This window comes from Molothrus ater, chromosome 9 (genome assembly GCF_012460135.2).
Source record: "Molothrus ater isolate BHLD 08-10-18 breed brown headed cowbird chromosome 9, BPBGC_Mater_1.1, whole genome shotgun sequence".
Taxonomy (NCBI): domain Eukaryota; kingdom Metazoa; phylum Chordata; class Aves; order Passeriformes; family Icteridae; genus Molothrus; species Molothrus ater.
Window position 1 is genome coordinate 15,019,513 of NC_050486.2, and position 111,755 is coordinate 15,131,267.

The 111,755-nt window shown below is 41.6% G+C and overlaps 1 protein-coding gene and 1 long non-coding RNA gene across 14 annotated transcripts in view; both read left to right on the top strand.

Annotated features, from left to right (window-relative positions):
* The first annotated feature begins 9,327 nt into the window (after nucleotides 1-9,327).
* Nucleotides 9,328-83,959, top strand: ZNF644 (zinc finger protein 644). 8 transcript variants are annotated; one of them, XM_036387501.2, is made up of 9 exons: nucleotides 37,975-38,217; nucleotides 57,204-57,259; nucleotides 66,370-66,442; nucleotides 67,702-69,745; nucleotides 70,172-70,727; nucleotides 70,898-71,503; nucleotides 74,054-74,176; nucleotides 81,476-81,578; nucleotides 82,079-83,959. In XM_036387501.2, the coding sequence occupies exons 4-9, from the start codon at nucleotides 67,733-67,735 to the stop codon at nucleotides 82,269-82,271; spliced, it is 3,594 nt and encodes a 1,197-aa protein (XP_036243394.1). In that variant the 5' UTR covers nucleotides 37,975-38,217; nucleotides 57,204-57,259; nucleotides 66,370-66,442; nucleotides 67,702-67,732; the 3' UTR covers nucleotides 82,272-83,959. The 8 variants fall into 8 exon arrangements, with proteins under 8 accessions (XP_036243392.1, XP_036243390.1, XP_036243389.1 ...); XM_036387499.2 differs by lacking the exons at nucleotides 37,975-38,217; nucleotides 74,054-74,176 and adding an exon at nucleotides 9,328-9,345 and having other exon boundaries at nucleotides 67,702-70,727; XM_036387497.2 differs by lacking the exons at nucleotides 37,975-38,217; nucleotides 74,054-74,176 and adding an exon at nucleotides 12,755-12,774 and having other exon boundaries at nucleotides 67,702-70,727.
* An 18,464-nt stretch (nucleotides 83,960-102,423) lies between these two features.
* LOC118689766 (uncharacterized) overlaps nucleotides 102,424-111,755 on the top strand; it is a 13,410-nt gene continuing 4,078 nt past the window's right edge. The window contains exons 1-4 of one of the 6 annotated variants that reach the window (XR_004980676.1): nucleotides 102,424-102,497; nucleotides 103,746-110,751; nucleotides 111,054-111,142; nucleotides 111,341-111,755. The exon at nucleotides 111,341-111,755 is cut by the window's right edge and continues 428 nt beyond it. This is a non-coding gene — a long non-coding RNA (uncharacterized LOC118689766). Of the gene's footprint in view, nucleotides 102,498-103,745; nucleotides 110,752-111,053 lie in introns of all 6 variants that reach the window. The other 5 variants (XR_008508540.1, XR_008508538.1, XR_004980678.1 and 2 more) reach the window with 5 other exon arrangements.

Sequence of the window (111,755 nt, forward strand, 5' to 3'; positions counted from 1 at the left end):
AGTTTCCTACCCTAGGTCATAAAAGGGACGTTCATGTGTCCTAATACAGATTTAGGCACCAGGCATTGGATTTGGATATTTTCTTGTAGCTTTAGTGTTTGAATAGTAGACTTTGCAAGTTCAACAGTTAGTAGAATATGTGATATTGCCTAAAATCCAAGAGAATGTTAAATTTTACTGTTAATTATTTAAAATGTGAGGAATTAAAATGCTACAATCACATGTGGAACATTAGCTGTCTGTTCTTTCAATGTTGTTTATGGTGCAACTAAATGCAGCTGTGTTTTTCTCCACTACCAGGTTGTAATTTTCTCAACTAATAACATTGGCGTGACTCCAGTGTTTCCTTATGCTTTTGACTTAATATAACTCTTTCTCTGCATGAAAGAATGGCCTACTCTAAGCAGCCTCAATACTCACTCCTCAATATGTTTTTGACTATGCAAATGCCAGCAGGCCCCACTACACCTCAAGTATTTTATTATATCTCAGAGTTATTAGAATGTCAGATTTCTTTTTTTCAGATTTTTTAAAATTAGGCTTCCAAGCTGATGTAAGTCAGAATTACTGTACTACTGCTACATTTAGCCCAGCAATCCTAGTCATGTACACATTCCAGTTCTGTGTCAGGGTAAGATTTAAGAATGCAGATTTTGTCTCCTGCACATCACCATCTTCTGATTTCCATGGGAAACAGGTGGCTCCTAGGCAGACACAGTGGTGTTTCTCAAAAGATGCTTCGTATAAATAATCAGGAGACCAAAACCCCAGGTCACACCCCAGAAGGTAAGTATTGACATAGCTATGGAGAGCTGTAATTGCCATTGTTTAATTGAATCCCATTAAGAGATAAACCTAACTCACTGGGATTCCTTGTCTAGTCACTAGAAAGAGGCAGACACTGTCAGAAGATATTTTAGATTGTAAGTGGGCTGAATTGCTCTCTGGTGCAACTGTCCAAATTACCTGTGTTGAGAGTGACATGGAGAAGCTGGTGTGCTGTAATTTCACAGAAAGGATCACTGAATATTGCTTTGCTTGTGCATGTGAGACACTGAATTCCTTTATCCATGTAAGGATCTAATTTTCCTAAGATGAATAAAAGGGCAAGAGATGGCTGTGCTTTGTTTCAGGTGCTGACCAAATGCTAAAAAAGACAAATTCAACAGGATATTATCAGACATTTTCACTAAGCTACTGACAATGAGTAAAATACAGACTAAAGTACATAAAAAATTTGTTAAGAGTCCAAACTGGTCCTTATTTTAATTCTACATAGAGTTGAAACATTAAATGAGTGGCTTGAGTTTCAATCAATGGAATTGTGTAAGTAATTCTTTGGGGATACTGCAGGATGCCACAGACTTTAGTCTGGGGATGATTCTACAAAATTTACATTATAAAAAATACTGTTTTCTATAATGGAGAAGTGAAAGAAAATTCAATGTGATGAGAAGTCAGATTTTACTATCTTACTTGTGTGATTCCCCATAATAAAATACATGCTTATACCTGCTTTTAATTTAACTTCTACTTCCTTATATGCTTCCTTGTCCTGTCACACATACTGATTTCAAAATATAAACTGAGATCAACCATATCTGTCCCTGAAGAAAATGCAATATGCACTCAAAACCTATAATCTTCAAAAGTAGTGGGAAAATAAGTATAGTGTTTAAACATGTTGCGAGACATCTTTGTGTATAAGGTAAGTTACAGCATACAGAATACTGCAAATGTATTGTAACATAATTTTCATTGTGTGGGCAATGTCTTGAGCACATTTTAATTATATAGCTTTTATTCCTGTATTTGAAGATTTTAATGAGTTAAACATTACAGTAATTGTCAAAATAAGAGCAGTTGCAACAAGTCAGACCCTTGTTATTTGGGTGTATTTTTACTTAGATATACCTTCACAGAATAGTTATGTGATGTATAAAAGTTGGTGCTCTTAAAGGCAGTCAGAATAATGATAAAGAATGAACAGAAGTTGCTGTATGAAACCAACATACACAAAATATTTGAAATTAGTCATTTTGCAGAGCACAAATGATACCATTCTAATGCATCATTATGACAGTATTGATGGTACCTCTTCTGAAAGAAAGGGTGTCTTGCATTAACTCTTTATGTCACTTTGTCTGCATGTTATGCAGATGAGCAAAAGAGTCATATCATGTCAATTGTTTTACTGTCAGAATCTTTAATTATATCTCTAAAATGAGATCTTTGAATGCCTGGGTTTTTTCCAAGCTCCTTTGCTTAACAGGGAAATAGAAAAGAAGGTACTAATCAGGGTAAAATTCTCTTCCTGCAGAGGGCTAATAACACACTGCATTTTTGGAAGACTTCCATGAGAATTAACTGAGGCACATACAGTGCTTTCAGTGATTAATTCAGCTTGACTGAAAACAATCAGATAGAAAAAGGACAGGTGTTTATTGGCTGCCACTGTTCAGTTGAGATAAACCTGGCTTAGCCATGCTTCTGTATTTGTTCTTGAAGTCTGTGTGACATTAAATGGTATCAGTTTAAGCCTTCACTTTCTCTCAGTGTTGTAATTCCTGGTCTGCATGTGCCCTGATGGGTGTTTCAGATGGAATGGGCTGGGGTAAGGAGTGCACCTCTGTAAGCAGTAAGTAGGTCTGTCTGTCTCTAGGCAATGCTTATCACTGTTGCTCTTCCCTCCGGTTGTGAAGAGACTGGAAAAGATGTGCTACTGCCCTTAACAGGAGCCCCAGTCCAGACTGTTTATACCAGTCAGGAAGAGTTGGTTCCCAGTTTGCTTTGGTGTGCTACCTACCACACTGAAACACTACACTGTGGGGAATGTGCTTAGAGTGGTCCGAGTCTGTCCTCTTGTGCTTTTTAAATGGATTATTTCCCTGTGCCAGGACTTGAGGGGCACATCTAATTGGTGGTGTGTGAAAATGTTAACATGTTTTGCAGAAATGCAGTAGATGGTACTGGGTGGACAAAGAAGAAGGACACATAAAGAAGGTATATGTCCTTTCAAATATAATAAAATTGCCCAGATATAATAATAAGTAATTTCTTCCTGTATTTAAAATATATACTGCATGGAACTAGCATGTCTTTTTGACTGGGGCTACATGACAGTTTCTATATTTTAGATAGCTGAGCATAGGGAATAAGGCAAAACATTTTATTTTGAAAACTGTAAGGATATTTTGTTTATATAAAGGAAACAATGTTTCTTTTGTAACTGTGAAACTTCCTATTAAAGGCTGCATATAGCTTTCAAAATAAAAAGACGTTTGTAACTGTAAATGGCTATGATATATTTGCTGTTCCCCCACCCACTTAGAGACAAAACCTATTTATGAGGCTTTATTAAGTGCAAATAATTCCCATGCTTCTGCAGAATATAGTCTGATTTGCATATAAATGACATCTCATGATTTCTGCTCAGAAAACTATATTGAAAAATACATAGTTCTGCACTGGAAACCTGATATTCACACATCTTAAGGTCAGCTTGCATAACTTGTTTTAAGCTGCTGCATGTTGATACCTGATCATACTTCCAGCTAGATTCAGGCTTTATCCTTTGAAATTATGGATTTCTTATTTTGATCTAATTCCAAAACATTTATCTCATCAGTTTAAGCATTTAAAAGTACTCAGAATATTCATCAGTGCAAGTGGAAAACTCCTAACTTGGCACTTTTCCTTATCTCCAGTACTGTGAATTTGTGATATGAGAGAATTCCTGCTGTTTGAGTGAGACAGAAAAAGGCTGCTAACTTGCTAACTAGTCACTTTAATAAATGGTAGGATGTAATGAAAGTAGACACAGAAATATTACTCTTTTTTATGCTTTAATCTGTATAATACAATAAGTAATACAGCGAACCTTGCCATTGAACTCTGTATATTTTCACAGATTCTTATATCCTGCTTTGCCAATACCTTTGATGGTGTTTCTTTAAACAGCCAAGCCACTCATTCGGGACAAGTGTCCACTTACTGACAGGCTCCTGCTGCTTCTTAGATCCATCCTAAAATAAAAGAAAGATGTTGGAGAAACAGGCATTAAAAAGTTTGGAAGAGACCTGCCATGCCTTGGTTTTCAAATTCCTGCCTGGCAAAGGTCTTAGTGAGCTGACTGCTATTGCTGGAAGCAATAGGTTCTCTGCTTAGAGAGATTGATTTGCCACAGTAAATAGTCGTTAGTTTTGAATGCCTCATGGAGAGCTTGACACTGTCTAGTAAAGAAAAAATGAAAGTAGTGCTATCTAGAAACTTGGATGTGCAAATCAGAACCTCTTTTTTAGCAATTTCTTTCAAAGGCCATTAAATTATCTGAATGAAAATGAGGCAGTACGATTTATTCCTATTTTTCCTGGTGTGGAGTAATATTTTAGCTGTTTTATTCCAGACTTGTTAGGTTCCTGTGTGTAGGAAATACACTTCTTTTATCCCAGAACTCTATCCTTGTGTCTTATGTGTTATGCCTGGAGAAGGTTTTTCTGTCTAGTTGGGAATTTCCCCTCAAAGAATAGTTACCCAGCAGCTGTATCATTTATCATTTTCAGTATCTTCTCAATTATAAAGATTTCAGGCTCTGAGGTCAATTTGGTTTCTAAAAATTGTACTAACAGATGTAAAAGGTGCATTGACCAAAGCATCAGCACATTATCAAATAATGTTATTTCTTAAGTATGGCAGCAAAAGTGATAAAGAAAGTGTCGGCCATGAAATAGATATGCTTATCTTGTGATACATCCCAGAGATGCATTTCAGACACTGGAGGCTTGCTTAGTGAGGAAAATAACTTGTGTTAGGAAGATAAGAGGTACAAGTGGATGGATCTCCCTCCCTGTCTCCTGGGTGTGATTGTCTCAGACAACCGTATTAGCAGAAGCTTAGATACATTCTTAGCTCCTGGAATGGATTTGCTGAAGTGACAGTGCATACTGAGGATGATGGCAAAAAGATGGGCAGTGTATTCTGGAAGAAAATAAAGTTGGCAGCTTGCAATGGTGGAACACAGCTCCAGATAAGCATGTGGTTCAATAGAAATTAGTCTCTGTCCATAGACTTTATAGCAGCCGATCAGACCTGCTCTTTCAGTTCAAGCAGTTAATAATATCTCAGCACTGTAGCTTAAGGGATACAATTTTCAAAATTATTGTAGTGTGGGACCAATAAATTTCAGCACAAAGAAGGCACTATTCCATATAATTTATTTTAGATTTCCATCTAGGGTATGTTCTGACACTCCACATGAAAGTCAAATTGTCCATGTAAAATGGTTTTCGGGTGATAAGTTGACCCCTGGGGTTTTAGTAAAATAATAGGTTCAGAATTCCATCTGACTCTCCAATCTATAAAAGCTAGTTATCAGCTGTTTGAAGGATTTGATAAGAAAGGGAAAAAAAGAGAGAGCTTTTGTATAGTGACATTTTTCTCATTAATGGGGACAATGTAAGAATCATAAACTCCTTCTGGATTTGGCAGTAAATACTCTGCTGACGTGTTCCAGGAGGTAGTAGTTCTGTGTGAGGAGTGTTTGTGTCTAATCCTCCACATGCATATGGAACAAGGAATATTTCTAATAGACATGTATGGCCTGTCAAAAGAAGGACGTTTACCGTGCCATCATCTGGCCATCATTTCTAAATGCATTCTACCACCAGAGCCTACTTTGGCAGAAGTTTTGCTGCAGAATGACTGTCTCACACTGCCTAGAGACACGGTAGAATATTTAAATGTAGTGCAAAACAAATGGTAACCTGAAAAGAAATAAGGTGTTATTTTAAGTTCTTGTCTGAACACTTGTATAGGACCTGCTGTGATTTTTTTTTCTAGTTTTGTTATTTAATTGTATTTTCTTGAGAATAGTTAAATGTAGTTCCTGCTGTAACTTGTGACTTTACTGTCAGTTTAAGCAGATCCAAAGTTGGGTAGAGGCTTCATTGCATTTTGTTCTAGTAGATGGGTGTATCTGCATGTTCATGCAGCATTAGTGACTGGGAAAAGGTGACAGTAAGATAGGACCAGTCATTGTGACAGTTAGAAGCAGCTTGCTTAATAAAATGCTAAAAGCGTGTTTATGCTTAGTGCATTTGAGAGTGCCTCTTTGAATTTTGAGAAAAAAAATACCTCCTGCTTTTAAAAAGCAACTGTGCTCAAGAAAAGATGACTTTCTAGAGTCTTTGTATATAAAAAGGATTGTCTCAAAGCAAAACCCAAGTCCCTCCACAGTTGGTTGTGATGTTCCTGTACTTCGCCTTCCTGTGTGGGTGGTGAACATTGAGCTCACTGCAGAAGTACTGTTATACTCTGTTGCTGCAACTTTTGCAGGTGTGAGGAAAGTTATACAGAGAGCACCCGTTTGCATCCTGTGTTCTGGAAGGGGCAGACATCTCCTCTAAGAGGAACTGAGCAGTGCTCAGAGGTGAAGATACCTGATGCTCCCAGGTTGGGTAGAGAAGGGAAATCTGACATCTTGTCGGCAGTATTATGGAGGATCTGGGATTTTGGTTGTGGGACAGAGCAAGCTTTAGAAGTGACAGGAGAAAGGTGAGTTTCTTAGAGCAGGTGTCTGTGGCACCTCTGTGAACCATTTCAGATTGGAAGGACTGGAGAGAAAGATTTGCCCTGCAGTGACACAATGGAAACATTAATTTTCAAGCTTTTTTATTAATTCTAGCTCTCCAACAGTTCAGACTTGTTGTGATTTAAAGAACAATTCTATCCTCCCATTCCAGTAACATTTGCATTTATAAATCTGGATTCTGTGTGTGCTTATCAAACAGAAAAATATCTACCTAAACCCAATTGCTAGTTTGGGGTCCTTGTGGACAGGATGAAAAAGAGCTAGCTGCTCTTAACACCTTACCTCTTCCTGGTTTTGTTTGGTTTAGCTTTATAGAGATAACTGGGTGTTAGTCCTGCAAGTGGGTAAGTTATAACAGATGTGGGACAGGCTGGCTCCCTCCCTTGAATGAACTCCTGCTTGTTCAGGTGTACATGAGCAGTACTGAGATCTACTGGAGTGTGCTCAAAAGCAAAGCATCTGTTGCATTCTTAAAGTGCTTTTCTTCTGGAAGAGCAGATCTGAGAACCAGAATTTATGAATAATTCTGACTTCTGCTATTGACTGGATTTAATCTGCATTAACACTTTCCAGAGTAGCTATATGTATTCCTCTGGGTTGTTTGTCACTCTGAGGCTGATTTGAAAATATGTCTCCAAATTTCAAGCTTTCAGATGTTAGTGCTGAAACATTTACCTCTCTACTGAGGTAATTATAATTTGTATTTGTGGCCCTAGGTGATTGTAGTCCTCACCTTTTGCTTACTTAAGCCCTGTTAGAAATTGCTTCCTTTCCTGGAGTGGGATGATGGAAGTAAAGTACTTTATCTGCATTCTTCCATACCCCTAATATTTGGGAAATGCTGGACTGATATAGTGTCAGGTGCTGTAGCTGTGTAAGTGTTTACTGAAAAATCTGTGAGTGCAGCCATAGGTAGAGTTGGTGTCAGACATGTAAACATCATGATCCAGCCCTGGAAGGAGAGCCCCAGAGCTCTGCATCAGGGAGGACACACAGAGCAGCCACATGTCCAGGATCAGCTCCCTCCAGGACAGGGACAACAATCTGTTACCCCAACAGAATAAGTTTACTAAAGAAGCATCGGATAGATGTGGTTCTATAAAAAAGTCTCTCCCATAACTTTTAATGCAGGAGTGGGGTATCTGTTCTAAGACTGAATTAAGGACATAGCATGACTAAAAAGCAAAACAGGAGAAAAAATAGTGGACAAAGTATTGCCTCCTTCAGAGGCACAGCTTTAGGAACCACCTGTTTCTTACATGAAGCACTGAGGCTTTGCGGGTAATGCTGAGTTTGGAACAAGCATCACCTTCATGCCTGTATTTTGCCTTTTCTCCCCTGTAGGCAAACTTTATGCAGATGCCCTTTTGTCTACTGCTATACAAGGTTGTGCTGACTGGCCAGATACTTTTGGAACTATGATTGGAATGTGCTCGTGAAGATGTGGAAACCTAATCAGTAATGAAAATAGTCACTGAGTGTAAATCTGTGTTCTGTCAGAAAAGCTTGTTGACGCTGTGGAGTTCCACTCTTGCCCCGTGCCACTCAGCTGTTGTACCAGGCCAGTTGTTCTGTGAGGCTGTTTTGTGAATTATCTTTTGAGAAGCCTGTCGCTTATCCCTTGGCAGTGCTGTTATTACCAGAAGAAAGTGCATGTGTACAAAGAGCAAAGTAGACTCAAATTACCTTCCACGGTTTTATTTCACTCATCCTTGATTGGAAAGTAGCCTTTGTTTCATGTATGTGGCAAGTGAACTACATAACATTAATGAAACAGAGGTCCTAAATCCTGCTTAGAATCGTCATTGGCAGCTATTAGTTTATTTTCAAGAGTATTTTTTATTTGGAGCTTAGTCATAATTTACCTAAGTATGTAGTAGTAGTTCTCTTGTTAGCTATAGAGGTGGTTGGAAGGGCTTGGGATGCTCCAAGATTTCATCCCAGCTTCATAGCATTCCTCATTGTCTTGAAACTGTGCTAGGCTTTGTATCTGTAGTGAAAGAACTAAAAATAGAGCAGCACTAAATTGACATTTCACTCCTTGTGTGGATGGAATGGGAAATGAGGAGCTCTTTGTCACCAAGTGCAATGGGTAATTCCAAGTACTGGCTACCATGTGTAAACAGCTGTGTCTTTCCTGCAGACCCTGACAAGAGATTTCAGACCATATTTCTTTAAAAAGGTCATTGAGAAATACAACCCCCAGGACGCACCGCACACTTAAGTGTTTTAATGTCTTTCACAGAGGGCTGACATCGGAGATTTCCCCTCCCTTACTGCGCTCACAATCGCCGGCCTGAGGCGCATTGAGGAATCGCCTGTCCGCCGTGCAGGAACCGTGCGTGGACGAGCCCTCGTTCACTGCGCACCCGCGGCAGCTCCGCGCCCCCGGCGCAGCGCGGGGGGACAGTGCAGGGCCGAGCCCGGGGACAGCGCGGGGGCGTTGGCTCCGCGCCCGCTCCCTGCAGCCCGCGGGCCGTGCGGGACAGAGGCCACCGCCTCGCTGGCCCTGCAGGACGGAGGCCGCCTCGCTGGCCGTGCGTGGGGGCGGCCCGGGACGGCCGGGACTGCCGCCCTCGGGGCGCCGCCCTCCGGGTGCTTTAGCCGATGGCACTCGAGGGTCACCGTGCGCCTCCCCTCGGTGCTGGCACCAGGCTCAGGGCGAGACCGAGGTATGGCACGGCTTGTGCTGCAGGCACCCCATGGTGTGTTCCACCGTGCTTGTCCTGAGAGCTCTCGCGTCTCGGCACTGCCGGGTAGGTGACACACAGAGCCGCGGGCAGGGACGGCGGGAGGGACCCGGCCGCCACCGCCGCCCACCCGCGCCCCGCAGGGACTTGGTGGCAGGGCTTGCAGCTGGCCTTGCTCGGGCAGGTGTTTCCGGACTTAAAGGGAGCCCTTAATACTGTACACCCATGCAAAATGCAAGCTAAAAGAAAGGGCGCCGACTGTACCGTAGAGTAAGAGTTGTAATTTTAAACGGGGAGAGGCCTACGTAAGATGGTCAGTTCTGTGGGCTTGCAGTGTATTTTGACCATGTTGGTTAAATGGTTAACAAGGGACTGATGTGCTGCAGAGGGAAGGTGACGTATCATCCTTTCGGGATATTTCCAAACGAGGGAGTCGTGTGACCCACTTCAGCACCGCAGTTTCCTCTGACTCTTACTTTGTCACTCTCGGGTGACAACTGGGCCAGCCAGAGCGGACGGCCGAGCCGGGGCACCATTTCCAGCCGCTGCTGCGTGGAGCGCCTCGGTGTGCTGTTCCTCTGCACCGAGCCCATCCGCGTCTGCCCGCCTCAGCCAGCCCGTCACCTTTCCTGTGGGAAGGAATAGGAAGAGAAGAGCCTTTTCCTTAATGCAGAAATAGGTTATGGGATAGTTTTTGTCCCAGAATTTATTTTCTCCTGAAAAGGAAAGTGCGTGCCCAAAGCAGCTGTAGCGCTGACCTCCCTTCCCTGTGTGCGAGGTCCCTGTTGCATGTCGGTAGGGGAAGGGAGAGGTGGCAAGACCTGGCTTGGCTCTGCGGCCTTGCAGGCTTTGGCTCTGCGGCCATACGGGCTCTGGCTCTGCGGCCATGCGGGCTCTGGCTCTGCGGCCATGCGGGCTCTGGCTCTGCGGCCATGCGGGCTCTGGCTCTGCGGCCATGCGGGCTCTGGCTCTGCGGCCATGCGGGCTTTGGCTCTGCGGCCATGCGGGCTTTGGCTCTGCGGCCATGCGGGCTCTGGCTCTGCGGCCATGCGGGCTCTGGCTCTGCGGCCATGCGGGCTTTGGCTCTGCGGCCATGCGGGCTTTGGCTCTGCGGCCATGCGGGCTTTGGCTCTGCGGCCATGCGGGCTCTGGCTCTGCGGCCATGCGGGCTTTGGCTCTGCGGCCATGCGGGCTTTGGCTCTGCGGCCATGCGGGCTTTGGCTCTGCAGACGGGACCCGGGAGGCCGGCGGCGGCTCTGGGGCTGGGGAAGGCCTGTGCGTGCCTGCGGTCGGAGTGGGGCTGCACGCAGGTCCTTCCCTACAGAAAAGTTTTGTCAGCACATGGACTGGTATCTGGCTTTACATTCCTTCTCAGAGTTCTCGAGACTTTCAAAAGGGAGGTCTCCCTTGTGGATTTATGTCAGTGATTTTGGGTTTTAAACTATTCATGCATGAAAAATGACTTAGGAGCTGTATACTCCCATGTATGAATAATGACTACATGGGAGCACAGATTACAGCAGTTTTGCACTGAGACTGCTGCAGTTTACATGCTCTCTTTGGGAACATTATGAAATGTTTTTAAATGCTGGTTCATGTTAATGCATTGATTTCAGTCAGTCTCTTTTTGTCCCTTTTGGATTTGTTCAACTTAACAGCTAGCTTGTTTCATGTTTGCTCTAAAATATGCTTAGCAAATTAGGCAAATAAAAAAATGCATGCAAAAATATGGTGCTATGCACATGTATCAGGTTTTTTATTTATTAATAGACTTCAATTTTCATATGATAGTCTGGTTCTTTTTTTTTTAACTTTAGCTCAATGGATAGTTTATGCCAATTATACGTAGTTTAACAGCTTTGAAATCTGTTTTTGCTTTTCTAATGCATGAAGACATTGATTCTGTTTCAGGTTTTAATTAAACTCTACACTGACTTTAAATTCTATTGTCCTTTTCATTTAAATAGGATTTTTGTTAGATCTTTAACAAGACCTCAGTGGGGTAATAAATCTAAGCAATTGTCCTTATTAGGAGTAGATTATCCTCAAGAGATGGAAAGTCACAGAAGTAACTAAAACCATTTGCAGAGACTGAACTAAGGCTTTTTCTTCCTAAACATTAAACAGACTTGAAAATTACTTGCTTGGGCACTCAAATTAAATTAAATGATATTTTGTTTATTTTTCACATTTTCAGTGTAGGCTATTTGCATTTACTTAAAATTCACATTTCATTGAGTAGGATTCACTCCTGAATAAGGATCCTTACTTTCTGTATACAAGCTGTAATTGAAACTCAATATATCCTGCCACTTCTTTTGTTATTAACCCTTGCAGTGCTTCTAATGTATAGGACCTGCTGACACAGTGAGTGTGTATTCTTAGCTCATAGTTTTTGCCATAGAGATGAGTCTTGGCTGAAGAATTGGTCTTGTGTTTGTCCCACACCCCAGCCAAGGAAAACTGTGGAGTATTCAGGAGTGTGGAGCTTGTGCAAAGATTTCACATGCTGGATTAAAACCACAGGTTCTTGGTGAAAACTTGTCACACACCCAGAAGTTCTGTCTAGGTTTGACCTTATTGTGTTTACATACTGCTAGGAGGTGAAAGGGGATATAACTCTAATGGTTCTCTTTTTTTCAGCTGTTGGCTTCATTCGATGGTATTCTCTGTTCTGAGGTGCTCCAGGTTTGCTTTGTTCCTGGCTTTAGTCATCGGTTGACTTCTGATGGGACAAGGCCTCCTTTATATACAGTCAGATCCTGAATCTCTCCCCAGTGTTTAATTCCCAACTTCATTATACACATTGTGGTGCAGTTTCTTTAAGCATTCTGTTGTGTGGAAGCTCCGTTTTGGAGGACACTCATTTCTAGGACTTAGTTCTAAACCAGCGGGCAAAGGCAGGGATGTCGTTCCGGGACATTCTCCCAGTGAGCCCTGCCGAGACAGCGGCTTTTCCCCGCTGGCCGCAGTCGCTGCACTGGCCAAGCCACTGCCGTCCGCGGGGGCCACGGCTGCAGGAAGTGGGGCTGAGGGGACACGGCTGAGCGGCCGCGGCCGCAGGAAGCGGGGCTGAAGGGACCGGCCTCAGGGACGCGGCCGCAGGAAGCGGGGCTGAGGGGACACGGCTGAGCGGCCGCGGCCGCAGGAAGCGGGGCTGAAGGGACCGGCCTCAGGGACGCGGCCGCAGGAAGCGGGGCTGAAGGGACCGGCCTCAGGGACGCGGCCGCAGGAAGCGGGGCTGAAGGGACCGGCCGCAGGGACGCGGCCGCAGGAAGCGGGGCTGAAGGGACCGGCCGCAGGGACGCGGCCGCAGGAAGCGGGGCTGAAGGGACCGGCCTCAGGGACGCGGCCGCAGGAAGCGGGGCTGCGGGGACACGGCCGCACGTGACGCGCCCACGTCCGCCTCCGCCGGGAAGGAGCCCGCAGCTCTGCACGGCTGATGAGGACCAGCCCCTCTTGGTTGTTGCAGCTCTCCCGGCTCTCAGCCAGCAGGTATTTAATTTCTGGAGCCCTCCTGTCCGTGGGCTCCTCTGCCCCTGTCCTGCAGGCCGGCGTCTCTGCACAGCCAGGTCCTGTCAGCCTCCAGGCTGCTGCTCCCCTCATGGCATCTGCTGTGTTTCTCTACTAAGAAACTTCACCTCAAACCTTCTCGTCTTCTAAGTGATACTCTAGTGATACTTTGGGGCAGAACGAATTATGTTAGAGGAACACAGCTCATAAATATTAATTTCTAATTAGACTCTATTTGCTGCATATTCTAGGCAGCATTACAGGTTTTGAGCCTTCATCTGCCGCTTTCCATATCACTCAAATAGGAGAGATTTTGGCATGGTAAATCACAGAGGAAGGTGGAAAATCTGATGCAAAGTGAGATAATGTAGTTCTTCATTATTATGGCTCTTGTGTGCCCTGATAGAAAACTTTAAAACATGAAAGGTGCTGACAGCAGGTAAGTCACCTAGTTCCTGCTCTGCTTTAGGTATAAAGCATGGGGAAAGTGGAGGAAAGGAATGCACACTCTGGTTTTTAGGCTCAGATTGCAACTCACCCTTCCCTCTAAAGCAGTGCACTGGAGGAAGTGTAGCAAACCTACAACTTGTTTAATATAACTCGTGCACAAGATTATGAGTTCTAAGAGTGCTCAGCCTTTGGGACAGAGTCTGGGGAATTCAGATGTTCTTCATCCTGTCTTGCATAGCAATTAGATCTGATTTAGGCAATGCTATACCTCGGACAAATTCCACAGGGCATAGTTTTGCTCTTATCAGGATGTGGGATTTTCCCTCTGTTTTCCCCAGCAGCAGGGCCAGGAGTTTGTGGCTCTGCAGGGTAAGATTGAGAGGGCCTAGCTCTGTCCCTTACTATGAGATTTGTCTTGTCTCCCTCTCCACCCCTGTTTCCGGGGATGTATGCTGTAGTCAGAGGCAAGTGCTGTGACTCTGCCTGCAGTATGACAGTGATGTGAACATAAGAAATGCAAGGCTAGCTAAATGGACTTCCATTGCTTGCTGATGTGCAGTGAAAAGAATCCTGTCTTGCCTTGCACTCTGCAGCAATGTGTGTTGCTTTCCAGTGCCAAGTACATACCACAGCATCAGATGTGGGGAGGTGCTGTTTGCACGTGTGCCATGCGGTGAGCTAGCAGCATTCCCCCTGTTCCAGCAGCCTCCCTGGAGGGCAGCAGGCTGCTTAAAAGGTCAGCGGGGTACCTGTGCATCACGGGCGTGAAAAGCTGCCCTCTTTAGGCCCTGAGGCAACAACCCTGCTTTCACTTTGTGAAGCCGAGCAGAAAAGCTGCGGTCCAACAGTGGCAGGTATCCCTGAGCACAAGACAAGGCAGCATGAACATGTAAGAAATCCAGTTTGCTTCTCAATGTGAGTAGATGAGGTTTGGGTGGGAAAGTAATGGGAATGCTAAATGTTTGCTGCTAACATTTACAAAAATGACAGCAAATCCCGTCTGTATTAATGTTTAGCTTTTGAGATGCAGTGGAATTTTACTTTGTTAAAGAAGGTTAAGGAAACCTAGAAGTAGCTCTTTAATCTTCAACTGGAAAATACAATTTTGAAATCCATTCTCTTAGGAGTGGAATAATCAGAGTGATAATGGGTGTTAAACCTACTCTGAATGTTATTTAAAGGATTTCTCAGATGGAAACAAAAGTTGATAGGATGGTGTCAGGCTCAAATGAACATCACCTTTACTTACACAGCTGTCCACATGAAGGAGAGAGGTTGATCAGCATGTATTTTCTGGTTATGTGATTGTTTAGGAATTATCAAATGTCATTATGTGTTTCTTAAATACTTCCATTTGCTCTTTGTTCCAACAAAAGGCTGTTGGAACTGTATCCATGTGTTTTTACAAGCTCTATGCATGAGGACTTCACCACAAAGGGTTTCCAGTGTTTCCAGACTCCAGCATCTGCAGGAGTCTTCAGCATTGAGGAGAAAAAAATTGTTAGTCTTTCCCCTCCTACTGCTGACCTGTTCCTCTTGGCACATTTTTGATCTCCCTTGGTCAGTCTGTGCCTGATACCATGTATACGTGTCTTGTTCCCCACACTGTAATGCTCCCCTGTTTTTCCCAAATGTTGTTACATTTCCTTTGTCCTTCCTCTATTTTTCTTTTCTCTTTCCCATTTGTAATGCATCAGCTGTCTCTGTTGTTTTTCACTTCTAATTTAATACCACCAGTGAATTTGTGTCTCTCTGCAGATCATTAAAAAGGTGCTATGTGGGATTACTTGTAGAAGAAAACACTGCATTCCCAGGACAGGTTACAAAGTGGTGTGTGTCAATACTCTGTTTTGGAACTCTTAGCTTTGTTTAGTTCTTTAGCAGATGCAAAGTGATCTCTGGATCTCTTGTTTGCCACTCTAGCATGAGAATACAAGGAACAAATTCAAGAGCTGCAGGACTTGAACGATCTGTGCAGCCCTAGGAAAAGGGCAGTTTCCTGTGTAAAGCAGAGCAAAAAATCAAATTAGCAAAATCCCCGTCCAGCCACAAAACTAATCTGTCCTCAGCCCATGGGCACATTACAGGAGTCCTTTCCTCCTTCCTGCCCTCTGTACAGGCTGTTTCAGCCCACCATTGTGATCAGTGGCTGGGGAGCTGGCGGGAATGGATGTGTGCCTGAAATACCAAGTACTAAAGGGCCACCTGTGCTGAGAGAGGAGTTCTGCTCCCCTGGGAAGCCAGGAGTCATGTGATTGCTTTAATCCAGCTCAAATCTCTGTGGCTGATGCAGCCAAAAGGAGCATTTGTTTTCTGTGGTGGGTGGCAGAGTTGGATGAGGGAACAAATCCGACTGTGGGCTGCGTTGCCTCATGAGGCCAACCTGAATGCTGGTATTGACTCAAAGGAGGGAGTTTTGGGGGCAGGAAGCGAAGATGAGCAATGTCACCACATGGTCAGTGGAGAGAGAGGCTCTTGGAGCCTGAGTCTCTCCCGGTGCCTGGTTTTAGGATGTGGATGGCACTGCTGTGCCTGTGAGGTCTGTACGTGTCAGCCGATGCCCAGGGTCAATCCCTGCCCAGGTGTTACAGCAGCGTTGGACTGACCTATCCCTTCATTTTGCTTGTGCTCCCTGCTGGAGTGTTTCACTAGGAAAACTCACGTTCTCAGCCCTGTGAGGGAGGACAAGATGGGCTCATAGTTGAGCTCTGACTGGGTTAAAGGATGGCCTCGGGCAGCAGCAGGGTTTCTGAAGGCCCCTGTGGTCTGCATCTCCTGGCACAGACTCCCTGCTGCCCTTGGACCTCCTGCAGTGCAGGAGCCTGCCAGCATTGCCCGGGTGGTAGTTTTAACTCTTTGTTACCTAAAATTCAGACAGTTTCAAAGTAAATAAACCACTAGCCCATACAGTCACATCTTTCATGTTGCCCCTGCCACCAGTGTTAATAATGTGCATAATTTCCCAAGCACAGACTGGGAGTTGGGGAGTGTGAGGTGTGCCTTAAGGGGCTGGTAGCAGCAGTGAGTGTTTGAAGCTGGATAATACCCACTGGTTTGCATGAACTTGCTGTCAGGGAACTGTTTAGATAGTGCTTAGCATTGCTCAGTGGCAGGACTGTAAACTGAAGTAAATAGCTTGGTCCTGATTACATTTTCTAGAGGGGATGATTCAGAAGAAAATTGAGTTAAAAATTAGCTGAGAAATGAGCTGAAAGTTTTTTTACCAACCACGCAGGACTTTGAAACATCTGACATTAACAAAATAACCTATTTGAAGCAATAGTAAACTGCCATCTGCTGGTAGAAAAGTAATGCACATAATGAACATGCAGACTTAGGAAGTGATAATTCTTTTGTGTTTGACATGCTGCAGTCAAATATGTACATGACATGGAAGCTGCATATATTTATTTAACGGGTGGTTTTCATCTCTATTTGCATTTTCATATAGAATATGCTAAACAGATGCCTATAATATAACTAACTTTAACGACAAGCACAGAAAACAAGACAATAAGAATAAAGAATGAGGACTAATAAAAGCAGATGAGCGATCAGGATGATGACAGGCTCCAAATGTGTCCTATTTACATTGCTAATAATGAATCACAAGCACTTCCTTCTATTGTTTCCCCCTGTCTTAGACCCTCCTGTATGACCAGAATTGTAGCACTGAGAAACATTTCCTGGCATCTTCATTGTGATTTGTATGTGTATGTGGTTCCTTACACAAGCGTGTAAAAAGGAGCTGGGGCTTTAATTGTTCCTGATTTAAGTAGGTCATCTTCTCCAATACACAAATCTCCTGTCTTCTGGTAAGCCAGGTCAGCTGTTGAAAAGGATATGGAAAATACTTACTACACAAATATGACCAGAGAAGATGATTTCACAAAGGACCACTCCCAAATTATATGGCATTACAGAGCCAGTTTCCATAAATCACCAGCATGATGAGTACACTGCAGGGGAGAGACTATCAGATTTCATGTTTGTATAGTGTGTACCAAGTGGGTGTGCTGAGCATGACTGTGTCCCTAAGGTGCTGCCGCACTATAAATAGCGGTGTTAACGTGAATTACCTCCAGTGCAAACATCAGGCCACTTGCCCTTTTCATATGCATGCAGTTTTGTTTTATGATCAGGATTATTCCAAACACAGCCTATTGTTTTAGCAAACTGATCTTCTCATAGGAAATATTTTAAATGGGCAAAGAAAAAATAGGTCAGTTCTTCCTTTGAAATCAGTGAGAAGTGTGTATTTGTAATATTTCCCAGGCTTGTTTCCTTGGAACAGGTTTGGCAGGTATGAGAGGAAGTTAAAGATTTATTTTTGGTGCTATGTACCAGATGTCATACCTGCTCTTCTGAGACAGGTGCTTTTATCTCCAGCAGTACCTGCTCTAGTAGCAATGAAAAAGTGACTTGAATCGCATTAAAGCATGTAGTGTGCACTGTTCTTGTGCCACTAAAGGAAGGAGAAGGCTTGTTTGGGAGACTCCAGGCAGAGTCCTTATGCGTCATTATAAAGCAAACATGTTTGCATCCCTCTCAGCAGTGTTTTTGCCTCCTTGAAGATGTGGTGAATTAATATACCCAACTCCAGGGCTTGTGACACTGAAGGGCTACAAAGATGTCCAGTTTGAAGTGCTGTTATATTTATGAGATCTCCACATTTATGGCTCATTTTGTAGCATCCAGGTGGTTCTTTCTAAAGGACTATTTCTGGGGAATTTCTGTGTGCTGTGCACACTCCACTCACATTGGCCTTAATCAAATGCTGTTCAGTGTCTCGCCTGGAAAGAGCCCTGCTTGGTGGCAGAGTAACATTAATACTGTAGGGCCAAATCCTCAGCTCAGGTAAACACCACAGCTTTTTCTGACTTGTAATCTGTGGAGGATTTAGCCTTGGTGCATGGTCACAGAGGCAGACACCCTGCTCTGGGTCCTTTTTACTGGAATGCTCCAATAGCAACACAGCGTGATCAGATGGCAACAGCCAGGGGAACAGTGGTGCCCATGGATACCTGCTAGCAGGTGGGAGCTGAAGTCCACAGTTACCATCAAAGACACCACTGTCCTCTGCTTTGCTCTGGAGTCTCCCTGCCAACCGGACTCTGCCTTCCAGCTGAAGAGTGACTGATGGTTGAAACAGCAAGCCCAGTTTATTTCAGGTATGCCAGTGACCCACATGACCCATAGGAAGGATAAGGTAAAGGCAATCAAAGCAGCATGTTCCTGTCGCCTCTAAGGGCTGTAAAAATGGAAACATGGGAAACAAGCTCATAGATAGATGAAATGAGGATGAGGGTTCACTGTTACCTGCTATAGGCTAAATCAGGAGTTGAGTGAGACTGACACTTCAGCCAGCAAGAGAAAGGAGGAATGATGAAAACTATGAAAAGATAAAGCTGGTGTTTCCTTCATGTTATGCTAGAATCACACTGTTCAAAAAGGCTCCCGAACCACAGAGAGCTGGGGCAGGCAAGGGTGAAGAGGTGGGTTGTGGTGATGGAAGGGTATTGTCATTACATAAATTGGAGGATTTCAAGTCTGTTTAACTGTTTGGTGCCATATCCTGTTAGTCTTTTCTGAGCTTACTTTGCAGTGGAATGGGGGAAGCTGTGCTGATTGCCCAACTGGTTGTTTGTTTCTTTTCTCTGTGTTTCCAGCAAATTAAGCACTGTGTCCTGCCTGGGCTATGTTCAAAGTTTGGCAAAGGGCTTTTGAAGGGTTTGCCCAGCACTTAATCCTGCTTCCTTTTACTATGGCTTCTGTACCAAAATGCAGTGATCAGACTGAGTAACAATAAAGCTACTGGTGATTTACCAAGGAGCAGGAAAACCCTTAGTTAGGGGGAAGTTTATAGCAAAGTGTAGTTCTCAAGATGAATTGAGGTCCTTGTCTTTACAAGGATTACTGCATGGTGGATGCAGAAATGATAACCTAGCAGTTAGTGCTGTTCAGAAAGCAATAAAACACTCACTTCAAAAATCAAGAAGCATGAAGTAGGTACTATTTTACTGGGGCAAGAAGGGGGAACACTAGGAGAATCATGAAATGGCTGCATGTTGTTAATTTCTGTGGATATAGTGACATTAGGAGACCTCTGGTATATATTTGAAACAAGCAATGAAATAAGGCTCATGTGCTATATGCTTGTCAAAACCAGGCAGGGGGATCAGCTAATTTGCTTATCAGTCAGGCAGTGTACGTGGAGATGCTCTGCTTTCACACTGTCTGCTGATTGGAATTGGGCCCATGAAGAAGCCAGGTGATTAATCTGCAGGGCTTTATTTTTTCTGAACTGTTAATGTCCTCTGTTTCAGAGCAACAGCCCATGGCTCATTAAGCAGGCAAGATTTGATTGCAAGTGTGAAGGGCAGCACACAAAGATTCTCCACACATCTCTTGTTTGAGCCTTAGAAGGTAGGAAAATGAAATATTGGAGAAGTTTGTCCTGTGCTGGGGCAGAACCAATGCTTCATGAAGAGCAGTGGTACTGTTAGAAATTTGAGTCAACCAGGATAAAATTTAAAGCCACAATGCTCTTGTAAGGTGGTAGCAGACACTTGGTACTAGCCCAGAAACACAAAGCTGCCACTGCAGCTGACCTGCTGTGAGAATCATGCCCTTCTTAAATCTGTTGCTCCATTTCTTTGGGGATGCCACCTCGCTCTTGCTGTGTTCTTTCCACCCATACTGTTGTGTACTCTGGCATCTAATGCTGAGAAAGCAAATGGGGCTGCTGAGTCCAACTGCCTCAACAGAAATGCAACAGGGGAATTGAATACTCAGTCTGAAAGATTTTGCAATATTAGAAGAATCTTAAGGGGATTATTTTGAGATTATTAGCCACCATTTATAGTCTGTGTTGTACCTGTTTGTAAAATTAATTTCATCAGCTGAAATATTTGAAAACATGTTGACTTAGGAAAAGTATTTTTCTGACAGGCATGGTGTTATGTGAGCATTCGTTTATTAACCCTAGTAACTTCCTTGAGAAATAGGGAAGTATTTCAACATTGTTTTTACAGACTGGGATACGTAAGGCTCAGATGTATAGATTTAGATCTATATGTTCTAGTGTCTGCTAACTAGCATTTGGCCCTGCTTACTTCCACTCAAGTCTTTCCTCACCTGAACTCCTGGTCATGGAGCAGCTGTGTTCTCTGCAGCTCCTGACACCTCTCTGGTTGCAGCCTGTGAGCAAGTCTGTGCTGGAGGAACGTTAGCAGTGAGGATGGGTTATTGTGGGAAAGGAAGAAAAGTGAATTACTGTCTTGCTTCAGGCTCTAAGAATGATGTACCAAGCTCCCATTTTGAACATGGGAACCAGGGAAGGAGAATGGCTGCACAGGAGGGAGCAGACTGAGGCTCTGTGCTTCCATTCCCAGACATCCAGGTCAGACAAGTGAAGACAATGAACCAACATTGGGAATACAGACAAAATCGTGGACCCTGTAATAATTTACTGGCTCCAGGAACAGGAGAATGTTGTAAACTGTAATTATGACAGATGACAAGGTCATTGGAAACAGGAGTACCCAGGATACTGGGTACAAAAACAAGGATACTGGGAACAAAACAAGTCTCCCAAAAAGATTTCTCAGTCCTATGGTGCAATATTTCCATGCTCAATGGGCTGCTCTAAATTTAACTGTTATTAGATATTTACCAATGATCTGGACTTAAACTGTGCTGTGGAATGCAGTGACAATGGGGAAGGATTGAGAATACTTGTTAGAAGGGGCAGCAAGAAAGTTTCAAGGGTCTCTGACTTTGCTTTCTTCTGAACCTCTTTTGGTTTTGGTTTGGGTTTTTTTTTCCCCTTTATTTTTCTCATCTTTTTTGTTATAAAGTTCTACTATAAACAATTAGAGGAAATTTAGCAATAATGTTGTCTGTGGAGGCTAGGAAGGTAAGAATACATCCTACATCATTGTTTTTCTTTGTTTGTCTTTTTTATCTTGTTTATCTTTGATCAGCTGCAGATGAAATAACCAGCTAACTGATTTCCCCTACAGGGCTGCCACTCTTGCTGATGAAACTGTGCTGACATGGGAGTGTGCTCTGTAGCAGTCTAGCAGTATCCATTTCTTATTCCAATACACTGACAGGTCATTCAGGGAGACAAAAAACGCTATTCTAAAGTGGAAAAGTAACTGCAATTTCAATTTTGTTTTGATTTGAAATTTTCCAGCTACCTATCAAGACCAAATCCTTGAACTATTTACTTAGAGTAACTGAAATACCCCTATTTGAAATAGTGGATATGCAAGATTTAGCCATTAAAGAGTTGGGGTAAAATTAAAATCCCCTTCAATAATAACTAAAGTCGGAGAAAATCTTTCAAGAAAATTAAACACTTGATCAAAAAGAGAGAAGGGTTATTGTTGAGAGCATAAAGATTAACAGGAGAGTTGTCTCAGAGAATAACCATCAATGATAAGTAGCAGGCAGTTAATAATATCCCCTCAGGGATCTTCTTTAACTCATGTAGGTTTTTTGGACAAATACAATATTACATTTTTTATAGTTAAGGTGTGAGGGAGCTTCATGTCATTCTAGAGCAGCAATAAAGCTTCAGTGGAATAAGGACAGCTGAATGGTAGGGAAGGGGTGACCCAGAAGTCGATACAGCAGGAAATCAGTGACAGTTTTTCCACATAACTCTCCTTTTTAACCCACAAATTCTGAGATCTCTCTCCCTGACATTCCTTTTTTTTCATATCCACAGCATTGTATTAGTGCTGAGATTAGTGCTACTGGCCCTCTATATGGAAAAGAAGGAGAGACCAAGGAAATGAAGAGTGTGATTCCATAAGAGCTGTTTCAAAGCTTGATTGTGCAGATGGTGGAATTGGCAGAACTAAAGGCATGGTGATCTGTAGACAGGGAGGAAGGCACACGGGGTGGGAAGGGTGGGGGCAGAAGGGTCTGGAGAACCTCTGCAGCCAGCTCTGCAGCTGGAGAAACTGTAACATGAAACAACTCCCTTGATCTCTCATCTTTCTTCCCTTATTCTCTCCGCCTATGTAATTGCAATAATAAATCTTTTCTGTTTCTTAACCATCTTGTGGCCATTGCAAACATTTAAGAATTAATGCAGTTCTCACACATGATGCACATGTTCTTCATGTCCCCTTGTGTCCCTCCATTTATTCATTTATCATGTACACACAAAACTCCCATAAAATATTAATCTGAAATACAAATCTATGTTTGCATCCTGGGAGCATTTGCATATAGTAATGTTAACGAGAGTATTAATTCTGCATGCACAGTCTGTGGACTGCACACAGGGCCAAATCTCTCTCGGCAACTGTGCTGAAGTCAGTGACAAATTAAGAAACATTATTTTCATATTAAAAATGCTGAGTGGAAGGTGACAGTTTCCTAGTACTGAAATGTTGTCCTTAAAAGTCAAACAAGAATATTTAAAGCCTTATTTTCAATTTTTCCTTTTAAGAATTCCTTTGTAAAAGGAATTTTATACTGCTCCATGTTTCTACCCAATGGTTCCTAATAAATTGGTACAGTCTAGAAGGAAAAGGATTTAATTTTTTTAACAGTGCTGTAATTCATGGGTCCTGAACATTTATTTTGCTTTTTTTCCCTGTTGGGAACATCAAGAGTAGCTACACCTCTTCCAGTTTGGGAAGGACATGCAGTTGCAGATGGACCAAAAATAATTCAGTTAGGCTGGAGAGAGAATCATTTGCTCTGGGGTAACAAAGAGTGAAAACTGTCTGAGCAGGCATTTGATGAAATGGAAATAGCAGGATGATCTCCTGTGGTGGAATAAATCTTTGCACCTCACTCCTGGCTGTGAGCACAGGTGGGGTTGTCCTGCCTTTGACCGTGGTGAGAGCCCTAGGGCACCTTGGAGGCCACCGGGAGCCATGGCAATGCCTCTGGAAGAAGGACACATTTCTTGGCCTGGGTTTTACTCTGGAAAGAGGGACGGAACAAACTTGTCTGATCCCTCACTGTCCAAGGCAGGCTTAAGACAAAATAGTGCCAACAATGAAAGATGGGTTCTTTGTGTGCACCCAAATCCCACCAGACTCCCAAATAGAGGGGCACTGTTACATACACCCCTTGCCCAGGTTCAGTGCATCCCTGCAAGTAATGTTTTTCTCAGTGGTGGATTGTTAAAGGGTTGCATTTCCCTCAGTTAAACTCACCTCACTGAAGGTGTACAAAAGATTTTTTAAGGGAAAGTCCCTGCAGCTGAAATTGGACCTTTCTTTCTGCAGGGACAGTCTCTGGTGAGAGGCAGTTGCCAAAGCAGATCAGATGCCTGCTGCCAGGAGCTGCACCCCTTGGGGGAAGGCTGGAGCTCTCAGCAGATCCCTGGCTGCTGTTTATGGATCTTGCAATTCTCTGTCGATGCTGCAGAAAATCAAAGCACTCTTGTTTCAGCAACAATGTATTTTGAGTTTGACTTTATTTCTATTCTGATACTCAAATTCTGATGTCTGCAGTTTATGAAAACACTAAGTGCCTTACTGTCTTCAGGAAAAATGCCATTGATCCCTCAACTCTTTACTGTAAAGCATTCATATGACTATACAGCTTTTAAAAGTATTATAAATGAATCATGTGAGACAACCTCCACAGCTGGAGTTAAGCACTTCCATGTGCTTGCTGAATCAGGGACCAAGTTGTTAGGAAGATCTTTCTGGACTTACTGGAGATCCATAAGAAATTGTCTTGAGTTAACCAAGCCATGGTATTTCTCTTAATCTTTCACTTCCTTCTTATTCATGCTTAAATGAGACACATCTGTTTCCATTTTTCACATTGTTCTGTTATGTGAGTAACGATATCAAGCTTTCCCCCCCACACACACACTGTGAAAGAATAAATTAGTGTTAAGTTTTGTGAAGTTCTTTAAAACACTAAAGCAAAACATCTGTTTCAACTGCAGGTCATTAAGATAAAAACCCCTAGTCTGTGTGCAGTGCAAAACTGCCAAAATTTTATCAGTTCAAACACATTTCTTTACCTGACTTTTACTATAACAAGTGAAGATGGTGAAAGGACAGTAAATCTTTGTCAGGGATGGAGCAGTTAAAAGTGTTCAGTGTAGTAATCCACAGCAGCACCTTGCAGTAATCTAGTGAATCTGATCTGGAGATGCCTGGACATTGCTGCACTGTTACAGACTTCAAGCTGTCTCCTTGACCTCCACATCTTCCAGCCAGGCACAACACTGTGTAGGGTTGCCTTATCTCCTGTAGATGTTTGTGTTACTGAACTTCAGCTATGAACCTTCCACCCACCCCCAATAATTTAATTGTTTCCAGGGCAGGTGGCCAGAGTAAAGCTGAGCTGGCAAATCTACTTTACAGGTGAACTGTGACACTCTTTCCATGCCAAAGCCCAGATGTAGATGTCTGTGTTCTTTTGTTGGTAATGATCTCCTTTATAAAGCATTTTGAGGTATAGAGATGAAAAGCCAGCAGCTACCTGAGAGCTTGACTATTAATAAATAATCAATGTTAAACCTGAGTGCATTTCCTGCATTCTATAGGAAATGCCAAACCTTGCAGACAGGTCCTGGCAGGCAGGTAATAACTTACTCCTACAAGAGGCAGTGTCCACCTCTGATTCCCTCTGTCTTTAATTAAAAGATCTAGCACCTTCCTTAGTGTAAAGGAGATGTTGTGTATCATGAATGTGCTCCAAAACTGGATGTGGCTTTTTTGGCATCTTAAGATAAAGTACTTATTTGTTCTTCCAATCTGCCAAAGCAACAGCAAATGAAGTCTTGAGCAATTCTGCTCCACTATGCTCACACCCTCCCTGGAGCAAATGAATGGGATTTTGGGGTCTTTAGCAGCCCTATGCACTTTTTAAAAGCAGCACTGTGGGTCCCTTTTCATTTAAACCCTCAGTTTCTGAGACAGGAGAGTGTATATATATTGCTGCACTGAATCTGTTCACCTGCAGCTCTCCCCACCCCCAGCTTATGAGCATGATTTCCTTTTATGCACTGCTCTGTCACAGCTTGGCAAGTTTCCCAAGACAATCCATACCAGAAAGGAGAATATGGCTGCTGAGCAGCTTAGACAGGAGAAATGCCTTATGTAACAGATTCATTTAAATACTATGAAATGTTGGGACAGGCGAGACAACTGAAAGCAAAATGCAGCCCTTAATCTCTAGCATCACTTCTGCTTGCCCTCACCATCATCAGCATCTGATAGTCACTGCCTGTCTCCATTCACATCTCCATCTTTTTCAAGAAACTGCCTGCGGCAGAATGTTCAAACAGCCTGGCAAGCACTTTTAGGAGAAGGGGTTTTATTTATTTTTTTTTCTCCTAATTCTTCATGAGCCTCATGAGCATTTCCCCACTAATATGCCTGTGGCATCATTAGGTGTTTAATGAGAGTGATGTTGCTTGAATATTATTGTTTTTATAGCTCATTTTGTTTTGACAAGTCTTCAGTTCTGTGGCACTTTATAGTGTGCAGACTTCCCCTTCCTATATATTACAGATTTTGCAGAAATATTACCACAGAGGTGTTGTCATGAAAGCTGAAATTAAATTGTCAACATTCAGTATGTTTGAGTGCAATACGTGTTCAACACCACAGCAGTTTAATGACATCAATTAATTATTTTAGTGTATTCCTTTATAATACTGAAGCACCAGGAATACTCCAATTAATGGCCATGTCTTAGACAGCAGTTCAGTCCAATTCTGCACAAACAGTTCTGTTTGGAATCTTCTAGCAGTTCCCCAAAAGACCAGCTTGTACTCCAGTGGATAGTGGATCAGAGTCTTGTTCCTCACATCCAGAATCTGGATCATTATAGGTTGTGCTCAGATGAAAAGTTCCAGGATTGTACCTGCAGAAAACAAGGTTGCTGAAATTGGAAGTATTGAATAGACCCATATAATATCATTTTACCCCTTGCATTTTATCTACATGTTGATGGTACTGCATCCATTTCTTTACTGATTAAATTAAATGGATACAGGTTTTGTGTCAGTGCAAGAAAAATGGCTGTATTTTTAACATACTAATAATTACCCATTAAGTTCTCACTGTTATGTTATCTTCCAAGTAATTTTACCTGGTTTAGGCTGCCAGCACATACTTTCTTACTGCCACAGTGGCAGAGCCTTTAAAACAACTAGCTGCTGTCAGGAATTTGACTTGCTGGCCTTTACTGAGATGAAGGGAGTTACTGGGGAGAAGGACAGTGAAGGTACTCTTGCTGCTTCCTTGTGCAGTGTGTCCTGCCTGACAGGAAAGAGGAAGAAGCTGCACCTCTCTGCAGTGCCTGTTCTCCTCCCACCACTCCACAGTGTGGCTGCGCAAATATTCTGCTCTCAGGATTCCTGCTGCAGGTCCCAGAGGTCTGTGCCTGTGTTCCCAGCACAGGCAGTGGAGCTGCACAGCTCCAGGAGTACATAATGTTAACAAAGCACTAATTGTATACATAGCCACTGTTTCAAACATTCATATACTGGCTTCCAAGGACCATACTTTTATGTCTTTGTTTACATTTAATAGCAGTTACAGTGGTTAACTGGCTTTATTTTGGAAACTTTGATGTTTCTCTTGCCAGGTACTGGTGCTGTGAGGATCAGAAACAAAGATGTGCCTTTTTACTCTGTCTTCTGATAGGTTTTGTCATTTGGCAACTGTTGTTCTGTTAGACTTTGCAGAATTTGGGCAGGATTCTGATCTCCTATAAAGTGACACACGCTTATTAGAATGCAGAAACAGGTTTGGGGCCTTTTTTCTGATTACACCATACTGAGTGCCATGCATGAGGAATGAGACGCTGTCTGTTATTATGTGGCCAAACAGCTGCAGGAACTTCTAGTGAGTGCTTTTAAATACTAGTAAAATAAAAATCAAAATAACATTCCCATGAAGCAGAATGTAAAGCACAGGTACTCTTGCAAGTCTCCCAGGCTCTGGAAAAGAATGATCAAATCTAGACCAGGCTAGTCTTCTTATACTTAAAGTTCCATTGAAGTAAAACATAAAATAAGGAGAAATTTTGGGGTCTTCTACAAGTTCTTTTGTGGTAGGTGCTTTTTCTAGTCTCTTTTCAAACCCAGTCCAGTGTAAGAAAAAAAAATCAAAATTTTAATTTCTAAATTAAATGAAATGCAAGGCTTGAATTTGTGGGGTGTTTTTGAGATCCCATATCTAGGAGGCATTTTAAGTTGAGGTTGATACATACTACATTTTATATTAGGCTATTTTTCCTTTTAGGTCCACAGGTAATCACTCACATGACATTTCCAGTGGGGTATTCCCCAAGCCATTTAATTTTCCTGCTCCTGCTGGAAAATTGTTCAGTCAGCCTCCCCTCCCTGCAAGTAAAATATCCTCATCCTGCTCAGAACAAAAGAACTGCCAGGTGTAGGCAGGCCAATAGTTTTGTCCATCTGTCCAGTAAAAGTGCTCCTGTGTTACCAGTAAGGCTGTGTTGCCTGAGCATGATGTGCCCTCTGAGACTCCCTTGGAGTGCTCCAGCTGGGATGCTACAGGAAAATTGCTCAGAAACCTTCTCAGTTTGCCCCCCACTTGCATAGAATCTGGATCATCTCCACTAAGTGACTTTCCCTGAAGCACCTCCCTACCTGTCCAGCAGAGCCATGTGGCTTAGTCTTTACACTCAGCTCTGCACCTGTGTGTGTGCCACGCCTGCCCACACCTGTTCAGCACCAGCTGGCCATGTGGCCCTCTGCTTAACAGTGATGTGTTCTTCATTACCCCTCCACCTGGCCCTGGCTGCCATCTGCAAACACTTTGGGCTTCTCACAGTCTTCTTCCACATTTGGGCGGCCACAGCTACAAGCCAAGCCTTTTCTGCATCTCTCAACCCAGAGGAGGATCAGCTATCGTCCTTCCCAGAAGGGAGAGTGACCTCCCCCCCACCTCCTTCTCTAAATTGTTTGCAAAGCAAAAGGAGGGAGCACTACAGATTTTGTTCCTGAAGTGAAGGCCTGAATGGCTTGTCTCAGAATGGACTGAAGGACCAGAGTGGTACTCACCATCCCAGGGAGGACACCAGCTGGCTGCTGCAGCAGGATCAGAAGGCTGGTGGTCATGGATGAGGTTTTGAACATAAAGGTAGGGCTGTGTAGGTTGTGGGTTGTATGTGGTACGTGTGTTCTGGTGTCACATGAGTACTGGAAGGGCTTCACATGGTATGCTGCTGCCATGGGATAGGGGTACCTATAAGCCAGCCCCTGTGTACGTGTCGTGGTTGTCCTATCTTGATTCCCAACACCTCTGCATTTAGGAGCTCCCCAGGCTGTACTTCACAGTGAGCCTTTCTGGCACAAGAGGTACAAAGGGCCAGAGTTCACATATGCCTGGAGTTAGAAAGGGTGGCTCTGTGTCCTGAATGCTCACCCTTGTTTGCAGCCTGGGCCTCTTGTTAACAGCAGGTATCAGCTCCCTGAACTGCTCTGAAGCACCATGATCTCCTGTTTCTGGGTCCTGTGCAGCAAAAGCAGGATGTGTTCTCAGAGGGCGTTTTCAGCCTCTCTGCTCTCAGCAGGCTGCAGAGCTATTTGATCAACACAAGCTTTGACAGGCATCATTAATTTTCCACAACCTACTACTTGAAACTCCTGAAAGGATGGGCTGTCACTGTTCCTTGCAGCCCTTGCTGGCCTGAACTGCCCTCTGCACTGTCCTGCTGCAGCACAGGAAGGCTGCATGCCTCGAGCCACTGCTCTCCTCCTTTAGGCCTGAGATTTAAATCCTGTCACTCTGTCAGTGAAAAAAAAGGAATTCTCAATATAGAATTACTTCTTTTTAAAGGATGAGATAAACTGTAATGCATTAATGGTGAAGTGATCATATACAATTCAGGCTTAGTGAGTACCATTGTCTTAAATTAATCCTAATAAGCACTGTTTCCCCCAACATGTGCCATTTTAACAGTCACTGTGGAGAGCTCTGCTTCCTAAAACTATCACAAATGAGATGACACCCTCCTCTTTTGGAAAGCATATTGATAAAATGTGACAAAACATGGTTATTGCTTATTTGTAAGTGGGATCCTTTAAAAAGTACTCTCTTACATGGATTGGGTTAAATGTCTTGCTGATTAAGACATCTACATGAAATATTAAACTGCCATTATTTGGATCCTGTTAAAATTGAAAATCAGGATTCTCTTTTGTGCAGATTAAGTAAAAACTTCTATGCTGTTTTAGAGTACAATATAAATGTGGTAAGTAAAAGCTAGAGGTATATTTGAATGACAATTCACACATAATGTCTTAAGAAGAAATTCTAATACGCTTGGGATGAAATTAGAGGGACATGTTTGACACACTAATAGACAGATTTGAGTGCTTCCTGAGTGTTCAGATATAGCTTCTTCTGCTGAAATTCCCAGAATTACACTGCTGACTATTTCTGCTTTTAGAGATACCCCATTTTTACTCTATGAATTATCTGCACAATCTAACTAAGAATACCCTTCCAAAGCTTTATCTGAGTCCCTTTCCGCACACTTTGTTGGAAGCCAGAGCCAAGGCCTGTGAAACTGGGACAAATTTTAAAACTGAACATGACTGTTCTTCTAAGTTTCCTCACTCATTCTTTTGACTGAGAAACCTCTACTCAGCATGCATTCCCGGATACTGAAATAAGTATTTTGCAGTTATTTTAAATACATAGATCCTTGTTAGTAGGAAAATTAATGCTAGAATTTTCAACCAGAGCCTGGTTGAAAGCTCAGTAAAGTCTTTGAACGAGCAGTTATTTCAATGAGCTTATAATGAGACACTTTAGTTCATATGAGCCTCACACTAAAACCAGTAGTGAGTGGTATAATACAAGATCTGCCTGCAAATCTCAAACCTGACAGTATTTCCTGAATGAGATAATGGCAAATGAACTGCTGTTCAAAATAATTCACCTGAGAGTTTAAGTGGGATGTGATATGGAAATACTGGCTGGACAAGAGAGAAGCAAAAGTTTTAATATAGCTTTTGATCATTGCACTGAAGATACGTTTTAGCAGATGAGTGGTAATGGATGTGGGTCAAAGTGAGGAGCTAAGAGATGCTCCTCTTCCTTTGGCATAGAAAGGGATTGGCAGGGAAGTTGGAAAGGAAGAACTTACTGAGTAACAATGCTGTCATTTTAATAACCCTAGGTTGTACCTTGGTCTTTTTTGTTAACAAACCATGCCATATACTGATTCTGTGCAACTACAAAATTTAATAAATCATTTTTCACAATTGCATATTAACTCTAAGACTGTATAGAACTATCACAATTTTATGTAGTTCCCTGCCCCCCCCCTTCTTTTCAGGATTCAATTACAAAGATGTCTGGTTTTATGCCCTGAAGATATATACTTATCTATACACTACAATATAGTCTAAAAAAGCTTTTGTAGTTTTTTTTTAAGCTTTATCCCTGATGTTAGAAAACTCAGGTATATTCATAATTAATTGTCTTGGTCAAAACCAAACTCCTTACAATTAAGAAACAAACAGAAGGTATGGCATATCAAACAGACTTTCTGCTGCTGTGATCTTACCTAAACACAAAATAAGATCCACAGTACTTCCACATTAATAATAGTAAAATGGATTTTTTTGCTTTCTTTACTTCTTTAAAAGCAATTGCTATGTCCTCCCATACACAAACCTCTAGCACTTTACAAATAAATAATAATTAGTCTTTTTGCTTTATTATGCTTAAAGCATAAGGAGAGGAAGGTGTGTATGTCCATGGAATGGTGAGGGAAATCAGAATTGCTCATGTAGCAATTGCCTACCAGGCAGAGGAGTAGGAAATTGCAGGGAAAAGAAGGCAGTTTGAAAGCCTGCCTGGCAATGATTTTGATGATTGAGAGACACTGTTCATTTTTCAAGTGCTGCTAAAACATATGGAACTTGCTTCTTAAGGCAAAGGGTTTTGGTGAAGATGTCTTCACTTGGATCTTTGTCCTGGCTTCCATCTGGCCAGATGACTTTGAAGTACGGAAGTGGTGGGGGTTGGCTAGCAATGCCTTTTCCTTTTGGGGAGGGTGTGGAAATGATCTTTGTCTGAGGGAGGTGACTTCCCCATGTTGTGCCACCTGTGTCCTTCACTGGACATAGAAAAGTCACAACTTTGGATATGGAGTGTGCCTGAAAGGATTCTTGTCACCAATTCACCAATGTCACATTGACATTGCTCTGGTCTCTGATGTGTGCTGCAGCCCTGGGTGTGACCCTGATGGTAGCCACAGAGGTGGATGTGGGAGGTGGGGTGACACACCCTGAAGGAGACAGAATGTGACACTCTCAGGCCTAGTGCAGTTTCCCTCTCGTCACTAGCACTCTGCCAGCGTAGCACAGTCGACAAAGGCCCAGCATGTGGCCCACAGTGGCCAAAGTGGTAGGAGCTGGATTCATTCATGCTGTGACCTCTGCAGGGGGATGTTGAGGCTATCAGTGTGACACTTGAAACAAGGATCTTGAAATTACTATGTCTGTCTTCTCCCCGAGTATCATTTTGGCACTATAATGTGAACTGAATCATTAGATAAGCTGAGCTATGATAATTTATACCTATTAGATCTAGGTCCTTTTCCATCATCTATTGAAGGCCAGTTTATTGCCACTGCTTTCTTCCCCTCACAGTAAATTATAATTAATCAACAGATTCAGGAAGCAACCTGTTATGGTTTCGTTGCTCATAGCATATTTTCATATATTAATGCTTCCTGTGTGTGATGCAAATGGCAACTCTCCAAGGCAAAGCATTGTTTTTAAGAAGGTCAGTGTTATAATGTATGGTGGTATTTTTCTACACTAATCTGCTTTCTTGTGGTCTTTGAATTCTGTGAGACTTGAGCTCAGTAACTCAAATGTGAGAAGAGAGATGGCAGATCCTCCTGAAAGGAACACACATGTAGGCTCAGCTATTGTCTTTTTTAATGAAAGATCTATTAGAATAACGCCTGATGAAATAAAATGAGCATGAGGGCTAAGGTTAGTGAATGACTATTGATAATTAATCCAGGATTTGTAATGTTTACAGTAGTGGTACCTGTAGAACAGCTAAGAATGGAGCCTGGTGTGCCAGGCAGGCAGTGCTGCCCCCACAGCTGCTCCCTCTGATGGGTGGCAGATGACAGGAACACTCCATAGTGGTGAGCCTGAGAACAGGAGACGACTGTGGCAAGCTGGGCACGAGCTGCTGTCCTGACAAAAGCTGGTTTGTAACTGCAAGCACAGGCCTAGCCAAGGGGAGCAGGTCTGAGCAACAGCCACGGAAATCTTCGTACCATTGCCTATGGACAGAAGCTGAGCAGTGAGAAAACAGTGGCAGTTGTCTTATGTAATCTGAGCAATCTTCTCTGAGATTTCAAACACACACAACAGTAGGACAGTTCTAAAGGCAATCCACAGTGCAAAGCAGTAATGTTTCCCTAGGCACGCTGTCTAAACACCCTTCTGTTGCAAAATACTTTATTTCAGGACTAACCTTATCTTGGGATCACTGTTAAGAGAGACATAAGAGAGACAATTTTATCTATATGTTCTTACTGCTCTCTTATTATTTTACTGGTAATTTTAAAAGTTTAATTCATATTGACAAAGATGACTAGAATATCTTGATTTATGGCAGAGACTAAATTTATAAATAAAATACTTTTTTTGTTCTGTCTGAAAAATAGACAAGACAATCCTCTTTAATTAACATGACAATTGTATCTCAAAAGGGCCTGTGAAAGAAGCAAGCCAGCAAAACATGAATCAACAGCTCAAGCAGAAAAAAAAAAGTATTAGGAAAAGTCACCTTCCCCTTTTTGTTTCTACAATGTTGAAATAAATTAAACTGCTCCATATAATTCTTTTATTAGTTCTTCTAATATTTCAGTTGAAATAATGTTGATTACTCTTTGTTGAAACAACCAGTACATTGAGGTCCTGAATTCATGGATATTAGTGAAATCTGCATTATGTCATTGTAGGAAAGGCCAAGAAACCAGAAACATCTCAGTAGAGTGTAAAGAAAAACTCAGTGGCAAGTTGAGCAATGAAACACAGATACCTTTCATATCATGTTTCTGTGTGCTCCTTTTTGTAGTTACAAGGGTCTAAAGACAAAGACAAGACAAACTTTATACATAAAGATAAGGGATTTTATTAGTACAACCATCTCACCTTAAAAAAATCCCATCACTATATCTCAGGTACTCAAAAACTCTACTTTTTCAGACTGTAGTAGTGTATTTCATAAAAGATGCTACTTTTGCCTATAGAGACCTTTTTTGTCTGAAAATCAGACATCAAGAATCATTTCAATTTTGAAAATGTTATGGAAGACAAAATTTTCTACCAAGGGCTATGGTATAAAGATGAGATTGAAATAGTAAATGGAGAAGGAAAATTAATGGGTTAAATGTAATGTATCCATTACATGACAGCATTTTGTAAACCATACAGCCTTAAATTGTTCCATAACTCAAAATTATACAGCTTAATATTTTATCTGTTGTTATTTTGTTTGCTGTACACAGGATAACCAGAATATATGTCAACTGAATATGAAATGTTCAAGGAATGATGCATATAGTGGCTCTATTTCCATGGTGAAGCTTTTTGCATAGAGTTAATGAAGTGCTTGGGGTCCTAGGGAATTAAAGGTGCTATATAAATGTAAGAAATTATCATTAAAAAGTTTTTCCCTCCAGGCATTTGGGATTTTGCTATGTGTTACAAGGAGGCATTTGCAGTCTTCTTTCATTCAAAATGCTTCAGCTTAAACATTTTCCAACTCTCCCTCTGCAGCTTCAGCTACAAAAACGTTTATATGAAGAAACCGTTACTAAATTGGTTCCAGTTAATCATACTTTGCTGCTAACTTGAAAGAACCTGCCTTGGTTTAAGCTTTTTATAGCCATGTTGAAGATCAGGAGGAACTAGGAGCATCATTTTCTCAAGAGATTTTCAAATGCTGTTTTAACCATTATTAGGCTTTGTCTACGTTGGTGGAGAAATAATCCAGGCCACAGCCAGAATTCCTGCAAACAGAAAGCCAGCTGTGCAGTATCTGGCTTGATTTTCAAGGATCCTAGTGTGCTGTTCTCTACTGGCCATTACATGTTCCTTTACTGACATTAGAATGCTTCACTGGTCCTAAAGTTTCTATTTTGTGCAGACATGCAATCCCAATTTTGTGTCATTTGGTGTCTGTTTCTCAAGTCTTCTTAATCCATCAGGCAACCTTTAAGATCATCTACTACTTTTCACATACTACAAATGGCAACAGAAGTGGAATTAGAAATAAAAAAAGACTTCTGACATCACTGGACATAACCTTTTACCACACTGCCATTTTAATGAAATACTGAATTTATGTTCTTTATTCATTCACACCAAATGTGGATTTTTTGATCCACAGATTATGTGAATCATAAGCATTTTTAAGAATCCATTAGTGCTAATGGAATTGGGCCTCTTAGTTCAAGTATTAAGTTAAGAGATTAAAAAATTGCTAGATATCTTTATTAATAAGTTGTGGGATTTGGCAGAATTAGAACTGAAGTTCAGGTTTTGTTATGCTAAGCATTTTACTTGTTCACAAATAGATGTGAAATCTAATAAAACATTGCATCTTCTGTAAGTTAATACTTTTATGGAATTTGGGGATTTCCTTCAGTTATTAATTGCAGAATTGAAGCAAGAATTGCTATTCCTTAAATCTTACCTTCTATTGGGCAACATATATTTAAATTAAATAAGGGTGATGACCTTAAAATGATTGTGTGCAATAAAATATATGATTTTCAGCAAGAAGCATAGGGGTAGCATTAATATTTGCTTTTCACATTTTTATTGTTTGTATTTTGGTTAATGTGGAGCACATATCCTGTTAAGAATCTTAGAAGGAATCTGTGGATTGCACAAGATGATAATGTTTCTTTTGTTTAAGAGCAGTGGAAAAACTGTCCTTACAAGCTCCAAAATAATTAGAACTCGATTTTATAAATGTATATTTTCAGAAAACAAGCTTAATTCTCAGAAGAATAATATTAGCACTCATTAGGGGACTGAATGCTTTGGGGTACTGTTAATGAAATTCATAGCCTTTTGCCTGTGGGCTATCAGTTTGAATTCAGTCTAACTCAGTGGAGATTGAAAATTGGCCTATTTAATGGCCTTTTAGTCATCTCTAATGAGTTGAGTTTGGTGGGTCTCAGTCCCGCAACATAAGCCGCTCACACTGCCTTCTCCTAACTGGCAAGCTCCAGAGAAACCCCTGAATTTGATGGATTTGGGGAAAATTAGCCTCTGGTACCATGGAGAAAAAGCAAAGAAAAGCAAAAGCTGTGACAGACAATGGTTGCATGAGCACTAACACACACATTGTTTTTAAATGTGGAATTTATAATGATATGTAAAGTTTATAAATTAGCAAATTAGCTGAGCATGTGACATATGTTGCCACACAACTATACTGATTGTAACATGACAAAGACTCCCAAAGGGGATATCTACACCTGTGCATAAGATCATGACAACACATTAAATGTTTAAATGCCTCTGGGATTCACTTTTGTCAGGGAAAAATAGGATCAGAACAGATATCTAGGTATCTGGATAGTAACTGCAGCTACAGAAAATTATGCTGAAAGCAACTATAACCTAGTGTGCCTCCATTACTTCACAGCAGTCAAATTCTCTATATTTTCCTTATAGATAATTAACTTAATATTAAAAAACATACTAATACCATTTCCAGGATCCTGTAGGTATGCCAGTTTTACTTATCCATATCGCAATAGAACTGTTCCTAATGTCTAACTGAAAATTCTCAGTACAGTTTAAAGCTGTTACGTTTAGACTTGTCTGCAGTGGACTCAGTGGAACAATGGATTTTTCTCCCCATGGTCTTTTATTCTCTAGACTAAAAAATCCCACACATTCCTATTTTCAATTAGGGTCACAGCTTTTAAAATGGTGACTTTTTTCCCCTCCATTCCTTGTACTGTCTTCTACTGGAAGTTTTTGAAAGACATTTTTCTTGAAATGCAGAGGCCAAATCTGAACACACAGATGAGGCTTCACCACTACTAAAGATGAGGAATTCTTCCTATGTCCTAGATATGACAGTTCTGTTTATGCATCTTTTTGTAGTGCAGCTTTTTTCACAACGGTGTGACATTGTTGATGCATGTTCAGTTTGTGATTTACTCTGATCCCCAGCCCCTTTTCTGTAAACCTGGTGTTTATTCATCTGTTCCCAGTCTTGCAATTGTGCAATTGTTATTTTCCTGCTTAAATGTTGAAGTTGGCACTTGTATTTTTTTCAATTGCATCATATTTCTGCAACTATTTTTTCAGGAAAGTTTTGAATTCTTTTCTTGTGCTGTAACATGCTTCCCGCTCTGCCAGTTTGGCATTGTTGGCAAATCCAATCCATGTAAACTGTATTCTGTCACATACATAATTAGACTTGGGACCACAGTCATGACATACCCACCTCCAGGGAACTGTATTTGCTGTCCTGCTATTTGTCACAGTGAGACGTCGCTGGTGTAATTTTGCACCACTGCAGTCAGTTCATTATGTTATGTCTTTTGCTTGCTCAATTAAGACTTCTCTGAGATGGTGTCAAAAACCTGACTTAAGCCATAACTGACCGAGCACTACTCACATCCAAGGCCTGTTATTCTGTCACAGCTCAGGCCGAGTTTGGCTCGATATGATTTTTTTGACAAATCTATGTTGGCTCTAACTTACCACTTCATTAGTTATCCTGTACTTAAAGATGTGTGATTATTTGCTTCAGTACTTTTCTGGGAATAGAGGCGGGAATGATTGACAGTGCTTGGCTCTACCTATTCCCCCCTTTTGAATTATATGTGCCGTGTTTTTCCTCGTCCTCTCTCCTGACATCTGTCGTGTCCCTGAGCACACTGACCACCGCTCACACCTCTAACGTTGCCTTTATCAGCTTCTCACTCGAGTGTGAGAATCCCCCAGGCCCGGCACGTCTGAAGGGAAAAAATTAACTCATCTAAGCAGTCGCTATGCACTTAACATTCTCCCCTGACTCCGGGAGAATTCCCTCTGTAAGCCGGGGCTCGCTTCAGCAGCCTTAGTCTGAGGAGAGAGTGGCACCGAACGTGTCTTTTTGTCACCTCATGGCTTCTTGCCCCCCGCTGCGCTCAGGTTCCCCGCGCCCCCGGCACCGGCCGCAGCAGCCGGAGCCCGAGCCCGAGCCGGGCTCTGCCTCCCCGCTGCCTCGGGAGCGCCCGCGCACATCCTGCCGCACCGGACCCGCTTTCCCAGGCCTGCGCGAAGGGCAGCCCGCCGGACGGGCGACGGCCGCGCTGGCAGCCGGCGCTGTGCGCCCAGCGTGTTTGGGGAGCCGCCCCGGGGGACATTCCCTCCGGGCCCGAGGGGGATGGGGACATTGCCTCTGAGCCTTAGGGGGGGACGGACATTCCCTCCGAGCGGGCGGGGCCGCTCGCGGGACCGGGCACGGCGGGGGCGCGCTCCCGGCGGGGGCAGGGAGGGGATGCCGTGCGCGTGCGCCCTTCGCCCACGGTAGAGCGCGTGCGCGCGTGTGTGCGTGTGCGTGCAGCTGCGCGCGGAGTGGCGGGGCGGTCGGGAGGCTTGCGGGATGACGTCACGACGGCGCGCGCAGGACGTAACCCCGGCGTGACGCACAGCCCGGCGAGCCCGTGAGTTTCCCGTTACGATTTAGTTTTTTGTATCGCGCCCCCGCCGCCCCCGCCCGGTCGCGGAGCGAAGGGGGAGAGCGGGAGGCGCAGGGCCCCGCGGGGCGCGGGCCGGGGCCGAGCGGAGCCCACCCGATCCGGGCCGGGCCAGGCCGGCCGCCCGCCCTAGCGGCGGGTGGCGGAGCGGGCAGCTCTGCCCCATCCTGCCGCATCGGGAACATGGCGGCCGCCTCCGACCTGGTGCGGCACCGCGGCTCGGCCGCAGCCGCCCGCGCCGCGGTAAGTGGCCGGGCCGGGGCGGCGGTGGCGTGGCGGAGGCCGAGCGGTCGCAGCAGGCGCTGGCCTCCCCGGCCCCTCCTTCTCCAGCCCGCCTTGTGGCCTCTCTCCGTCCCGAGAAGCGCCCCTCGCCACCTCCCCGAGCCGACGAGCGGCGTTCCCGGTGCCCCGGCCGGGCGGGACACAAAGGGCTGTGTCGAGGAGGGTTTTGTTCGGTCACATGAAGCGGCGCAGCCAGTGAGCGCGGAGCGGGGAGGGGGAGCGGGGCCGCCGCCATTGCCAGGCGCGGAGGAGCTGGGCAGCCCGGGGCCGCCGCTCGGGGCCTGGGGCCGGGCCGGCGGCAGCGGGATCCAGGTAATGCCCCGCGGGCGGGGGCGGCCGGGCGGGACAGCGCCGTCGCTCGAGGGTGGCCGGGGTCACTCTGGGGGCCCGCAGGCCTCCGTGCCCTGCCGCCGCCCGCCCCGGCGGGTCCCGCAGGGCCGCTTGTGCTCCGCCGCGCGGCTCCCTAGTGTGGGTCTCGCCCGCGCTGCCCCCCTCTGCTGGCGGCCCACCCGGGAAAGGTTGCGCTGCCGTCCTGGGACAGGGGGAGCGTGCGCTCCTCACCCTCCCCTTCGCTCCCTTCTCTTCTCGGCCTGGAGCGGGCAGGCTCTGAAACGCCCGGTGTCGGTACAAAGGGCTGGCGAGTCCCCGGCCCGCCGCCGTGTACCCTCCGGGAGCGGGAGTAGAGCTCCCGGCGCAGAGATGGTTTACAACAGCGAGGGAAAAGTTACCAGTTCAGGTACCAAAGTCGTGTGTTCGGGCTCCCAACAGCTTCAGGATCTGGTGGTTTCTCTGACGAAGTCTGTGTTACCAGTTTGCAGTGATGAGCATCATCTTGACAGATGGAACGGGTGTGAAATGTAGAAAGTTTTATTTCTTCTTATGGCTTATGTGTAACCTTCAGCCTGTTGGCAGTACCTCTGTCGTGGTAGTGTGGTCTGTAAACTGACAAGTCAAGTGGTCATGGAAAACAAGTATGATATATCAAAATAGGCTTCCATCAGTACTGTACAGCTCTAGCCCTTTAAGCAAAACCTCATTTGCAGTGGTATTCTGGTTCCTGCCTCCCTTTCCAGCACATAATTTAATTATGAAGATTGTGTCATGGAACTTTACTTTCAAACGCATATGAAGAATGAATGTGCACCAGATTTTAGAGTGAGAAGTCATTTCATCTTGTGTAGAGTAATGAATTAACACATTAATTAATTGACAGGGTTTTTAATACAAGTTTCAACATAATTTTTGATTCAAATAATAAAACAAATTTTAAAGAGAAGATTCTTACAAGTGGATGGCGAAGTGCTTCAGAGTTTTGGTAACTTAATGTGATTCTTCTGTGTAGAATTCTTTACTACCTGACTTGTGCAAGGTTGGTGATTTGAGGACAGAATAAATGGACTGATTAGACAATGCAGGATAAATCTGGGGAAGCTTTTAGTGGGTCACATAGGTGCAGAGAAAATGCAGCAATTTTCTTATTGGAGAGGAGTTTAAGCAGGGTGCATCAAAGAGCAGAGCAGTGTGACAATCCTGTTACACTGACTTGGAGTCAGAGCTGATGTTGCAAACCTGCTTAATGTAACTGCAGAGGAATATGGTGCAGAGTTATACAAGAAATACAGTGAGAATTGAAATCAATAATCTTCAGAATATCTTCTTGGAATAGTTTCTTCTGATGTCTCATATTCATTCCTACAGATTTCATTTTTAATAATAAGACCTATCCAAGGAAGAGAAATTTTGTAGAGGAAAACACCCATAATGTCACTAAAGAGACTTGACTTGTCTTTTTATACATTTTTTTTTCTTTTGTTCAGTCTGAATGATTTTTTTTTTAATTTAAAAAAAAGGCTCTGAGCAAATATCACTGTAAAAAAAAAACCCAAAACCAACCAAACAACCGAGGTGTACTACTCTGACTTTTTTTCTTTTTTTTTTGAGTCCAGTGTCTGGTTTATGCTTAGTAGCACTAAGAGGAGCATGCCTAGGAAAGTATGAAAGTTCTTAATGCAAAAAGATAGTTGAACTCTCAACAGGTGACCTGGCTAGTAGGAGAAAAAGGCACTGACCACTTGGGGCATCTTTGTGAGGTTATTTAATACAGAAAATGTTGACTGAAATAGCAGCTGAAAAAACAGGATATTAAACAAAAATGGCATTGCCTTTGACTTTAACTGAATTTCATATGGACACTGAAGTCAAGGGTTGTTAGTGGAGTTTCTTGAGCAATAGTTTGTGCTTAAGCTTGCAAGTATTAGCACAGCCTACCAGTGTGTATACTTTTTTAATTCAAGCCTTTTCAAGTCATTTATGGAGTAAATGGAACTAAAAAACTAATAAACTTCTCAATAGTAATAAAGCACACACAAGTTCACACTGTTATTAGTTTCAAACCCCTTCAGGTTTTTAAAAGCTCTGAGAACTTAAAAATGGAGAAAGTACGGAATAGTAATGTCACTTGCTCAGCAGCTTCACCTGAAGTTGGTTTGAATTAAAGGCTTTTGAACAGCTGCTGATTCATTGTCCTCATATTTTTACATTTTTCAGCAACTTTTTATCTTTAGCAAAGTCCAAGTGATGTAGCTATCAGGGGGCTGCCTTAGGATACTTGTTTATGCCTTTATTCTTTTAGTACCAAATGCATTGCTCCAGTGTTAGTTACTACAAGACACATTCAATTAGTTTCCTCTGTGCTCTGGATTGCAGAGCATTTTGTATTATGTATTCAGAGATTGGGAAAATGACAGTAAAATTAAACAATGTTGCACTCATTTAAATTGATTTTGAGACTGAGTAAAACTTGGCATATACTCCAAAACTGGATTTGTTCAGATGAAAATAATATCTGCCCTGCTTCAGAGTGTAAAGGAATCCCGGTGAAATGAACCAAAACCAGTTTGTCTTCTCTGAAAATGTATTTGTTGGTCTTCTTGAACACTCTGCCTATAAGCCAAATCTATAATCTGATTTTTGTTAATTAACGTTTTTCCTTGCTGCAGTTTTACCAATGTAAATGTAAATTTTATATTGGTACTGCATATAGAGCTTAAGTTACCAGTGGAAATTGTGATTGTTGGTCACTCTGGCTGATAAACATAAAGATACTGTCAGAATGAGTTAAATGATTTCCTAAGTTTATAGTATAATGAAAAAATATTCTTTTTATGCCTAATTAACAAAAAAAATCCCCAAAAAACCCAGACAGAAAGCTCACATAAGCATTTATGCCTGTATACATTGTGTCCCTTAGATCAATTAATAAGAACTTTTTGTGCAAGCAGTGATAGTAGCCCACATTGTTCACAGAATTGTAGAAAAGCTCTTGGATAGCAAGGATGTGAAATGGCCATGTAAAACCAGATGCAAATACTGTGCACCTCTATAGTGCAGTAATCCTATGGGATGTAATTTGGTGCTCAAATCGCAGTTTACTATCAAGAAAGACCATGTAATGAGTTTGCATAAACTTCTAATATGCATTGTTTTCAAGATTTGAAAAAGCACAATAGGCTCTGTTACTTACCTAGTCTGCAATTCAGTGTCATGTAGTGAATATTTCATCTTGGTACAATGTCTACCCAGAATCTATAGGATTGAGTGATAGAGGAAGAGGAGAGCAAGCTTTTTTAAAATCACATAATCAAATATATTGTATAATAATTTCATATAAAATAATTTATTTTAAATCCAGTTGTGCTGCCTTCCTGTCACTGTTGAGCTGTACACAGCAGCTGTTAGGTTCACAAAAGCCAGGCCCTTACGTTGCCAGTGAGGTTAAATGGAGGAAGACAGTGGCTTAACAGTGTGTGTGTGTGTGTGTTCTGGTTGCACTAATGTTAACTGACATAACAGTTCTGAGCAAACCTGGGATCACAGAGAACTCTCACTCCAGGAGAAGTAATTGTAATGCTCTTGGAATGGGAACTGATGGTTCATACTAAATCCAGATACTGGAAATGGAATTCTCTAGTTGATCTTTATTGATTGATATTGAGTGCTTTGTCCTGCAAATAATTAACTAGTTTAAGGATGATGGGCTGTTTAGTAATTCAGTATTTCTTGAAACTTAATCCAGTTTATGTGAAGTTCATGCTCAAATCAGAATAAAGGTCAGATGGCTGGGTTTAGGAATATTTCAGGCCCCTGGTTACTGTGTTGTAACTTTTCAGCATGCTGAACGCTATGAGTTAGATACTTATCATACTTAATTGGATTTTTTTTTCTTCATAAAGGGACACTATTTTGGGAGTATTTGAATGCCTGTATTTTTTGCTTGCCTTAAATGGCTACTTGATAACATTGCATTTTGGGAAACAGGATGGGAGGAATTACAGGGTGCCTTATTGATTGGTCCAATTGTAGCTGAAGTCATCATTGTACCTTCGCTGTTCTCTGGAACAACTGTTAGCACCCATTTGTAAAAATATTTTTCACAGCAAAATATCTCTTGTGTAATTTACCTTTATTTACAGGCTTTCGCCTGATGCATCCATTTTTACTTTGAGTGAAAGACAAGGAATTCCTTAGCAAATGTAATCATTGAAATGTAGTAATGAGTCCCTTCTGCCTGCTTTTTCACAGAATACTATTTTGGTACATTGATGGCATTGAATTGTGCTTTATCCCATGTACTTTCCCAGTGTGGCTCTTTGGTAGGGACTGGGCTGAATTTTCCAGAAAAGGCAAACAGCAGGAGGTCAGGTGACTGCTTTTGGAAAACTGATCCTTTTCTGTCTGCTGGTAAAGCATGGCAGCTCTGAAGCTGCTCCTTGCTGCTGCTGGTAGGAAGTGGCTGTGGCTGTTACTGGCCTGGCTGCAGTCAGTGGGTGATGGGTGCTGGTTATGGTTTAAGGTTTTCATTGGTTTGGTTGGGGTGTTCAGGCTGATGGTTTTGGGTTTTTGTTTTTTTTTTTTTTTTCTATTTTAGCTTCAGTTTTTATTTTCTGGAGTGATTGTCCTCTGTGTATTTCTGCTGTTTGCTTCTGCTTCTACTCAGCTCTCCTAGGAGCACTATGTGATATAATTTTTGATGCTTACTTTTGGAAGGCCCTCAATGTTTGTTGTATAGTGTTTGTTGCTGATACCTTTCTTCATCTTCAAATGTGCGCATATACAACAGTTTTGTGACTGTTGGCTTTCAGGAACTGTCTCTGATATTAACTTAGTTTTCTGAATTTATCCTTTTCAGTCAGAAGAGTGTGGAAATCTATAGAATTTGTATCCTAAAATTAGGCTCCCAACAACCAAAACAGTGGCTGTAGGTTGTTGTACTTATTATTGTGTTTATTCTTATGTAGGTCATTGAATTTATGCATATAAGAATACTGTGTATTCTTATGAATGTTCTTAGGAGCCTTCACCAAAACCACCAGATTCTGTGTTCTCCCAGTGATAATTGGTAGGGAGGGCAGAGGAGGGGAATGGTTTTTTTCCAACAGCTGTATTTTTGTTGTTGCTACCCAGTCGGCTTGGTATTAGAAACAATATTTTCAACTGAGGACAGGCTCTGCCTGCAAAGTTCCAGTATAAATAACTTTTTTCCTTCACACAGAAGTTCTGGGCTTTTTGTTTTAATACCATAGCTGTGAGTGTATCCTCTGTGAGAAAGTCTTGATTGTGTGTGCTATCGCAGGGAGTGGGAAGTGGCAGTTCTGCAGCTGGCTTCTCACAGTTCTCTCCCACACTGAAGTGAGCACTCTGCCCTCTTTTGCTTCCTTTTTCATAGCATGCTTCTTGACTTATTGAAATCACCTGATCTTTTGTGTTCTTGGGCAAAACTTTGGAACTGAGAATCTGTGGCATGTAATGAAAATAGCTGCATGTTTATGAATTGTAGTGAATATTAGTATTCTGAAATTACTTTTAAACAGTTTCTCATCTTGTAGAAAGTTGAAAACAAAATGGCACTTAGAACTCCCTAATCAGGTAGTTATTAACAAAAGAAATATATTATGTTGTTACAGTTTTTTTGCTGGGGTAAAAGGGAGAAAATAAGTTGGGGAGACATGTGATGGTGAATTAACCTAGATAAGCCACAGTGAAAAAATTGGAAGGGTTTGGAGCAATTACAGAATGGGAGGGAGTAGAACTTGAATGTCTGGAATGCAAGTTGAGCTGAAATGCTGCAGAAACAGAGGTGGAAAGGTTGCTTGTGTGTTACATAAACCAAAGATAGTAGGTACTGTCCGTGGTCTTTGTAGATCTTTGCTTTGGGGAAACTATTGAACATTTGTTTTATTTAACTTGCTTTCTTGCAGAAGTGGTTTAGGATAGTGATTGGCTTTTTCTGTGTCTTTTTAAAGCCTTGACTGTGTTGGACAGTAGTGACTCAGGTGATGAAAAATAGTTGACTTGTTGGTGAGCTGCTTTAGCAGGGATTCTTAGAGACCTTTCCTTTTGTTAGTGTTTTGGAATACAGTACATCACTAGTGGTCTGTGCCATGTTCCCCTAAATGCCAGGCCCTTGTTCCCAGACTTTGGAGGTGGTGAGGCTTGCTGAGGATGTTCAGTGTGATTCTCACTGCTGTCCATGTGGCTGAAAGAGCTGGTGAATGAGAGAAATTGTTTCTTTCCTGGCATGTGTAAGATTTGGAGAGGAAGAACAGCTTGTCATGAAAAAAATTGTTCTCCAGGTATCTCTCTCTACTACAGTGGTAAGAGTGCTCTTGCTTTTCAATGTTTTACCAGCAGTAATGAGCACTAAAAGGTATAATGTATTTTTGCACAAAGGAAGAGTGCAAAAAATAGAAATTATGCTTGGGAGAAGGCATCCAGGTTCCTATATAACTGAAATGTCACAGTATTTCTAAAAATACCGTACAGGTACTGTGATAATTCATTTTTAGAAATGTCTTTTAGACACTAAAAACAACTTTGGGATTTGCCTTCCATTTTTTTAGTCCAGTGAAGTGTTACCAGAGATGGTGACTTGTCTAGTAAGGAGTTATGTCAAGAACCAGTTAGCAGTTGTGTTTCTTTGTCTGTTTATCTTTACAGATATTTATCAATATTTGTATATAGACAAACAATTTAGAGTTGGAGTATTGTGGTTTGGAACATCATACAAAGTTCTAAATGAAGGCAATATTTAGGATAATGTACTCACATTCAGTAAAACTGAAGGCATCCAGGTTCTGTAGTCTTTTCAGAAGTTCAGCTATGTCCATAAGGAAATTAGATGAGTTTTGCATAAGAAGTACTGCAGTATCACAGCAGGACCTTCCTTCATGTCATTTGGAGCATTAATGATGAGTTAGTTTTTGGGTTTTTTTTCTTGTGGAGCCATTTAGAGAAAGTAGGTTTGTTTGACTTCTGCAAGGTGATTGCTTTGATCTTTAGGATACTGGGTGCTGTTTTAAATAAAGTTCTATTTAATATATTTCTAGCAACTTGGCTTCAGGTCCATCTAGTAAGCTGCTCCTGAAGCGTGCCTGATGCATGCTATTTTCAAAGGATGTAAATATAAAGGAGAGAGGATTAATTAGAGATCACCTGTGTTGTGGTTTCCATGATCTTCTTTGATCAAAGTTTTCTTCCAACTTAGTGATACTAATACTAGGAACTAGGGTGCTTTTGTCCAAAGAAATATCTCTGTGATTTCACTTTTGTTATGACAGACAGTTTTACCTTAACTTTCCTTCCATTTTTTAAAGTAATTTTCCAGAATGCCATTTTCAGCAGGAAAGAGTGCTCTGGTTTTTACCTGCTTGAGGCTGTTCTTTTTCTTCATGTTTTCTGCCACTGTAGATTCATTAGCATTTCTTCCTGTCCTTAAAGGAGATTTTAGCATTCAGAAATAAAAACCAAACCTGTATGATGTTAAATCGGCAGCTATTTGAAAGAATGCAAAACTGTTAAGGTTACCAGTACTTTTCCACAGGACAATCCTATTAGTGTAAAAAACCCACCTCACTTCTCAGCCCTCCTCCCCAAAAAAAACCCCGACTGGAAAATACCAAAAAAAAGCTCCACCCCAAAACCCTCTTGGCTTTTTAAGACCAAAGTACAAATCTGAGTGCTTTGTGGCTGCCTATACCTCATAAAAAATCAAGGATACAAATATCTCTGTTTTCCTCTAAATATTGTAAATTCCAAAGAGTTTTCTGGTTCAAGGAAGAGCTTTGGTTAGGATATTCTGAAGGCTTAAATTTGGAGAAGTTGACCTGTTCTGTGCTGTAGCTTCCTTTGCTTTCTGTTTTATTTGTTCTTGGAATTTCTTTAGTTTTGTGGATCTGAGGATAAAGACAGGTTATTTCTTAAATTTTTAACAATCCCTTATGTATTTCTGTACTTTTATCAGAGTTCTGCAGCGTCATTCATGGCTCTTGTTTTCTCTGAAGCTGTTTAAAGTTAAGTAGGTATTAAGTAAGTGCTGAAGTTTTTTATCAGAATTGCTTTATTTAGTGTGCTTCCATATGTCGTCTTTGAACTTGAGGAAAAGTTACTCTTGCTCCTTTTGTCCATTTAAACCAGATTTCATATTCATACATATTCTCTCAGCATTGAAGTATTGGTTATATTTTCTTCAGTGTTTCAGTGGAAAACAAACAGGAGGTCTTGAAATCTAACTTGTATGCTTACGAAATTCCTGGTGATGATGAAATATAGTAGCTCTGGGACCAGTCAGTAGGCAAATAGTCAGCTGTGCTTAGGGGCCCAAAAGAAGGCACAGATCCTCTGTTGATGTAGAACACTAAGCTTTTGGGACATATTACTCATTGTGAATTTATGAAGCCTTTGAACAAGGTATTCAGAGGTTTTTTATTTTAACTGTGAATGTCCAAGACAGTGGCCAAGTTTCCTTTATCTTTGGTGCTGACTTTGGTTTGTTTTAAGAAGCTTTGTTATTACTGCAAATAACATAAGCTGTTTACTTGCTAGAAGAAAATATTTCTGTCTTGGGGTTATGTCATTTTTAGAGTGGGAAACATACAGGTTTCTTTGTTTCAATTTAAAAACCATGTCTATATTCTGAAACAGAGTAATGATGTGAAGGACTTGTGCCATTTATACTTTCGGATTTTATGCAATCTTAGCCCATGCAGATCCAGTTCTTTGGTGCTATCCTAGTAATCCACTGTAAAGCATATGAAATAGGCTTAGAGTATCTGTCTTGTCTCTCCTGTTTCTTGAGCTACTTTTGAAAGTTTGGTTGGGAAACCTGCTCTGGTTAGGAAAACTGACAAATCAAGGACAGCCAATGGGCTGGATATGCACAGGTGAGGATAACTGGTGTGGCGTGCTGGAAATACCAAGTTCTTCCATTTACCTTTGTGTATTTGGAAGAACTACTTAAAATAGCAAAAGAATCAAAGACTTTAAACTTTTCCCTGAAACAAAAGGAATTTAATAAGTCCACAAGCATTGAAAGGGTTCAGTGCTGAGAAGAAAAATATTAATTAAACCCTGATCTTGAAGTGAAGCCTGCATAGAACTGTTGCATCTTCTTGCAGTCTTGCATGGAGACTCCATAGATGTTTATTAAACAGTTTAGAAAGTAGACCTCAAGGTACTGCATAACTTGAGTAGAGTCCTTGGGGTAGACCTTGAAAACACCTGCTTCATAGCAAAATGTTTTTCATGGAATAATTTTGTAGCAAAGGCAGTAACTTTAGTAAACTCTTGTGACATTTCACTACAGGAAACACTCCTGTATGATGAGTATATTAGTAATAAAGCTTGTGGATCCTGTCCAGTTGAACACAGGGACCATGAATAGGAGCTTACTAAAGAGATGTGGATGCTGTGTCAAACCTGAACTGTGGTTGTGATGCTGGTGGTGTGCGACTGTCTCGATTGAGTGTTCATGACAGTGGTCACAAACTACATTTCAAAGAGGGATGTGGAAGCATTTGTCCCAGTTTGCTTGCCAGGTCTGGTAGAATAACCTCAGTTGAAAAATGACTGTTGTTCCTATTCCAAAAACACTAATGCAGCTATCTGACATGAAGGTGTAAAATAAAACACAACTCAATTATGTTGCTCAATTATGTTGCATTGCGACAGCTTATCTAAGGTAGGAAATAGTTTTTACCTATTTATGGAGGCCACAGACAATGCTGGAAACTTAGAGTCTCACCAAACCAAAAATGAACACTGAGCACCTCAGCAAGGAATGGATTTTTTATGTTTTCAAAGGCTATTAAGGTGATAGTGTTGACTGCATATTATAACTTTCCTTCTTCACCAGAACCATTCCTGTGTTACCAAAAAGCAGGCTCCAGCCAAATGAAGGGAAGTCCTTATGTTACTGTCACTTCAAATCTGATAAGCAGTGGCTGAATTCTGTTGTATGAAATATGTGTATATTTTATTTGGAAAAAGATTTTGCTAGAAGAATGGCGGTGCTGAAATTTATATTTTTAGGTGATTGGTTTGGAATTTGCATTTTTTGGGAATTGTTTTATATGGTTATTTTCTTCATCTTGGAACATTCATTGTAGTCACAGCTTAGTCCTCTGATTAGGAAGAAGGCTGTTTGAGAGTTAGCAGTGCTGTTTACAGGGAATGATACTCCAGAGTGTCTGCTCTGTCCTCTGCTGGAAGGTACTGTCGTAGGGATATCAGAATAAAATCTCTGCTGCAGCAATTCAGAGTTCACCGTAAGCCTTCCTTCATTTTAGTGTAAGCCCTCAATGAGATTTTTCTTAGCACTTAATGAGCAAAGCTTTGTGAATACTTATGCAAAGTGTGCATGAAATCTCTAGGAAATTTTTGTTAGATTTTACATTTTCATGGGCACAGAAAATAGACTTCCTCTGAGGCTAGGAACAGGAGATTCCCTTTCCTGCTATGGTCAGGAAATGTCAGAAATGCTGTCTAGACAGACAACAGCAGGCATTAGAGCTCGTGATCTCAGCATAGCTACCCTTTCAACTGGAACAAACTTCTGAGGAACTGAATTTGGGCTTAGGATCCTGTTTTGTAGGGGGTACTTATGTGCTAATACCGGTTCACTATTTCCTGCCATTGCTGTTACAAATGTTTATGTAATTTACTTTCTGTTCTCTACTGCTTCTTTTCAAACTGTCATGATAGCAAGAAGGGGAGATTTTTTGGTAATTTTTTTTAAAGGAAAGAAGAAAATAGTAATTTATCACTAATTTTGAGCTGTAGGATTTTAGGCTCAACCTTTTTTTGAAATCTGCATTGCAGTCTTAATTCAAGAAAGTGTTTCAAATTTTGTCATTTTTAAGACTTTAGAAACACAGAGAAGACTTGGAAATGAATGTACACTAGTCTGCCTTACAACGTAGAAAATTCAGAGGTATTCAGAATGGTCTATGAAGAAATTGTTTTTGGCTCCAGCACTGGCTTTGGTGTGGTTATCTGTGATCTGCGGAGCTTGGTGGCCGCAGCGGCGCGGCGATCCTGTGCTGGGCTCTGTTCTCAGCGCCTGCAGGTGACAGTCATGAACTACAGCGCTGCCCTCCCCTTAAAGTATCCTTCAGTAGCAGACTGTTCAATCTCCTACATGTGGGGGTTGGGTCGTTTGGGGTTTTTACAAAGGGAACTGCCATGCTGTCACATTTCCATGAGTGTAAACTGAAATTGAGTCGGGTGCAGCGCTAGAGAATGCTGGTAGGTGAGCACACGGGACTGGAGGTGTCTGCAGGGAGGCAGCGAGGAGTGCAGCCAGAGGAGACCGCAGAGCAGTTTGCTGCCTCTGGGTTTGTACTGAGCTTGTAGGGAGGACTGTTGGCTTTGAGACACTGTTAAAGCTGGAAAGAAAATGGCTACCAGAAATTATTGTTGCTACTGTAAGAACATGGCGTGATTATTAATGTGCTGCTTTAACTACTGTTAGAAATGTTGTGTGAGATACTGCCTTGAAGTAAAAATGTCATTAAAGGGAGCAGATATTTTAATCCATTTAGATATAATGGATATCATCAGGCATTCTTGTTTTAGAATGCCAGTCTGCTTAGTGGAGAAACTAATTTCTAGTAAATATCTTTTAAAACCTCATTACTGCCTTTTCTACACTAAAAAAAAATTGCTTAATGGTTTTAAATTTTAATAATAAACATAATGTCCTTATAAAACAACTTGCAGGGAAAAAAAACAGTAACGAGATACTATTTCCTATTTCACAAAATATGTTGTATATGATAACATAATTCTGGCTTTCTAAAATTAAGCCTTGAGTGTTTTTTTCTGCATGCAGCAAAGCTTTTTTTTTTAAGATTTTTTTTTATATTTTGAGTTTGAAATAAATATGCCCAACCTAGATTCTGTTTGAAGGTTTATAAATAAGGTTGAAGATATATAAATAAGGGTCAGATTATAGAGTGGAATCTACTTGGGAAACGGTATTGTACTTTGTTTGATAAGGACATCAGTGTACGCATTGTGTCGTAAACTTCTTGCAGTTACATTGAGGGATTTCAGAGTTATTTTATCCATTACATCAGGAAAGGGATATGTCAAGTTCAGTGACTGTGTGAGTAATAATTTCTGTCTCTATCGGGATTCCACAGGTGGCAGATTGAGGACAGGTATGGTCTGACAGTAAACTGTGTCTGCTCTTCTTCCAAGTCCCATAGGTGTGATGTGTTTTATACCTAGAGAAGATCCCATCTTTCTGTACTTTTTTCATTTTTGGGGTTTTGGTTCTCTCTCTTGACTTATTTGACTTCTTTGACTGAAAAGGCACTGGATTGATTCTGTAAGAGGTCTGGCTGATGAACTGTTTACAGTAATGTGTGCCAAATATGTGTAAGAGAAAACTTGGAAGTTGTAGAAAAATGAGTAGTATGTGAGGACAGATGTTTGAACTGTAGAATGGTATTGCTTAGTGGTACACTAAAGGGGATGCACTAATTTGATGGACACAATCTTAGCTTAAACTTTTTTTTACTTTTATGCTTAACTGTAATAAAAACTTCATGTTCTTATTAAAATTTTGTAGTTTTGGAGAAAGGAGAGGACAAGACTACAAATGTGTAGCATCACTGTGCAGTTTAGTATTTTTAAAACAAACCTTGAAATATAAGAGGTTGCCTCAGATGTTTCTAAAAGCTTGCTTTTTTTAAGACACAAAATGCATGTTTTCTACTTAAGGCTGTTGGTTCCTTAGAAAGCACTTCAGTGATCAAGCTTTCCTGGTTTTGCATTTTCAGTTACTTTTCAGCTGAGAAATGGGAGGTGCAAACTTGGACTAAAAGTTATTAAGGAACCATAATCCAATTTCTTACGAGGTAGGGAAGATTTTGTGTAAACATCTTCTGGAATGCTTTTTTGCAGTGCCTATAGTCATAGGGTATGTCACTGTATTTTTATTTGCTGTGTAAAGCTTACATGATGATGCATGGTGAAGGAATATATATGTGTATGTATATTACTGGGCACAGAGTGATTGTATAACTGGAAGGGTAGAGGCAGTCCCTGTACAGGTAATGTATTGATGAGATTTTGCTGACAGCAAAATGAACAGAGATGAGTTCAGAGACAAGGATGATGCCAAGGATGTGTACAGTGCCGTTAGTAGTTTGGAGTGGAATGGAGAGATGATGTTATTCTGGGCTTTAGGCTTTCCCCATTTAAGAAAAGCTGTTATATTTAAGGTATATAAGTGCAGTAAATGAAGAGCTAGTTCATGTGGTCAAAATGAATAGGCTGAAGGGTAACTGAAAATGTATGGATGTTTATTATGCAAGTGGTAAATTGATCTGTAGCTTAAATGGGCAGAGAAATTATAAAGATGGTGAATTATTTCCCTGTAGTTTATTGCTTATGGTAAATCTCATAGTGAAGAATGCTATTCAATTTAGTAGGGTATTGATGGACTGTAAACTTTTTAATATCAGTGATACTTAGAATGTTGCACCCATCTTAGCTGAGGGGAGAAACTGCATTGGTAAGTAACCTTCAGAAACAACATGGTAGTATTTTCTCATAAGGTCTTGAAATTCTAAATGTTTTCAGGACTCACATCTTCAAACTGATGCTTCAGTTTAGTACTTTTATGATGCTTTCATTTGTGCGTTCAGTGTTACATATTTGCTTACTGGATAATGTATGCTCAAAGTAAATAGCTCTCAAATTGTTTGTTTCCCCTTGATTCTCTGTAGACATCTTTGCATCTTTATTGTGTGTCTGTTGTGTACATCTTTGAGTGTTTGCATCTGCTCTCTTTACTGATAGAGGGGAAAAACAACCTTTTCAGCCAGTATGTTTTGGTAGTCCAAACTTCTTCTTACCAGAATACTTTCTGCTGTGATGACTTTCCAATTTTTTTAAATTTATGATATGCACATTTTTGAAATAATAATTAAATAACTCGTGAGACCTAATTGATGATATAAACAGAGGTTCCTTTTTTTTCCATTCAAGCTACTCTATGAGACTACTTTTTTTCCTACTGTGAAATTCCTATTAATGTTGCATTCAACTACTTGTAATGTTGTTTGGACTGAAACAGCTTCCCAGTCTGAGGTATGATCAGTTGTGTTCATTTCCTATGCTGTCACACATTCCCTTGAAGTGTTTCACTGTCCCATATGGAGTGTTGTCAAAAAGCAATACTTTCTACGAGTAGAAAAATGAGAGATTTCAACATTTCCACGTGAAAGCCCTACCACAGCTTTGGGAACTGTGCGTGTGGCTTTTACTGTGATGAACAGACAAAGGAAGAACTGTAACTTCTTTGAACTACTTTTCAGATAACTCTCAAAATCTAGCAGGAAATTCAAAATGCAAGAGGCAGTCATCTCTCTTGCAGTTTTTGCTTGCTTTTGTTCACTCACTGCAGATTCTTTGAAGTCAGGAGCATCTCCAGTAAAGACTTAATATTTTGTCTCTTTGCGTTGTAAAGTGTTAAGCTCTTGCTTAATTTGGCTTCTGGGTAATTCAGACTCTGGTATAGTGCCTGTTCTTAAGTATTGCTCTTCATTAACTATTTTAAGAAGAGTGATTATTATTTTTTCTTTGCAAATTTAATTTTGGTAAATGGGATTGTGGCATATATCATTCAGTTGGTTAAACTACAGTTGGAATAGCATAGATTGAGAGGTTCTACAAATTCTCAGAAGGGATTAATTTTGTGGTTTTAGAAAACCTCATGTTTAAATTCAAATGATTATTTAATCTACGCTGGCTGTTAGTTCTAGATATTTGTGGGTACAGAATGTAGATTAAGTTGTTTTTATACTTTTTAAATAGGAATCGAAGACAATCAAAGCTCCTTCTGCAAATAGAAAGCAGGAAACTACATTTTTGTACAGACAAGGTCATTGCTGACTACTTGTTTGGAAAATGGCAGTATAGGCTTGTATTTAAAGAGCTTTTCAGCTGTATCAACTGATGTAGGTAGGACTCCCATCAGCTGAGGTTTTGCCTTTTCAGTCATCTTCTGAAATTACTTTATCCCTGATACTGCATGTACAATTTTGGCAGGAACTTCTGGCTTTCTTGTAATAGCCTTTTCTTAGTAATCTCTGCTTTCTGCTGGCTGTTTTTTCCTGCATTGATATTTAGGATTCTTAGATTTTTGTAAGAGTATAGATTTTTTTTCCCAGAGCTGCAACAGATATTAGAATGAAATTTATTCCACACCCCACACTCTGCATTTGAATTTAATGCTGGGATGATCATACCCTAATAAATGTAGCTGCCACTCTGCACTAACTATCAAATTTTCTAAGCCATGAAGTCAAGTCTACAGTTACAAGCCTTTTTGCTATGTTATGTCAAAGCTGGTGGAATTGACTGTTTATCCACAGTTTATATCAACAACAGTAGTTTGTATAGTATAGTTATTCTATTCTTTGTTTCTTCCTCTTTATTTCTTCCCACACAGGCATAATCAGCTATAGGGGCAAAACTGGTTTTGTGTTAAACAGCAACACACAGCAAAACAAAACCCGTTGAATAAACCACCTAAGAGGCTTCCATCTGAATTACATTCCTAGCTGCAGTCATCCCAGGAGAAGGTGGTAGTTAAAGGTGATGGTGTGTTTTCCCAGATGGATGTGGAAATGTCAGTTACGATGCAGATCTGTTATGAAATGAGGGCTGCATAGTAAACAAATGGGTCAAAACTCTTGTTATGATTAAAACAAACTTTACTTAGTCATTGTACACCTTTGCATTCTAGTATTTCTTAAACTTTTTCCTCAGAGAGGGAGGGGATGTGCTGTTAGGAGATAATTTTATTATAGCAAGAGTTTTCAGTCCATCTTTTTTTGGTTACTGTCACTGGGCGTGCGTTTGTGATCTCTCATCTCTACCATTTCGGTTTTCTTCCACTTCCTGTTCACTGCCCATATCAGAACAGGAAGCTGCTTATCAGAAGCCTGACCATTTTACAGCAGCCCTTTTTCCCTGCTGTGGTCCCCCTTCTCACTCTGAAGATCAAGGCCTTCAGGTGAATGCTCTGTAACTACATGTCTTACTCAGTTCTGTCACCCTTTTCATGCCCTCTTTTATTACCTGGTATGGGAGAGTGACTTTCATTCCCACTTCCATTCCTGATAATGAGAATTAAGACAGGCAAATTGAAGCAAAAGCATTTATGATGTTGAAATCTTTGCCTTTCCTTAAGGAAATTTTTGGAGAACTACCTTTCTCAAATCTGCTGGTAAAGAATGTCAGGTGCTCAGTTATTTCAAATGTCATCACCCTTGAAATTAATAGTAGGTGTTAGAGTTTGTAGTGGAGTGAGAGAAATCTTATTTGACAGCAGAAAGACCTTTGAGAGGAGTTGTGAGTGCTGGTTAAGCACTGTAGGTGGGTGGCTTTAAACAGTCTCATGCTGTCAATAGTTTGGGCTAAGATCTGGTGTCCTGTGGATTGTGTTGCCTTCACAAAGATGTTTGCATGACACTGCAAGTACCATCTCGCATTGGTGGAGCTTTGTACATCAGCTTGGAAATCCCAAAAAGGGGAGTTAATTCTGTAGGGCCCTTTGAAGTTTTTGATGCAGGGCTACAGTGACCAGCCCTTTGATCCTTCAGCAGTTTACTTGCTGGTGTTCTCTTTGTGAAACTTGTCACCTCTTCTTCAGCTGGATGATATCCAAATTAGGATGGCCCATCTTCTCTTTTCCCTTCTCTTTCCCTCTGTGGCAGGTGTAGAATAACCCCAGATTTATCCCCAGCATGGTTTGTGAGCTCCCTGTGATCCAAAGAATACTGAAATGCAAGAGTACTTGCATTTGAGTTTTCTGCCAAGTGCACCTTCAGTGAGTATAAGAGTATTCTCTAGATAGATTGTTCACATAAAATACCCTGTACTAAGTCAATTGATTGATCCAGAGTAAAGTGCTCCTGTTGAAGGGCTCTTACAGAGAGTAGTGGGTGGTATGACACTGTACTGCTCTATCACCCCAGTGATCTGCAGTTGTCTGGGCTCAATCCTTTGACTGAAATATTCTGTCTGCACTTGAGTCACAAGCCATGAAATCTGTGTTGAGAACAGTCATTACTAATGTTTAATTCGTTGCAAAGTTTAGAAGATGTAGGTGTTGAGGCCATTTTGCACGGGGGCAGAGTCATTGTAATTCTTAATTAAAGAAGTGTTAGACTGGGGTTGTCGCTCCCCAGCAGAAGTGCACAGGCTTACTGAGATGTCTGGTTTAGTGCTCATTATAATGTTTGATCATGTAAAGCCATGACCATTGACTGTTTTTCTCAGTTTTTGAAAGGTGTTTTGGCTCTTTGTATATGGAGGCTGTTATTTTTGTGGGAATATAACTATAGCTTTACATTTACTTTCTGTAACATACAGTGGAGCTACAGTGCTGTTGGAAAGTAACACTTCTGCTTCTCTAGGTGAATGAATATTACTTTAAAATCTGACCAAAGAATTGTATTTTTTCTGTAATAAATCTTACTTGAGAAATGAGCATGTATATTGAGTAACATTCATGCATAAAGCTACAGTTTAATGTGATAGCTGGGACACAATCCTGGAGCTAGAAAGAGGAGCTCAAATACTCATCTTCTGTTGCTTTATATTATCCAGTCAGGCTTTTTTGAAAGGTCTGTCTTCCCTTACTCTCTGTCTTTGTAATTTAGGCAAAAGGCTTTGAGACAGTTGCAGATTGATTGGGGAACTCTGAACCAAAAAGCTGTGTGTGAATAAAATAAGGACGGTGTGTGATGATAGTTACTTCATTCAGAGTCAGTTCTGATCATGCCCTAAATAGTCTAGATAAGAACAACCTACCCTTTCTGTAAAGCTCTGTGCTGGTAATTGTGTCTTCATTAGTAGACCCAGTTCTGTAGAGATACCGTACCCAAATCCATTCTTGCTTTTGTGCAGCTTCAGTTGCTTTTGGAGTCTCTTCAGAATTTCCGAATAGGAAGTGAAAAATGACCTTGTATAGTTAGTTCTAAAGATACATGAGCAAAACAAGTTCATCTGATATTGATCAGTTTTCATGCAGACAAATAAATGATAATTTTTAAGTGGGCCAGCTAACCTTAGAATCATAAATGCAGCTTTGCCTTAGAAAAGGTGAGAAATTAGAAAGGCCCAGGCTTCAAGTCCTCCAATACTTAACCTCAGATATGTTGATTATTTTTGCTGAAAAGATTTCTTTATAGCATTCATTTGTATCAATTTCCTTTCTGTGCATCATTCCTTAATCAAGGACCTTGAGATAGTTGACTTTGAAGGCACTAGCAGCAAATGCAGAGCTTTTCTTTCCATTCAACTTCCTTTTCCCTGTTCTGTCCACTTAATTTAATGACAAGTGTATATTTGATACAACTTCCTGGTAGATTTTTAAAATTAAAATGCCAGTAGCTATGTTATTTGGAAATTACATGTGTTTGAGAGAAGACCACTGGAATGTTGATACTTTTACCCTGAGATAAAAAAGATAGAATACATTTATGGCTGGGGATTTCTTACTTCCCTGCTTTGCCTGTCTTGTCTCACAGCCTAGGACACCAGCAGAAAACAATGACAGCTGTACAGTAAGTTCTTGTTTTATTTTGCAGGTTTGTTTTAATGTGGAAGTGGATCTTACAGCATAATGTAAATCAAACAAGCAAAGGTGAGTAGGAGTTTTGTGTTGGTGGGTTTTTTCCCCCAAAATGCCATTTGCATATACTGCTAAACCTGAAGAAAAGTGGTCAGTGAAAATTCTCTTGAAATTTGTATCTTGATTAATATAATGTATGTGTATGTACTGTAATGGCGCAGTGTTACTTCTATAAAACTGAAAGAGGAACAAAAGATATTTCCCCCATTGTTTAATATTATGATGATAATAATGTTTTTCTTCCATAAATTATTATAGTTAAAAAGCTATCAAGGTGTTCTGCTAGCTGTTGAGAGACAAAATTATGAGCACTTTAAATAATTTTGTTGTCAACATACTTTCCTCCTGGTTTCAAAGTACTGAAATTGTACTTTGCACTGTAAAGGCAGCCTGTTAAACTTGCACTTAATGTATTAATAAATAACTGCGTGGGAAATTTGACCAACTATCAGAATAGCATTTCAAATTTCAAACAACGAAATTGTGTTGGAATTTTGTCCTCTCTTCCTGTCTTTAGGAACCCATTTGCAAGCTATTTGAAAGACAAAGTTAATGGAGATTTACTCCTGGTAGAACTTAAGTGTTCGTTTGCAATAGCAAAGTGTCCATTTAGGAAAAGTTTCCTGTAACTAGCATTTTCCTCCTTCCCCCCACCCCCTTTCTCTGTTATTTTGAGAAAAAGAATTAAGAATTTTATCTTTTTCTCTCCCATTTACTTGCTACCCCAGGAATAATTAGAACTATAAAATTAATCTTGTCTCCATATAATTATGTGAAACATGTAACAATGAACTCTAATCCGTTTTAACTTGAGTCTTTCAAGAGAATCTTTGGGTAAGGCCCCACAGGTCAGTAAGTTCTCTCCTTTGGAGACATGGCATGGTGGACTCAGCTGCAGAGACCTGTAACAAACCAAAGCTGTCTCCTCAAGTTTCCTGCTTGCTGTTTGACTTATGTGCCATCTCAGAATGCAGCTGCTTGCAGTGACTTGATATTTTGAAGAGGTGAGAGGGAGATCCCATTTGCTTAAATGAGTTTGTTCCTCAATTCCAAGCTCCAATTATTATGTAGATTTAATATTGCCTTGAAATTGTAGTATGTACATATTAAAATAGACATGAACTGCTTTGTTCATATCTTCTGTTCCACTAAGACTTCTTCAGAGCTGTTGCTGTCAACATTTAAATACTGATTATAGAAGAGTTCTTTGTGGGGAATTTAAAATAACTCTTCTATTGAGTGCTGATCTTTTGTATAATGTAAAACTGATTCAGGACTTTGATTATGAATTGTCTTCTGAACTATGAACAATTAAAAATAAGCTCTACCACTGTGTTATGCATATACTTACGTGTAGAAGATGCTTACTGCCTTAGCCTGACTTTGCTGGTTTCTGAAATGTGCTGCTTTGAGAGAACAAATGAATACAACTCTGCAAAAGGAAATACTTCATCTAAGGATGAGTGTAAAACAAGAATTATGGCTAGAAAAGAGACTTGAATTGACAGTAAAATTCAATAAAATTCAGTTCAGTAAACTGTTCCTTGTGCCTTCTAATGCTTTCAGTACTTAAAGCTTGCCATTTATGCTCTGTTTCTTTTTAATTTGTGTGGTTATCTAATTGCTCATTTAAATACAAAAAATTCGTTTAAAAGTCTGATGTATAAATAACTGTGTGTTTTAAGCATGAAGTCTTCTGAATGAAACTCTGAAGACCTTTCATCTTAATGGTGGTTATCTGTGTTTAGTAGGGAAAAGCTGGTCTCTGAGGAGAACACCTGTAGGATTGCATTCACAGCAAGAGGGCAGAAAAACGTGTAAAAGAATAAGTGGAAACAGTGTAATGATGTTTGATCAGTGTTGCTTTTGCTTGGAAGAGATCTTGAGGTTCCCAGAGATCAGTAAAAATGACAACTGAATAGTCAGTAAATCAGTGAAATGATTGTGCTTTATTAGGGAGCAGAACACAACCCAGATCCAGTTCTGTGAATTTGTGGTGTACCACAGCTGCATTGCATTGCAATGTGTATTGCTGCTTCTAGTCGGGTGACTGAAGAAGAAATAGAAGAGCTGAAAAAGGTTCAGAGAGGGGCAGCAGGGATGACTGAAAGAATTTTAAAATGTCTTGTGTTAGCAGAGCATTGCTCATATTTGGCAGCTGCAGGAACGTTTTTCAGTCTGTATGTTATACACGTGGGGAATAACTGGATTTGCAAATCCAAATTTCACCACCACTTGGTGGCAGTACCTGGCTTCAAAAGGTCTTGTCTCTGATCAGATAAGGTGGCTGATCCCGTAAAACTATAGGTTAATGAGGAGTAGATTAGTTTTTAAATTTCTGAAAGTTAGTTATGTGTTTTAGAAATGAAAATACTTTTATTTAACCCGCTGGAAGGATTTGCATTTGTATGTCTCTATGGAAAATCTAGCTATCATGTCCAATATGCAGTTTAAGAGTAATGCTTGTGTTAATAGTATTCTCTGAAGATGTATTTAATGTTCCCCAGTTGAATTATTTTAGCATTTACTTCTAGCATTTTGCTTCAGTTGAGTAGTTTAGTTCAAATAATTTTAGAACATAAAATTTGCTTTCATGGTAGAATTCTTTATAGTGCTGCATTCTGCAGTTTAATAGAGGACTGTCAAAGCTTTTTTGCCTTATGAAACGTTCTCTACATTTTTACTTTTTTATTTATTCATGTAGATTTTAGGAAAAGATTCCCCAGTGGATTTTTCTGTCAACAAAGCTAGTAAAAGTTTGTGCCCTTACCCATAGTCACCTCTTGACTGTGCTGATTCACTGGTGTTTGGGTCCCCAGCCTTTTAAACTGGATAGTGAAATGTTGATAAAGTGTGAATGGAGGAACTTGGAAGAGTGGAAGAAGGCAGCAATTATTTAAACTGGCTTTGCTTCAAAGAAAATTCCAATGTAATTCCAATGAATAACCCAGTAATTTGACAGTATATGATGCCATGTTGAAAATACTTCCTCTTCTCTGCAAGCCAAAATCTGCAGTGGTCAGCAGGTTCTTTAATTTTAGTATAATGCCCCATGTAAGGACTGTAGTGGTGATTTTAAAGTCTGGAAGAATGCAGATACTTTCCTACACATGATCTCTTTGTGAAATGTCTCTAGTGTGACTGGAGAGGAACATTGCTGGTGGCAGTAGGTTCTGTAGGGAGGAAATACTTTTACTGTATTGCCTGGAGAGCCACACTGAGAAACCTCTCTTGAGCTGTGACACATCAGGAAGGTATTTAAGTATATGGTGGTGAAGAAGAGGGATTCTTCCTGTGTAAAATCTGAAATTGTAGAAATACAACTAGAAAATGAGGTGAGACTTGGAAAATGCATGTTTATAAATTTGAGTGTGATTATAGCACTCTACTAAGTGATAATGTTATTTTATTTGGAGCGAGAACTCTGGAAAACAGGATCCCTGGAAGGGAGGTAGAAGGGAGAAGAGCATTAAATTATGTATATTAAATTTGCTGTCAATATATTCTACATAACTAGGGATAGAGAGAACATGCTTTTAGCGTATCCATAATAATTTTTGTGTAATTTTCTCCAGCTGTCAGAATGATAAATTCAAAGTTGGTAATTGGAAACCATTTTTAAAATACTTTCGTACCTATACTGAAGTTAAGAAGAGAAATAGTGTGTGTTTTCACAGAACAGTAATTTTGTATTTTTAATACTTCTGTGTCTTTATTGGAATACTGCTAGTCATTACCATGTATGTCTGCATTTAGGACAATTCAGTATTTGATTATGGTTCTCATCTCTAGTAGAGCTAATGGTAGTACAATTCAAACTACTTTGCAATACTAAAAATCCAAACTAGAGAGCTGCAGGAACATGAAGACAAGTACCTGGCTGTCCTCTGTGAACAGGGCTGTGGAATTCTGGGCAGGAGTTACAGATCCTGTGGGATTGCCAGACAGTGTGTGACTGTTCTTAAGTTACCAGATTCAACATCTTGGTTTTGTGTTCTGGCTAGTCATCTTTTAGAAATACCTAGTTCATTTTCACCTGCCCGTGAAACTGTCTTAAATGCTGCATGAGCAGTTAAAACCAGAGGAGTATTTTCTATAGTGATACATGTGGTTCTTGTCACACTTAAATTGTACAGTCATTTATTATTATTGATTTCAGTATTGAATTTTATCATGATGCCCCCCATTGTGACAAACTGGTTGTTTCCCCAAGCAAATCAATACTAGATGAGTAAGATTAAGATGGTTGGTGGCAATAATGGAATTCTCTTTTGTGATTTCTAATTATATGATGGTTATTCTTAAGTTTTGTTCAGTCTTTCACATGAGATGTTAACATATCATTCTTAGATGTTTTAGACCAGAAATCACGTTTCTGAAATGTTGACATTTTAAAGGCATTTTTGGTTTCCTTACTGTTCCTGACAGAGAGCTTTTGAAGACATTGTTGCATTAGGAACTAAGCTGCTTTTGTCATGACTGCTCTATAACTGAGAATTTCTCTGTGATCACCTTTTTCCGCAGTTGTCTCTTTCACCGAGACAACTTAGTGAACTTTCTAAAAGTGTTATAAGAGACTGTACTGTGGATGGCAGTAACTTTGTATTTATTTAGGTATAATACAAATGTTGTATTGGTAATATTTCATACTGCTTTAAAAAGTTTTTTATATGGTAGTCTAGTTAGCTATGGGAGTTTTCCAGTGTTCGTATTGTTATGTGAACAGCTGTGGATTTGGATTGTATTGAAGATAACTAGTTTTGAATGGAACTCTTCATGTTGTAGTTAGATTAATAACTGTGGACTGTGTGTAGAGTAGGTGGGGAGGGCAGTACTCATGGTGTTAGGCATATTAAACAAGCTGTCTCTTCACTGCAGAAGTTTGAAAAAATGCGGAAGATTTGTAGATTTCAAAGCTAAGTAAGGTGGTCTACAAATAATGTTTCAGCTGTGCAGAAGGAAATGTATTTTCAACAACTTAATTTGCAAACACAAATAGAAGCTGAGGGAAGGCAAGGTGAGTCACTGACTCACCTCTAGTTGTCAGGCTTTGTGGTTTTATTTCCAATTGAAGGGTGGGGTGGGATAGCTTTTTAAAAAAATTAACTGGAAAACAAGTAATAGGTATTCTTCTAATGATCAAAGTATCATGGTTTTATTGATTTGGGCCATTAATATTGCTAGATAACACCCAAAGCTCCAGAGGCATAAACTCTGTGCATTACTATATGGAGGAGGCAAAAATATTGTGCAGCTGAATTCTAAGGTTGTTCTTTATTTCTCAAGATGTGGCTGGTTTGTGCTGGTACACTACCAGTTCCTCTATTACTCTATACAAACCTTCATTTTCCAGAGGTTCTTAAACCTTTCTCTTTTGGTAGAAGTTCTGTGCTTGATGTTTGCCATGATTAAGGTTTTAAAGCATAGACTGATGGTGCAAAATGGAATGAGATGCTTTTTTAGTCCTGTACCATGATGTACTTAAACTCTCTCTGGTCTTCTGTTTGTTGCCTAAAAATCTGTGACTTTGGTTCTAACACCTTTAATACAATCTGTTTCTTGAGAAAGCTTTATTACAGGGACACTTGTGGAAAAATGGTAGGTTTTGTTAGTTTTCTCTGTTTACATAATGAAGTCTCAAAGAAAAATCTAAATGGGAGCGGTGCAAACCTGAAGCACCTTTCCTATGTCTTGAATATTTGAACAATCCCTTGAGTATCCTGGATATTCACATATCTGCTTAAAGAACTTGACTTATGAGGAGTTATTTAGCACAGGACAAGTATGTTTTTGCCTTTGTTACAGCACTGCTGAAAGACATTGGATTTCTTCAGTTTCTTTAACTAGGCTGATGAAATTCAAACCATTTAGGAGATGGCTTCTAAGTGCTTGTGCTGCTTAATAGTTGCTCTGTGCTTTTAACTCATTGGCTCACATTTATGAATTTAGTGAGAAACTTGATATCAGAACACAGAAAGGCACTAAATGCTTTTGACAAACTCAGCCAAATTCTTCTGTCTTAATTTTCGGCTCCAGTGTGCTTTCAAATTTATTGTAAATCCCTATGAAATGACACTGGGCTTGCACTGAGGTGTAAGCTTTACTGAGCTAGCATTGCATGAAGGCAGTGCTCCTAATTTGGTGTGTGACCCTACTGCATAGTAAAGGTTGTAGTTATGAAATAAGAACTTGGAAAGGTCATAAACCTACTGGTAATAAATACAATTAATAATGTACATAGAACAATGGATTTAAGTACATTCCTATCAAAAAGAATTATTAATGAACAGAAAGTGGACAGCATAGATCTGATGACAGGAAGGTTGCGTCTAATCTGAATTACTGAGTGACCTAGGAAGCCTGCTTGGAGGGATTACCAAATAATTATGTTAATATGCAATTATCACCTCATTTCTTCTGTAGTAACCTCAAGATGTAGTGTAGTAAGGGTGTTATAGCAAGTGCTGATAGTTTGCAAAAATACTGATGTTCAAGATTTTTTGAGACAATAAGATTAGCTTAAGGCATTTAAAATATGATCTGTCAGCTTGAAGATAGATCTGACCTTACAGTTTTTTAATGCTCGGACTGTCTGGCCACAGGCAGTCATATCTGCAGAACACATTTTGATTTTTAAAACTGATACTTTATGAATAAAACCAGTATTTAAAATTAGGTAGATTTCAAATCAATTAATAGAGAGCGGAGTGTGGCTTAGCTGAATAAATAATTGGTTTCTTTCTACTTTTGAATATGAAATAATTTCTGTATAGTAAATAGCATAGCATGTAAACCAAGAATAATGCTGTTAAGTGTATTGCAGTTATTCTTAGGCTTAACTGAACTAATTGAATTGAACTGAATAATTGAATTTAAATAATTTAATTCAACCTAGCCTTTAGATAAAGTGTGTTTCAAAGGTAGGAGCTGGAATTGTGTATACTTGTGTAGGCTTTTCCAGACACTTTCCATTACCATTTTTACATGTATATATCTCCTAGGTATATTGCACTAGATCTTAAATAAAAATTAGTTCAAACATTTAGTTGAGGTAATATAGTCCTGGTAGTGGATATGATAAGCAGTATTTTCAACAAATTGAAAGTTTGATCTCAATTTTTAATTTTTCAAATACACCAAGTATTAAATGCTATATATTTTGACACAATAATTTTGTATTCCTCATATGTTATAGAGAAGATAATTTTAAAACTCTGATGGAAGCATGCAAAGTGTATTGCATAGCTTGGTTACATCTTAGTTACAATAAATAATTTTTCTTTTTTTTCCCTGAGAGACAAGTTAGATGATAACGTTTCCTCAAGAAACACGGCATTGTGTCTTTAGTTATACCTGTCATTGTTACTGCATAAATTCTGACATGTGGAGTAGATAATGTAACTGAATTATTGCATCTTAGTTCAGTGTTATCACAAGACCAAATTATTATAATTTAAAAGTACATTTTCTGTTTTCTCTAATGCCACACTGTTAAAACTGTTAACGTTATTGTTGTTGTCCTGCACAAAAAATAGTGAATTGTACCAACTTGATAGCTGGAAAAATAATAATACATCATGATAAGAATAAAAGTGATAATTAGCTGAAAATTATTAAAATGTAGTAGTGATATTATTGATTCAGTAAGCATTTCAGGGTTGATTCAAAGACTGAAATCTGTAGGGATACCTGTTTTACCACAGAAGACTTCTAATCATACCCATATGGAATAGTTCCCAATCTCCATAAATACACAGTATGGAGAGGAGTCTCTTACAAGATTGCATTAGGTAATGCTTTAGATATCTCTGGTAACTCTGAGGAGAATTTCAGTTTAATGCTGACCAGGGTGTCTTAGCCACTTTCTTAACTTCAGCTTTAATACTAATATTCATTAGCAGTATGATTTTGTATGTAGAGCAACATAATTTTGTCTTCATCTTGTAAACCTGTGAGCAGTTTTGAGGAGCCATTCTGATAATGAGGATTGCAGGCTCCAAGCAGCACAGTATTCTCAGTCTGCCTCCCCGCTGTTCGGGGGTACCACTGAAGTTGCTTTGAATGGGAAGCGTCTGTTCTTCCTCTGAACCCCTCACACCAGAACAGATGGGTGGAACTTGGAACATGGAAGGTTTTACCTCAGAGGTGGTAACAGTGAAGCCACTCATTAACACTGAATTTACCACTTTGTTAGCAACGTTGCTTCCTGTTGAGCAAAGCTAATACAGGCTCTCAGATAGACTGAGCAGGCTTTTGTCTGCTTCTGCAGCAATAAACCAAGGAAAACACACATCTTCCAGGCAAAATTGGCTTACTCAATTTCTTACCAAGGTTTTGTGAACAGTTTTATACCTTGCTGCCTGATACTATATGAAGCCTACATTTTTGAGTTACAAAATTGCTGGAGCTGTTGTGCATCATTGTAGGCTTCATTTCTTTTAATTGACTTTTGCATTACTGATTCTTAGCACATGTTTGCACTACCCATTTCTAACTTACAAAGGTGATGTAAAGACTCCTGCTGGGTGGTGCATTATCACCATTTTAGGGTGGTAGCTTTGGATGTGATCTTATTGGAAGTCGTTATTATAGTGAAAAATAACCCATCTCAAAACAGCAAAGCAAAGAAAAAAAATCTAAGAAGATTTTTTGGCAAGATGAGGAACTGGGTGTCCAGTAGAATGTGTGCGTAAAGGTATGTTATAGATAATAATACAATAAAATATTTCACACACTTTAAACATTTATTATGCCTCTGATGTGAGCATTGCTGCATTTCTAAATTGGCTAGTTCAGTGGTGGAGTAGCAAGGGAAATACTTTTTTAATGACTTAATTTTTCATTGTATTTCTGCTCCAAATAGAATTACTTTCATCTGCAAAAGTAAGTTACCTTACATTAGGGTTTGTTTTTTACAAACTCAGAAGAGGTTAAATAATTGTTTTGTCCTTTTGCTGATTTGAAACAAAACAAGTGCAATAAAAGAGAATTTCTGTGAAGTTGTACTTAGCTTTGAATTGTGTGGATAGCTGTCATTCTGTTGAGTTTAAAATACTGGACATACTTTAAAATGTTATATTTGGAGATGAAAATTGTTTAACTAGATTGTTTTCTCTCCTTAGGAAAAAAGGATGTCCAAAGTGGTCTTCCTGGATTTCGATAAAGGACCATTGCAGGAAGCCATGGATATTAGTTGTGAGTTATAACATCTTAATTCGAAGAGTCTAGGTAATAACTCCTTTTAACTGAGTTCCATTCAAAATGTTAATTAGTAACTGAAACTATGTGATTGCAGGAATCAAATCCCACAAAAGATCAAAGTGAGTAATACTCTCTAAGGGTAAAATATGTGATTTCTGTAAAATATAGATGTCCTGACTCCAAGATGTTTTAATGCCTTATGCTCGCTTATGTGTTCTGGGACCTGTATAAAAAGTGAATGCCAGGGTAGAGTAAAGTTTACATTTCTGTTGGTCACACATTGATTTTCATGTGTAGGCAGCTCCTTTGTGCTCACTAAGCATTGAATAGATGATTAGATGTATGAGTAAGAGTCACTTGTAGAAAGACAAGGCCACCCATGGGGAATTAATATGCAGTAGTTCTCTGTACTGGAAGATGTTGTTAGTGTCATGCTCTGGATTCAACACAGTGACTTCATCTGGTAGGTAGATCCTAATGCAATGTTTTGTTCTTACAGTATTTTTCCCCCACCTTTGATAAAATGTTGTTCAATATGCTTATCATTTAAAATAGCCTTATAAGCAAATGGGATTTATTTGTTTTAAAGCAATGAGGGTCCTTTTCTAAGAAGGGAATAGGAAGACATCTAGTTTCCTCAATGAGTTTGATCTTTGCTGTGTCTCTGTCACTAATCAGATACTCAAAATCAGCTTCATTGTTTTTCCCTTCTGCAGGCTTCCATGCAGCATCAGGTCAGTTGTATGGAAGTACTTCAAAAAAAGTGCTACCTTGAGAAATGTAAAGACTGTTTTAGTTTCCTAAAGAAAGTATGTTAAGAAAAAAAAAAAAAAACCCAGAATTGCTAGTAGATGTCTGGGTAGCCTTTACTGCTTACTTCTACTTCTGGAGAACAACTGAAGATAATCTATATTTATGTACATATAGAATGCATTTGCTTTTGTTTTGGCAATCTGATTTTCCCTATCTTGCTTGTGTGTAGGTCTCAGGTTTCTTTGAACTGGGATATTTGGCAGTGACTAGTTTGCTGTATGGTTATTAATATTGCATAGCAAAAAAATAGTGGGTTTTTTTTCTTTCTTCATTGGTTCACTATAAATATTCTGGATATCCTAAATGAAAAGTAGATTTTTGACAAGTTCAAAACATCTTTTTAGATTACAGTGTGAAGAGTGATCCTGAAGAAAAGCTCTAAATTAAAGTTGTCATTATTTATTTCTGCAATTGCCTGATTTTTTCTTGTTTGTTTTTAGTGTAAATGTACTTAATGGACAGACCAGCAATATGGATGATTTAGAGACAAATACTGAAGTCACTGGTGCTAAAGAAGAAGAAATCCTATGTGATGATAATTTTGTATCTGAGGAAGAAGGTGGCATTCCCAAACCAGAAGAGAGTGACACATCATTTCAGAACAGTACATTGACTCTGACTGAGGAGCTATCAAGGGACAGATCTGAAAAAGCCTTAAGTGGAGGCCAGGCTTCTCTATTTATACACACTGGTGCTCCTACTGTTTCTAGTGAAAACTTTATGTTGTCTAGAGGAACTGCTGTTAATGGACCAGTTTCACACTCCACCTCAACAAAGACTTCCATTATGAATAAAGGCAGCGTTTCATTAACCACTGGACAGCCTGGAGGTCATCTTGCAGATTCCTGCTCAACTTTGACAGTGGTTCATGATCTGCAGCTGCCTGCGAAGAGTACAACACAGAAATCCAATCAGCACCAGGTTTTATTTTTGTTACCTGATGTAGCACATGCTAAGAACCTGACTCATTCCATTAAAAATCTACCTACCTCTGCTTCAGTTGGTTGTGATTCACAGAAAACAGTAGGAAATAGTGTAGATAGCACTTTAGTAGACCAAGTAGAAGTTTGTGAGGATGATAAAAATTTACTATTAAAAGATGATTGTGTCGATACATTAACAAGCATTTCCTCAGGTACAGGTGGCTTTGGATCGGGATGTGATCCCAGCTGGGATCCACAGAAAGAGTTTATACAGTTTCTTATGACTAATGAAGAAACAATAGAGAAGTCTCCCATTCACTGTAAGGTAGGGCTAGAAAAGAAGCGAAAAAGGAAAATGGATGTTAGTAAAATAACACGCTATACTGAAGACTGTTTTGATGATACCAGTTGTATTCCTAGTAAATCAAAACTGTTAAATGTTGAATTCTTAGAGCAGAATGAGGAGCTACAAATAGTAGAACCACAGAAATACTCGTTGAGTAAAGTAAAGCCTGAATCTACAGATGAAGAGCTGGAAACTGTTGATGGTATCCAGCAGCTCATTTATAGTCCCACTAGTAACTGTGCAGAAGATACTTCTCCTGTTCACACTAGCACTTTTCTATCCAATACTTTGCAAAACAAATGTGAAGAGAATGATTCTGAACCACCATCTACTTTCAGTACTGATGAACCATCGTTTTATCCCTGTACAAAGTGCAATGTGAATTTTAGAGAGAAGAAACATCTGCATAGGCATATGATGTACCATTTAGATGGGAACAGTCATTTCCGGCATCTCAATGTCCCCAGGCCCTATGCGTGTAGGGAATGCGGAAGGACATTCCGAGATCGTAATTCCCTTCTTAAACATATGATAATTCACCAGGAAAGAAGGCAGAAACTGATGGAAGAAATCCGTGAGCTGAAAGAACTTCAGGATGAGGGTAGGAGTGCACGGTTACAATGCCCACAGTGTGTATTTGGTACCAATTGTCCCAAAACGTTTGTGCAGCATGCAAAGACCCATGAAAAAGATAAAAGATATTACTGTTGTGAGGAATGCAATTTCATGGCTGTGACAGAAAATGAACTGGAATGCCATCGAGGGATCGCTCATGGAGCAGTAGTCAAATGTTCAATTATTGGTAGTGACTTGTCCCAGAGAAAAACTCAGAAAAAGGCATCCTTGAAAGATCCTTATTTAGGATCCTCAAGAAAGTCATCGACCTATATGTGTAAGCTGTGTCCATTTGCTACTTCAGCTAGAAGCATTTTAAAAAAACACATGGCATATTTGCATTCAGGATCATGCCTTGATCCCTTTGGTAGCCATCTTAGACAAGAGAAAAGAAAAGGCAGTATAATAGAAGAATCTTTAGATTTTCGTAGCAGGACAAAACAGTTGATCAAACATTCTTCTACTTTTCCAAAGAACTCTGCTTTAAAACAGGATGTAAAAAGATCATTTGGCTCTACTTCACAATCCAGTAACTTCGCAAAACTTCACAAGAGACCCTACAGGATACAGAAGGCTCGGAAAAGCGTTTCACAGTCATCTGTAAGTGTGTGCAATCTAAATTCTACAAACAAGAACTTTTTTATTAGAAATAGCATTGACCAAAAACGTAAATGTTTTCATCAAGCAGCAAAGCAGAAAGCTAGTGCCAAAAAAAGTAATTTATATAGACACAAATATGAAAACTACAGGATTATTAAAAAATCTAGTGACTCTTACCCTTTGCATTTAAAAAAGGAAGAGTCCAAATCTGTCAGTGCTTTACATTTATTTTCTTCATCAAGTAATGATTGTTTTGTCATGGATTCAAATAGCCTTGATTGCAAAAGGGCAGAAGGCTGTAAAGATCATAGGCATGTAGCTGTAAAAAGAGTGGTTAAAGAATCCAAGAGGGAAGGCTCTGTTACAGGAGATGATTTGGATTGCTATCCAGATTTTCTGCATAAAATGACTGTTGTTGTTTTACAGAAACTAAACTCTGCTGAAAAAAAAGACAGCTATGAAACGGAGGATGAAAGTTCATGGGATAATGTTGAACTATGTGATTACACTACACAGTCTGTGGAGGATGAATCTTACAGTGATATTAATCAGGAGCATGTAAACCTATTCCCCATATTCAAAGGTAAAATGGAAGATAATGAAGCTGGTGATAGATCTTCACTTGGTTATGAGCAGAATGATGGCTTTTATTTTGAGTATTACGAAGATGCTGAGGGTAGTAACTTCTTGCATGATTTGCATGATCCTCAGAATTTAGAAAATGTAGGATCAGCATTGCCAAAGCATAATTCAGTTTTCCACTGGACTGATTTGTCGCTTGAAAAGAAATCGTGCCCATACTGTCCAGCAACCTTTGAAACAGGTGTTGGTTTGTCCAATCATGTCAGAGGACATCTTCACAGAGCTGGACTAAGCTACGAAGCCCGTCATGTTGTTTCACCAGAACAAATAGCAACAAGTGACAAAATGCAGCATTTTAAAAGAGCTGGAACAGGGACTCCAGTTAAACGTGTTAGAAAAGGTAAGATTTGTTTTTTTATGTGGGTACGAAGTTGGGTGGACAAAGGGATTTATTGAGCGCTGAACAAGGCTTGCTTTAGCTTCTTGTCAAGCCTCTCTTCTTGTGATTTGCAGTTGTCATGTTTAACTGTCTATAATTGTCAAAAAACATTGTAATTATTTTCTTTGTAGCGATTGAGAAATCTGAAACTTCCTCTGAGCATACATGTCAGCTGTGTGGTGGCTGGTTCGATACTAAAATTGGATTGTCTAATCATGTGCGAGGACACCTGAAGAGGCTTGGCAAAACCAAGTGGGACGCACACAAGTCTCCCATCTGTGTTCTGAATGAGATGATGCAAAATGAAGAGAAGTATGAAAAAATCCTAAAGGCTTTGAACAGTCGCCGTATTATTCCCAGACCATTTGTTGCTCAGAAATTTGCATCAAATGATGACTTTTTATCTCAGAATGTTATACCTCTTGAAGCATACCATAATGGCTTAAAGACTGAAGATATATCTGTGTCTGCATCGGAGGAAGAAGGGCTGAGTTTCCTAAATGAATGTGATGAAACAAAAGCAGTACTGCATGATGAAAAAAGAAATCAGTCACTTACACTGATAGAACTCCTGAAAAACAAGAGGTTAGGAGAAGAAAGGAATCCTGATATTTCCCCTCAAAAGATTCATAATCAAACTGCAAGAAAGAGGTTTGTTCAGAAATGTGTTCTTCCATTAAATGAAGACAGTCCATTGATGTATCAGCCACAAAAAATGGACTTGACTATGCAGTCAGGTAAGAAGGTGTTTCTTGACAACATTTCCAAAAAAGTAATATAATTCATAGAAAATGTACAAGTGCAGAGTATTTTATTTGGGATTCTCTTCATTTAATTCTTGTTTCATTTCCAGAGGACACTTGACTGCGAGAGGTAGCACAGCAAATTTTTTCTGACTTGTTTTTCCTAAAGCGAAAAAACCCCTCAGCAGCACTGAAGGGTTTTTGCATGGAATATAGTTCCTGTTCTGCATATGCCTGGGCATGCAAATTGAAAGTGGACACAAAGTGAGCCTCAGTAAGGAAGAAGACACATCCTGCAGTAAACAAGTTGAAGTGTCTATGCATATTTGGTAGACTAACAGTTCTGAAATGTTTGGGCTTGCAACCCTGTTTTTGGGCGGTAAAACAGCTGGTTTAGGAATACTGCATTTAAGTCTTCAAGGTTTGTGCAAGGCAGCATTTGCTCAAACTAACAGAACTGTTGATCCCATTATAAATGCATAATACTGCATTGGTAAATCACTGTCAACTAATTTTCATGGTTTTAGGCAAACATACTCTTACAACATAGATTAATTCTTGTTTGTTGCAAATTGTGGCTGCTGTGAGAAACTCATGCTTGCTTAGGGCCTGTCGATCCTGAGTGACAACCTGTGCTGGTTCAAGCTTTGCTGGCATACAGTTGTAGCCAGCAGGTTTCCAGTGCACGGCCTCTGACCAATAAGGACCTAGATTGTCCCTCCCCTGAGAATTGTGCTAATGAAACAATTCTACAATCAACTTCCTAGCTACTCTGTATACTAATAGAGCAGGCTTTTAGGGTGATGTTTTTAACTTACTTGTCACATGAGAATTATTTCTAGTCTTGGGGAACTCTTACAACATCCTTTTTAATGTGTATGTAGAGCTTGCATTTACCGGTTTCTTGGTTGGACACCACCAATGCTGCAGGATTCTCAAGACTGGAGAGCAGGATCTTATTTTTATACCCCTGACTTTTTTTGTGCTGTTTCTTTTCTTGTTATTAACTAGGTTTGTAAAACTGGCAGTGCCTAGTACTTTTTCACCTGTATTCTTTTCTTTCTTTAAACAAAAAACCCTAACAATCTGATGCGCTCAGAAGTTCTTTTAGGGGCTATAAAAGTGTGGCAATAAATTTCTTAAGAAGGGTGGCTTTCTAAAATGACATAGTAGAAGTGGAAAAGAATTACATTTTACGATTTTACATCTTCTGTACGTCTGTGGTTGTCCCTTAAGACAGGAGATTGCTTAATAAGGGAAGTGTATCTTTGACAGGTTTAATGATTTGAAAAATAATGCTCAAGAATAGTTTGCCAAACCTGACACTGTGTTTTGCTTTCTGTGTAATATTTACTGCTCAATACTAGGTAGAACCCGTTTGGTTATGATGAACAACCAAGTAAAAATAAACATATGCTCGCATAGTACTAACAGTTCTGAATGGAGCCCGATAGTTTTCTGTGGCTGAGGTAACAGAATTTGATAACTAATGCACTGTGCCAGTTGAGTTAATAAGAAAATATTTAACATCAAGTTGAAAATCTTCTTTTTTTTTCCTAAAAAAGGCAAATATTCCTAATTCTGGTTTTAGTTTTATAAAGGCTTTTACCAATCTGGTGGTCTTCTTTTGTAACTTGCCTGAAAAAACAGCATGTCTTCTGTGGGCTGCTGGAGAATAGCATTCTTTCTTTCCTGCAGAGACTTTTCAGCTGAGTAGTAGCTTTTATTTATTCTTCTAATAATTTATTAGTAGAGAACCTGAAATATTAGTTCACCAAAACAATATATCTTTGGTAAAATACAGGGAGAAATATGGTGAAGTTGAGCAGGAGATAAGTTATAATGGTTTCTTTGTCTGTAAATGAGGAGTTCAGTATTGTTTCATTGTTTTCTGTGATAAATAGCATGTTATTTTGTTGATATTTATTTAGCACAAAGATTTTAGCAAAAAAAAACTTCAAATCATTTACTTTCATTATCAATTGTGCATCTAAAGTAATGAATAGAAAATGCACTGAACAAAATGTTTTGCCTAGCAGCTGTTCAGTGGTTTGTTTTACCACGTTTTTCTCTGAGCCTTCAACAGCAGCCTAATTTTAGTATTGAGTGCTTTAGTCTTATGGGTAAAACACTTTTAATTACCACTTTGTCAACTTGACTTTTCAAATTCTCTTTATTGGAAATTCTGGAAACTCTGAAATTTCTCAACAGAATTGTGCTATTCATATTGCAGGATTGTATTTTGGAATTAGAGTTTCTTTATGTGGAGATCTGTAGGAGCTTGGTAGTAGGTATTAAATGCAGAGTAGCCTACTGGGCTCAAGTTGCCTCCTTTCTGTTCTTTTTCAAATAACATGGTTTGGCTTAAAGCACTAGGTGGAAAACTAATAACTGTTAACTTGGATCCTTCTAATATACTAAACAATTGCGTCAATGCAGTGAATATATTTTAAACCATCTTTATTGCAGAAAACTTTTTACAACGCTTTGAGAATTTCATTTTTTGAAGAGAGAACTGGATTATAGTTTTCTTTTGAATGATAGGTATGCCTGTGAAGCTTAGAACGTGTGTGCATTGCAATACGACGTTTACAAGTGCTGTTAGCCTGTCCAACCACTTACGCGCTTATGCACGAAAGAAGAGTGCTGGACTTTTGACTGGGACAGGTATGTTTTGTTACAGATGTAAAAGCAAGTCTGTCTATGATACATTTTCTTCATCAGACTGGACAAAAGCATATGTTAATTCAAAATAATTTTGAAGCTTTTGCTGGTAAAGAATTTATTTGCCATAAAACTTCAGCAACTTGTAAGAAAACGTATGTTGCTGTTGTCCACTCTCATGTCTGATTTTCATTCTTAGTCTTTGATTTTGGATCCAACATTTAAGGTATGTAAGCAAAACTAAGAGATGGTTGCTTAAATTCATTCTCCTATGATATCACAACTTCCAAACCAGATAGTTGGCCTTCAAATGAAGTGTTTCAAAGTATCTCAGAAATGAGAGCGGTGGGGAGGAAAAAGGCGACAATACAACAAGTAGTTTTTACTGTCTAGTACATACAGTTACAAAGAATACTTCAATAAAATAGGAAAAGCAAGTCATTTTACACTCTGTATATTTCTAACAATATATGATACGCAGTTGGTTTCATATCTTATTTGGCTCACAATCCAAAAACTACCTGCTCTGACACTGAGTGAGGGTAGTACAGTAGTACAGTAGCATTTGGCACTGCTATTAATGTTTTTTATTAAAACACACTTCATTTTGAAATTCTTCTAATATGCCATATTTTGATTTGTTTTCAGAGACCTGCAGCTTGCTTGGCTGTAGGCAGTTTCTGAGTTTACTTGGATTATTGCTGAGATTAATGGGACTTCACATGGTCAACAGCAAATTGAGGAGCAGAGATGCAATATAATGAGGAGAATTTGGAGATATGAAGCCTGAAATATTCTGTAATTAAGGAGGGCAACCATCAGTTTTCTGTGTCAACAAACACAGACTTTTACATAATGCTCTTGGAAAATGTGTAATCCTTTTTTGATCTGCAATTGTAATTCATTATGCTAAGAATGGCAAACTGAGTAGCAGGCTTACTCTCTAGAAGGCTGAAAGTAATACTTTTGTAACACAGGCCTGTGGCTGCCAGGTCTTCTGTTCCTTTACATTAGTGCCGTAACAAAGCAGATTTGGAAGGAAGTCAGCAGATGCAGTATTACCTAACATGTAGAAGAATATGCCTTTAGTCAGTGATTCTGAAAATTTTCATATTTATTCAGTAGAAGGCTGATAGTAGTGAACTTCATTTACCACTGCTGTGATTTGATCTTAGTCCTGTGGTAAGTTCCTTTTCTTATAGACTTACTGAGGAAGTATTTTTCAATAGCTGTATATTTAAATTGCACATTAATAACAGTAAATCAATGAAGGAGACACTGGCAAATAGGATACTACAGAGATTGAATCCTAGACAAGCACTTTGTACCTAGCTTCCCTTTTGCTAAGTGGGAAAAGTGAAGGAAGCTGGTTTAGGTACTTTCAGGGATTTTTGTTTCTTTTCTCTAAGAAACGTATTTTGCTAGTGAAGTAGTTGCATAGTCATCAGAACAGATGCCACTTTTCTTAAAAGAATGGAAAGAAAACTCATGAGTCTTCTATCATTGGACCTAGACGTTGGTTTTGAATCAGGTTGGAAACAAAATGGGGTTAGAAACAAGGTTTAAATAAAAGGTTAGAAACAAAAGTTTGGGAAAAAATTTTTTTTGCTCTCAGAAGCTGGAGCTAAGCCAGATAAATAACTTATACCATGGATAAAGGCCTGTTGCTGGAACCACTGACTTAAGGAGTCAGTGTTGAGTTCTAGCTGTAACATCATGCAAACAATGTGTATCTATAGCAGCATAGTCATTACTCTGCTGCAACTCTGTGAAGGTTGTAAGCTTTGCTCAGTGACTTCTCACTCAAGCAAGCTTAATGCAAGTCTCGTAGATCAAAAAAAATACACTTTAAACAGTTGTTCTGTTTGATATTCCACTTTATAATACAAGTTTTGTGAAGAGAATTATTTTAATGCAAGATTTCACTAGTACACACTAGTTTTAAAGCACACACAAGTACACTCTTGTTATGAGTGTTGCTCTTGAGTGGATCTCAGGTTTTTCTTACTAAAAGATGGTTGTGGCTGAGAGCAATTTTGAGATGTCTTCAGTTGGGCCTCAGCCGCAGCTAAACCTTCAATGGTCTTCAACCATTGTATGGAGACATTGAGGACATGTTTATACATGTTGCTTCTCATTAAGCCTTTCTTATATCTTCTAAAGCAAACATAACTACCAAAAATAAATCACATCAGTTGAATAATTATCTCCGTTTCTTCCTGTAATAAAATAATGGTGTCAAAACATGAACACTTTGATTATCTGGCAGTTGATATGGGACCTGTCTAGGCACTACTATTTATTAGGAGAAATAACATGAGAAATACAAGATCCCTGCATGCCACCAAAGTGAGGCCTTTCCCAGCATTACATTAGCTTATGTACTAGTCTCAGATTTTCCATTTGTCTGCACGTGTTTTTGATATTGACTGTTACCATGTTGCTCTTCCAGCAGGTGTCCTGCTTCTTCAGTCAGTAATGTCATCATATTTAGTTAAATCTTAGCCTATTTTTCTTTTCAAATGCAACTCTACAGTTTTAGCAGTATAGTAGACATGGTTAAGCATAATGGTAGCTTTGGAGAATGGACTGAAGAAAAACATCCTAGAAGCGAAAGTTCCTAGGCTGTTGGCTGTTTGAGGTTAATCTTTATTAAACTTTATTTGTGCCTATACCAATGCATTATAGATCCACTGTAAAGCAAATACCTGTGTCTTCAGATGTATGGCTGGAACTTTTTTTGTTGTTGTTATTCAGTCCAATTTTTAACAATGTAATTGCTCATCTTGAATAGATATTAAATTTCCTTTTATACCTATTTTGATGTATAGCAACACATTGGTGTTTCTCAGAGCAAGTGGTCAACTTGCTTCTTTCTTCTGAGTATCTTTAGAGCATTGAACAAACTACACAAAATCTTCAAAATGCATCTCACTCTTCTTCGTATAGTTGTATATTCAGCTTCCTTTCTTTTTTTCTCTCTGGGCTTCTCTTGCTCCCTCCTGCCCTGGCTCTTCCCAAGTCTCTTGATTCTTTCTTGCACCCTGGCTTTTTACATCTTCTCTTTGTTGACCCTTTTCACATACTCAGTCTTTTCTTACTGGCTTTCATCTTCTGGGAATCACCACTTTCTTCTTTGGTCTCTGCTTCTATTGGTGGAGACTGCTCTGTCAGAAGTTTGGGAGGGAACAGTAAAGTACAGAGCAAGGAGTCTGGCCTTCAAGCCAACAGTGTGACTGAGGTAGTGGTTCAGAGGGCTGCTACGTGTTCAAGTAATTTCAAATGTTGTTTTGTCAAACTTGTAGCTTTGGGATGTTTGTGGTGGAAGCATATCAAGTATGCAGGAATCTGAGATCCCCTGGCTTTGCGTGTCATTGTTCTGTGCTGTTACAGTCATAATGAATCAACTGGCATGATGAGCTCATTTTCAGCATCTTATAAAATCCTACAGAGAGCAAATGATAGGAGGGGTTTATTTAATGTACTTCACTGTGCAGTAGTGATGAGGATAGATAGCAAGTGATTGAATTTGAAAAGTTAGTGACTAAATGTACAAGATAGTTCATTATTTTTTACTTGGCAGTGTTTTCAAATGTTTATTTGGTTCCATTTCTGCGTCAAATTATTCAACTTGTTTTAGCTTATGTACACTTCGACAAAAGTAATGAAGTCCAAATAAAAGACCCAGCTTCAGTTTTCCTGAAATAAGAAGCATTTCATGTTGGCGACATCAGGAAACAGAGCAGTGTAATTTGGAACTGCAGACCAAATGTCACGGCATGAAAGGGCATCTAATTGTGACCTGTCTAGTTCACTTAGGCATGCTCATTGGAACCTCCTATGTCCATCTGCTTGTAGTCTTTTTTGATAAGTCATCACAGAGGTTTTTGCATGCAGTTCTTTTACCTAGCATATATTTTTCAAAGTAGTGTGCTCTGAAATTGTACGTAAGTACCTCAAGTAGAATCCTCCAAAGTTTGATAGTCATTTGTTTTAAATGGGTTGTTTCTCCACCATGTTGTATCGGCAGTTTGAGGATGTTGTGTGACTGGTTGTTTACAAGAAGTTTTTCAGTTATCAACTAGGAAACACCAGGTGGCCAAACTTGAAAGAAAGAGAGTTCTTCCAAAAAGAAGTAGGCCTTTATGGAGAATGAGGAATGATAGTTTGGAAGCTGTGATAACTACAGAGTAGCTGTTAATGATCAGTAGTTCCTACCTCTCTATTGCAATTTGCTGCAGTTTCCATGCAGTTTACTAGACCTAATTTATCATTGGTCTCTTCCCAGACATGATAAAAGACTTTCTGAGGAGGTCCTGTTTTGTTACAGTAAAGGCATAGAAAAAGCAGGAACTGAGTTTTGGTCGGAACATGGCTACTTTATGGGGAGGCAATGGCTGAGGCAATTGTGTGATTTAGTTGATGTTTGCAACTTCTTGTAAGCATTGTATCAACAGAGTACTCAAGTGTGTGCATGTGACTTTATTTAAACTTGTTGTTCTCTGGATAGACAAAATGAAATTAATGTGATGGCTACTGGTACACATGCCTCATAACTGGTGTTTGAATTGTAGTTTTCAATGAGCTTTACTCAGATATTCCTCCTTCTTCACTCACTTTCCATCTTCACTGGAGTAACTTCAAAACATGCTGGTGCTGCTTTGAGCTCCCTAAAATGTAAAAGAATATGTTCACTATCTCAGAAGACAAAGGGAAAAAAAATGACCCTTGCAGAACACAGGATTTGTGTTCTTAGTGTTTTCTGTCTTTTATAACTGCTGCTTCCTTGGGCAAATCTACTTTCAAATTTAGCTAAGTTGCTCTGAGAATTCATAGCGTAATCTGAGTCCTTTTTCGTGGTCTTTTACTGTGGTATTTTCTTCTCTTTGTTTTATAATTTCCTTATATAGACTCTCCATCATAAATAGCTGAAAGAACATGCCCTTGCTTTTGTTTTCCTTGTTTTCTCACTGTTCATAGAAAAGGTACCTTTCAAGGAAGTAGAAACTGCCTCTCCTGGTTCATTATGGCAATTTCTGTCAGTGTTGCTGTTGTTTGATTGCACAGTAGTTCAGAGGGGTTTTTTTCTTAGAAGATTGTACACATACACACACAAACCCATCAGGTGTCAGCAATCTGTTGCAGAATACCAACCCAGGTCTTGTAGGAAAGGGAAAGCTCTCTGAAATGCTCCAGATGCATGTGAGTAGAATCAAATTTCTTGATGAGAATGAATGTCTTTGCCAACATCAAGGAAATCAGCAAGTTCTTGTTCCAAGTGCAGTTTTCCCTCTCTAGGAGGAGTCTGTTGTCACTATTGCTTCTTTTTTTTCCACTCATATAAACTGACATCAACTAACTTATCATCAGGTGCAGCTCATGGACATGTTTGCATTCAGGTAATACCAGCTTCTGTTTCCCTTCTCCCCATGATGTTCCAGAAGATGGCAAAGGCAAAGCTTTTGCTGCGGTAATTGCTGCAGATAAGTTGTGCCTCATACAAACAGTTCTCTTCAAAGCATGGGTGTCTGGGTTCCAGTGTTTTATCTGCTTGCATTGCTGATGGTGTTACTGAAGTTGTGGTATGTAAAACACTTATCTATGTGGTAGTTCCTACCTGATATGATAGTTAGCTTTTTTCTTCCTAATTAAATGAAGAATATGTTTCTTGTGAGAGAATGAAGTATTAAGAACCCCTTGATGCTTTTCCAGAAGCATCTTGGCAATTTCTCTCTCTCTCTCCTCCCTGCCACCTTGGGTTACTGCCTTTTTATGCAGACTGTTTTTGTTGTTGCTGTCAGAAAAAAAATGCTGTTAAGCCTCATTTTCCTAATGTTGATCTGAGGAAGTCTCTCTAGGTTGGTGTCGGCTTTCCACTTATTTTATTGGTTCTCTGATACCTTCAAACCTTAGATATTCATTCTAAATTTTAGATAGGTAGGAATCCTTAAGCCAGGGATAGAACTGGAAAATGTCTAGTCTGTCTACCAAGTTGAAAGTTGGGCTACAAGGTAAAAGCTTGAGAGGTGCTCATTTGGAGGGCATGAGAAAAATTAAGGATACAGTCAAGACTGTGTGTTCTTTAAATCAACATGTTTTACCTCACCAGACAATGTCTTATGCTTCAGAATGCTAAGAGGTTAATTCTTCTGTTTCATATTCTAGGAGTCAAAACTTAAGCCAAGTGTAACAATTTTTCCCCCATTTTACTGTTAAGATGCTTCAGTAGCATAGCATTATGCCTTCTTGGTATCAAGAATACCACCTGGTACTGTCTTTCTGGTTTCTGTGGAGTTTTTGTTGAAGTGGTGTAACTGGTTGTTTGCAAAAGTTTTTGTGTTGGAGTTACATTGTTGGTGTCTTGTGTTTTGGAATAGAGTGTAGCTAGATACACTTCTCAGTTCAAGCAGTCACAAACTTCTTGAGCTTTATCAGCTGTTCGCATCATAACAATATTAATTCAGTTTAATCCACTCATCCCCCACTTTGGCTGCTTCTTAGAATCTCCAGGTTTTGTCTCAGATTCCCATTACATTTGTTTATGGGAGATACAGACCTCAGAGCTGTCTGAACTCATTTGCTATGTTTCCTGTTCACACACGTTACTTTCATAAGCTGTTTCAAATGCTTAGACTGAATTTAAAAAGGGGCCTTGCCATCCCTGTTGATTGTCCTAATACCAGCTCCCACTGCCAAGGACTAATACATAGTTTTTGTATGCCTCATTAGAATTCAGACAGGAGTGAAAGGGAAGCTTCCTTTGAAACTCTTTGAACAAAAGGACAAATTTTTGCTTTGTGTTGAAAACAAATGGCAGGTGTTTTATTCAAACTAGGAATTCCTGAGTGTACTAGCTGAAAGCTACAACTTCATAAAGTTGTAACTTGGTTGAACATGAGTGGTCTTATGATGGTACTTGAACTACAAAACAAGTTCTGAGATTTTGACAGTGTTTTATGCATGAAAGGGAATTTCCAATGGTGCTTTGCTTCTGTATAATTCTGCAATAGGTTTATAGGTGCTTGCTGATACTAAAACAACAGTTTAATGCTGAATGTCAATTATCTAGTCTTTAAAAGAGCAAGCACAATGCTAACCTAAAAAAAAACAGCTTCATGTGTTCTGCCAGTATATTTCTTAGAATACACTGTAATTGTTTTGGATTTACGTTATAATTAACTACAGAAAAACAAGGAGGTAGATGTCTTTTTATTATTGCTATAGGGAATACTTACTGAATATCTCTGTTTGACTAACACTCATTGAAGTATTACTTTCACATATGAAAATTTCTCTTCTTAGCTTTAGACTGTAAACAAAAGAAGTCAAGGTCAAGATCTGGAAGCAAGAAGAAAATGCTGCCGTTACCTCATAGTGCTGATGAAGTTTACATACTCAGATGCAGGTACATAGTGTTGCTTTAACTGGAAGAATACATTCTTAAGAGCTTACTAATGTTAGTCATAAAGAGTTTCATTATTTTATCCATAAATGTTTGTGATTAAATTGAATAATGACAGGGGAAAGGAATTGCCTGTTATCATTAATTTGAACAAGAGGATTTGATTCAGTCACACTTGGGTGTTAGATTGCCAGTAGTTTCTCTAGCTAAAATCTTACTGGTCGTGTCTGAGTAATATTCTGAACTTCAAAAGAAACCTTATATAAGAAAAACAGATTGTTATTACTGGTATTAACAGTGTGAGTGTGAGAATGTGAGTTGTATAAGCTGCAGGGTTTTGTGCTCACAGTTACTACTAATGAACTCAATTACTAAGTTTTTCAGCTAAAACATGTAGAAACAAACTTCAAGAAAATTAAGACTTTTCCTCTTACTGTCTTTGTTTTATAATTTTTCAGTAGAGATAGATGTATCTTGATGGATTAATTTTAATATTTGCATAGGTTTTGTGGTCTGGTCTTTCGAGGACCTTTGTCTGTTCAAGAAGACTGGATAAAGCACTTGCAGCGACACATTGTCAACGCAAATCTTCCACGGACTGGAGCTGGCATGGTTGAGGTCACATCACTACTTAAAAAGCCTGCTTCAATTACTGAAACTTCATTTTCTTTACTGATGGCAGAAGCAGCATCATAGAACACAGAAACATTTTAAATTTTAATTGGATGTAAATTTGAAATACTTCATCATTTTTTAAAATAAATGGCTACACTAAATTATGTTTATAAATGCTAAAGAGAGAAAATAGAGGAAGTGGATTACAGTAACATCATAATAAATTGAATACTTAACAGTTACAGTAAGTAGTCTTTATATTTTATATAGGGTGGAAGATGTGTTTTTAAGGTTTATTATGTTTTTGTCAGTTACTGTGTTCACTATCAGTACAAGACCATTATATGTATGGCAGCCATTTTTAAATTGTTGCACATGGGTACTTAAAGGACAGATTTTAATAAAACAAAGAAACCACATTCTCTTCAGTGTTACCCAAATCAAGGTTCTGTTTATTCCAAAAAGAATTACATAGTAAAATAAGATACTATTATATTTTGTTTGTATGTATGTAGTGTTTTGTATAATACCAAGAACTGCTAATACAATTTACTCAACTTAGGGCATTAAATACCATGTACTTCATAGTTCAAGAGACTGTTTTGTTCAAATAGGGCAATTAGTACTATTCTATCTAGGTGTGTAAGTGTTTTTTTTAAATCACATGAGGCTTTTTGTACTAAAAAGTGGAGGGAAACTTGTTTAAACAAATTTCTAAGAGAAATATGTACATAATACTGGAAATTTGTGGTAAGGAAATATTCTTTACTTCAGTTGCATTTCTCACTGACAATAAAGTGGTGCATCCATGCTACCTCCTACTTGTCAACAAAGATGGTATTTACCCTTATGTTTTTGTATCATAGTAGATTCAATCCAACTTTCTTTATTACAAAGCATCTTTTTGTTAACAAGTTTGTTACTTTTATGACAATTTACTTAAAGTCTGACTTGCTTACAGAAGTTTGCCTCTACTATTTTATTTAACACTGTAGAAATGTACTAATAAGCATTGCTCACTACACGGTTAGAGTAGGCTTTTCATTTATAATTCTGTTTAAAAGATTGATCATTTTAGAAAATTCAAACACAGATTGAAATGTTTCCACATATGAAGAGAATGTTTACAACTTAAATTTTAGAGCTTGTTTTGGATGTGATTATATGTATGAAAACTGTAACACTATGCTCATGCTAAGGACCTACTTACAGAATTATTGAAATAAATGTGCTGTGAGGATGGAAATATGGTGCAGGTGTCTTGGTCATGATGAGTTGTGTTTGTTCATTTAAACTGTCTTCAGAACATGATTTTTGTTTAAATCAAATTAGATTCCTCTACAAATCAATTTTGTATGCAAGTAACATTTCATTTTACTCATATAGGGTAACAGATACTGTAGTTAAGCCAAGGATATGCATTGATATTTTCTTTATATGTAAATAAAGTTAAAAGCAGTTAAAGCAAGAGGAGTATTTTGGTAGAGTATATACATACCTCACTGCCAGTGAAATTGCTTTCCTATGGTATATCTCCTTACCAGAAAAATCTCTAAATAAAAAGGTTTAAAGAAAATATAAATGTCTATAATGTGAAGCATTTATTTGCATTGTGTGAATTAAGTTTGTGGAATTGATTTGTCTTGCTTGAGATTAGAATCTTCTCATGATCTTAAGTAAAAGTACATTTACTTGCAATAAACTGAATTGTTCACAGATGCATTACATTTGATTGGTGGAAAGTATGAATAAATGTCTGTCTTCCTGGATGCACAGAGTTGAGAGTTAACACATGAGGCTTGTTAATGTTCTGATAGAATAGATGGGCTAAAAATGCACAGCTGTGCAAGACAGAGGCCTCAGACAAGGCCATCCTAGCTCTGTCAAGGCTGTCATTAAATTAGTGGTGTCAGGTGTTTACCTGTACAAATTGCTACAGTTAAGTTTAGCTTTCTTGTTGAAATTTATTCTCTTGTAAGTGGAAAGATCTACATCATTACATTTAAAGGCTGGAGGAATAATACTTTAGAGATTTTAGAAAAGATAACTGGGATGTTGAAGTGTATTGCAAACAAATAGTGTATGCAGACTAACAAATTTCTGAATTTGTGGATACTTGTGGAGCTTTTTTATATGATGTGAAAACTGAAGATTTAAAGCAGTGTGTTGAAACAGAATAGAGGGAAGTGATCACATCACCTTGAATGTTTATAATGCTTTAATAGAGTGCTTGTTTACCCTTCTCACCAAAAAAGGTGCTTGTGAGAGCACCATATTTTATGGCTGTTTAGCAAATGAAAAAATCAATTAAGTGCAAATGATATTTATCTAGTGTTGTTAAGAATGCTTGTAAGGTGAAGCCATACCGTGCAGAATTTTGCGTTAGCAAAAGACTCTTACTAGATTCATTAAAATAATTTTTAAAACCCTAGTTAATTCTATTTAATTAATTAAGCCCCAGTTGTGAGCTACTTTATGTAATACTAAAATAAAAATGCAAGGTTGTGTCTGAAGAGCAGTGAGCTCTAGGCTGATCAGTTTCCAAAATGAGATTCTATTGATGAAGAACAGTTTTCAGTGACAGGCTGTGTGCCCTGCTGGCATCAGATCCTTGTGATATAGTTCAAAAAATATGTAGGAGTTTTAGAACTCCTCTGATTATTAAATTAATTGTTTATGTAGTTGATACAGGCTGAATAATCTTTTTTAAAGTAGAGTACTATTAGCTGTTCTTAGCCTCTAGTCCTCAAGTGGGGCTATTTGTTTTCCTGGGTTCAGTTGTGTGGAAATACAGATATTTTTTGTCATTATCTACAAGGAACTATAAATCCCCCTCTCTGGAGTTACCAAAATTCTAAATAATGTAGTAGAAGAGGGTAAATTAAATGGGTCACTTTGTGATGCCAGTCTGATGTTGTGTGGCTTGAGGGGCTCTGGCAGTCTGTGCGAAAGGGCTGGACTTGCAGAGTTGCTCATCTAAACACCAGTTAGTCTGTTCAGGTTGGGGTAAAGGCTGCAGTGGCACAGTGATTTCTGTTGGGTTGATTTTGGTTCTTTATCACAGTCCTACTCGTTTCTGAAGTTATCCTAGTATCTGGTAAAGGTCTCTTTAGTAGTAGCCTCAGGAAAATTGTAGAAGACCACCCCCATACACTTTTCATAAGATGATGGCCTATATTCCCTAGTCCCAGTGATATTTCCAAATCAATCCTCTTCAAAAAGTAAAACTCTGTTTGCATTCCTTGAAAAGATTTTTCTGCAGAACCTTGGGTAGGTGATGCAAGTGCCCATGGTAGCTGCTGCCAAGGGGTGGTATGTTCAGGCATGGAACATGGGGGTGAGCAGACAGCACACGTTGGGCATTTATTGCGGTTTGCCCGGTCCTGTCCGTGTGTCCGGGGGGAGCTGTTTGAGGTGGGCTGCTCCCAGAGCCGAGGGGGCCAGCTCTGCCTGCAGATCCAACTTCTTCCTCAGGGCCCGCTCTCTGCAGGCAGCAGTGCCAGAGGTGAGCTGCTCGCCCTCCCGCCGGCAGGGGAGGGACTCACCGGGGGCGGGAGTGACCAGGGAGGGAGTGACCGGGGAGGGACTGACCAGGGGCAGGACTGACCGGGGAGGGAGTGACCAGGGAGGGAGTGACCAGGGGAGGGAGTGACCAGGGGCAGGACTGACCGGGGAGGGACTGAGCAGGAGCGGGACTGACCAGGGGAGGGAGTGAGCAGGGGGGGACTGAGCAGGAGCGGGACTGACCAGGGGCAGGACTGACCAGGGGAGGGAGTGACCAGGGAGGGACTGACCGGGGAGGGAGTGACCAGGGGAGGGAGTGACCAGGGAGGGACTGACCAGGGGAGGGAGTGAGCAGGGGCAGGACTGACCAGGAGAGGGACTGACCAGAGGAGGGACTGCTCCCGGGGAGGGACTGACCAGGGAGGAACTGACCAGGGGCAGGACTGACCAGGGAGGGACTGAGCAGGGGAGGGACTGACCGGGGAGGGACTGACCAGGGGCAGGACTGACCAGGGAGGGACTGAGCAGGGGAGGGACTGACCGGGGAGGGACTGACCGGGGAGGGACTGACCAGGGGCAGGACTGACCAGGGAGGGAGTGACCAGGGGAGGGACTGCTCCCGGGGAGGGACTGACCAGGGAGGGACTGACCGTAGGGGCCGTAGCTGCCGGGGAGGGGGGCAGTGAGTGAGTCCCGGGCTGTGTGCCTGTGCTCGTTCCTGCTGTTCCAGCCATGCTCAGGGAAATCAGCAAGCTGTTTGAGGTAAGTGATCACAGGAGAAACATGAGTTACCAACTGGGGCTCGGAGAAGAGCATCCAGAGTTTCTAAAGGTCAGTGTCACAGGACTGAGATGGGAAGATGCAATGTTATTAAGTGTGATGCTTTTCCTGGGCTAGTTACGGTTCTAGGTTTCCTGCAGTGCTTTAAAGAGGGGTTATGCATTAAATCTGGCTGATTCTGAAAACCTACAGAAGATAAATTGGGCTGAACAAATGTGGAAATACTAGCAGTGAATAACAAGGACTTGCTTTTAACTAAATGGTTATGGCCTGTGTACAAACCCTGCTTAGTTCAGCACTATGGTTAACAGACTTTTTCACTTTTTATAACAGTAGTTAGTGGCCTGGATATTTAAACACCAGTCTCATATTTTAAAAATTGATTTATATAGTTTTGAGTTTGTTTAAAGAAAACCCCAAACTTTTTAGGGTGGTACTTACTTTAAAAAGCTGACTGCATTATGATTTGCTATTTCAATCCACCATGCTTTGTAGGTGCTGTTGCCTGATTCATGGGTAGCAATTGTGATGTAATGGAAACATTTGGCCATAGTGCCAGGTTTGTAATCTCTTGCAATAAAATGTTCCTTTCTAACACTGCAGGCTTCTTGGTGTTCTTCCATTGCTCGGAGGTGAGCTGCACTGCATGTGTCGTTTAACCGGGGAGTTCCCCCCCAGCCAGAGCAGTTGTGTGTTGATGCAGAGGGCAGATCTGCTGGCTGTAGCCACCTGAAAATTCGGAGAGGTGAAGCAAGGGGGGGTATTTACATTCCAGTAATGGAGACTAAGGATGAAAATCGGTGGTGCCAGGAATGCCACCAGAGCCAGGGACCCAAATCTGAAGCTGAAGCCCAAGTGGCAGTGGCTCTCATCTGTGCCCATCTGCCCACTTTTCACTCTGTACAGCCTGGTCTCACTGCTGCTTTCTCCTCCAGTTTAAGAGCAGTTTCTCCTTGCAGCTTTGGCTGCCATGTGTACCTGGGCAGAGCACACTGAAAAACCCAGTCTGCCTGTTGCTCTGCAAGTCCTGGGCTCCTCCTGCAGCATCAGAGGATCCATTGCCATACCACAGCCATTCACACACACTGTAAGAGAAAAATGCAGAGGTTGATCGAACACAATGTAAGGGAATGTTGAGGGATGTGTTTGCTTTAAATAAGGGCTGGAGTGGGGATCCCTTCCATGTTTTGCTAAGGCTGAACTCTGGCACTGTTCATTTTCATTTCTAGTCGCACTATAGGCTAATAAACTTGTGTTTTTAAAAAGCAGTTAAGAAGTCTCTTAACTTTAGTGCCCTATCTCCTTATTAAGATTTGAGCACAAGTCAGCTAACAGCCTTTTTATAAAACTGCTTGGTAATACTGAGTATTTTTATAAAACTACTTGGCAATACTAATTCTTCTACATCAAGCAGAGGAACCTTGTGGTCCAGTAGCTGGTGTGTGGCTGCAGTGCTTACCCCTCAGGGAAGTGGTCCTGGCTGCCTTGGCTCATGGGCTCCAGTGTGCCAGAATGGCAGTGGAGGGATCTGGGCAGTGTGTCACTGACTGTGGGTGCTTTGCACGCATTTCCTGAAGACAGACATGGAGTTATTTTGGCTAAAAAAAAAAAAAAAAACCAAAAAAACCTGGAATAAAGGCATTCCTGTGGGAATGTTCTTCTCTAAGTAAATGCAAACTTTTTTACAAAAGCCCTGAAAGATCTTTCTCATGCAGGCTCCCATGCTCTTTTCACTGCAATTAAAACCCAAGCAAATGGCATTCTCACTAACTGTGAGCCCAGAGGTTCCAAAATTCCAACTCTTACTGTCCAGTTAGGGAACAAAGGGAGCCTTGGAGCCTTTTGAGACCTTCCAAGGTGCTTGTACTCCTTATGTTGTATAAATCACAACACTTTTGGGCTTTCTGTACTATATTTTCACTCAAAACTACACTTTCAACTCATAAGGTCTGAGGTTTGTGTACCAAGTGATGATAACTCTTCTGCTTTTGTATTAGAGACCTGCAACATGAAACATGCTTACGTGATACTCATGGTAAGTGTTCCTAAATATAATCTACCTCTTTTTAATAATTTGTTTATTGGAAACTGAAAACTTCACATGTAAACCTTTGATTATGTATCTAAGTCAGCAGCAGCATGTTTATCTCTCTGTGAAACTCAGCCAAATCCATCCTCACTGCTGTAGCAACAAATGCTAAAGCTCTGAATCCCATTGTGCTCTTTAAAACAGCTTTGGAAAATAGTAGACTGATAAAGGGAAAACACACACCATTAGTCTGTGTTTTAACCAAATAAGGAATTGTGTGTCACCCAGGTACAAGTCTTGCTGACAAGAAGTAATTCTTTCATCTGTCTTTTCCCTGAAAAAAACTTAATTGTGTGAAAGTAGGAAAAAGAAAACAGCCTTATTTGGATAAAAAAGCAGGAGAAAAAAATCTTTTAAAAACAAACAAAAACCCCATAGGTTGAAAGAGAAACTGCAAAGAGAAGACAGTATAAGCCTGGGGTTGGCACCTGTTTTGTAGTCCCTGAAATCTAGCTGATGGCTGCCTTTGTTGTGCCTCCAAAGCTTCAGAGGTGCACTTGGGTTCCTGGCACAGAGGAGGCTAGGGCAAATATTATCCTTAGAGGAACAGCCATGGAAGGAGTTGTCACCCAAAACTGTTAAAAGAAATAGGCAGTGACAGGTAAGAGGCTTTAAATCCGATTTCTTGTGGTGGAAGTCAACTGTACCCATTCCCTTTGCCATCTGGAGTACATTTACTTTTTTAGTGCTGCATATAAAGCATATAAATCCATAGACACTTAGTCCAGTCATAAAATAGCATTAACTGCTCTTTCCATGTATAGCCTCAGTTACAAATTTGCTACTGAAATCTGATTTGTCAGGTTCTGTTCATGAGACATTGCCATTCATTGCCTCCAAAAATTTTCTCCTTTCCTATTTGGCATCCATAATTTTGCAGCATTCTCTTCTCACTGAAATAACGTCCACTGCTAAACCCAGTGTTCTCTGACTGCAGCTGACTATGAGTGCTAATAAATGAGTGAAGACCCTGACCCAGAATGTGAGTGTTCTTGCAGGATCCCAAACTCATTTCTTTGCCCTCAGGCCCAGGTTCCCATCTGGGAGCAGCACTTAGCCGCGTCTCACTGGGTGTTAACCTGACCGTTTTCATTATCTTCATTCCCAGCTTGGTTTGTTTTCCCCTTCCTCAGTTTTTGCTTATATCCACATCTGGGATTTTGTCTTCATTTTTCATCTCTCTTTTTCTTTAGGACTTTATTTTACTGCTGGCTTGCAGTGAAGAAGCTTTTTGGGAAAGTCCTATATGACTGTGAAAACAGATATAGTATTCTTAAAAAGCATAGCTCTTGGCCTGATTTATGATTTATTTTATATAGAGACAGTAGCTGTCTCTACCTAAATGGAGAAGGAAATTTAGAGTGTTTTAGGGTGTTTTTGGGTTACACAAACCGAAAATCCCAAGTTACATGGTACCAACCCTTGATACTGCTGCTGGAAGCTGAACTCATAAGTTACCTTTCTGTTTTGTCTGCACAGGGCTGAATTTACTGTCTTTTCTTTTTTCTTTCTTTCTTTTTTTTTTTTCAGCCTTTCTGAAATCACAGAAGTATTTAGAAAATGGAGCACTTGCTTGAATGATTTTTTGTGAATACACAGCTGGCTGGGTTCTTTGAGAAAAGCGAAACAGGGGTATTAATAAAAACTGTTAAAAACACTGGAGATAGGATCTCAGCCCATTTACTTTAAAACATAAATGAATACATAGATGGCATCAAATTCTTAGGAAGTTAAAAGTTAAACTGTGATTTCAGATTCAGGTGGAGAACTGTGCAAGAAGCATGTGAGCAGCCCTCTCCACTACCAGCAGCAAAATCAGCAGCCTACAGGTTTGTGTAATTTCCTGCATTAAGGAGCAGTTGGCACCCAGTTCATAAAGGGTGGGGAGGAGAGGTCAGCCCTGCTTTCCAGTTGCTCCTGCTGCAGTGTATGTTGTGTGGAAGTTGTATGATGGCCCAGGCTTTTCTTCTTGCTGCGTTAGAAATTGAAAGCAGTGTGTATGTTACAGGAGAGTATTTACAATCTAGATGTGTGTGATACTTGCTGCTGTAGTACCCAGATTTACTGTGGGCACTATTTTTTCCTCTACTGAAGTGGAAGGTGCTTATCTTGCTATGTCTTACAGATTTCAAACTTCCCTCCTACCTTAACAGATTAAGAATGTTAGTCCTGGCTGTCTGATGCTGGGCACTGAGAGAGATACTGGAATGGCTTGTGAGATTTCCCAAGTAGTGAAGGCTGCATTTGAATTTAGGTGCTGTGTTGGGTTTGCAGGACAAGCTTTTGGTAGCAGGAGGGGTCATGGGGTGGTTTCTGTGAGAAGGCACTAGAAGTTTCCCTTATGTCCAGTAGAGGCAGTACTGGATGGATCCAGGACGGTCCCACTGCTGAGCCCGTCAGTGATGGTGGCAGTGACTCTGGGATAGCATATTCAAGGGTATAAAATGTACAGCTTCAGCCTGAGGAGAGAGAAGATGTGAGAGCCACAGCTCTGCTGACACCAAGGTCAGTGCAGGAGGGGCAGGAGGTGCCCGGTGCCAGAGCAGATTCCCCTGGAGCCCTGGTGAGGACCATGGGGGGCAGCTGTGCCCTGCAGCCCAGGGAGGTCCAGGGTGAGCACAGCTCCACCTGCAGCCTCTGGAGGACTCCACACTGGATCCAGTGAATGCCTGAAGGAGGCTGTGACCCCATAAAGGACCTGTGCTGGAGCAGTTCATGAAGAACTACAGCCTTTGGGAAGGACTCATGATGGAGAGGTTCATGGAGAACTGACTCCCAGGGGAGGGACTCCACTCTGGAGCAGGTAAGAGTGTGAGGAGTCTTGCCTCTGCAGAGGGAGAAAAAGCAGAGACAACCTGTGATGAACTGACTGCAGTCCTCATAGGGAAAAAGTTAAGCCCAGGAAAAATAGTGGATGGTGGGAAGGTGTTTTAAGTTTTATTTTTTCATTTCTCAAGATCCTACTCTGATTCAATTAGTAATAAATTCAACTAATTCCCCTGAGTTAAGTCTCTTTTGCCCATTGGTGAGTGATTTCTCACTATGCTTATTCTGACCCATAAGCCTCTTGTTATATTTCTCTCCTGTGTCCAGTTGAGAAGTGACAGAGCAGCTTTTGTTGGCACCTGTTGTGCAGCCAGGGTCAGCCCACCATGCAGGTGCTTTATTTCAGCTTTTTGTTTCTGAGAATTTGACCAAAGCTGAAAATACGTTCTACTGTTGCTGTTATCACTGTTGCACAGAGAGAAAGTCTGACAGGTTTGGAATCACAATAAAAATTGAGCTGTTACAGAAAATTGGACCAGATGTATTCAGAGCTTCAAGTGCTTCATGTTTCTGCTGCCAGGAAAGAGCAGCACGTGCTGCCCGCAGCCAGAGCTGCTGTTTGCTGCTGTCACAGGGAGCTCATTTATTATCAGAGCAAACCTGAGCACTTCCCAATTTTTTTTAACTTTCCTTGCATGTACTTTCAGTTCCTTTCCTCTGCCCTCAGGAAAGTGTTAGTTGTGTTGTTTTTTAGCTGGGAAGGTTCTTGTTAAAATTCTCTCTTAATTCCAGAAGACTTGCCAAGGTGAGATTTTTACCCCTCTTCACTCTGCAGCTCTGAACTGCTGCCCTACCCGAAGGTGGTCTCTGCACACAGGTTAATGAGACCCATCTCCAGTACCCAGGAACTATGGATCTATATCTGGAACTGTGCTAAATCAAATGAAATAGCAAGGATAATTGTAGCCTTTCACCATATGGGTACTTTGCCTTGATTAACAGTCAAAATTGTTTTGATCTTGCTCAAGAGAAAGGCAGTATAAAAACTCTGTGTTGTTTAGGTATGGTGAGTGCTGTAATTGGAAAATGGGGGATGGCAGAGCCATGGACAAGGATGCAGTTATGGACTCACCAAACAAAACCACATCCTAGTCCTTAAGCTTTCCTGAACATTATTAAGTTCTCCATTAAAATTCACATGATCTCTGACCTGATTAGTGCTGGCAGCTAATTGAATAGGAGAGAGGATTTCTGTCTACTGCTAAAAAGATTGCTCAGAAAAAAACTGTGTAAGTCATGAGAAGTTACAGAGATGCATCTCCTTTAAAATACTCTATTTGAGAAGTTAATAGGTGGGGTATAAAAAAAGCAAAATGTTAAAAAAATAAAAGAAAAGAATTGTAAAATCTTTAAAAAACAGGTGCAGCTAGTGTCTGATATAGAAAAATGTATTGATACTTCAAGAGCAGAAATTATGTAAGAGAATAGTAAAAGTGATTAAACTACTTTGGGGAGCCTTAACAGATGTATCTGCTATTTCTAAAAATGCATGAAACCCTGAATATTTTGTGGTTTCTCCCCCACAAAAAACATTTTACACTTCAGAGTGGGAACTGCAAGATGGAAGGAGTTATCTCACTGCAATATTTTCATTAGGATCGTGCAAGACAAGCCATTTACCATAAAATGGGAGGAGGAGCGAGCAGTGGAACCCACGTGTGCTGCAGCAGGGCTGGTAATTAGAATGTAGCCAGGCAAAACCACAAGGGGATATGTAATAAAAGAAAGCTTTAATGTGATTTAAATACCGTGACGGAGTTGCATTCGGTGACAGCCTGGTCACCGAGCAGAGCGGGGCAGCCTCCCCCGCAGAGCCCCGCTCCTGCCCCGGCCATCCGCGGGGACACGGGACATGGCACCTCGGGGACACGGCGCTTCTAAACTTCCTGTGCCACCTCCACACGTGCCGTCCAGTGTGCGTTACTGTCCTTTAAAGCATCATGGATCAATTGTCGCTGTTCCTCAGAGACTGTCACCAACAGAAGGCAGGGCAGCTCCCAGCCCAAGCTGCTCTGTGCTCCTCCCGGGAAACAGCTTTTGTGAGAATCCATCTCAGTCACTTCTCTCTCTGACTTGGCTCTGAAGGGAATTGTCTCCTTACATCTCTCTCCTTCCTATTGCACTATGTAAAAAATTGGTATTTTTTTTTCCTTGCATGTCATAAATAGAGAGGCATAATTGTTGCCTTATTTGTAGGACTCTACTTGGACCACACGGTTTTGTTAGTTGAAATTATTCTGTAAAGTAAACATGTCAACTAATATTTTATAGAAATAACTGTTACGTAAAGAGTTTCTGTAAGTTACATATTTTTATTTTGAATATTTAAATTAAGTTGATCTATTATTTCTGAACAGTCACTCCTCAGGTTGGATGTTACTGCTGCTGAAGCAATGTGGGAGAAAACCGCTTCTCAGAAGATTTCTTTATACTCTAAGAGGATGGAGGTAGGTAACGATAAAAGTATCAAATGCAAAAACAAAAATGGATAATCTGGAAAATTGTCAGTGATGGATAATTAGTCTCCAGGGCATTGTATTTCTAATTGTCCCAGGCTGTGTTTAAACATGTCATCAGGATTAGGGGGAAAACATCTGTTTTCTATAATATTCTAATAAAATAACTTACAGAGCTTGGGGTCATTTCCAGCAGCTGTATATAACCAGGGTAGATGACTAATTAAGAGATGATGCAGGTACAGTAATTTGGATCCTGGATCTAAGAGTTTCACTGGGACAGAGATTGTATCAAGCTGGGCTGATGCAGGTATGGGCTTTACCTGCAGCCTGCTGAGCAACAAATGCAGCAAAAATGGAAAGCAGCAGCTGAAGCTGGCTGCCTATAACTCATTTACTGCACCCTGCAATAAGCCTTACAAAAAAATTTATGGAGCAGATGGGCTAGAAATGCTCATAGCCTTATGTGCCTTCAACTTTTGGTAAACAGATACAAGTGAATGTATCTCAGGAGTTCCTCACTGAGACTCCAGGGTCATGTAAAAACATAAAATGGGTCTGCTGGGAAAGGATTCTTGAGCTTTGAAACAAAACCAACGTGGATGTGGTTAAAAATAGTACTTGTCACTGTTACAGATATGGCATTTGTTCATCTGAAACTCCTTACAGAAGACCAGGATGATGTAATTAGAGCATCTGGTGCTCCTAGTGGGACTAAATTGAAAGTGCCCTGTACTGCTTAAGAATAGGGGTGTTCCTGGCAGGGATTGTCAGAAGCCAATGAAGGTGTTATCATTTCACACTTCTCTGCAAAGCAGGATGGATCACACCAATGCATTGCCCGTCTTTCTGTGGATGGACTTCTGGTCATGGTTCTGAATCACTTCAGAACTGTATGTGAGCTAATGGATGGAGACACAAGAGAGCAGAGTGAGAGGGGCTTTCCTCCCTTTTTCAGTCTGTTTGCTAGGGCAGCTTGCAATGGAGCACCAGCCCTGCTGCAGGAGCCTGCCCAGCATTCCTGGGCAGGGGGCACAGGCAGCAGGGCTCCTCTAAATCTGTGCCCTGACTCCCCAGTGCCCTGGCTCCTCCTTTCTGGAGAGGACTCAGGAGAGCCAGGCCTGTGTTTGGGGCAGGTTTAGTGCTGCAGACCAGAGAAGGCAGGGGCTGTAGGCTTTGTGCTGACAACTGGGTGCTGCACCCTCCTTGGTCTGGGCTTTGGGTGTCTGCAGGCCAGGGCTAAATCTCTGGGCTTGAGGGTGCCTGAGCTCAGTGACTTCCTTTAGTGTTTACAGCCTCTCTGAACCTTCATTACAAAAAAAACACCCTCTCTTTAATCCAAAATAGCATGAGACTCCGTGTTTTCCTCTCTTGTACAAACTCAGATTAAAATTACCATGAGAATAAGTACTGTTATTTTTCTGTAACATTCAAGATATTTTTGATTGATATAAAGTTTGAATGAAAAATGAGCATATATATACAGACTGACACACCCATTCACACATGCACATCAGATGCAGATAATTTTCAACAGCATTTTCCCACCAACATAAGTGGTTATAAAAATCCCAGATGTTTCTTGCTTTTGAGATGAAAGTTTACCTTGATGGACTGTGATTCATGTTTTTCCCCAGAACAAGCCATTCATTCACTATTTTCATTTCTAACTCTAGTAACTCCACAGTTTTTTATAATTTCTAAAATCAGTGCAAAGGAGAGAAAACATTAATTCTGGGAGCAGTGGTTTCCCTTTATTTGTGCACACAGTTGGCTCTGATGACTGTACTTGAAAACACCCTGCTCCTTCCTCCCACCTCCTGTCTCTTTAGAGCACTGGCTCTTTGATAGGGGAAGCATCTTAGCTTTGTATCTGTATAGCTTTTGATACTAGGGATTTCATTTGAAGTTTCCTCTTCATATCATGAATAAATAGCAATCTTATAAAGGTTTGTTCTAGGCTACAATAAATGAGTCACGCAAGCAGGAGTGCCACGGTAGGACTGGGTACCTCACAGAGGGGGAGGGACAGGAGTTGTCACAGGGATATTCTCAGCCAGTTTTGTGCCCTGATTTAATTCTTGTGTGAGAACAGTAGCAGAAGATTTATCTCATTTAGTGTATTTGAGGGTATTCGCCATGAGAAGCGAGATGCAAAATACTCTGCAGTGTACAGAGCATGCGAGTGTGATATGAGAATCCTGTTACTGATGGATGAGAAGAAAAGGCCTGAAGCTCTGTTTTATTATTCTGTAAATATGCTGTGCTAGAGGCTCTTACAGCAAGATGAAAGTAGGGGGTTTTTTTAATGTTCATTACAAAGGAGTCCTTCTCACACTTGGATGGGTGAATCCCCTTCTCTGACTGTGACTTTGTGTGGCCACTTGTCTGAAGAGTCCCCAGAGGTCAGCCCTAATAAAAGGTTATCAAATACCAAGAAATTATAGGCTTCTCAGTAATCAAAGTCTGCTCCTAAGATGTGCCAGATAATTTATTTATCTTCTGGAAACAATAGAGCAAAAACCAAATAAAGAAGGATAATCCTTTCAATAGAAATACGTAGTAGAAAATATTTTAAAATACCATTATTAAAATTGTTCTAATTTAAAAATTGGCAAAATTGTAGCATTGAGGGGCCAAATTTTCCTAATTAAAGAAAATTTCAGCTGATCTCACTGGTGCCATGAAAATGATGCATGTGAACTACTATGTGCAAAGCTTCCCTGCAAGATGTGCATAAGGCTGAATGTTTCATGTGTTCAGTTCTATACTCAATACTCTACAACTAATTTCTGGGTGAGTGTAAGCTGCTTACGAAGCTAATTATGGTTAAAAGGTACAAGAAAAGATGGCAAGAAAGTAATAGGTTCACATTACTGAAGTCTTCTTAAGGTCAGTCCTTCCTAACATCATGGGCAATTTGCAACCATAGAAAAAAAATTCATTAGGTCAGTAATTGAAATAGTAGCAAAATGTGATTAGAAATGCGGAAGAGATTTAGGCTTAGAGGAATATGATATTTATGTAAACTTTATATTTTTAATTTTTTGAATACTAGCCTATTTCTCATTTCCTGGGGGAAGGCCCTGGTATTATGCTATGGAACAAGGAAGGACTCACATCCTGCATACAGCACTGATGCCCAGACCTGGGATCACCTCTGTGCTCTGGTTATGGATGCACCTCAAATTTTTGGTGCAGTGTAGCTGTGAGTGGTCTGAGCCACTGAAACTCCTGCACCTGGCACAGGCATCTCTGCCTGCTGAGGCACAGGGCAGTGAGGGCAGGCCGTGGAGCTGGGCTGTAGCCAGGTGAGGGACACACACACACACCTTCCTGCCATGCTGAACACCTGTGCAGGAGGGACAGGCTGAAAGGAGACAGCAGGGAGGGGCCCCTCCAGCACTGTGGCTCCAAAACTCTCCTTGGAGACAGAGTAGATGGAGGTTCAAATCCCTCCAGGCAGAAAAGGGATTGAACATGGATCTCCCACATCCTGGGTCACTGCCCTAATTACTGGGTTAGGGGATAAGAAGGGAATGACAGCAGCTGTGGTGAATCCAACCTCTTATATCTTAGAGGATTTTTTTTTTTCTCTCTGTTGCAAGTGTCTGAAATAAAACATTTTGGATGAAACAAAGCACTTCCCTCACCGCAAAATGTATGGGATTTGTTTTAGTTTCAGCAAAGAAAACCAGAAAATATTATTTCAGATTGATCTGATTGTGGGGTTTTTTTCTCCCTTAAGTTTCATTCCATTGCTTGAAAGCATAATCAATTATTTGCACAAACCAATTTGTAAATGTTAAAAAACACAACTTGGGCTTTGCTGGAGGACATTTGCCTGCAAAATCTCAGCCTGCACTGGCAGACTGTGACCCCAATGGCAGTAACTTCCAGCAGAGCAGAGCTCACTGAGGTGGTACAAGAGACATGAACCTGTGAGTAAATGGCTATGTGTACACACTACTGAAATACTGAGCACTGTATATATAGCTCACACTGTAAATATATATTTACATTGATTTAGAAACTTCAGTAAATAGGAGACACTCCATATTCCCTTGATGCCTTTAATTGAAAACAAGTGACAGTTGGTCCCATAGTGATTCTCTTCAGGAAGTGCAGTAGGGTCCACATTGGAGTGGCCTTTTTTGGGGAAAGATAATGCCTGGTGCAATCCTTCCTGTGGCTCATTTTGGATGACTGTTTAGATGCTTGTTTGGTGGCTGGACAAGACAGTAGGTCATAGGAGTTCTGAGTTACTATAAATCACTGGTAGGAGGTGAGGTGTGCTGTGAGGACAGAGTGAGGTCTGTGTCTTCAGGCAGAGAAAAGCTGAACATCATACGGAGCCTCTGCTACGTGAAAAGAAGTATGGACAACTTTGCTATGCTTTTAAAATATTTAGAATTGTTTCATTTTTGCTACTCATCTGCTGGTTGGGAGTCACCACAGCCAGCATAATTGTAGGAAGAAAATGTACATGCTTACTCTACATCTGTTATTCCCTTCTTTGTGCCATTGTGGATTCCACTATGTCTGTTAATTGTATTTTATAAATGACATAAATGTACATGGAACATTACAACAGGGAAAATATGACAACAGTAATACTACAGAGCATAATCCCTGCCTCAGGAGCTTCTTATCTGAAGGCCTGAACATATTTGTGGTACTTAGGGAGGGAGTAGTGTGGAGATGTTAGCCATGCTTGGCCTAACATGAGATTTGGGGTTCTGAGAAATGGGCAGGAAGAGGAGCTCAGAATAGACTTGAGCCTCTCCAGGGACAAGACATCTGGGTCTGAGCATCACCCATGAGGTTCTGGTGCTCTGAAAAATTCTTCTCCAAGGTGATTAAGAGGGATTTGGGGCTCCTCATTCTAGCTAATGGGAAGAGTTCAGGGGTTGCTTTGGATAAACAAAAAAAAGACATGAAAAAATTTACATTTAATTTAATTCAAAATGATCACTGAAAAAGCAAACCCCAAAGTATACTTGGCAATTCACACAGCCTTGTTTAACACTTCTCAGGTGCAGCACAGTTACTCTCACAGGATCAGGCCCTGAGGGGATGCCATGAAGAGAAATGCTTGAAAGCAACATATGGAAATTGAACACGAAGTAAAAGCTCGATTGGAGATAGGTGGGTTAAGGAGCTGTCTTCAGGAGAGGGAGCCAAGGCTAGGCAGTGGAAGTGTGTAGAAAATGGAAGTATGCAGAAACTGAAAGGCATTCAGCAGCAGTCATGTCAGCATAATCCATGCAGTCATTTCCCCCTGACGAGTGTATGCAGCACATCACAGAGCTGGGCCTGTTGTCAGGAGAAGGCAAAGCAATGCACACACGTGTGCCTGTCATGGACAGCAGCGGTGCCAGGGGATGGGGCACGCAGGGGGAGCAGCCACTGAGCAGAAGGCTGCAAAACATGAAAGTGCATTCAAGAAGGGCTGGTATTTTTGTGATAAAACTGACCAGTTGTTCATAATTAAAAATATGTTTCCCCAAGGTCACTTGAATTTTTTCGGCAGGATCACAAAGCTGTTCTAATCTCCACTGGTGTTCAAGCTTGAATTAAAATGTCTGCTGACATCTGCCAGGGTAAGTATCTTTGTTTCTTCCTCCCACCCCTTACAGGAAGCTTGGTTCATCTGGAAGAATTTAAGTTCTGCAAGGCCCCAAGTCCCACAAGAAAAGATTTAGGGCACAGTAAAACTTCTCCTGTAAGCTCTTGGTATCCTATAGAAAGCCAGTATCTGTCTGATCTGAATTTCTGTAGACCTTACCTTGTGCTGGTAAATGTCCCACTGTCTTCCTGATGTGCCAGTGAGGTTTGAGTTCTGTCAGGGACACGGGAGTGACAGCTGCTTTATCTGTGTGCAATGAGCTACTAAGGGAGGACAGACCACACTTTGGCTCTCTCAGACCAAAAGTGCTTTGTGTTTTTGAATCTTTGAGCTATTGATTTTTCCCCCCGAGTTAAACCTTTTCCAGGAAGGCTGCCATACTCATGTCTCTTCCCCTTTAAAATTATAGATGGTGTATCTTACTGCAAACAGTCCATCCAATTCAGCAAATCTTTAAACATTGATCTCCCCCCTCCCAAAATTTCAATTGGACTTACAGTACTTTTTTATCCCAAATCATCTCAGCTCTATGAGGGCTGCTGTACAAATTTAAGATTTCACCTTGCCTTACTGGATTTTTATTAACCATAATTTATTGTTATTGCCTGACATCCTCCTCAGCCCAGAGCATTTGCTGTGACACAGGATGGGGTATGATTTACTTAAGCATCATGGACTCGTTCAAGCCTTTTTGCTTTCCTGCAGGTGGGAGTTAATTGTGGTCCCTGTTGGGTTACATCTCCTGGCAGCCTTTGTGCCTGTTGTTAGTTCTCTCTGAGGCTGGTGGATGGCTGTGCAGCGTGGTGTCACTCACCTACATGCCTGTTCTTCAGTGGCAAGGGTTAAAACCTGGAGAGGCTGTCGTGGGTCTCCTTGGTTAAAGGGACAGCTGGAGTCACCACCACACGTGGGCTGGGTTTCTTGACATTTTCCTGGACATTGATTCCTTGTTGCTTATTGGGAAAGGGGGAAGACTGGGAGAGACCACTTCATTGTTTGTATCCATGTTTTTTGTGAGCAAATTGTCAGGATGGGCAATTGTCTCTCTATCCAAGTCCAAGGGATATCTGAGTCCAAGACAGCTGATGACATTATATTGGGCATTCATTTTAGAACTGCTGAGCCCACAGAAATCAATAGTTTTCCATTATCAGGTCCGGCTGGGTCACTAGTCTGTCAATGAGCTGTTACAATTGCTGTACAAGGGTGAACCTGACCAGTCAATTGCTGCTGACAAAAGGAAAACACGCTGACAGCCACTGGAACAAGCCAGAACACAGATTTGCACTTTGGTTTACCATCTGAGAAGGCTGGGAATGGGCCTTTTCTGAGATGTAGGGCACGCACTGTGGGAAAAGAGGCCCCTTTCCCCCTCCCTGCCTCACGTCAGAGAGGCCTTCCCTGCCCAGGGAATCAAGGTTTGTTTCCCTAGTCCCAAACACCAGAGAACTTACCAAGGGGAGATGAAGGTACCACCTTCCCCAGCACTGTGTTTTTCCAGCCAGAAGAGAACATGCTAAAAGGGACTCTGCTGCCACAAGGCCAGAGGAGCAGCCTTTGGCCACTGCTGAGGGATGTGGGCTCAGGGCTTCTTGTCCTGGCAGGTGCCTGTGCTACAGGGGGCAGGAATGCAGATGATAGGGTTAACTCCATCTCCTCTCTATGTTTTAGCACTGACTTCCTATCAAATTTGAGAGCAGAGCAAAAATAAATATTTGGAAATCATCCCAATATTATGATTTTTAATTTTCAACTTTATTAACTTCTTTCAAGTGTTAAATCCTGACCGTTTTATTTATGCCTCTGGCCGTCTGTTTGATTCTCACAGAAGTCAATATTCACTTGTGCTCCATCATCAAACAAAAAACTGGTAATCAACTTTATCACTGGAAGCCAACTAGCTGGGTTTTAAAAAATACACTACCCAAAAGAAAGATCATTTGCTTTAAATGAGAGGAGAGGGAAGTCTTTTTAACAGAGAAGAGCAAACCTTCCTTTACTGGTAATTAGAAGCACCAGTCTTATATGACTTGCAGCATTTGGTAGCTCAAGCTGCGTCAGATCTCTTACAGCATTAATTAAAAAGAATTTATGTTTTTTTAATAAAATGCTTCATGTTTTAGCCCCTTTTCGTCCTCCTTCCAAATGTGATTACGGGGGCTGAAGGGAATTCAGGTTAATATGTTGACACACTTAACAATGCGGGGTCATGTAGCACAATCCGCTCGGCTGGTTCGGCGCGGCGCGGCCCCTGACAGGTCCCATCAGCCGCTGCCCTAAAGGCAGAGGCGAGGGGAGGATTTTAATTACTGCGCTGTGCGCGAGTTTGCCAGCATTAAATTGAGACATAATTAGGCCCCCGAATTTTAATAATTGTCCTAGCTAATTGGGCAGACAAGTACGCTCTGCAGCGTGGCGTGATTAGATAATTAGTGTTTCCAAATGACAAAATTGAGCTCTTGATTGCAGATTCCAGATGCGGGTGGGGGAGCGGGCGGCTCCCTGCGCGGGCAAAGCCGAGCCGAGGCCGGGTGAGCAGGGCCGTGGCCGAGCGAGGATCCCGGCGGGGAGCGGGGAGCTGGCAGCGGGGACAGCAGCGGGGACAGCAGCGGGGACAGCAGCGGGCCCGCGGGCACGGCACTGGGGCACCTCGCGGGCGCCCGATGCGCGCGTTCCCCCACGACGCGGCGTGAGGCAGCTGCCCTGGCGGCGCCGATTGATCGCCACAGCCCGCGGACAGCGCGGCACGCGTGGCGGCCCCGGGAAGGACACCGGGCCCCGGGAAGGACACCGGGCCCCGGGAAGGACACCGGGAGCGCGGGAAGGACACCGGGCCGCGGGACGGACCCGCCTCGGCGGCACCGGCGCCTCCCCTCACGGCCGCCAGGGGGCGCCGCTCCCGCGCGGCCGGCCCGGCCCAGCTGTGCCCGCGCTGCGCGGCCCTCGGCACGGCCCGGCCCGGTCCGGTCCGGCCCGGCGGCACCGCAGCCACCGCAAGCACCGCAGCAACTACCGCAAGCACCGTAAGTACCGTAGGCACCGTAAGTACCGTAACCAACTGCTGCTCCTGCCGCCCGGCCCTGCCTGCGACCCGCCGCTCGGCTCTGAGGCAGCATCGCCGCCCTGCCAGGCTCCCCGGCCCCTCGCAACCTGCTGGGGAGCCTCGCTAACGAGAGGGATAGGGATAATTGATCAATCTATCAAGTCTATATAAATCTGTGTGTCTGGTGAGCTAGAGCGGGGGCTCGGATGGCCGCGGACACGACCCGGCAGCCACAGCGAGGCAGCGCCGGCGATGCTGCAGGTGCCACCCTGCCGCTACCGGTACCTGCGGACTGCAGCTCCCGCGGGGAAATAAAAGATTTCCCATTAAAAAGATAATTGTAATGATACAACCGAGGGCATTAGTATTTTTATTAGAAAAAAAAAAAAAAAAAAAGAAGGCTGTAGGCGCAGAGGGCGCTGGGGTGAGCCCGTGGCTGAGCGGCGATGCCGGGCCCCGCCGTCCCGCCCTGGCCGCGCAGGTGAGCGGCACCGCGGGCCCCGCTCCGAGCCGCGGCAGCGCTCCCGCCGCACCCGGGGCACGGGCAGCCCCCGCAAAGGCTGCAGACCCTGCTGGCCGGGGACTTGCTTTTGTTTGTTATTATTCTCTTTATTTTCTCTGAGAAGAAACGGGCGTTTTCATGCGGCAATGTAAAGCTGTATCGCTAATAACTGAAAGTTAAAATGTAAACGCTTCACTAGAAAGCATTTCACGCAGCTGGTGCAAAATTGCAAGGTTTTTCTCTCTTATTGTTTATCTACAAGAAAGGGAAAACAGTGTTATGATTTTTTTCCTGTGTGTGATAGTACTGTCATCAAAATACAGATGCTTTTCCTACATCAATGATTTTTTCACTACAGCCTAAGGGCTTCTTGGTTTAAAAGGTCTAGTTATTTTTTGCTAATATATCAAGATTTTAACTCCTGACTATTTCATAGATCAACTCCAGATGCAATGTACAGTTTTAAATACTTATTTTCAGAGGCACATTCTGGCTTAGTAGATTGCTGTCTCACCATTTCAATGCTTCAAAGCGATGGTGCTGGGAATTGTCAGCTCTGAAGACAAGGTTAGCTCACAGAAGCAGGATGTGTTGTGAAAACGCTGATTTATAAAAGTGTTACAATCTATATATCTTGCAGGTCAAATTGCATGCACTGTATGATCAGAAATATAGAGAGGATTAATGTGCTAGTGCTTATTTTAAAGCATCATGTTGTCTCTAAAGGTGAGGGTGCCAGAGATGTATCGGAGCAGAAGCCAGAAGGAGCATCTTCCAACCCACTCCAGCCTGGAGAAGCTGTGGCAAAACAATCCTACCCCGATAACAAACCCCCAAGACCTAACCCTCAGTGCAGCCTTGCCGGGAGCGGTAAGCACCCTGCCCCGCCCCTGGTGAAAAACACCTGCTGCGAGCCAAAAAAATGCCTGCTCATTTTAAAAAATCTTTTCTGACTTTGATGGGCTCTGGACCAGCCGGTGACCCATCCTCGGGCCTATGAGCCTCTGAGGGTGTTGCTTTCCCATAAGTGGTTGCTTTCTGAGAGGCTTCAGGAGCCTCTGTGCCCTAGGGGGCTCTGGGGGACTGGGGGAGGGTGCTCCTGCAGGCTCCGCTTTGCCACCTCCCGCCAGCCTGCAGGTAGGCTCTCCTATTCATAGGTAGGCTTGTGGTGCCCATAGGAAGGTCACATCCAGCTCCAAGCTTGTGGTTAATCAAGCCTATTTGGTGAAGTTGAACAATTTAATCAGTGCCTGATGAAGCCTTGGGTATATCTGTGGTATATCAAATTGTCTTCAAATCTAAAGCAGTCGTTATAGGCCAGGCGGGGAGGAACTAACACCACAACTAACAGCACAGTGGTAGTTCCTGCCCTGATCCCGGCAGAAATGCTGTGTGGGTGCCTCACACCCAGCCACAGGAGCACAGCAGCCTGCACTGCTGTGTGGCCATTGCAAGGCCAAGGTGAGACTCCCATCCCCAGAACGCTCTGGCACGGACTGCTGACCAGATTACAGCTTGGGCAGGCATTGCTTAGCAGCCCTTGCCAGGGTCGCTTTCTGTCTGCTTGGGGAGAAGGCTGGGACTCTTCCTTCAAGGACATTCTCAGACTGTCCTGTCGTTTGTGTGCAGAGGTTTTGTGATACAGTGGCAGGACGATGGGAGCTGAAGGCCACTGAAATGTGGCACTGAATGGCCCATGGCCCTGTGTGTGTCCTGTTTCTTGCAGGAAACGTGCTCCACCCATGCTTCACGCCCTGCCCAGCCTGCGGCTTCACCTACAGGTGGAGAAGGAGGGTGGGTTTTTTTGGTTAAGATGCTACTGTCTTGAGACCTGGTTATTTTACAAAGTTTCATTCGAATTCCAAGTTAATGCAACGATTCTGATGATATGGAAGTACAGAAAATGGTATCCCCGTCCTGCCTGATGTCTTCTTGGTCCAAGCCTAGGCTGTATTTATTGCTTCTCAAATGGTAGCTGGGTTTGCCGGGTTTTGAGATCTTCCATGGGGTGACAGTGTTGACTGTCCACGCTGGAATTGGCAAGTAGAGTTGAAGTTACTTGCTTTGTGAGTAATATGATAATTTTTTCCTGAGTACCAATTCATTAAACAGTTCATCATTTCATTAAACAGTTTTGTGGGGGTGTTTATTAATTTAATGGTGCTTAAAACATAAAAAGTAAAATTAGACTTATAAAATAGGGTGCTTGTTTTAGTGGTCTAATTGAAGTGGCTCCAGTTGTTAGTGTTTAGTATAATCTCCTTATGGTGCAGGCAGCTCTAGAAGTAGGAAAGCATTTTAAACTAATAGACGGGTTTTCACACTCGCTTCCTCAACGAGACGCCGCCTTGCTTTTCCTCTGGTCTTAAACACGACTGCAAACCTGGTTCCATCGGGGTGTCCGTATGCACCTGCCCTGCAGAGCCCGCCCGCCCTGCCGGAGGAGGTGCGGCTGCCGCCGCTGTTGGCAGAGCGCCGCTGGCCCTGGGCCTTGCCAGGGCACGTCTGCATCCTTGTCCCGCTCTCGGCGCGGGGAGCCCCCCAGGGCCGCCCAGAGCCATGAGCGAGCCCCGGCGCGGCCCGGGAGCGCTGCCCATGCCGGCGGGGCGGGGCGGGGCGGTGCGGGAGCGAGGGCTTCAAAGGAGCCGTCGGGGGCGAGAAGAGGCGGACAAAGCCAGCGCCGGGCTACCGGACGCGGCGCTCCGCCGGCGACTTTTAAGGCGCTTTAAGTCTAAAGGAGAAGTGACAGGGGAATCATCTCCTCGGCTCGGCTGCGGATGGGAGGGTGGAATCTTGCTAACAGCTCGTGTATCTGTATATTTAATTGCGACCTGGCTGCATGTTCCTGTTGAGGAAGGATGCAGATCACAAGCGAATCCATAAAAACGCGGTTGACAAGCCCGGGAAAGGGATAACTGACAGATGAAACGAGAGTCAGCGCGGAGCTAAGTGGCAAGCGGATCGGTACAAAGTCAGATACCTTCTGAGAGGAGGAGTAGTTTGTTTTATTCCGGTGCTCCAGAGTTTAGTCTCCTATCGGTGATGGAGTAGAGAGGAGCTAATGTGCCCTGTTTAGGATACAAACATGCAGATTAGATCAGACTTCAGACACCGTGTTTCACTCAGGACAGTGAGAGGAATAAACCGGGTTTCCCCCACCCGAAAACATGGAATTTTCTTTTAATGTTTTGAGGGGATTAAAACTTGTTTAAACACAACTGTTGTGCATTCCGATTTAGTGAGCTATCGGGATTTGATAAGGTCGGGAGCTGGGGCCCGGAGCTCAACGCCACCGTAGTGCAAGGCTGGGGCGCCGGTAGAGTATCAGCCCGGCTCCCGTTTTCTTCACTTTTGTGTTACTTAAAGTTTTCAATGAGGCTAGATTAATTACGAGGCGTTTAACTTTTTGCCAGGCTCTTTCATTATGGCCTTTCATTTGCACCTCGCTTTTAAGAGAAGTAATAACATTCACAGTCAGGGGCAAATCCTGTTAATGAACAAATTAAAGTTCAAACAGTTATTCAAGTTCACAGCCCCGCTCGCTGCTCCTTTAATAAGAGTTATACATGTTACTTTCTCTCGGGATCACTCCCCCTTTTATTACTTTTTAAGCTTTTCATAAGCACTAGCGGGCTATACGGGCAGCTCCCAGCCTCTAAAGAGCCCACAAATCCTGAATGGAGCCCTAATCCGACCTTAATTTGGCAACTTTTGTAAAAAACATAAAAGCTCGGGTGCCACCCTTGTGCGCTCAGATTATAATGTCGCAGGGAACAAGCTGGGGGAAGGCCCCCTCTATCCCGCACCCACGCATTTGAGTTGGTTCCCTCGCCTCAGGAGCTGCGCAAAAAGCCTCTGTGAGCGCCTCGTGGGTACCGGGAGAGAAATTAGATCGATACCCTGGGAATTTCCACCCCCTGCCACGATAGCTCTGCTGGGCGTGGGCTGCGGGGCGGCCGCTGCCCTTGGGCCGGCTGCCTGCCCCAAGTGCCAGCAACGTGCGCCAGGAAAAAAAAAAAAAAAAAAAAAAAAAGGTAAATCCTTGCGCTCTTCCCGCCCCCTGCCCCTCTTCTCTTCTCTCTTTCTTCAGACTTGCCGCGATTAGAGTGTCTGCGCTCACCTCGGTGTTTGCACAGCAGGAATCTGAATTCCCCGAGTCGGGGCTGCCCCGGTGGGAGCGGGCGGGGAGCGGGGCGGGCTCCGGGCCGGGGGCGGCGGGCACAGCCCAACAAAGCCCGGGGAGTTTGACACAGGTTCAAGGCAGCGCCGGTGCAAAAGCGCTGTCTATGTACAAATAGAGGAGATCACACTACCCATTATCTACCTCCTGGCGAGTGTTTGATTTGTGACATCAAAAGCTTATCAAGGCAAGCTCACAAAAAAAAAAAAAAAAAAGAAAAAAAAAAGAGAGAGAGAGAAAGGGGGAGAAAAAGGTACCTCTTCATGGAGGGACATCCCTGCGGTTTGGGTGATGCAGGGGAGGGAGGAAGGGGCCGGTGTTGTCAAAAAGCTGCCAGAGAGGCGATTCCTGCTCCGCCCGTGTCCCCGCGGGCCGAGCGGCGGGGCTGGTGCGGGGCCGGCCGCGGGTGCGGGCGCTGCCGCGGGCGCGCAGAGCAGCGGGCGGGCCCCGGCGGACGGCTGGAGGGAGGCCCTGATTCCTCGCAGCCATCCACACAGAAGTGGTTTGATATAATCACCATGACAACTGCCGCCTATAAGCATACAAATAATAGAGATGAAATAGACAAAAGATTAGCATGCCATGAAAAGTACAATAAGTTTCTTATTTAGCATTTAGATAACTGTCTTTCCTTCGGAGCAGGCTTCAAAGTTGAACCCAGTTTAGACCAAGAGGATTAATTCTTTCTCCCGCATGCTTCATTGAATCTCTCATTACCAAACTTTGTCTGTATTGATGTAAGATTTGATTGAAGATTAGAGCATTTAGCAAATCTTGCTTTTCTGCATGTATCAGGCCTTTTCAAGCGCAGACCGCGCTGCCCAGTGGTCAATACCCTTACTTTTATCCAGTGTCTGCTTCATTTAAACTTAATCAACTCCCTCAATGAACTGGAACAGGGAAACGTCCCTGAGGTAAGAATGTTGTGCTTTTCTTCGATAATTCTTTGCTCCCTCTCCCAATCCGCTGGCGTTAAACCTAAAATTGCTCTCTGATGAACTTAATCAATATGATAATGACAATTGGAGCTGAATGGCTCGGCCTGTACTCAGCACGGAAAAGGTAGACGGCTGTGCCCATTGCCCAAAAGCAACTTCTCCTTTCTCGCCTCTCCTTTTGTGTTCACTTCTCCCACCTTTCTCTCTCTCTCTCCCCCTCTTTCCCCCCCCCCCCCCCCCCCCCCCCGTGACACGGACCGCTGTTCACGCTGGAGAATGATGCTTCTTTGTGCGGCAGGAGGACTCGTATGTCACCGCCCGGAGGAGCGGAGCGGAGCGATTGGCCGGGTGAATTATCTGCCTTGTTGCAGTGAATTATTTGCGCTGTTTCCTTTCCCAGTCAACAAGTTTCTGAGGTATGGCGCAGATCAATCAAAGCTGACAGAGCGCATGTGAAGCTTTTACTGTGTAAATCTGGACCTCTTGTCCCGACTTCGTTGGCACTGGCATCTGTATATCATTTTTATACTGCTACCAGTAGAGCAATTTCAAAAGTATTTGCAAGGAAAATGGATGTCCCCATCTGTTCCTGGAATCATAAATGTGCCACTTTCGGAGGGTTTTCACTGGTAATCATATCTTTAATGATGAACAAACTTGTGATATATACCTTTCCATAAAATGGGGTTTTCTTCACTTTATTGTGATTGGCTGGGATAAATAGCTTTTCCATATGTTAGGAAGATAAAACATAAGATTACCAGACCTCGTTTCTTTGATCATAAACAAAAGAAACAATTCGCTCCAAACACTCTTTAAACAGAAACAACTGCAGAATTAAATTGTATTAATAAGCTATCGATGGGCCAGGAGGTAAACAACAGTCTCCAAAGAAAACACAGCTGGTTTAAAATACGAGCAGTCGGTCCTTCTCGCTATTCGGGTGACCTTAACGCAGACGTGGATTTTAAATACTCGATGCTAATTTTAATTTTGATTTTCTATGATTTGTCTTGTCTTTATCTCTTTTTTTTTCTTTCCTCTAGCTTGACTTTGAATTTCCTTAAGTGCCAGAGCGACGATACGGTGCTGGGTAATGCATTGCCATGCACTATATTTAGAAAGCAGCTGGAAGAGAAAATGTCCTCAGGAATCCGGACTGTTTTGTTGTAATTGTCCGTCCCGTCCCGGCCCTGTAACGCAAACGCTCGTTCTGCGGACGTGTGGAACTGGGCGAGGGCGGGCTCGGGGAGCCGCTGCTGGCTCCGCGGCTCTCCTCGGCACCCTACGAGTGTCCAGGGCAGCCAGAGGTGCCGTGGCCAGGGCTGCCTGGGTTTCCCTCTCCATCCGGGCGGGCCCCCAGGTTGCCCCCATTTTTCCGTGCAGGGTGCCCCAGCCGCGGGCTCAGTGCCCGTTTCGGCGGGACAGCGCTCCCCGCCCGGGCCAGGCACCGACAGTGCGCTCCCCTCCCGGGAGCGGCAGCAGCACCTCAGACCCACTGCCGCTCCCCGCAAGCAGCGAGGGGGGATGCTAAACGAGGTCCTGTCCGCTGGGGTTTGGCCCTTCGGGGATGGGGACGGGGCTCCCGGGGCAGACCGTGCCGAGGGGACGTTCCCGCCTGGCTGTGATCCAGGGCGGGAGCCCCAGCGGCGCCGAACAGCGCCGGGATCGCTCCGCACCTCGGGGACCCTGAGCCCCGACGGCTGCACTCGTTATGCCGAGCCCCGCGTGTGCTCCGCGGCCGGGCAGCTCTGCCCGCTCCCCAGACCGCAACGGGGGCAGTGGCCGCCACACCGCCATGCGAGGAGACGCCTCCGAGCGCCGTCCGCCCGGCCCCGCTCTCGGTGGGCACAGGGAGGGCGGGTCCCGGCTGAGAGCAGGGCCAGCGGCAGCCTCCAAGGGCGGGGCTTCCCATCCATCCATCCATCCATCCATCCATCCATCCATCCATCCATCCATCCATCCATCCATCCATCCATCCATCCATCCATCCATCCATCCATCCATCCATCCATCCATCCATCCATCCATCCATCCATCCATCCATCCATCCATCCATCCATCCATCCATCCACCGCACCGCGTTCCCGCGGCCCAGGGGAATGATCAGTGTCGGCAGGTGGGAAAGTGAAGAAGTTACCGTCTCTTAAGGCCGGAAGAGACCATTAGATCACCTGCCTTCCGCACTACGGGGCTGTATTATTCCGTCCAGTCCTAAGGCATTAAGCCAAATAATTTGTGTTCGAGTAAAATGTGCCTACAACAGTCTCGTGGTCCTGCGGGTTTCAAGAGACGGAGATTTTGCTCTTGTCCCAAGAGTTTGTTGTAGCAGTTAACCCTTGGTTAAGGGATGAGCCTCGTTTCCATGACACGTTGCCCCTTGTTTAAATCACTCCCAAATGCCAGGCTTTTATTTTGGAACCCACCAGTCCCGTTGTTGCAACTGTGGCCGCCTCAGCTTTCCCCTTCCTTTCACGCAGGTGTCGTGCGTGGTGTTAGCCCGGATGAGAGCCCGGCCCCTCCTCGGGCTGCCTGCGGTCTCCTGAAGCATCCAAGCCCTCAGTCAGCTTGCCTGGTGACTGCCACAGGGAAGAGTCCCAGCACTTCCCGCTGGGTAGGCCAATGGGACATACCATTTAAAGGCACTGCGCCTAATCCTCTCTTACTGTGAAATCCGGGGCCAACACGCCTTTCTGACCAAGCCAAGGCACAACAGGAGAAGGACGAGGGACCTTCTTGAGAAGCTCTGTTCTCTCTGCCGGGCAGGCAAAGCCTGGTGGTGCCTGCCTGGGTGCGGGTGGTTGGGGTGCCCTGGGCTTGGAGTATTCGTGGAAGAGGAAATTATTTTATCTGTTGATCACCTAGGGCTGAAAAGATTTTATTTCTCTAGTAAATGGTTGGTGCCCTCTGTCCTAGGGCAATGCTGTTGGCGGGCACACCGCAGCACGATGAAGCCACCCCCCCTGCAGAGGAGCAGGGTTCCAAGCTGCTGGCGCCGGCCCGAGGTAAGCGAGCTGAACAGAAGCTGAGGAGCTGGTGCAGGGTTCCCGCCACACCCAGCAACCCCTCTCGCCCCTTTCCTGCTCTGGGCCATCGAGCTGGACCTTCTGGCGCGGCCCAGGCCCACGCGGGGCGGGGACATCCCGGGGGCTGCGGGTGTCGGTGCTAGCGCGGCACCGTCACCACCCCTGTTCTGACACCAGACGTGGGGGCCACGCTCCCTGCCGGCACCGCTGACCCCGGCAGGGCCGGCCCCGGTGACGCCGGTCCCCTCCGAGCGACGCGCCACCACATCTGAGCGCCAGGCAACCGGTTTTGTCACTTGCTTTGAGACGCGTCCTGCCTGGTCTCTCTTGTTTCATTACCCGAAATCCCAAAGAAACCACCCGGCAGGATCAATCAGTCACAGGCAGCCAGACAGTTTTCTTGTACTTTATTAAAGTGTAATCAAACATCGGTTAAGTGGAAAATAAATATCCAGATCTAATAAGCTGCTCAGTCAGATCGTGTAAATGCAAATTACAAGCTGGTTCCCATCTCCCCGCCGGGGGACTGAACAAGCCACAGCAATTGCTTCATCCACCGCGATTGTAAATCAACTAAAATAATGGCTGGATA

Excerpts from the sequence above, each read along its gene's own strand:
- ZNF644 (XM_036387499.2), top strand. The coding sequence starts at position 67,733 with ATGGATGATTTAGAGACAAATACTGAAGTCACTGGTGCTAAAGAAGAA. Across the intron at positions 70,728-70,897 it reads AGTTAAACGTGTTAGAAAAG|CGATTGAGAAATCTGAAACT; the intron begins GTAAGATTTGTT and ends TTTTCTTTGTAG. Across the intron at positions 71,504-81,475 it reads GGACTTGACTATGCAGTCAG|CTTTAGACTGTAAACAAAAG; the intron begins GTAAGAAGGTGT and ends TTCTCTTCTTAG.